Consider the following 144,179-nt stretch of genomic DNA (forward strand, 5'->3'; position numbering starts at 1 on the left):
AGCTTCAGACTAAAACAGGGGAAGTTTACATTGGATCTAAGGAATAAGTTCTTTACTGTAAGGGTGGTGAGGCACTAGAACAGGTTGTGCAAAGAAGCAATGAATGCTCCATCCCTGGCGGTGTTCAAGGCCAGGTTGGTCAGTGCCTTGGGCAAAATGGTCTAGTGTGAGGTGTCCCTGCCCATGGCAGGGGGGTTTGAACTAGATGATCTTAAGGTCATTTCCAAGCCTTACCATTCTATAATTCTATGGTCCACCTGTGAAAAAAAGTAAGAGATTCTTTGGCAGCATGCTGACTGCTTTGGTCAGAAGGTCTTTCATCTAAAGGACTCAGGGGGTGTGCTCCAGCATAGCAATGCTCATGTCGTTAGTTCCTCCTGGGGAGTAGGTCATACTAAGCAGTGCAGTGACAGATGTTCCTTGACTGCTTCTCAAGATGAGGATCAAAGGGCTAACCACATCGAGGGTGTTTATGGTAATGGTGACTCTTACACCCTTTCTAGGGAACCTGGTTACAGAATTACCTCTCTGAAGTGCCTTTATACAAGTGCACACAACATGGGGAATGAACAAGAAAAACTTTAAGTCTATGTGCAGTCACAGGGCCATGATATGATTACAATGACTGGGACTTGGTGGGATAGATCACATGACTGGTATGTTGCCATGGACAGCTATGTACTTTTTAGAAAGGACAGATTAGAGAGGCAAGGTGGTGGAGTTGCTCTTTATGTGAGAGAGCAATTTGAATGTATCAAGCTCTACCCAGGAGCAGATGAACGAATTGAGGGTCTAGGGGTGAGAATTAAGGGACAAGATAATATGGGGGACATTGTTGTGGACTATAGTCACAGGAGGAGGAAGTTGATGAGGCCTTCTATGGGCAGCTGGAAATAGCCTTGCGGTCACAGGCCCTGGTTCTTGTGGGGGACTTCAACCACACAGATATTTGTTAGAGGGATAACATGACCCAGCACGCACAGTCCAGGAAGTTCCTGCAGTTCATTGAAGAGAACTTTTTGATGCATGTAGTGGAAGAGACAAGGAAAGGTGTGTTGTTGGGCATTGTACTAACAAACTAGGAGGGACTAGTTGAGAACATAAAAGTTGGGGGCAGCCTTGGATGTAGTGATCATGAGATGGTGGAACTCAGGATCTTGTGTGGGGGAAGCAAAACAGTAAGCAGGATTAGAACCCTAAACTTCCAGAGTGCTAACTTTGACCTCTTCAAAAACCTACTTAGAGAAATCCCATGGGATAAGGCTCTAGAAAAGAAGGGAGTCCAAGAGAGCTGGTCAATATTTAATCAACACTTCCTCCAAGCTCAAGGCCATTGTAGCCCCAATGATGAAGAAATCATGCAAAGGGGTCAGGAGACCTGCATAGATGAGTAGGGAGCTCCTACTAAATCTCAAATGCAAGAAAGAAATTCATGGGACGGAAAAAAGGACAGGCTGAGTGGGACGACTACAGGAACATTGTCAGGGTATGCAAGGAAGGCCAAAGCCCACTTGGAATTGAGCCTGGCAAAGGACATCAAGGACAACAGGAAGGGCTTCTGTAAGTATATCAATGGCAAAAGGAAGATAAGGGAAAATGTGAAGCTGCTGATGAATCAGATGGGTGTCCTGGTAACAGAAGACACAAAGAAGGCAGTTACTGAATGCCTTTGTTGCCCCAGTCTTTACTGCTGAGGATGGCCCTCAGGAGTCCCAGACCTTGGAGGTAAGAGAAGACTGGAGAAAGGACAATTTACTTCCCCCTGATCGTAGAAGGTTGGGTTAGGGGTAGGCTAGACTGACTTAACACCCTTAAATCCATGGGCCCTGATGGGATGCATCCATGGGTGCTGAGGGAGCTGGCAGATGTTGTTGCTCTGCCTGTCTCCATCATCTTTGAAAAATCATGGAGAACTGGTGAGGTGCTCAGTGACTGGAGGAAGGCCAGTGTTACTCCTGTCTTCAAGAAGGGCAAGAAGGAGGACCCAGGGAACTACCAGCCAGTCATCCTCACCTCCATCCCTGGAAAGGTGATGGAACAGGTCATTCTGGAGGTCATCATCATGCATGTAGAAGAGAAGAAGGTCATCAGAAGTAGTCAGCATGGATTCACAAAGGGTAAATCATGCTTAATCAAATAGCTTTCTATGATGACATGGCAGGATGGGTTGATGAGGGGAGAGCAGTGGATGTTATCTACCTTGACTTCAGCAAGGCTTTTGACACCGTCTCCCATAACATCCTTGTAGGTAAGCTTAGGAAATGAGGGTTAGATGAATGGACAGTGAGTTGTATCAAAAACTGGCTGAATGGCAGAGCTCAGAGGGTTGTGATCAGTGGAGTAAAATCCAGTTGGAGGCCTGTAGTCAGTGGTGTTCCCCAGGGATCAATACTGGGTCTGGTCTTATTCAACTTGTTTATCAATGACCAGGATGAAGGGCTAGAGTGTACCCTCAGTAAGTTTGCTAATGATACGAAGCTGGGGGGAGTGGCTGATACACCTGAAGGCTGTGCTGCCATTCAGCAGGACCTGGACAGGCTGGAGAATTGGGCAGAGAGAAACCTAATGAGGTTCAACACGAGCAAGTGTAGGGTACTGCACCAGGGGAGAAGAACCCCAAGTACCAGTAAAGGTTGGGGGCAGACCTAGTAGAGAACATTTCTGCTAAGAAGGACCTGGGGGTAGCTCTGGGCTCCTCAGTACAAGACAAGAAGCTACTGATGAGTCCAGTGGAGGGCCACAAAGAGGATTAGGGGTCTGGAATTTCTTCTTATGAGAAGAAATTGTGGGAACTGGGCTTATTTAATCTAGAGAAGATCAGGAAGGGATTTCATTAATGCATATAAATATCTCAAAGGTGGGGGCCAAGAGGATGGTGCCATACTCTTTTCAGTGGTACCCAGCGACAGGATGAGGAGCAATGCCCATAAGCTAAAACACAAGAAGTTTCACGTCAACATGAGAAAGAGCTTCTTTACATTGAGGGTGCAGAGCACTGGAACAGGCTACCCAGAGGGGTCATGTAGTCTCCCTGTTGGGGGTCGAACATGGGTGCTTTAACAGGCTTACAGCAAGCTGTGAGAAAGTGAACTTATGACCCCAGGTTAAAAGAAGAAGAAGTGTCAAGATCAGCAAAACAGGAATGCAATAACAGGATGCCAGTAATTGCAAAAGCATGATGTAACGCTAAGCTGAAGCGAAGGTGTGAAACCAATAAGGAGAGGTAAAGGGGAGCGTGTATCCGTCGTGGGCAAAGCGAAGCAGCCAATCAAGTAATGCGTGATCGCGTGTAAGACAGTATATTAAGAGCAGCCTTGTAATCAATAAACGGAGCTTTGTGAACCTACATCGTATCGGTGGTTTCTCCCCTCCACCTGGCCGCGGCATTCTGGTGACCCCGACGTGATACCAGGAGAGAGAGAGACCGCGGACGAGAGAAGGTGGAGATCCCGGCTGCCCGAGAGAGGCAGGCTGCCCGAGAGAGGCAGGAAAAGAGCTCAAATTACGTGGCCACGGCTGACCGGTGAGTCAGGCAGACTGCGGTCTGGTTCGGGATGGGTTCCGCTGTATCAGCGATAGAAAAGGCTACGATAGAGGGACTGCTATGCGTAGTGAAGAAAACAGGGTACTCGATACCCCGACAGGAACTTGTGGACTTTTTATTTTGGTGCCGACGAAGGGGGTTGTTAGAAAATACGGGACAGTTATTCTCCAAAGATCAATGGCGTAAGATAGGGGAAGAATTGTGGGAGTCGGTGAAGCTTTTAATCTCGAGACTTGGGAGAAAATTACTAAGGAAGAAGCCCCTGATTTATGGATGTTTTCAGTCCTTCCTAAGGTGAAGGGAGCAACCCTTAAAGAGACAGACCTAAAGTTAATGTTGAAATGGTCGAAGACACGTTACCCAGAGATTTATGAGTCTACTGGATTTGAGATACCCTTGTGGAATGGGGCAGGAGTTAAGCTGTGGAATGCAGCCACGAAAGGCAATGATGCTGTGAAAAGTTTGTTAGTCATTTGGAGAACTGTTTTAGAGATGTTAAAGTAAAAAAAAAATGAGATCATGGAGATCAGCGTGCCCCCCCCCGAACCTCCACTGGTTGCCGCTGCTGCAGCGAAGATTGATGTCGGGGATGAAAATGATCCTTTCAACCTGAGCCCTATTGACCCCGAGAAGGAGCCTGTGCACATTCATCAGTTTGCTGTTGCTGCTCCTGAGATGCCTGATAATGCCGATGCTGACCTGGATGGTGCTTTTGACCTGGAGCCTATTCATCTGGAAAAGAAGCCTGATTTATATCCCACATATCCTCATGATAAATGCTTAGCTGTAAAGGGAGAAGTGAGGTGGGTGGGGGATGTGGATGTATTGCATAGTTTCCCGTGGTGTGTGTGCTTCCCACCCGAGATGGGAAGGTCTCTTGTATGCTCTTATCAGGGGTATCGGGCAGAATGTGTCAGACCGTGGAGTTGGGACCCCATATACAATTCCTTTGATACAGTCTCTCTGTGATACTTATGTACTAGAAGTTGGTAAATATAAGTATGTCCATGTTTCTATCGACCCTTGGAAACCTTTAGAGGTATTGCTGGCAACTTCTTCCGACATAGGCTGGCCACCTGTGTCGGAACAAGTGTGCATTTTGGTCAGTATAAAAGCCCAAGCCTCATGTGATGTGAAGGAGGCAGAGCCTCTGCGGGGACGCCCACTAAGGTTGAGCCTGCCATCTTGCACTGTGATGATACTTCTCGGAGCTGGTTTCCTGATAGTCTTTACAGGGTCCTTGTGCCACGTCCTGTATGTGGGACTGTGCAGTGGGAGCAATGATTGTCTGGATTTTGTGTTTCAAATACTGTAGTTGTGTGGAGTGTGCTTGTGGGATCCCATGTGTGCATATGTGCATATGTGTGTGTGTGATGAGGGCAGAAAGTGTTCTGTATATTTTTTGTTGTCAGGTTCATGTAAAAGTTTTAACAGGTAGCAGTTTAACCTTTCAGGCAAGAAAAGGTTACTGCAAAAGTGCAGTTGCCGATAGCCGGTGGTTTTAGCTGTGCAAAGCAGGGTGACTGACTTTAAAAAAAAAAAAAAAGAAAAAAAGGGTAATGATAACTCATTCTAGCTGTTATTAGTGACGGTAGTTTTGATGTATATTGCTTCAAGCTTGTTTTCCAGACAATATGCATGTGTAATCAAAAAAAAAAAAAAAGGGTAATGCTACAGCAAACCCCTTTGTCTGTTAAAAATGTGCAGTCTGTTTCTGCAGCTGGTTCACATTCTGTTTGCATCAGAATGCTTCTGCTTTAAGGAATCACTTTAATCTATTTCTCAACAACTGATAACCCAGAGGAAGGGGTATATTTCTGTCCTCCTACCTAGAGGTCCTTGGCGGCTGCCTGCAAAGTTTGTCAAGCCTTGCCATGAGCTGGACAGATGAGTAGAAGAACTTGATGCATCAGCTACAGGAGCTGACCGTGAAAACCCCAAGCAGAATCAGATAGAGAGAAACGAAAGATTGTAAAACATCACTTGAGGGCAACTGAAAATTAACAGCTTGAATATGCATGCTTGTAAAGTAGCTATTATTAGAGGTTGTGATTTTGTGTATAAAACCACCTGTATTTACTAGCCAGTTGCTAATAAGAAACTATACCTTGTATTGTATGGATTTGTCACTTGTAAAAGAGATGTTAGAGCATGCAAATTTGCAGTAGCTGCTAGAAAATGCTAAGGCAAAAGCTAGAAAGATTCTAATATGATGGTAGTTTTATAAAGCAAGTAATGGAACAAATTAAGAGGGTGGGAGAACTCCACTGGTAAGAAGTTTCTTTGGTTAGTCCCTCGCTGCCTTTAGCATCTTCAACATGCTGATGCACTCTGTGATAGTTACTCTGCTAATGTAAATCTGTGTGTGCTTTGCTGTAGTAGTGACTTGTTACTGGGTGAAGCAGGTGAAACTCTGCATTGACAACAAGGTGCAAGGACTGAGATTGACCAAATGCCTGCTACCACAGTCAAGGGCAAGACTGGGTTGGCCTCTGTGTCTGCCACCAAGAAGAACCTTTAGCTTCGCTGCTGGCTGCAACCCAGCAGGCGTAGAGCGGTGGAGACACATGTCATGCCAGACCTTGATGTGAGGGATTGCCTCCGCTGTTATCAGAGAGCCATCCAGGAGAAAAAGGGTAGGCCCAGCTGTGTACAGCTATCAACAGGACCATACTGGCTGCCAGCGAAACATACCAAGCCGCAGAACTCAACCACATAAAGAAACAGCAATGATAGAAATCTTTGTAAAAACTTTGTAATATCTGTGCTATTATGTGTGACCATGGGTAATGGAAAAGTATACTGAGCATATCTGTTAAATCCCAACTATTCCAACCTGTTACATGGTGTGTAGGATTCACTGGTATGCCACATGTTATAAAGGTTCAAGTGACTTCAAATCAGACTAATCTTACTGAAATAATGCTACCTAGAGTAGTGGGTTGTTACGTTACACAAGTCAAGCAGTGATAGAGCAGACACAATAAGTTGTCAAAAACTTTTCGTAAAACTAAAAAGGGGGAGATGTGGAGACAGTGTTCTCACAGGAATATGAATATTTGGTACATGAGGTCTGAATAACTCTGAGGGATACAGCAAGGCCGTGAGAGGCCCGAGGAAGCCTAAGCAAGCAAGATAAGAAGAAGCTGTAATTCACTGACTTATGAGAACTGTGGACTCTTGGCAAGCGTTCGAGGTCAAGTTCTCACACCTGTGCTTAACCAATTATATGTTAGTCACTAAGGGTCTTCAGGACAAGTATCCAATCACGATATGCCAAATTACTGTAGGTGTGTGTCAGCAATAGTATATAAGGAGTTAATGCTTTGCAATAAATGGCTTTTTGTCTGAACAAAAAAAAAAAAAAAAAAAAAAAAGGGGGAGTGTAACTCCTTGACTGTTAACACTGTACAGTTTACTTCTGCAGCTGCTTCACATCGCCTTTGCATTAGAATGCTTCTGGGCATGTGTTGTATGAATCTTTCTGATCATTCTGAATCTATTCACAAGAAATTGTTTGAACTTAAAGAAAATATGAAAGAACTTACTGTAGAAACAAATCCTATAGACTCTTGGTTAAAATCGTTAGGAATAAGTAGTTGGTTAAGGAGTTTAATCATGATGTTTAGCGGACCAATAACGATTATGTTGTTAATTTTGTTTTTTGGACCTTGTTTGTTACAATGTATTATGCAACGCGTGCAGCAGATGACTAACGCCTTATTTGAAAAAAGAGGGGGAGATGTTGGGGGTCGAGCATGGGTGCTTTAACAGGCTTACAGCAAGCTGTGAAAAAGTGAACCTCTGACCCCAGGTTAAAAGAAGAAGAAGTGTCAAGATCAGCAAAACAGGAATGCAATAACAGGATGCCGGTAATTGCAAAAGCATGATGTAACGCTAAGCTGAAGCGAAGGTGTGAAACCAATCAGGAGAGGTAAAGGGGAGCGTGTACCCCTCGTGGGCAAAGTGAAGCAGCCAATCAAGTAATGCGTGATCGCGTGTAAGACAGTATATTAAGAGCAGTCTTTTTTTTTGTGTTAATGCAAACTATAAACTACCTCTTTAACTAGAATCTTTCTATGCAAAAGTCATTTTTATAAGGTTTGTTGGGCCACTACTTGTGTTGAAAATGACATTAGGAACAGAAATTACTAGTCAGTTCAAGGCCTCTTCATAGAATCAACTAGGTTGCAAAAGACCAACCAAGATCATAAAGTCCAACTGTTATCCCAGGAATACCAAGTCCACCACTAAACCACGTCACTAAGGGCCTCATCTACACTTTTTTTGAACACTTCCAGGCATGGTGATACCACCACTTCCCTGGGAATCTTTGTTCATACAAACAATCAGGCCAAGACCTTTTGAGATGGGACCTGTTATCAGAGCAAATTAGAACAAGAACAGAAGAACCAATCAGGAAGACAAAGCATGTATATGACAGTGTTGGGATTCTTGATATTGGAGAAGGCACACATGAAAATACGGTATGGGCCTCTGCAGATATAGAAGTGGAATATACAGGTTAGTGTATGTTTTCTGTGATTCTATAGGGTATTCCATCTACACATGAAGAAACATTTTGGAAAGATAGTTGTTTACAATTCTGACCTATGCTATTCTTGTATAGAATGTGTAGAGGTCTTCTGGTCATAGTAATTTTTTCAGGACCTCTCAGCAATATGTAACACGATCAAGTACAAAGTTCTGTTGCTTTATTCTAGAGACAAAAGCAGTGGTTACCCAAGCTGTACTGCTGATCTTTTTGACATATACAGAAAACTGCAGTCATCACCAGTTTTCTTTTTGCATGTGATAGTCTACAGTTAGGTTTTCTTTTCCAGCTGTGTACAACCACTAAGGGACAATGTGCAACAGTACAGACTAAAGCATCTGTGGTATGCATATTACATTCAAGCCTGCTAAGCAGCACCTTTCTTCTGACACTGTAGAATCTGAGACAAGAAAGTCAAATGGTATGATGGAGAGGTTTATATGCTCTTAGTAGAGAAAAGGTGATGGTTGAGAATGGGGGATTTTTTGAGTGCTTTTTTGAAAGACTACTTGCTAATTTTTATAATATGTCTTGAAAGGCATTTAAGAATATACAAGGAGAGGTACTGGTCATGCAGTCACATCTAGATTGTTCTGCATGAGTTATAAAGGTATGTCTATATACAGATGGAGTTTAATGGTCTAACACAGGTCATTCAGTTAATTTGTTAAGAATTATCAGTCAGAGGAGATGGGTACAATAAAAATGCACGTGTGGTGGATTTGTTTTGAAAAAAATAATCACATGGTAGCTGCATGACTCTCAAAAAGCAATTGGTGTAATAAAATATCAAGTTCTCTTAAATCCCCTAAAAAATCTGCAATAGAATCATAGAATAGTTAGGGTTGGAAAGGACCATAAGATCATCTAGTTCCAATCCCCCTGCCATGGGCAGGGACACCTCACACTAAACCATATCACCCAAGGCTTCATCCAACCTGGCCTTGAAAACTTCCAGGGATGGAGCATTCACAACCTCCCTGGGCAACCCATTCCAGTACCTCACCACCCTAACAGTAAAGAATTTCTCCCTTATATTCAATCTAAACCTCTGCTGTTTAAGTTTGAACCCGTTACCCCCTTGTCCTGTCACTACAGTCCCTAATGAACAGTCCCTCACCAGCAACCTTATAGGCCCCCTATAAGGGGGAACCTGGGGAATCTACCCTAGCAGATCCACTGGTTAAATTAAAACTAGGGACTAGAGGAAATGAAGTGGAATTTTAGTGGATAGAGGAGCAACTTTTTTGGTGTTAAATCTGAGAGAAAAGAATTTGTTACAGATGTGGGAGCTACTGGCCACCAAGAAAAAGAGAAAAAAAACCCAAAAAAACCCCAAACAACTCAAGGCATTCTTTCTGAAACCCTTACAGTACAAATTGGGAAAACAAATAGGAATGCATACATTTTTATGCATGCAAAATTCTCTGAAATCTTTATTAGGGTGAGAAGCAACATTTAAAGAAGGCAAAATGGAATTTAGAATTAAAAACAATCAGTTAATTGCAGTTTTGAGTTTATCTTTAATTCAACAGAAAAGCAAACAGGAGGACCTCCCTGAAATAGAAGAAATCCTTAATCAGGTATATCTGGGAGTATGGGCATCTGAAGTTCCAGGTAAGGCGAAAAATGCTTTGCCTGTTAAAGTGGAAATAAAAAGGAGGGCCTGCCCAATTACAATAAAAAATATCCCTTAAAAATAGAAGATCAAAGGGAATAATAATAAAAAAATGTCATTGATAAGTTTTAAAATATATATTATTCATTGAATGTGAATTGGAATATAATACTCCTATCTGCACAGTAAAGAAATACGATAATAAAAACTGCAGATTGGTTCAAGATCTCAGAGCAGTCAACAAAATTGCAGAAGATATTCATCCAGTAGTAGCTAACTTGTATGATATATTGACTAAATTGAATAATAATCAGAAATGGTTTGCCATCTTGGATTTAAAGGATGCTTTCTTTTGCTTACCATTGGCCAAAGAAAGACAAAATTTATTTGCTTTGGAATGGGAAAATACTGACACAGGAAGGGAAACTCAATTAACTTGGACGGTATTACCTAAAGGGTTTAAAACAATCCAGCAATTTTTGGAAATCCGCACGAGAACTACAATCATGGAAGCCACCTACTCAGATGGGGACTCTGTTACAATATGTAAATGACCTATTAATTGCTACATAAACAAAGGAAGAATGTATCCAGTGGACAGTGGAATTATTAACTTTTCCGTGACTGAATGGTTATCGGGTATCCAAACAAAAGGCCCAACTAATCCAAACCCTAGTTTCCTGCCTAGGATATGAAATAACAGGAGGACAGAGAGAACTTGGAGCTGCTAGAAAAGAAGCCATCTGTCAGACTCCATGACCGTCAACCAGCAAGGAGCTCTGGACATTACTGGGAATGACTGGATGGTGCAGACACTTGATCCATGATTATGGTGTTCTGGTAAGACCACTACATGAACTGTTGAAGGGAAACCCTCCCTCTTTAGAATGGGCTGATTCAGCAGAGGGGGCTTTTAGAAATCTAAAAACAGAGCTAATGAGAGCTGCAGCTCTGTGACTTCCGGATGTAACTAAATCCTGTTGGCTATATTCCTGTGAGGAACAGGGAATATCTTTGGGGGTCCTTGCTTGAAAACTAGCACCCTACAGAAGGCCAGCGATGTGTTTTTCAAAACAGCTGGATGAAGCGAGCAAAGGATGTCCCAGATGCCTAAGAGCTGTGGCAGCAGTTGTCATGACTATTGAAGAAGCTCGCAAATTCACCTTGGGACAAAAGATTACTGTGCTAATGTCCCATGTTGTATCAGCAGTCCTGGAACAGAAAGGAGCCCACTGGTTATCTCTTTCACATTTTTTTGAAATACCAGGCCACCCTTGTGGAACAAGACGATATAGAAATTGTGGTCACTAACGTTGTCAATCCAGCATCCTTTTTGCAGGATCAATCGACAGAACCACTAACACAAGACTGCTTGGCCACCATAGAGACTGTATATTTAAGCTGACCAGACTTGAAAGAAAAAATTCTGGAAGACGGTTTACTGATGGTAGCAGCTTCATGAAAAATGATAAACAAAAGGCAGGATATGCCATTACCACCACTTCACAGGTAATAGAAGCTAAACCTTTACCCTTGAACACCTCTGCAGAAATAATAGCGTTAACGATAGCCCTGGAACTGGCTAAAGATAAAAGGATAAATATTTGGACTGATTCTAAATAGGCATTTGGTGTGGTCCATGCACATGGTGCTATCTGGAAAGAACGAGGACTTTTGAACACACAAGGGAAACAGATTAAACATGCTACAAAAATTCTACAATTACTGGAAGCTGTTCAGCTACCTGAAGAAGTAGCTATTATGTACTGTAAAGGGCATCGAAAAGGTGACTTTGATCAGGAAACTGGAAATAATTTGGCCGATTTTGAAGCCAAATGAGCAGCTGAAATCATGTCCTTAATCCCTGATGGCAAACTAACAATTGAAAAATCTAAACCTAGGTATTCAAAAGAGGACAGAAAATTGATTCAAGATCTAAAAGGACAGGAAAATAAAGAGGATTGGGTTCAGATACCTGATGGGCGAATTGTAATCCCCTATAACCGACTCCGGAAGTTAGTTCAGGGAGAACATAATAAAGCTCATTGGGGTAGCAACTCTTTATATAAATATTTAGACAAACAAATTGTAGAAAGAAATCTATATGCCACAGTTCAATCAGTGACAAGACAATGTCAGCTATGTCTTAGGAATAATCCTAAAACTGAAAATAGAAATCAAATTGGGACAATTGTGAGAGGAAGTTATCTGGGACAGCAGTGGCAAATAGATTTTTCTGAATTACCAAGAAAAAGGGGTTATCTATATTTGTTGGTGTTAACAGAGACTTTTTCCAGCTGGCCAGAAGCATTCCCTTGTAGGATAAATAATGCAAGATGACTGATTAAAACATTATTTAATGAGATAATACCTCGCTTTGGAGTACCAGCAGCAATTTCTTCTGACCGGGGTTCACAGTTTAGTGCAAAATTGTTACAAGAAATCAGCAAAAAATTAGAAATTGATTGGCAACTACATGTTCCATACACGCCTCAGGCCAGTGGACAAGTAGAAAAGATGAACCATCTGATCAAAAAACAAATTAGTAAAATTTGTCAGGAAACGAATTTATATTGGTATCAAGCATTACCACTGGCTCTATTAAGAATTCGAAATAAACCTTGGTCAAAAGAAGAGGTTAGCCCATTTGAGATTTTGTATGGAAGACCATATCAGTCCCAGTTTAAAGGAGAAAGTCTTCAGGAAGTGGGGGAAAGCTATCTCCGACAGTTTTTGATCAATCTGGGAAAACAATTGGAGGAGATAAATAAGAGAATAGCAGGGACAAGAGCAAGAGGTTTGGATTATCTGATTCACCCTTTCAGATCTGGAGACTGGGTTTATGTTAAGAATTTTTCAGGAGATCCTCTACAGGAGAAGTGGAGTGGACTGTACCAGATATTACTGACCACCTTTACAGCAGTGAAGATAAAGGAACAACCTGCTCGGATACATTGTTCAAGAATAAAGAAAGCACCAGAACCAGAGAAGACATGGCAGATCGAACCTTCAGGACCCTTACGTATGAAATTGCGTCGGTCATAATTTGGACTCATATGATAACTGGCACACAAGCCTGGGACCAGAACTTATACCTGAAATTAATGCAAAATGTTACTGAAGTCTTTAATCGTAGTGACTGTTGGGTGTGTGCACAGTTGCCTAAATCAGGAGAAAGCCTGGAAATCCCATTAACTGGAGTTCCAATTCCTAACACTGTTTCGTGCACAAATCTGCGGGTGAACACTAGCAATTTGTATTCAAAGAGAAGGTTGAGATTTGGAATAGTTAATCCTAATCCAGGTAATAAATATTACACCTGTGCACAAAGATGTATTATACCAGGAACCATGGCAGGAATCCATAGTTGCTTAAATGCCACAGATGTAGATCACCATTTAAATTGCAATCACACTATTAATATAGATGGTATCGTAGTTCAGTGGTGGCCTATTCCTAAAGGGAAAGGATGGAATTGGTTATGTGGAGAAAATGCTTATAAGACTTTACCCCCCAACTGGAAGGGGGCATGCACCTTAGGTGCTGTAATGCCCAATTTTACAATTATCGACAGGTATCCTTCCGGAACCTGGATTAGAGGTTTCGTTAAACAGATTAAGCGAGGGTTAAACCCTATTATTGAACGGCATACTGCATTTCATAGTTTTGTGAGAGGGCTCATTCCATCTTTGGGAGTAAGTGAATTAGAGAAAGCAATTGTAATTATCTCAGCAACCATAAAGGAAATGGAAATTAAAAACATTGATATAATCCAGGCAGAAGAACAAGACATAACCAGCCTATCAAAGATGGTATTATAAAACCGAATGTCTCCAGACATGTTACTGGCATCACAAGGAGGAGTTTGTTCCATAATCAATGAAAGTTGTTGTTATTACATAGACCAAAATGGCAGAATTGAAACAGATTCGGAGGAAATTTGGAAACAAACTAAGATATTTAATGAGATGGCCATGGATGACACTTCCTGGGGTTTTGAAGAAATATGGAAAAAGTTAACTTCATGGTTACCTAATCTCTCCTGGTTGAGGCAACTGGTTGCAAGAATACTGATGTTAATTTTTTTAATATTGATTACTTGTGGTGTGATACAGTGTTTCCTCTGGTGTTGTAAACTATCTATGATCAGTTATGAAGATTGGAAAAGGAATGAAATTAAGCACCGAGTAGAAATGGGAAATTATTTCAAAAGGACATTTGATGGTAATAGTAATATACAAAATATTGCAAAAGAATTTGCAAAAGGACAGAAAAAGGGGGTAAAGAAACAAGGGGAACACAAAATCATATAATGGAATATGTAAACCTTTAGAATTAGTTTTAAGCAATGTTATGTTTGATGGCTTTGTAACAGTAGCAATGGAAAATTACTGAGGTGCATGGTACATAGAAAAAAAAATAGAGTACAGCTAGAGAACATACTGGCACAAGATAAATTGTTATAGTTGATGTAGTTTTAAGAAAAACAGTCTAGAAGAACAGGACACAGAGATAAGGAGTACCTGGGAATGGCAGGTGTCCAGAATGGGCTACAGTTAAACTAACTGACAAGCAGGAGGATAGGAGGATAATTATGTCTCTGGTGCTAATGAACCAATTAAACTGGTATAAGCATCTACTGTGCATGCTTCAAAGGCTGTCAGAAGTGATGAAGATTGTTGGAAGAAGTAAACGACCCTCAGAGACCACCACCACATTTTTGTACGCATGCGGGGAGCTTTCTGGAAAATAACACAATCCATACATAGCCTGGTGAATATGTATGTATGCCCAGGGACTATATAAGGACGGCTTGTGTAGCAATAGAGAGACACACGTTAGGAGGAGTTATCCCCCATGCCTTTTGGCGCCGCAATAAAGAACACCTGCTCGTCAGCTTGAAAACTTTGTTGGCAAGTTTGTTCCTGGAGTTTTCTCATAATCACTTAGCAGCTTTATCTACTTGTTGGTTGTTCTCATGTTCCTCAGTGGCCAGACTCTTGGGTACACAGAACCATAGATTAGTTACGCTTTGGAAGGACCTTAAGATCATCCTGTTCAAACCTCCCTGCCATGGTCAGGGACACCTCACCCTAAACCATATCACCCAAGGCTCTGTCCAACCCCAACTTGAACACCGCCAGGGATGGAGCAGTCACAACTTCTTTGAACAACCTGTTCCAGCGCCTCACCACCCTTACAGTAAAAAACTTCTTCCTTACATCCAGTCTAAACTTCCCCCTTGTCTTGTCACTACAGTCCCTAATGAAGAGTCCCTCCCCAGCATCCTTTTAGGTCCCCTTCAAATACTGCAAGGCTGCTATGAGGCCTCCATGCAGCCTTCTCTTCTCCAGGCTGAACAGCCCCAACTTTCTCAGCCTGTCATCATATAGGAGGTGCTCCAGCTCCCTGTTCATCCTCGTAGCCCTCCTCTGGACTTACTCCAACAGTTCCATGACCTTTTTATGTTGAGGACTCCAGAACTGTACACAACACTCCATGTGAGGTCTCACAAGAGCAGAGTAGAGGGGCAGGATCATCTCTTCTGACCTGCTGGTCATGCTTCTTTTGATGCAGCCCAGGATACGGTTGGCTTTCTGGGCTGTGAGTACACACTGACTGCTCATATTCAGTTTCTCATCGACCAAGTCCTTCTCTGCAGGGCTGCTCTGAATCTCTTGTCTGCCTAACCTGTAGCTGTGCCTGGGATGGCCCTGACCCAGGTGTAGGACGTTGCACTTGGCATGGTTAAATTTCATAAGGTTGGCATCTGCCCAACTCACAAGCATTTCAAGGCCCTTCTGGATGGCATTCCTTCCCTCCAGCATATCAGCTGAGGCACACAGCTTGGTGTCATCGGCAAACTTGCTGAGGGCGCACTCAATTCCACTGTCCATGTCACCAACAAAGATGTTAAACAAGATCGGTCCCAACACTGATCCCTGAGGGACACCAGTCGTTACTGGCCTCCAGCTGGACTTTGAGCCATTGACCACAACTCTTTGAGTGCGACCATCCAGCCAGTTCTTTATCCACCGAGTGGTCCACCTATCAAATTGATGACACTCCAATTTAGAGACAAGGATGTCATGTGGGACAGTGTCGAATGCTTTGCACAAGTCCAGGTAGATGATGTCAACTGCTCTGCCCCTGTCCATCAGTTCTGTAGACCCATCATAGAAGGCCATCAAATTGGTCAGGCAGGATTTCCCTTTAGTGAAGACATGCTGGCTGTCACCAGGCACTTTATTGTTTTTCATGTGCCTTAGCATTGTTTCCTGGAGAATCTGCTCCATGATTCTGGCAGGCACCGAGGTGAGCCTGAATGATCTGTAGTATCCCGGGTCATATATTTTCCCCTTTTTGAAAATAGGGGTTATATTTCCCTTTTTCCAGTCATCAGAAACTTCAGCTGACTGACATGATTTTTCAAATATGATGTACACTAGCTTAACAAATTAATTTGCCAGCCCCTTCAGGACACATAGATGGATTTCATCAGGTCCCATGGCCTTGTGTACATTCAGGTTCTTAAGATGGTCACGAACCACAACCTCTCATACAGTGGGCCCAAGGTCTAGATTTTCACAGTCCCTGTGTCCGCCTTCTAAGACTTGGGTGGTGCAGTCAGAGCCTTTGCCGGTGAAGACCGAGGCAAAGAAGTCATTCAGAACCTCAGCCTTCTCCAAATCCTGTGTAGCCAGTTCTCCCAAAAGCTTCCAGAGTGGGCCTACATTGTCCTTAGTCTGTTTTTTAGCCGCTACATACCTATAAAATCCCTTCCTGTTATCTTTAACATCCCTAGCCAGGTTTAGCTCCAATTGGGCCTTAGCTTTCCTAACCTGGTCCCTAGCTTCCTGGACAATATCTCTGTATTCTTCCCAGACCACTTGTCCTTTCTTCCACCTTTTATAAGCCTCTTTTTTTCCCTTGAAGTTCCCTCAGCATCTCCTAAGCAGCCATCCAAGGAGGTTTCCTGGCCCTCCTGCTGCATTTCCTTCTAGTTGGGATGCAACACTCCTCAGCTTGTAGCACGTGATCCTTGAATATCAACCAACAGTCTTGGGCCCCTCTGCCCTCTAGGGCTATATCCCATGAAACCTTATTAAGCAGGTTCCTGAAGAGCCCAAAGTCTGCTCTCTTGAAGTCCAGGGCAGTAAGCTTGCTGCATGCTCTTCTCACTGTCCTGAGGATCTCGAATTTGACTATCTCATGATCACTACAGTCAAGGCTGTCCTGGAGTGTCATCTTTCCAGTCATCCCCTTCCTGTTGGTGAGCACGAGGTCAAGCATGGCACCTGTCCTTTTTGACTCCTCTATTACTTGCAGAAGGAATTCGTCTTGTACACAATCAAGGAACCTTCTGGTTTGCTCGTGCCGGGCTGTACTGTTCCTCCAACAGATATCAGGATGGTTGAAGTCCCCCATGAGGACAAGGGTGCCATGGAAAGGACTCAGTCAGAGATCAATATGATCAGACAAAAAGCCATTTATTGCAAAGCATTAACCCCTTATATACTGTTGCTTACATACACCTACAGAAATTTGGCATATCATGATTGGATACTTGTCCTGAAGACCCTTGGTGACTAACATATAATTGGTTAAGTACAGGTGTGACAGCTTGACCTCAAAAGCTTGCCAACAGTCCATGGTTCTCATAACTCAGTGAATTACAGCTTCTTCTTATCTTGCTTGCTTAAGCTTTCTCGGGCCTCTCATGCCCTTGCTGTATCTTTCAGAGTTCATGTACCAAATATTCATTCTACTGTGAGAACACTGTCTTACATCTCCCCCTTTTTAGTTTTACTAAAAGTTTTTTACAATTTGGTATGTGTGCTCTATCACAGCTTGACTTGTGTAACATAGCCACCTACTACTCTAGGCAGCATTATTTCAGTAATACTAGTCTGATTTGAAGTCACTTGAACCTTTATAACATGTGTCATAACAGTGAATCCTACACACACCATGTAACAGGATGGAATAATTGTGATTTAACAGATGTGCTCAGTATACTTGTCCATTACCCATGGTCATACATAATAGAACAGATATTACAAAGATTTCAGTCATTGCCATTTCTTTATGCAGTTGAGTTATGGGTTTTATACGTTTTGCTGGCAGTCAGTATCGTCCTGTTGATAGCTGTACACAGCTGTATCCTTGACCCCATGTCAGCAATGGCACTGGTCCTTTCCACTCGTTATCATTGTAGGTCTTTATATAGAACCAGTAGTTTGGGCAAGGAATTGTCTGTCAGATGTCACAATTGCTGTATTGCAGAAAGAGAATCAAAACTAGAAAAATGTAAAGAATTTAGTACAAATAGCGCTTTTGTTAACTGTCTGTGGAGAAAATCCTGGCATTCCCCTTTTTTAATTTTTTTATTTATTTAATCTACTTTCAGTACCTATTTTAGATGACCCTACTTGAGCAGAGGATTTGGAGTAGATCATATCTTCTACATATGCGAAACACAGGCTGCTTGGCCTGCCCTTTTTCTCCTGGATGGCTCTCTGATAACAGGGAGGCCAACCCTCACATCAAGGTCTGGCATGACATGTGTCTCCACCGCTCCACACCTGCTGGGTTGCAGCCAACAGCGGAGCTAAAGGTTCTTCTTGGTGGCAGACACAGAGGCCAACCCAGTCTTGCCCTTGACTGTGGTAGCAGGCATTTGGTCAATCTCAGTCCTTGAACCTTGTCAATGCAGAGTTTCACCTGCTTCATCCAGTAACAAGTCACTACTACAGCAAAGCACACACAGGTTTACATTAGCAGAGTAACTATTACAGAGTACATCAGCATGTTGAAGATGGTAACGGCAGCGAGGGACTAACCAAAGAAATTTCTTACAGCGGAGTTCTCCCACTCTCTTAATTTGTTCCAATACCTGCTTTATAACACTATCATCATATTAGAATCTTTCTAGCTTTTGCCTTATCATTTTCTAGCAGCTGCTGCAAATTTGTATGCCCTAACATCCCTTTTACAAGTAACAAATCCATACAATACAAGGTATAGTTTCTTATTAGCAACTGGCTAATAAATACAGGTGGTTTTATAAGCAAAATCACAACCTCTAATAATAGCTACTTTACAAGTATGCATATTCAAGCTGTTACTTTTCAGTTGCCCCCAAGTGATGTTTTGCAATCATTCATTTCTCTCTATCTAATTTTGCTTGGTGTTTTCATGGTCAGCTCTTGTAGCTGATGCATCGAGTTCTTCCACTCATCTGTCCAGCTCATGGCAAGGCTTGACAAACTTTGCAGGCAGCCACCATGGACATGTAGGTAGGAGGACACAAATATACCCCCTCTCCCAGGTTATCAGTTCTTGAGAAGCAGACAGGTTAAAGTGATTCCTTAAAGCAGAAGCATTCTAATGCAAAAGGAATGTGAAGCAGCTGCAGATATAAACTGCACAGTGTTAACAGTCAAGGAGTTTGCTCAATCGTTACCCTTTTTTTTTCTTCTCTGTCACACATGCAGAATCAACAGCAATACTTCCTAACCCCTATGGCTCAGACCACATTGTAATATTATAAGGGGAGTTTCCTTGAACCCTTTATATTTGATCAGCCTGTCAGTGTCCCAAGAATGACGAGACCCTTGTGTCCAACCAGCCTGTCTGCATCCCATTGTGGAAACCGTACTGGACAGCCCACTGTATCAGAGGGTGATTCGACTAACCTATTCAGGGACCCACGCTGACAGCATCACTGAATCAAATCCCTTACGTGCTGTTGATAGTACACTGGCTGGAAAACAAGCTTGAAGCAATACACAACAAAACTACAGTCACTAATAACAGCTAGAATGAGGTAATTATTTAGCATGCATAAAATTTTTACCCAATAGGTGTCCCTATGGGGAGAAGGCAGGTTCAGCCCATCAGCTGATCCCAGAAGTTCCAATGAACTTCTCCCCTTTTTTTTTTTTTTTTTTCCAGACTCATTCACCCTGCTTTGCACAGCTATAAACGCCAGCCTATTCGGCAGTCGCTATAAATGCCTGCCTGCTCAGCAGCAGCAACCATAAAAACCTGCTGTACTTTTGCATTAACCCTTTTCTTGCCCAAAATGTTAAACTGCTACCCGTTAAAAACTTTTACATGAACCTGACAACAAAAAATATACAGAACACTGTCTGCCCTCATTACACACATACACACATGCTTGGGATCCCACAAGCATACTCCACCCAACTACAATATTTGTAATACAAAATCCAGACAACCATTACTCCCACTACATGGTACCCCATACAGAACGTGGCACAAGGACCCTGTAAAGACTATCAGGAAACCAGCTCCGAGAAGCATCATCGCAGTGTGAGGTGGCAGGCTCAACCTTAGCGGGCGTCCCCGCAGAGGCTCTGCCTCCCTCACATCGCATGAGGCTTGGGCTTTTATACTGACCAAAATGCACACTCATTCCGACATAGGTGGCCAGCCTATGTTGGAAGAAGGGACAAGCCATATCTATAAAGGTTTCCAAGGATTGATAGAAACATGGACATACTTATATTTACCAACTTCTAGTACATGAGTATCACAGAGAGACTGTATCAAAAGGAGTTGTATATGGGGTCCCACCTCCACAGTCCACCACAGTCCACCCAATACCCTTGACAAGAGCATACGAGAAACTTTTCCACTGCGGGTCTTGAACCAGCACACATACCACAGGGAAGCCGTGCAATACATCTGCATCCCCCACCCATCTCGCTTCACCCTTTACAGCTGCCCGTTAATCATGAGGATCTGGGGGATATAAATCAGGCTTCTTTTCTGGATGAATAGGCTCCAGGTGAAAAGGACTATCCAGGTCAGCATCGGCATTATCAGGTGTCAGAATCTCAGAAGCAGCAACAGCAAAGTGATGAACGTGCACAGGCTCCTTCTCGGGGTCAACAGGGCCTGAGTCAAAAGGATCATCTTCATCCCCGTCCTCAGTCTTTGCAGCTGTGGCGGCAACCGGTGGAGGTTTGGGAGGGAGGACAGGGGGAGGGGGCGCGCTGGTCTCCATGGTCTCATTTTTTTACTTTAACATCTTTAAAACAGTTCTCCAAATGACTAACAAACTTTTCACAGCATCATTGCCTTTTGTGGCTGCATTCCACGGTTTAACTCCTGCCTCATTCCACAAAGATATCTCAAATCCAGTAGACTCATCAATCTCTGGGTAATGAGTCTTCAACCATTTCAACATTAACTTTAAGTCTTGTCTCTTTAAAGGTTGCTCCCTTCACCTTAAGAAAGACTGAAAACAATTCCTTAGCAATTTTTTCCCAAGTCTCGAGATTAAAGTCTTCACCGACTCTCACAATTAACTCCTTCTCCTTACCCTTTTTAGCATAGCTTCATCATAGTCTGTCCCTCTCACAGAGAGGATATGTTGGAAGAGCTTAAGCATTACTTCTTGTTCTTTACTTAACTGGTTTCCCATTCTTAAGCTCCCTTCCAACCGTCCGGCTGCTCACCATATTTGCACTGCACAGTGTCTTCCAGGCTCACAAGGCTCCAATCCAAGGATTTCACCTCCAAGGCTTCTGCCTCCCAATCTTGGTTCCGCCAGATCGATTCCAGACGATTTCTTCACAGCACCACGATCCATACCCTCTTCCGTTTCAGTATGAACTTATAGAGGGTCCCTGTTCCGGCGCCATTTGCTGTGGAAAGGACTCAGTCAGAGATCAATATGATCAGACAAAAAGCCATTTATTGCAAAGCATTAACTCCTTATATACTATTGCTGACACACACCTACAGTAATTTGGCATATCGTGATTGGATACTTGTCCTGAAGACCCTTAGTGACTAACATATAATTGGATAAGCACAGGTGTGACAACTTGACCTCGAAAGCTTGCCAACAGTCCACAGTTCTCATAAGTCAGTGAATTACAGCTTCTTCTTATCTTGCTTGCTTAAGCTTCCTCAGGCCTCTCATGGCCTTGCTGTATCTTTCAGAGTTATTCAGAGTTCATGTACCAAATATCCATTCTCCTGTGAGAACACTGTCTCCACACAAGGGCCTGGGAGCATGTGGCTGTTCCTATCTGTCTATAGAGCGCTTAATTCACAGAGTCCTCTTGATCAGGCGGTCTGTAACAGATCCCCACAGTAACATCCACCATAACAGTTCCCCCTTTAGCCCTGACTCACAGACTCTCTGTTAATTGATGACCTATCCCCACACAGAGTTCCATACTCTCCCACCTTTCCCTAACATAAATAACAACTCCCGCTCCCCGTCTGCCAGGCCTGTCTTTTCTAAAGAGCCTTTAGCCTTCCATTCCAACATGCCATTCATAGGAGCCATCCCACCATGTTCTTATGATACCTATAATATCCCTGCAGATGTGCACACATCTGTAATTCCTCTTGTTTTTTCCCTGTCCTGCTGGTGTGTCGTTGTTTAAGCCCAGCAGGTAACTCAGAACCATGCAGCCACTGGCTGGCTCTCCCTTCATCTTCTCCTCCTTCCCGGAGGGATGGAGAGGAGAATCGAAAGAATATAACTCCCATGGGTTGAGATAAGAACAGTCCAGTAACTAAGGTATAACACAAAACTACTACTGCTACCACCAATAATAATAATGATAAGGGAAATAACAAGGGAAGAGAATACAACCGCTAACCACCTCGTGACAGATACCCAGACCGACACAAGCAGTGATATAGCCAGATATACCCAGAAGGGTAACTCCCTCTAGTTTGTATACTGGTCATGATGTGCTGTGATATGGAATAACCCTTTGATTAGTTTTGGTCATGTTTCCCATCTGTGCTTCCTCCCAGCTTCCCCTCCTTCCTGGTGGAGCATGAGACTGAGAAAGTCCTTGATCAGAGTAAACATTACTTAGCAACAACTAAAACCATTGGTGTTATTAGAATTGCTCCCAGGCTGAAAGTCAAAAAAAACAGAACTGCACCAGCTACTAAGTAGGAGAAAAACAACTGCTACTGTTGAAGCCAGGACAGAGCGTTTCTATAGTGGCATCTGAGCTGAGCTCCAAATGAAGCCAGCTTGTTGGCTGGGGTGGCTAAAACATCTCTACTTTGCTCCGAGCATTTATTATAGGTGCTGGAAACTGACTGGGAGTGCTGGGATGGAATAACACCCCCCTCCCACAACACATCTAGTTTAAAGCTTTCTTGACCAGCCTGGCAAGCCTCCTCCCATGAGGTTACATAAGCATCTACATGGCACACTTTCACCACCAGATTCTGCACTCAGGCAGCGATATCTTGCCACAGTGCAGCAGCCCAGATAGGTCTACTTCTGCATTGCCCTAAGCTCTGCTTCCATTTCTGCAACCACCCCCACAGGTCATTTGCCACCATCCATGAGTCAGTATAGAGATAAAGTACTGGCCACTTTTCTCATTCAGCAATGCCCAAGGCCAGCTGGATGGCTTTCACCTTAACAAACTGACTTGATTCACCCTCTCCTTCAGCAGTTTCTGCAACTTGTCCTCAGGGACTCCATACAGCTGTCTTCCATCTCAGATGCTTTTCCACAACATGACAGGACCCATCATTAAACAAGGCATACTGCTTTTCACTTTCTGACAGTTTATTATATGGTGGTGCCTCTTCAGCACGTATCACCTCCTCCTCTGGTGACATTCCAAAATCCTTGCCCTCTGGCCATTCCATGATGACTTCTAGAAATCCTGGCTGCCGTGGCCAGGTGGAGGGGAGAAACCACCGATACGATGTAGGTTCACAAAATGCTCCGTTTATTGATTACAAGGCTGCTCTTAATATACTGTCTTACACGCGATCACGCATTACTTGATTGGCTGCTTTGCTTTGCCCACGAGGGGTACACGCTCCCCTTTACCTCTCCTGATTGGTTTCACACCTTCGCTTCAGCTTAGCATTACATCATGCTTCTGCAATTACCGGCATCCTGTTATTGCATTCCTGTTTTGCTGATCTTGACACTTCTTCTTCTTTTAACCTGGGGTCAGAAGTTCACTTTCTCACAGCTTGCTGTAAGCCTGTTCAAGCACCCATGCTCGACCCCCAACATCTCCCCCTCTTTTTTCAAATAAGGCGTTAGTCATCTGCTGCACGCGCTGCATAATACATTGTAACAAACAAGGTCCAAAAAACAAAATTAACAACATAATCATTATTGGTCCGCTAAACATCATGATTAAACTCCTTAACCAACTACTTATTCCTAACAATTTTAACCAAGAGTCTATAGGATTTGTTTCTACAGTAAGTTCTTTAAGTTCAAACAGTTTCTTGTGAATAGATTCAGAATGATCAGAAAGATTCATACAACACATGCCCAGAAGCATTCTAATGCAAAGGGGATGTGAAGCAGCTGCAGAAGTAAACTGTACAGTGTTAACAGTCAAGGAGTTACACTCCCCCTTTTTTTTTTTTTTTTTGTTCAGACAAAAAGCCATTTATTGCAAAGCATTAACTCCTTATATACTATTGCTGACACACACCTACAGCAATTTGGAATATCATGATTGGATACTTGTCCTGAAGACCCTTAGTGACTAACATATAATTGGTTAAGCACAGGTGTGAGAACTTGACCTCGAGTGCTTGCCAACAGTCCACAGTTCTCATAAGTCAGTGAATTACAGCTTCTTCTTATCTTGCTTGCTTAGGCTTCCTCGGGCCTATCACGGCCTTGCTGTATCCCTCGGAGTTATTCAGAGCTCATGTACCAAATATCCATTCTCCTGTGAGAACTGTCTCCACATCTCCCCCTTTTTAGTTTTACTAAAGGTTTTTTACAATTTGGTATGTCTGCTCTATCACTGCTTGACTTGTGTAACGTAACAACCCACTACTCTAGGCAGCATTATTTCAGTAAGATTAGTCTGATTTGAAGTCACTTGAACCTTTATAACATGTGACATACCAGTGAAACCTACACACCATTTAACAGGATGGAATAATTGGGATTTAACACATGTGCTCAGTATACTTGTCCATTACCCATGGTCACACATAATAGAACAGATATTACAAAGATTTTACAAAGATTTCTATCATTGCTGTTTCTTTATGTTGCTGAGTTCTGCGGCTTTGTACGTTTCGCTGGCAGCCAGTATTGTCCTGTTGATAGCTGTACACAGCTGGGCCTAACCTTTTTCTCCTGGATGGCTCTCTGATAACAGCAGAGGCAATCCCTCACATCAAGGTCTGGCATAGCATGTGCCTCCACCGCTCTACACCTGCTGGGTTGCAGCCAGCAGCAGAGCTAAAGGTTCTTCTTGGTGGCAGACACAGAGGCCAACCCAGTCTTGCCCTTGACTGTGGTAGCAGGCATTTGGTCAATCTCAGTCCTTGCACCTTGTTGTCAATGCAGAGTTTCACCTGCTTAACCCAGTAACAAGTCACTACTATAGCAAAGCACACACAGATTTACATTAGCAGAGTAACTATCACAGAGTGCATCAGCATGTTGAAGATGCTAATGACAGTGAGTGACTAACCAAAGCAATTTCTTACAGTGGAGTTCTCCCACCCTCTTAATTTGTTCCATTATCTGCTTTGTAAGAGTACCATCGTATTAGAATCTTTCTAGCTTTTGCCTTAGCATTTTCTAGGAGCTGCTGCAAATCTGCATTCTTTAACATCTCTTTTACAAGTGACAAATCCATACAATACAAGGTATAGTTTCTTGTTAGCAACTGGCTAGTAAATACAGGTGGTTTTATACACAAAATCACAACCTCTAATAATAGCTACTTTACAAGCATGCATATTCAAGGTGTTAATTTTCAGTTGCCCTGAAGTGATTTTTTTTTTTTTTGATTACACATGCATATTGTCTGGAAAACAAGCTTTAAGCAATATACATCAAAACTACAGTCATTAATAACAGCTAGAATGTGTTATCATTACCCTTTTTTTCTATTTTTTTCTATTTTTTTTTCTATTTTTTCTTTTTTTTTATTTTTTTGTTTTGTTTTGTTTTTTTTTTTTTTTTTTTTTTTTTTCAAAGTCGCTCACCCTGCTTTGCACAGCTAAAACCACCGGCCTATCGGCAACTGTACTTTTGCATTAACCTTTTCTTGCCCGAAAGGCTAAACTGCTACCTGTTAAAACTTTTACATGAACCTGACAACAAAAAATATACAGAACACTGTCTGCGCTCATTACAAACACACACAGACACACACATATATGCACATGGGATCCCACATACACACTCCACACAACTACAATATTTGAAACACAAAATCCAGACAATCATTGCTCCCACTGCACAGTCCCACATACAGGACGTGGCACAAGGACCCTGTAAAGACTATCAGGAAAACAGCTCCGAGAAGCATCATCGCAGTGTGGGGTGGCAGGCTCAACCTTAGCGGGCATCCCCGCAGAGGCTTTGCCTCCCTCACATCGCATGAGGCTTGGGCTTTTATACTGACCAAAATGCACACTCATTCCGACACAGGTGGCCAGCCTATGTTGGAAGAAGTTGCCAGCAATATCTCTAAAGGTCTCCAAGGGTCGATAGAAACATGGACATACTTATATTTACCAACTTCTAGTACATGAGTATCACAGAGAGACTGTATCAAAGGAGTTGTATACGGGGTCCCAACTCCACGGTCTGACACATTCTGCCCGATACCCCTGATAAGAGCATACAAGAGGCCTTCCCATCTCGGGTGGGAAGCACACACACCACGGGAAACTGTGCAATACATCCACATCCCCCACCCATCTCACTTCTCCCTTTACAGCTACCCATTTATCATGAGGATATGGGGGATATAAATCAGGCTTCTTTTCCGGATGAATAGGCTCCAGGTCAAAAGCACCATCCAGGTCAGCATCGGCATTATCAGGCATCTCAGGAGCAGCAACAGCAAACTGATGAACGTGCACAGGCTCCTTCTCGGGGTCAATAGGGCTCAGGTTGAAAGGATCGTCTTCATCCTCATCTTCAGTCTTCACAGCCATGGCAGCAACCAGCGGAGGTTTGGGGGGGAGGGGGGGCACGCTGGTCTCCATGATCTCATTTTTTGACTTTAACATCTCTAAAACAGTTCTCCAAATGACTAACAAACTTTTCACAGCATCATTGCCTTTCGTGGCTGCATTCCACAGCTTAACTCCTTTCACAGCTTCATTCCACAAGGATATCTCAAATCCGGTAGACTCATAAATCTCTGGGTAACGTGTCTTCGACCATTTCAACATTAACTTTAGGTCTGTCTCTTTAAGGGTTGCTCCCTTCACCTTAGGAAGGACTGAAAACATCCATAAATCAGGGGCTTCTTCCTTAGTAATTTTCTCCCAAGTCTCGAGATTAAAAGCTTCACCGACTCCCACAATTCTTCCCCTATCTTACGCCATTGATCTTTGGAGAATAACTGTCCCGTATTTTCTAACAACCCCCTTCGTCAGCACCAAAATAAAAAGTCCACAAGTTCCTGTCGGGGTATCGAGTACCCTGTTTTCTTCGCTACACTTCTATCGTAGCCTTTTCTATCGCTGATACAGCGGAACCCATCCCGAACCAGACCGCAGTCTGCCTGACTCACCGGTCAGCCGTGGCCACGTAATTTGAGCTCTTTTCCTGCCTCTCTCGGGCAGCCTGCCTCTCTCGGGCAGCCGGGATCTCCACCTTCTCTCGTCCGCGGTCTCTCTCTCTCCTGGTATCACGTCGGGGTCACCAGAATGCCGTGGCCAGGTGGAGGAGAGAAACCACCGATACGATGTAGGTTCACAAAATGCTCCGTTTATTGATTACAAGGCTGCTCTTAATATACTGTCTTACACGCGATCACGCATTACTTGATTGGCTGCTTCGCTTTGCCCACGACGGATACACGCTCCCCTTTACCTCTCCTGATTGGTTTCACACCTTCGCTTCAGCTTAGCGTTACATCATGCTTCTGCAATTACTGGCATCCTGTTATTGCATTCCTGTTTTGCTGATCTTGACGCTTCTTCTTCTTTTAACCTGGGGTCAGAAGTTCACTTTCTCACAGCTTGCTGTAGGCCTGTTCAAGCACCCATGCTCGACCCCCAACACCTGGCTGACCGGGATTTCCTGTTTGAGCTTGTTGTGTAATTATTGCATCCCACTTATTCCATGTAGCACCAGTTGCATGATGTGTAGAGGAGACCCTGACTTTGAACATCCAGCCCAGCATGGGCAACCGGGGTGCCAGGAGGAGCTGTGGTTCATTGCAAATCATTTCCAAGGCAGCTCAAACCTCTTCATAGGTTGCCAGTATCTCTTTTTTTCACTTGGAGTGTAGCTGGCCTCAGATCCTCTGTATCTCTGACTCCAAAGGTCGGCCTGGAGTCTCCTCTGGAGCATTCTGCCAGAGGCTCCAGTTAGGACCATTCACTCTGGTTGCAGTGTGAAGCACTTTTTTCACATCTTGCCTAGTCCAGAGTGGTCCAAGGGCTGCTGCATGAACTATCTCTTATTTAATTTGCTCAAAGGCTTGTTGTTCCTCAGGACCCCATTTGAAATCATTCTTCTTCTGCATCATGTGAGAGAGGGCTTACAATCAAACTGTAATTTGGGATGTGCATTCTCCAGAACCCCACAACACCTAAGAAAGCTTGTGTTTCTTTCTTATTAGTTGGTGGAAACATTGCTGTTATCTTGTTAATCCCATCTGTGAGGATCTGTTAACATCCATCTTGCCATTTTATTCCTAAAAATTTCATCTCCTGTCCATGTCGCTTGACCTTACTTTGTTTTATGGTAAAACCAGCTTTCAGAAGGACTTAACTGAATTTAATTGGTATACATTCTCAGTCAAGTTATAATAAAGCTATTAACATCCTATTCCATTACAATCTTTCCCGTTTAACCGTAGTTAGTGTAAGGTTTCAAGGGTTTATTCCCTAGAGTAACTAAACAGTCACCCCAGCAGGGGGCTGCGTGCTCTGTCCGGGCTGTCGAACACGCTTTATCCGCTATTAGGACACGGGTGGTGCTCTTTTCTGCACCCCCTGCAGGATTTGCGATCCAGTCCCCCGGCAGTCTGGGGTGGGTAACTTGTGCGTGAAGTGAGGACTGGACTCAGCTCCGCCTTGGTAACGGCGGCCTGACTGGCTCCTTGGGAAACCAGAGGGAGCAGCGGTTCTCCCCACTTCAGGAGGGTCCTTGCGGCCGAGCTCGGAGTCATGTCTGTGCAGAGCGAGGACGCCCGCTCCTCCGCGAGCCCCAGCCGACATGGGAAGAATGGCTGCCTGTCTTGAAACACTTCCTTTTGTTATCCCAAAGTCAGGATTCTTCACCCAGTGTGCAAAGAGCTAATTAACACAGAGAGTCGAGCTATTTATTTATTTATTTAATGTTTACATAGAAATGGGTGCTAAGTTGTAGCTCCACAAAGCCAGCGCGCCTCAGTTAACACGGTAACATTTTATACATTCCGAGCAACAGTTAGTATTTTTTACAGTCGTATTTAGACACCCTCGTTCCCATTGGTTCTTAAGATGCCCCGTCTTCACTTAAAGTCATAGCATCTCTCCTTTTTATTGCGCATGTTCTGTGGGGAAAGTGCTTAGTTGCTACGGGAGCTTCCCAAAGGAAAGGTGTGGATTATTATGTTAATTAGGATGGTTCACTCAAAGTTGAAGTACTCTTCTCTTTGGATTTGTTATCAGTTTTTGTTCTCTTTTTGCTCATCTTGGTATTTCCTTGTTTGGCTGATTTATGGTGTTATTTTACTCCTTCAATCAGGGCTATATTTTGTTAACTTTGAAAAAGGTTTCTTTATTTTCCGTAATATCGCCAACATGGGGGGCAGTCGAGTTCACTGCTAGAGCGTCCACGTGTTAAGACGCTCTGGCAAGTACCGCGCGCTTCTCTATCGTTAGGCCCGCCTCTCCGGTTGTGTGTGGCACCACCGCGAACAGAGCTGTCGTGCAGACTCCACCATGATGAACAGCGGAGGTATTGGGGTGCCGCTCGGCTTTCCTTTGGGTCCCACGTCTGTCATTCAGGTCACGAACCTGTCTTCGGCAGTGACCAGTGAGCAGATGCGCACTCTTTTCGGCTTCCTGGGAGATATTGAGGAGCTACGCCTTTATCCCCCGGAGTAAGTACGGTCCGCACCGGCCTTCAGAGCGATAGAGATTTTACATGAGGGAGAGGCCTAGAGGGGTCGAGAGAACGGGGGGAAGAAACATAAGGTCCTATGTGCCATCTTGAATGGGGACACCAGAGTCTTTTGCGTGGGTGGGTATCACGTGGTTCCATCCCTTTGTATGTGGCAAGAGCGTTATATGAAAGCGGCTTCAGCTGGATCTAAGATGGTGGTCCTAGCTCGGAGGAGGGGAGCAGTTATGGCATTCCTGGAATGGCCTGTGGAAATAGGGTGGCTTTAGTGTTCTTGTGGTGGCTGGGGCTGCCGTCGCTGAGTCACGGTCAAAGGCCTGGCGATAAGTGTGCTCCTAGGCTGCCATGAAGCGCTTCCCCGGTGCTAGTCTTGTTTACCCCCTTTTTCCTGAAAATCTCTTTTTTTGTGGTTCCACTTTTCTCTCGGACTTATACCAGGTGGGGGGGTGGGGGGGTGGCGGAGGTCGGGTGGGAGCGTCGCAGGCTCGAACCCCGCCCGGCTGGCTACCAGGCCCTGCCGCCTGGGCGTTGCGGGACGAATTCTTTTTGTTTGAAGGGCCGTTAACAGAAGAACGGTACATTCGTAATTGTGATCTGCACAATTATTTCAGAATATCTTGTTTTGATAGGTTATTAATTTCTGCTGTTGTCTCCCTAACTGCCACCCTGAGAAAATTTTGACTTACAGGGATGTTTAGTAAGCCTTTTATTTGGTTGTGGATTTTTTGGGTTGGATTTTCTGTGGTTGTTTTTTTATGTTTGTTTGTTTTGGTTTGGTATTTTGTGTGGGTTTTTTTTGTGCGTGAGGTTGTTTTATTTTGTTTTGATTTTTTTTTGGGTTGTTTTTTTTTTTTTCCCAGTGTATATTTCTGAATTCTTAGGTTTTTGGTTGATTTCTGTTCTTTTGGGGGATGGATGGGATGGATGTTATTGTCTCACTTCAAAAGAAAACAAAAAATGGTAGTAAGATTTGAATATTATTTAGATCTTTATTTCCTTTTCGAGTTTTTTTTTGCTTTCATAAAGAAACTGGATTTTAATAACCTTAAATCAGAGATGTGGGACTTGCTTTTTTTGCCTTTGTGCATTGTAGCCCTAGGAAGAAGACAGTTCACCCTCAGAAAAGATTGGTAGAAAAAAATATGTAACAAAAGGAATTAAAACAAAATAGGACTTTTCTGTGTTAATGAATGCTTTTTATGAAACCTACTAGGGAAGTTTAAGAGGCCCATTTTATAAAAGGAGAGGACTTGATTACTGTGAAACCTTTTAGAATTTTACATCTTTTGGATCTTAATAATCTCCCTTGATGTAGATGCAGTATTGATGTGTTTTCAGTAGAGGTGGTCTCCTTATAAGAGAATTCTTCCTCTTAATTAATTTTCCAGTGAACTGCATTAGTTTAACCTTCAGAAAACACTTTGTACCAAAAGTTCTTTTTTAGAGCCTTGTAGCAGTGTTTTGATATTAATAATTTCTAATATAATTTTCAGATGGCTTTTATGATTGGAATCCAGGAAATAGTGGGGGAGTGGGGTATTAAAAAAAAAACAAACACAAACCAACTAAACTGTCATATCTGGCCTTATTTATAAGGATTATTTATGGAGTTTGAAACTGCCTGGAACAGAATTATGATTTTGAGTTAGCAATAAAAGACAAGAGATGTTAGAAGTCTGGACCACAGAATTTTCAGTCATTTCAGTTGTAATGCTAGCATGCGTATTTAAAAATAAACCAACCCCAAACAACAACAGAAAACCCCAACCCCCAAAACACCCTCACCCCCAAACTAAACAAAATACATCTGTTGGCATTAAAATAATCTTTGCAGTGAGCAAAGTCTGGATCTTCAGAATATGTAGCATTACAAATTGTTACAAATGCTACAAATGTTTTTGCTGAGTACTGAGAAAGTCATAGCTATTTGTCAGCTCTAATGGAAAGTTTGTGTTGTGGTTTAAGCCCATCCTGTAACTCAGAACCATGCAGCTGCTCGCTCACTCCCCCAGTCCTAGTGGGATGAGGAGGAGAATTGAAAGAATGTAAATACCACAGACTGAGAAAAGAACAGTCCAGTAACTAAAGTATAATCCAAAACTACTGCTACAACTACTACTAATTCTAAGGGGAATAAAATGGGGAGAGAATATAAAACTAAGGGTAAGGGAAAAAAAAAACAATAAACCAAGTGTTGCACAATACAATTGCTCACCACCCACTGACCGATATCCAGACCCGAGCAGCGATCTGGGCCTTCTGGATGACTTCCCCCCAGTTTATATACTGGGCATGACATGCAGTGGTATGGAATACCCCTTTGGCTAGTTTGGGTCAGGTGTCTTGTCTCTTCTTCCTCCCCACTTCTTATGCCCCTCCTCACTGGCAGAGCATGAGAGACTGAAAAATCCTTGATCAGAGTAAATGTTACTTAGCAACAACTAAAACATTGGTGTGTTATCAGCATTGTTCTCAGACTAAAGTCGAAAACGCAGCAGTGCACCAGCTACTAAGGAGAAAAATAACTTACAGTTGAACCTGGGACAGTGTTCTGAACCAAGACCTTGCAGATGGCTCAGAAGCCATTTTATACATTTATTTTATTCCTGAGCATGAAAGCTTGAAACTGAAAACATTGTCCACTGCAAACAGACTAAATGGACACAAGAAATGTAGTCAGCTTGCAATGTTTTTCTAAATTGTATAAGATTGGCTTTCGTATTTATGTGTCTTCCCCTCCTAGTTAATTTTTGCTTCTTTAATGTCTGTTTTCACAAAATTTTCCATCATAAATGTTTCTGCATTATCAAGTTTGATGGCTGTCTAGATATTTTAACCCACGTTACTTTTCTGGTAACCAGAAATGTAGCAATCTGCCAGCCTCAGATAAAATTCCTAATTTATTTATGCAATTAGTATGATGAAATAATGTGTCTAAAACTTCTCAGTTCATATTTAAATACTAAAACCTCATTAATTCCATATAACAACTTTGGGGGAGTACCAGCTTGGAATTTGAGGGGCTACAAGATGGATTGATCTAAACTGCTTCTGGTGCTTCCAGAAAGTTGACAAGTGTTTCAGTTGAGGGAGGGTCAGGATTAAACTGTTCATGCAGTGTATTTTCCATGATTTTCTACTTTGCTTTTTATTTATTTATTTATTATTTCTTTTCAAATGGAACTTGCTTATGTTCCACCAATATCCTATTTTATTCTGTATTTGAAGGCTTCACCTGTACTTCCTTCCTATGAATAAACTGCTTGTATAAAGAGTTGTCCTGGGTTCAGCAGTAGCAGTCATTTTTTCTGCTTCTTGGTAGCTGGTGCAGTGCTGTGTTTTGACTTTCGGGCTGAGAATGGTTGCTGATAGCAAGTATGTTTTGAGTTACTGCTCAAATGTTTGGTTTGTCCAAGGACTTTTCTGAGCTCATGCTCTGCCAGGGAGGAGGGGAGGCCGGGAGGAAGGAGAGACAGGACACCTGACCCAGGCTAGCCAAAGAGGTATTCCATACCATAGCACGTCATACCCAGGATATAACTGGGAGAGACCTGGAAGGGCTGGAGCTCTGGGGGAATGGAGGAGGTATTGGTTGGTGCTCAGCCAGGCAGGGTGGAGTGAGTTATGGGTTGGTGGCTGGTGAGATGTTGTATTCTCTTCACTTGTTATTTGCTTTATCATTATTATTTGTAGTAGTAGTGGCAGTAGTGATTTGTGTTATACCTTAGCTATTAAACTGTTCTTATCTCAACCTGTGGGGGCTACATTCTTTGGTTCTCCTTCCTAGCTCTCCAGTGGTGCAAGGGGGGGAGTGAGTGCACAAGCTGTGCGGAGTTGGTTTAAACCACAACAGTTCTTTTTGGTGCCCAATGTGGGGCATGAGGGGTTGAGATAACAACAGATCTGACAGGATTTATAGTCACTTGTCTCAGTGCTGATTTATTGGCTCTCACAGTTGTTTCTTTGGAACTCACGGTTTCAGGATTTTGCCAGTTACTTTAAGTATGGATTAGCTGTGTTTGTGTTTATCAGTCATGGGGCTTGGGCTAAGGTTTTCGTTTCACTGTACTTTACGGCAATGACTTGTAATACGGGGGGGCTCTGGCAGCACGGGGGGATGAACGTGGCCGTGGACTTGGACTTGTACCAGGCGTCCCCCCTGCTCTTCACTGTCCCTGCCCTTGTCCTCGCCTCCGTCTGCGTGAGGCTGCATGAAGCCGGGAAGGAGCGGCACTGGGAGCTGGCAGCGGCGGCTGAAGCTGCCATGGAGAGCAGCCCCGGGAACCAAATGGCTGTAGCAGAGCAGCTGGAGGAGGCAGCGGAGGAGGAGTGGAAAGAGGCGGCAGCCGAGCAGTGGGAGCAGGCGGGGAGAAACCGAGCCCTGCGGCCGAGCCCAACCCTGCAGCAGTTGAGAGTATCCCCCGGAAGTCGTCCACCGAGCCGCAGCAGGATGCAGGAGACCGCGCAGCACTTCCCAGCAAGGCAGAGGAGGAAGATCTGGGCTCGGGAGAAGAGAAGCTGGTGGTGGGAGAGCTGGCAAGCATGGCAGCTACATCAGCCCAAGTGACAAGTGCAGCAGCATCATCTGAGAGTTCTGATGGTTATGAATGACCTTTGAGTAACCTTGGGACCTGCCTGTTGATTGTGATGGGGGTCACTGTGTTGGCACACACACAGAGTGTGTTTTACCCATGACCATTTTGTCTGATCTCAAAAGTTAAGCAGAGTCAGGTTTGGGTCTTGTCTAGGGTTAGATGACGATACAGGAGGACCAAGAGGTTTTCCCCTGGGCTGGACAGTTATGAGTGGCAGGGTATGTGGGACAGTATGGGCGAGCATCTGGTCCACTGGGCCCCTCCAGTGCTTTGGAAGCATTGGAGATGGAAGGCAGCTGTGTGGAGTCGCCAGCAGCAAGCTGCAGAAACTGCTGAAGGGGATGGTGAATGATTTTGAGCCTGGTGGGCCCAGATACTTCAGGCCATCAGTCCAGAGATGCAACATAGAGATTGACTCATGATCGAGGGGTGGACTTAAGAGTGATGTATTGAAAATGTGGGATCTGAGCATGACGTGAATGGTATGGAATAAGGGGTGGATAATGTCCTGGGTTCAGCAGTAGCAGTAATTTTTTCTCCTTGGTAGCTGGTGCAGTGCTGTGTTTTGACTTTTGGGCTGGGAATGGTTGCTGATAGCAAGTATGTTTTGAGTTACTGCTCAAATGTTTGGTTTGTCCAAGGACTTTTCTGAGCCTCATGCTCTGCCAGGGAGGAGGGGAAGCTAGGAGGAAGGAAAGGCAGGACACCTGACCCAGGCTAGCCAAAGAGGTGTTCCATACCATAGCACATCATACCCAGGATGTAACCGGGAGAGACCTGGAAGGGCTGGAGCTCTGGGGGGATGGAGGAGGTATCGGTCGGTGCTCGGTTGGGCAGGCTGGGGTGAGTTATGGGTTGGTGGCTGGTGAGATGTATTCTCTTCACTTGTTATTTGCTTTATCATTATTATTTGTAGTAGTAGTGGCAGTAGTGATTTGTGTTATATCTTAGCTATTAAACTGTTCTTATCTCAACCTGTGGGGGCTACATTCTTTGGATTCTCCTTCCTAACTCTCTGGGAGTTGGGGGAGCAAGGGGGGGAGTGAGTGCACAAGCTGTGCGGACTTGGTTTAAACCACGACAAGAGTATAAACCTTAACTACTAGTGAATACATCTTTGGTTTGTTTTTTTTTTTTTAAGTGAACTTTGGTTTTGATCAAGGTTATGAAGTTTACATATTGTGCTTTTTGATGTCTCTGTTGGTGTACTCTCTAATGGAAAAGCAAATTGCCCAACATACATATTTTAAATTTTCTTCCTTATTCTAGCTTAATAGTGAACTTCTCCTACAGTGTTATTCTGTACTACACTATGTCAGACTGAGGCAGATGATAAGGATTTTTGTTACATTAGTGAACTAAGAATAACATTTTCAAGAACTGATTTTATCTTGGTGAATTAGGCCTTCAGAAAAGAAGCTTAGTTAAGAGTATTGGTTAATATGGGCTAATATCTGAAGGACCCATAAAAAGAAATGACTGAGTTTATTGTTTGACTAGACTATTTACTTGACAAATGCATTGAGTAAATGTGCTGCTTACAATAATAATTTGGAATGTATTGGTGAATGATGTTAAGCAAGATTTGTAAAGGAAATCAGCCTTGTTAATTTGGGATTTTGGCTGAAGTAAATTTCCATTAAAAAGGAAAGGCTATTTTTTTTTTTTTTTTTTAGTGACATAGTAAGTAGGCAGACTAGTAAATTTGTATACTCATGTCTTTTAGGTGACTTTTCCAGGCAGTCAAACACATTTATTTCTCTTTTTTTTTTATTATTAAGAAATAATAGATGAAAATGCATGCATACAATTATTTAATTTGTCTAATTGTTTTGTTGTTGTGTTTTTTTTTCCCCCTTTTATCTTGCAGCAATGCACCTCTTGCTTTTTCCTCCAAAGTATGTTATATTAAGTTTCGTGAAGCATCAAGTGTTGGTGTGGCCCAGCATCTAACTAACACAGTTTTTATTGACAGAGCTTTGATAGTTGTGCCCTGTGCAGAAGGTTGGTATTTTAGATATTGTTATGTAATGTTGATTTTTGTCCTGTCTGATGATTGTTTTAAGCTTTCTATGTAAGAATGTGATGCTCTGTTATTTTATTGCTTTTTTAAAAAAAAAAAAAGTTTTGAAACAAAATTGAGAATTGAATGGTGAAACGCAGTTATAGAAATTTGATATTCAGTATTAGAAAAAATTAGTTGACCTTAATTAGGATAATTCAGTTTTCCATAGTTATTACATTTTTTGGGGAAAAAAGAAGATAAAATAATTCCCTTCAGTATGATAAGCTTGTTCCCACACAAAGTTCTCACTGAAGTCAAGGGAGCACTGAAGCACTGAAAAAGATTAGGCAATTTCCTGTCACTGAGAACACTGCAGTTTGGATCTTGATGTATTGCCCTTAGTGTTTTGTTGGGTTTTTTTTGTGGGTGTGGGGGATTTGTGTTGTTTTTTGGTTGTTTTTTTAATTTATTATTATTATTATTTGTGTGTGTGATTTTTGTTTGTTTGTTTGTTTTATGGGGTTTATTTGGTTTTTGGGATTTTTTTGTGTGTTTCTTTTGGGGGTGGTGATATGGTTGGTTGGTTGTGTTTTTGGTTTGTTTGGGGGTTGTTTTTTTTCCTTCATTTTTTTTAGAGGTATTCTGGTGTATTCCTAGCAAACTCTGACAATTCTCCAAAATTTCATAGGCTCTAAAATGACCTACAGTATACTGTCTATTATTGTAGCCTTGTTAATATGGGCATATTAATAAGTCTTTGTGAAGCCTAGATTTTTTAGTTGCTTTTATGCTTTATTTTGTGGGCTTTTTGGTTTTATTTTTTGAACTTGTTCTTAAAGCACAAAGAGGATATTCCTGTATCTACTTGAACCTTTTTTGAGGCTTCAGGTAGTCAAAATGTATCAGACCAGAGTCCTTGTTATTGAAAAACTGCCCTTAAATAGTTGACTACAAATTCTTCAGGGTTGTCTTAGTTTTACATTTCATTGAAAAGATCTTAATACTACCAGAAAGGGAAGATTGCTGCCTAATGAATGAACAGCACTTCCTGGTGTTTTTCTTGTGATGATATCACCGCCTGATGTATGATATGACAGCAGGCAGATAAAGCCACATTTTCCTGTGTCTCTTCATGGTAGTCAATGCGTTGAAGGAGAATAAAAAATCAGAGTGATAAGAAATCTTGCTCCAACCCTGTTTGAAGCTGACTTAGTAGGCATTTCTGAGAAAATGTGTTGTAGGAAAATTGCCACTGTTCCAGATCATTCTGGACACCACAGACATTTAGGCAATAATTAGCTGAACAGGTGATTGGTTTGTGAAGTCAAATTTTTTTTTTATGTCAGAGTGCTATTTCCATGTGACTTTTAACCAGAATCACTAATTTTAATTTGTACAGATGTGAATTCATATCGGTTTAACTTTCTGAGGAATTTATTCCTTTGAGACCACACTGCACCATTTTTTATTCACTATGTATCATTGTTAACAGAATCAGTGGAGTGTATCACAGTCTTTAAAAGTAGCAATGGTTATATTTCACTGGAAGGTTAAATTATATCCGTGGCAAACAGTGCCAGAAGTAAAACATTTCATGTGTTCAATTGAATGTAGGAGGGGCAAAATGTAACTTTGAAAACTTGGTTTTAAAAACCAGAATAAAATCTGAAATTTGCAGTGTATTTAAAAAGTGTTAAATCAAGGGAGTATGAGGAGGGAATTGCTACACAATGAAAACAATGTTATTTTTGTTACATTTAATAAACAATTTAATGAAAATGTAATTTAAAATTTAAACAGCTAGTTGTCAAAATATGACTGACTTCTGTGTGTATCTGTAGGCTTTTCTTTAAATGTTACACATTGAGAACACAAAGGTTGAAAGGTAAAGATGCCACACCAATAATACTACATTTCATGTCCACGTTATCTAGTAGATGGATTTTGACTATTAATTTGGTTTTGTATGTTTTCTCTGTGTGATATCTGTGCATTATTAGATGACTAGACTGGCCAAGGCAGACCTGTTACACTTGCCTGAGTTAGGCATTGTTTGTCATGCCACTAAACCTGCTGCCAAGTGAAACCTTCATGTGGGAAATGAGATGGAAGTCTGGCCTGCTGAAGATGGACGCCCTGTCTCTGTTTTAATTTTATTTTGCTTTCTTTCCTTTGGTGTTTTTTTGGGTTTTTTCTTTTTTTTTTTCTTCCTGTGAAATCTCTTTCCTTTGTACTTGTGAACTGGTAATTCAGTTCTGAAAAAATTATATTTTGTAAAGGGTTCAGAGTGTTTCAGTGTTTCATTTTGATATTGACCTGAAGCTGCTTATGGATGGTATACACAGAATTTAGAATATGATCACCTAAGTTCTATGCTGTGAATTATGGATAAATTTGGTTTGGAATGCATTTAAGCTTCTAAATTCAATAGATGAGCACATTGTCAGACTGGAATAGTGAAAAATATATCAGTTTTAAGATGCATTCTTTTATATGTTATGTTTTATGACCTTACCTCAGAAAAGGACAGTTGAAACTTTCTGGAGAAATTAACTTCACAAAGCAAAATCATTCTTTCTCTGCATAGTACCTTTATTTTAGGTTTCATGGTCTGTTTAAAAGGCGGCTTTCAATTTGTATCTATGAAGAGTTTAAAATAATTATTTCTGAAATTGAAGTTTCATTAATATTGAATGTCATGAAATATTTGTTCGCTTCAGATGAAATATTGTTCCTGTGAGGTCAGTGGCAGTAAGAGTTCATCCTTTTGTTTTTGTAATTTTTAGAAAAAACTGTTTAACACTTATCAGTACAAATGCAGCCTCAGGTTTTGGTTGGAATGTGTTATGTGAGGCACATTGTCTTTTAACACTGTTATTTGTAGGAAGATTGAAAAAGTCTCTGTGTGTGTATGTATGTGTATTGTGTTTTTACATGCTCCAGTGGTGATTATTTCAAGAAGAGTTTAAGAAAAACAAAAAAATCTTGGAAGCCCCACAGTTCATGCTGGAGTGTTTGAGAAGGTTCTCGTCCCTAAATGGTATTCTTTCTTGTGAAATGGAAGCCCTGAAACAAATGCTGAACTGAACTAGATGGTGTGTCTAGTCCTCAGGCATTGCTCTTCCCAGACAGCTGTATTGGAACCAATTGGTTTCTCTCTGGTAATGCACCAGTCTGTGAACTGCAGCTGGGAAGAGCTTTACTTAATGCCCTCTGTTGGATTTAGCTGTGCCAGTTGACGTAATTACTGGTAATTGTCATCTCTTTAATCTCTGCTGCTAAATCCAATAAGAATCATGAATTGGATCATATAAAAAATATTTTTATGTGTTCCATTGTGGGGTGTTTTTTTTTTTAAGTAGGAAAGGAATTAATTATGTTTTGAGTAGATGTGAACAGCAGTTATTTTTAAAAGAAACATACGTGCTTATGGCTGAGGCAGTTTTGGGGGGATAGGAGGATTAACCATGTAGTTTCAGTACAAAGAGTAGGGAAAGTTTCTTCTGAGCACATGGTGGGGGGGGGAAATACCTGCTTAATACAGATGCTTCTGTTTGGCATTTAGGGAAATAGATTCTGCTATGGACTAGGTTGACTAGGGCTCTTAAGCACTTAGATTAAAAAGTAACGATCATAACTGATACTTAGAACAATTGTATATTTCGGAAGAAGCATAATATATAAGCAGTGCAGAGCTAATCTACCTTGGCTTCCAGATAGCTTTGCAAAGTGAAGAATAAATAAATGATCCTAGAATCTCTAATTTATGAAATACTCATAAGCTTCTAAAATATTTCAAAAAATGTGGTATAGATGTGGCATGTTTATTTTCCTTATTAGAAAAATACTTTTACTTAATTTCCGTTCAGCTTTTAAATATCATGAGTTTAAAAACCAAAGCAGTTATTCTTAAACTAAACTGTCTGAATTTATGTCATTACCAGTAGGTTTTTTTTGCGTCTTTGAGCTTGTATTCCTTTTATAAATAAATTCATGGAGATAGCACTCCAGAACTTAAAGGCTGTAACTCATGAGGTTATTTGGTTTCACATATTGTTTTTTCAAAACTGTCTATAAAAAACAGAGAAGTAAATTTGCAAGATATTTCAGGGTTTATTTTGTTGTGAGTTCCCCCCCATTTATTTTCTATGGAATTGTTAAAAAGTTTGAACTGATATTAAAAGCTAGAGGGGAATCTTTTCAAAAGGCATTATCTCTGAAAATACAGCCAAATATTCAGGGTTCTGTCTGTAGAGATAAACCCTCATTCTTGAATGAAGTAAATAAGCAGATATTTGTGGCATGGAACTAACCAACTAATTTTTTTATTTAAAAAAATTATGTTGTTGAGGTACCAAAATCTTATGGAAATAATGCTACTAACTTAATAATTTAGATAAGTTATTAATTTCTTAACAGCTATATTACATAACTGAAAGTGTTCAGTTGATTCCTTAAGTAATATTTGAGCAAATTAATAATAAAATACATAGAGTTATTTCAATAAGATAACTCATATGCTTAAAGTTCACAATTTTATCTGGTTAAGTGTATATTGTATTGGCTGTAAGTGTATGCTTAAGTTAGGCATATGCTTGTGTACATTACTGAGCAACGAGCCATTGGATTTACTTGAGCCATGTCTGTTGATCCTGTAGAAACCTGCATGAGTATCCAGTTAATAGCAAGATGCTGGCTGTTCAGGATAATCATAGAATAGTTAGGGTTGGAAAGGATCTTAAGATCATCTAGTTCCAACCCCCCTGCCACAGGCAGGGACACCTCACACTAAACCATATCACCCAAGGCTTCATCCAACCTGGCCTTGAACACTGCCAGGGATGGAGCATTCACAACCTCCCTGGGCAACCCATTCCAGTACCTCACCACTCTAACAGTAAAGAATTTCTTCCTTATATCCAGTCTAAACATCTGCTGTTTAAGTTTCAACACGTTACCCCTTGTCCTATCACTACAGTCCCTAATGAATAGTCCCTCACCAGCATCCCTGTAGGGCTGGTTCATCAACCATTTGAAAACACTTAAAGTATTTTGATTTTCAGAAGAACTGATTCAAATAGTATGACTAGTTTGCACACACAACTGCTGGAACTGTATATTTGGAAGCCTGTTAGTTGGCTGCAGAGTAGGCAGGATGTGAGGCAAATTACCTGGTTCTCATGAGCAGTCAGTCAAATCAGGTACACCTCTCATTGCACGCCTGACTTCAAAATGAGACTTGTAAAGAGTGTTGAATATTGTGATGATAACTCAGATTCATGCATGTTTTTATAAAAGCCCTGGAAGACATCATTGCATAGTTAATTCTTAAATGCTAATAATTTTCCTATTTTTCCCCTTTAGATAGCAAAATCAAGTGGTTTGTTACATGTTAAGGAGCAAGGTGCCTCAAAACTTAAATAAAATAAATCAAAATAGAAGGCATGAGGAAAGAAAGAGAGTACTGTTGTTTTCTATTCCACCCATGCTACATATTAATTAATTGTTATTTAGATTTATTTTGTCCTTTGGTCATATCCAACTGTAATCTAGTCCTTGCTGCAGGTCTGTAGAACAAGTTTGCAACACTTGATTCCCATGGGGTTTATTGGGACACCTATAGCTAAAATTGCAGAGTGTTTTTAAACATGTCATGTTTTGCTTTTTGATAACATTTATATATTAAATTTTAAATCCTGAAGTTAGGGGTTTTACAGTTTGAACCAAAGCAGTAAAAGCCACTGGCACAGTATTTGTATATACCTTGACTTTTAAAACAATGTTTAAATAAAAGCATTTACTTTATTAAAGTGCATGGGGAAATACCAAAGGGCTCAGTTGGATACCATATATATAGCTACCACCAGTAATTTTGAATAGATTATAGATACCTAGTATAATTAGAGCTTCCTTTCTGTAGTTTTTCAGTTCAGTGTTTAATGTCTATACCAGTTTAAATCCCTTTGCATTTCAAATTTAATACATACATTTAATTGTATTTGTAATTAACTATTGCATCTTTTTATTTTTGAAGATTTTTAGGGTGAGTTCATTTAGCAGAAATCTATGTTTAGTTAAGATTAGGTAGTACTTAAACTTTTAGCATGATGGAGAACATAATATGGTTGAAATGGTAGGAAGTAAACATTTTAGGAAAATATAGCTTGCTTAGCTGTTTAGTTATGATTTTCTTCAATCTCAGTATATTTGAAGCTATTTTATCAAAGTTTCACAGTGATCTTTGATATAAAACTGTACAAATCAGAATTTTTCTGCCATCCCCCCCTCTACCCCAACTTCACTCGTATGTTTTGTGTGGAGTCACAGCAGTTTTGGGGGTGGGGGGGGTGTGGGTGTGTGTGAAGGTGGTGTGTTTTCCATTTTTGTGGTTTGGGGTTATTTGGGTTTTTTGTTTTGTTTTGCTTTTTTATTTTATCTTATTTTTAGTTTTTATTTTATTATTTTATTTTTTATTTAATTTTACATCAAAAGTAGGTAATATCAGAGGGGGGAAAATGCACACTAATTTCAGTTAGCACATACTTTGTTTTCCCACCCCTTAGTTTTTTGGTTTGGGGGTTTTTTGGTTGGGTTTTTTTGGTTGGGTTTTTTGTTTTTGTTTTTTTTTTAACTGATTTGGTTATTTGCCATCTCTGGGGATTAAATTAAAAAAAAATGTTCTTCTTTTCTGTATCTGATGTTCTGTGTGCTATTAGTGATGCAGCCAACATGATCGGTTGTCATGTGTAAAACAACTTTCGATCACCGTGAAAACACCGCCCTGGGAAAACGTCCATGCTTGATATCGTTTGGTTCATGAACATTAAGTTTCCAGTACAGGTGACCCATAGATCAAAGTGTTAAATAATTGTATACATTATTCAGTTTTTAAAATAATAAGCCATTGATGAGACTGCTAGACTTTGAAGTTTTGCTCACTTTTGTTTTTCCTAGTAGAGGCAGGGTAAAAGGAAATACTTAAGTTTGTATTTGATTCTTTGTAAGGATCTGGTAGATAGATTCATTCTTATCTATTATGTCTTTTAAATGCAAGGGTAATTGTAAAATCATAGAAAGAGTGACATCTGTGTTATGTTCCAGTTCTGCATAACGCTTTCATTTGCTTCTTCAGGTAAAATCCCAGATGAAGCCAAAGCCCTTTCTCTATTGGCGCCTGCTCCTGCTATGACAAGCCTGATGCCTGGTGCAGGGTTGCTTCCTATACCTACACCAACCCCTTTGACTACAGTAAGTAAAAGTCAGTCCCTGTTTGATTTCTGGTTTTCCTCTAAAAAGCCTGCCCAAAACTCGGCATCCTTTCAGGAGCTTGTGCTCCAACAGCTGTTTTAGTCTACAACTTATCTAATGAAACAGTAGGGCCCAAGTAATCAGTTAGAGGTTTAGGCTGATTCTCCTAATGGTTCATAGCTGTCATTGTAGAAGAGACATTGCGTGACTTTAAAAATCATTTTTAGTTCACAAGAATGTTGGCTTTTTTGTCTTAAAAAAGAGATACTGCCCTCATTGATGTATAAAGCGATAGTTTACGTATTTCGAAAACAAAAAGAAGTGCTTACCCGTGGTTCTGCTGCATAATTGTTGCTAATGAAACATGGGCATAGAATCATTTAGGTTGGAAAAGACCATAGAGTCCAACTGTTAAGCTAACACTGCCAAGTCCACCACTAAACCTTGTTGCTAAGTGCCACATCTACACAGCTTTTACATACCTCCAGGGATGGTGACTGAACAGCTTCCCTGGGCAGCCTGTTCCAGTGCTTAAAAACCTTTTCAGTGAAGAAATGTTTCCTAATGTCCAGTCTAAACCTCCCCTGGCACAGTTTGAGGGCATATCCTCTTTTTCTATCATTTGTTACTTGGGAGAAGAGGCCAACACCCACCTAGCTACAACCTCCTTTCAGGTAGCTGTAGAGTGTGAGAAGGTGTCTCCCCTGAGCCTCCTTTTCTCCAGACTAAACACCCCCAGTTCCTTCAGCCGCTTCTCATCAGACTTGTGCTCCAGGCCCTTCACCAACTTTTTTGCCCTTTTCTGGACCCACTCCAGCACCTCAACCTCTCTCTTGTAGTGAGGGGCTGAGACAAGCGGGGGGGCCCACAAAATTACAAAATGGAACATATAAACTTTTCGGATCAGTTTTAAATAATGTTAAGTTTGATTGTTTTGTAACAGTAACAATGGAAAATTACTGAGGTGCATGATACATAGAAAAAAAAAGAGTACAGCTAGAGAACATACTGAGAATTCTTGTACAAGATAAATCGTTATAGTTGATGTAGTTTTAAGAAAAACAGTCTAGAAGAACAGGTTGCAAGGATAAGGAGCACCTGGGAATGGCAGGTGTCCAGGATGGGCTACAGTTAAACTAACTGACAAGTAGGAGGATAGGAGGATTATTATGTCTCTGGTGCTAATGAACCAATTAAGCTGGTATAAGCATCTACTGCGCGTGCTTCAAAGGCTGCCAGAAGTGATGAAGATTGTTGGAAGAAGTAAATGATCCTCAGAGACCACCACCGCAGTTCTGTACGCATGCGGGAAACTTTCTGGAAAATAATGTAATCCATACGTAGCCTCATGAATATGTATGTATGCCATGGGACTATATAAGGATGGCTTGTGTAGCAATATGGGGACACACATTAGGAGGAGCTATCCCCCGTGTCTCCCGGCGCCGCAATAAAGAATATCTGCTTGTCAGCTTGAAAACTTTGTTGGCAAATTTGTTCCTGGAGTTTTCTCCGAATCAGGGCCCAGAACTGAACACAGGAGTTGAGGTGCGGCATCACCAGTGCCAAGCACAGGGGGAAGATCACTGCCCTCGCCCTGCTGGCCACAGTATTGCTGATACAGGCCAGGATACTGTTGACCTTCTTGGCTACCTGGGCACACTGCTGGCTCATGTTCAGCTGGCCATCAATCAGCACCCCCAGGTCCTTTTCCACCAAGGAGCTTTCCAGCCACTCTTCCACAAGCCTGGAGTGTTGCATGGGGTTGTTGCAGCCCAAATGCAGGACCCAGCACTTTGCCTTGCTGAACCTCATACCATTTGCCACAGCCCCTCAGTCCAGCCTGTCCAGATCCCTCTGCAGAGCCTTTCTACCGTCCAGCGGATCAACACTCCCAGCCAACTTGGTGACATCTGCAGACTTGCTGAAGGTGCACTCAGTCTCCTCATCCAGATCATCAATGAAGATACTAAACAGAACTGGTGTAATAGCAGTAGAGACATTTGTTTCTAAACTAATCTTTTAAGGTAAATTCACTTTGTTTTTATAAAAATCTTTAATAAATTATCTGTCAAGTTTAGACTGTCAAAGAAGAAGTCAAGCTGTACAACCCTCTGCATAATAATAAAAGAATGATTTCAAGTGAAGACAGTAGTTTTCACTTGTTATATAACAAAAACCATAATTACTGGTGCCTTGTTGAGAATTTGTAACACCTGTTAGAAACTTTGTTTGCTGGAAAGGCAGTTGCTTTTTTTGGTGGAGAAAATAAAATTCAAACCAGGAACTCAGTATCCCAATTTAGTAGTGTTTTTTTAAAATTTTTTTTTAATATCATTTCCCAGGAGAAATTTTAATTCTCAGTTCTAAAAGTGAGTTGCATTGTCCTCATTCTCTAGGCAGTGACTGTAGGGAAAGGTCTTACACTTAATATCTTTCATGTTCCAACTGTAATTAATCTTATATGTTTATTCAAAATGTACTTTATCTGTCCCTTTGATAGACTGATGTCAGTTACGAAACAAATTGGCCCTGGTCACTGCAAATTTCCTTCTTGCAAGTCGGATTAAGGACAATAGAAAGGGCTTCTTCAAATACATAGCAAATAAAACTAACACAAGAGGCAATATAGGCCCACTGTTGAACGAGGTGGGTGCCCTGGAGACAGAGGATACAAAGAAGGCAGAAGTGCTGAATGCTTTCTTTGCCTCTGTCTTTACTCCTGCAGACTCTCCCCAGGGGCCCCAGAAGGAGTCAGGACAAAGGAGGAGTTTGCTTTGGTAGATGAGGATTGGGTTAGGGATCAGCTATGCAATCTGGACATCTATAAATCAATGGGTCCGGACGGAATACACCCACGGGTGCTGAGGGAGCTGGCGGAGGTCATTGCTAGGCCACTCTCCATCATCTTTGGTAAATCGTGGGAAACGGGAGAGGTGCCTGAGGATTGGAAGATGGCAAATGTCACACCAGTCTATAAGAAAGGCAAGAAGGAGGACCCGGGTAATTATAGACCGGTCAGCCTTACCTCCGTCCCTGGAAAGGTGATGGAAAAACTTATTCTTGACTCCATCTCTAGGCATATCAAGGATGAGGGGGTTATTAAGAACAGCCAACATGGTTTTACGAAGCGGAAGTCATGTTTGACCAACCTTACAGCCTTCTATGAGGAAGTGACTAGGTGGAGGGAAAATGGTAGAGCGGTAGATGTGGTTTTTCTTGATTTCAGTAAGGCATTTGATACTGTCTCCCACAGCATTCTCATAGATAAGTTAAGGAAGTGTGGGCTTGACGATCAGGTAGTGAGGAGGATCAAGAACTGGTTGAAAGGAAGAAGGCAGAGAGTTGTGGTCAATGGCACAGAATCTAGCTGGAGGTCTGTGACTGGTGGATTCCCTCAGGGGTCAGTGCTGCGACCAGTGCTGTTTAATATTTTCATCAACGACCTGGATGAGGGAACTGAGTGTACCCTCAGCGAGTTCGCTGATGACACTAAATTGGGAGGAGTGGCTGACACACCAGAAGGCTGAGTTGCCATTCAGCGAGACCTGGACAGGCTGGAGAGTTGGGCAGGGAGAAACTTGATGAAATTCAACAAGGGCAAGTGTAGAGTCTGGCATCTGGGGAAGAACAACCCCATGTACCAGTAGAGGTTGGGGGTTGACCTGCTGGAAAGGAGTGAAGGGGAAAGGGACCTGGGGGTCCTGGTGGATAGGAGGATGACCATGAGCCAGCAATGTGCCCTTGTGGCCAAGAAGGCAAATGGCACCCTAGGATGCATTAGAAAGGGTGTGGTTAGTAGGGCAAGAGAAGTTCTCCTCCCCCTCTACTCTGCCTTGGTGAGGCCGCATCTGGAATACTGCGTCCAGTTCTGGGCTCCTCAGTTCAAGAAGGACAGGGAATTGCTTGAAAGAGTCCAGCGCAGAGCCACAAAGATGATTAAAGGAGTGGAACACCTCCCTTATGAGGAGAGGCTGAGGGAGCTGGGTCTCTTTAGCTTGGAGGAGAGGAGACTGAGGGGTGACCTCATCAATGTTTACAAATATGTAAAGGGTGGGTGTCAGGATGATGGAGCTAGGCTTTTTCCAGTGATATCCAGTGACAGGACAAGGGGCAATGGGTGTAAACTGGAGCATAGGAGGTTCCATGTGAACATCAGGAAGAACTTCTTTACTGTGAGAGTGACAGAGCACTGGAACAGGTTGCCCAGGGGGGTTGTGGAGTCTCCTACGTTGGAGATATTCAAGGCCCGCCTGGACAAGTTCCTGTGTGATGTACTCTAGGTTACCCTGCTCTTGCAGGGGGGTTGGACTAGATGATCTTTTGAGGTCCCTTCCAACCCTTGGGATTCTGTGATTCTTCCTTACTGGCCAAGGCCTCAGCATTACATTATCTGTTTGTGGATAAGCAATCCCATATGCACTTCCTTATACTTGTAGCAAAAAAAAAAATAAGGATATTAACAGTGTTTGAAGGTATCTTACTTAATTCACTGTACACATTAGAAATTTAAGCCAGGTTTTTTTCCGATTTATGTACTGCATCCGTGTCCAGACCACTTTGATAAGATGGTAACCGATAGTGCACAGCTAATCTATAACCTATAGAAGGTTATTTATGGGTCCTGCCAGCAAATCTGCTCCAGCATGGGTACTTCTGTCCCCCAGGGACACAGGTCCTGCTAGGAGCCTGCTCCAGCATGGGCTCTGTGGGGTCACAGCCTCCTTCAGGGCACATCCCCCTTCACCATGGGCTGCAGGAGAACTTCTGATCCTGTGCCTGGAGCACCTCGTCCCTTCCTTCCTCACTGAACTTAGTATCTGCGGAGTCATTGCTCTCGCATATTCTCACTCCTCTCTCTAGCTGCAGTTGTGCAGCATTTTTTTTCTCCTTAAATTTGTTATCCCAGAGGTGCTATCACTGTGTTGTGGTTTAAGCCCAGCTGGTAACTCAGAACCATGCAGCCACTCGCTCACTCCCCCCCTTCCTCCCCCCTGCTCCCAGAGGGATGTGGAGGAGAATCGAAAGAATGTCACTCCCACGTGTTGAGATAAGAACAGTCTAGTAACTAAGGTATAACACAAAACTACTACCGCTACCACCAATAATAATAAGGGGAATAACAAGGGGAGAGAATACAGTTGCTCACCACCCACTAACTGATACCCAGCACGACCCGAGCAGCGATCTGCTTCTGGGTAACTCCCCCCACTTTATATACTGGGCATGACGTGCTGTGGTATGGAATACCCCTTTGACTAGTTTGGGTCAGGTGTCCTGTCTCTGCTTCCTCCCAGCTTCTTGTGCCCCTCCTCCCTTGGCAGAGCATGAAACTAAAAGTCCTTGATCGGAGTATAACATTACTTAGCAACAACTAAAAGCATCGGTTTTATCAGCGTTATTCCCAGTCTGGAAGTCAAAAACGCAGCACTGCACCAGCAACGAGGAAGGAGAAAAATGACTGCTATTGCTGAACCCAGGGCACACTGTCCCTGGCTCAGCCTTGGCCAGTAGCAGGTCCATCTTGGAGCTGGCTGGAACTGGCTCTGAGCGATGTGGGGGAAGCTTCTGGCATCTTCTCACTGAAGCCACCCCTGTAGTCCCCTTCTCTGCTACCAAAACATTGCCACATAAAACCAATACAGTATTCAGCTGGGACCTTAAAGTCTTGCCTATATTCATTAGGTTTATTTTTACAGAAACACATGAGGTGGACAAGTGTTAACAAGTGAAGTATCTTCTGCCAGCGCTTTGCTTCTCAAAGTATACTCTATTTTTGTGTTCTTCAGCTCAGTGTTACACTTGGCAATTTTGGGGCTATACCAGCAGCAGCATTGGACCCTAACATTGCAGCACTGGGAGAAATACCACAGCCACCGATTATGGGGAATGTGGACCCATCCAAAATTGATGAAATTAGAAGAACAGTCTACGTTGGAAACTTGAATTCACAGGTAGCTTTTTTAAATTGTTATTATTTTATTCACAGTACTAAGGGAAGATGCAGAATTGTAGTTTCTGAATTATAATCTTACATTTCATTCTGAATGCTCCTTTGTCAACCAGATAAGACCAGACTCTGGAATTCATTCTAGCAGGATACCAGAGAAATCATACTGTAGCTGAATTCAAGAAACATAGTTATGATTGTGTGTGTTCGTTAAATGTCCAGCTGGGTTGTGTTAGCTGAACAGTGCCTCAGAAGTTGTGAGGTCATGGTAGCTGTCCCCTACAGCACTGTGCAGTTGTTTAAGTACAGTAAGAAGAAATGATTAGTCTTAGTAGAAGTTGCAAAATTAGCATAAAAACCTTTGATTTTCCGTGACAGGAAAGTTAGGTCTGTCAGAATTTTGTTGGTTTGCTGGTGTTTTTTTTTATCAGTTGATTGAATTAATTGAAAAACAAATTGCTTTTGACAGATGCAGTATTTGATTTTGGATTTTTTTTGTCTGCAAATTTAGCTACTAGAGTGTAAAAGTACTGTTGATTGCAATAAAAAAAAACAAGCTGGAAGCCAGTAGGAAAGCAGGTAAAAGTGAAGTCTTACAATGTTGTTTAGATTATTTTTATTTTTTTTCTTTTCATTTTGAATTGATCAAAATTCACAGTCTTGGACATAGGTGTATCAGGAAATTCCTCATCAGTTTTTTCAAATGAGCTGCCTGAAAAGTGCAAAATCCTGTGCAAGTGCTTTTTTAACCTTGATTTGCTTTTTTAGCATTTAAGTTTAAGGACTTGTGGTTGTACTATTTTAAACTATAGTATATTCTTTAAGAGAAAAAGTTTGGGGTTTTTTTTCCCTTCTGTTAATCTGAAGTGAACATTAACAAATTCATGTTGCCTGTGAGATGATTTTCTAAAATCTGTAGCTCTTAGATTACCTGACATGTTGGTTAAGTAGTTTTCATTATATGTTTGAATTCATCTGAGCATTTTGACTCTTTCTAGACTACAACAGCAGATCAGCTGCTTGAATTCTTTAAGCAAGTTGGAGAAGTCAAATTTGTGCGAATGGCAGGTGATGAGACACAACCAACACGATTTGCTTTTGTGGAATTTGCAGACCAAAATTCTGTACCACGAGCTCTTGCCTTTAATGGAGTTATGTTTGGAGACAGGCCGCTGAAGTAAGAAATTAACTGTCCATATGAATACTGAATGAGAGATTTCTTTAGTATCCTTACACATTTATGACTGATGTGCAGGAAACTGCTGTGAATATTCTTTCATAGAATCATGGAATAGTTAGGGTTGGAAAGGACCTTAAGATCATCTAGTTCTAACCCCCCTGCCATAGGCAGGGACCCCTCACACTAAACCATGTCACCCAGGGCTCTGTCCAGCCCCACCTTGAACACTGCCAGGGATGGAGCGTTCATGACTTCCTTGGGCAACCCTTTCCAGTGCCTCACCACCTTCACGATAAGGAGCTTCTTTCTTATATCTAATCTAAACTTCCCCTGTTTAAGTTTGAACCTGCTACCTCTTGTCCTGTCACTACAGCCCGTAATGAAGAGTCCCTCTCCAGCATCCTTATAGGCCCCCTTCAGATACTGGAAGGCTGCTATGAGGTCTCCACGCAGCCTTCTCTTCTCCAGGCTGAACAGCCCCAACTTTCTCAGACCACCTGTCCTTGTATGGGAGGTGCTCCAGTCCCCTGATCATCCTCGTGGCCCTCCTCTGGACTTGTTCCAACAGTTCCATGTCCTTTTCATGTTGAGGACACCAGAACTGCACACAACACTCCAAGTGAGGTCTCACGAGAGCAGAGTAGAGGGGTAGGATCACCTCCTTTGACCTATTGGTCACGCTTCTTTTGATGCAGCCCAGGATATGGTTGGCTTTCTGGGCTGCAAGCACACACTGCCGGCTCATGTTAAGTTTCTCATCAACCAGCACCCCCAAGACCTTCTCCTCAGGACTGCCCTGAATCTCCTCTCCACCCAACCTGTAGCTGTGCCCTGACCCAGGTGTGTAGGACCTTGCACTTGGCTTGGTTGATCTTTCAATATAAGGATCTATTGTTAGTAAACTGGAAGACTTTTATGAATTCCAATTTCAAGGTTGGGCCTAACTTTCTCCAAGAAGAATATGGTTAGCATCAAGTAAAATATTTCTACAGCTAATCTTGAGTTCCTGAAAGCCATAACACTGAGAGAATGTGCAAAGTCCTCGTACTAATTAAGGTTTAGATATGATTTGTGTGTAATTAGTAGGTCTTAATGTAGAGATGTGATTTGAAATAGAGAAACAGATTTCTAGACTTCTACTAGAAATATTTTAACACAGGAATACTCTGCTGCATTTATTTAAAAGTGGTAAGATTTGTTGATCTGTAACGTGTTTACTCATATGTGGAAGTTAAGGTGTTTTCTTACTTGGCTTTTCATTTTCCCTTTTCAAGAGTTTGGGAGTTAAATGTTTTATTTTCCCTTAATTTAGAATAAATCACTCCAATAATGCAATAGTGAAGCCTCCTGAAATGACACCACAAGCTGCTGCCAAGGAACTGGAAGAAGTGATGAAGAGAGTAAGGGAAGCCCAGTCTTTCATATCTGCTGCTATTGAGCCGGGTAGGTGTATTATCACAGAATCACAGAATCCCAAGGGTTGGAAGGGACCTCGAAAGATCATCCAGTCCAACCCCCCTGCAAGAGTAGGGTAACCTAGAGTACATCACACAGGAACTTGTCCAGGCGGGCCTTGAATATCTCCAACGTAGGAGACTCCACAACCCCCCTGGGCAACCTGTTCCAGTGCTCTGTCACTCTCACAGTAAAGAAGTTCTTCCTGATGTTCACATGGAACCTCCTATGCTCCAGTTTACACCCATTGCCCCTTGTCCTATCACTGGATATCACTGAAAAAAGCCTAGCTCCATCATCCTGACACCCACCCTTTACATATTTGTAAACACTGATGAGGTCACCCCTCAGTCTCCTCTCCTCCAAGCTAAAGAGACCCAGCTCCCTCAGCCTCTCCTCATAAGGGAGGTGTTCCACTCCTTTAATCATCTTTGTGGCTCTGCGCTGGACTCTTTCAAGCAATTCCCTGTCCTTCTTGAACTGGGGGGCCCAGAACTGGACGCAGTATTCCAGATGCGGCCTCACCAAGGCAGAGTAGAGGGGGAAGAGAACACCCCTCAAACAAAGATATTTTCATCTCCTGCTACAAGGACAGGAGATGTCCTTTTTTTTTTTGTCTGAAAAGCCTGATCACTGGCTAAATTCAGGACAGCGAAGAGTTGCTGATGGTCCTGGAAGGGGAACGATGCCAGTGCTGTTCTGTCACATATAGCTTGGACTTTGCCTTTACAGGAGTATGGACTGGTAACTCTAGTGCCTGAGCCAAAGCCCAGCTCATGTCACTTATTCCGTCTTGAGAGAGGGTGCACAGAACATTACACATTTTCTTCACTGAACTGATGTGTGTTAGTGCCATGCACTGCAAACCAGCTGCCTTTTTCAGGCCAGAGAAATCAGCTTTTCAATTTTTCCTTTGTCCTTAGCCCTACAAATTGCTATGCCTGTAAAAAGCTTTGGTGCATTAATTATGAAATGCAAAACAACAGTGTGCTCATGATCAACTTCAGGACCAAAGTCTATCAGATTATATAACAAAGAGTGCTGTACAGTGCACGGTACTACATGGCTGTCTCAAGGAAACAAGAGCTTTTTCATCAGTTGAGGTGTCCACTATGTGCTGCACTGGTTTTTGCCAGTTTTATTTAAAGGACCTAGAAGTACTGTGGCACATCAGTATTATGCTCATTACCTAACAGACACGTTCTATGTGTACCTTGGCACGTGCTTTTAAGAGCACTTTCAAACACAGGAATATGGTACTCAAAGGTGAACAACATACTTGGGTGGAAACGAAGGAAAATAATCAAAACTGCCTTCATGCAACAAAGCAATGGAATGAAGCTGACTTTTTATTTCCTCATATCTTATTTTCAGATACATGCTCACTGAATGTTTTCTAAAATACAAAGTCAATACTAAATTAATACCTAATGTTGGTGCTTTTAAAGGTCAAAGTACGTACAAACCTAAAATTGCTCAGTATTTTGTTTTGTTCTCCTCTCGCACCCATTAATGCCATATTTTCATGATCAGAGGGAGCTAGCATGCTGCTGAAAGGGGCAATGTTATGCTTCAGCATGTTAATTTTGTCACTGTGCTATGCTCTTTTTCATGCTGGATCAAGACTGTGCATTTTCATAGCAAATGGGATCAGAGAAAGAATCTGGGATAAAGCTTAACATATTGTAATGGTCTTCTTTTTCATCCAGATTGGTTCCCTGATCCCTGTTAACCTTGAAGTTGCCCGGTAGAGGAGGAAGATGCTGGGGGGTTGAATGGTTAGACAGATGTTTCAGTGCTGATTTATGCTGACTTAAACTTATTTTAAACCACGGCATAAAATATTCACAACTTGTTAAACTTGCAGTTGAAATCCTCTGTTTTCCTTCAGCAAGGTTTTCATTCTAACTAATAAACCTAGACATTGTCTTATGTAATTTAGATAGTGGAGGACCTTGAGCGCTTGTTGGTCTGTGTTTTTTTTTTTGTTTGTTTTTTTTTGGGGGGGAGGGAAGAGTATTTTCTGTTGGGTTTTAGGGTTGGGAGAAAAACAGTTCTAACATTTCCTCAGCGCTAAGCAGCAGAATATTAATCTTTTAGAGTCTGAACCAAAGTATGGTGAGGTTTCTGGTAAGCTTTCATGCTGACTCTCTGGCCTTTGGATCAAACGTTTCACCCCCTTCTCTCCATCCCTTCTTCCCCCAAAACAGTATTTGAGGAATAGAATATCAATATTTGTACAGTGGCTGGAATATCTAAAAGTATAAAATGTACTAATTATTCTTTGCATTTTATTCTTGTTTTCAAAATTATACCCCCTAAATTTATTCTTCTGAGGTTATTTAGAAAAAAAAAAGTAGCTAAATAATATAGTGGAGGAGAACGTCTTGTAATCTTGTGCATTTTGGCAGCAACATAAATCTCATTCCTAACAGAAGAATAAATACTGTTTATAATTATCTGGTTTGTGTGTACTGCTGCAGGATGGCTGCACTCAATGAGTATATGCAGTGACTTTCTTGGATGTTTCTGAAGGATATTTGCAAAGAAGGAAGATGTGAAAAGCATAGGCCTCTTGCATTATATGTGTGGTACTTTCCACTTGTGCCAGATTGTTAACTGGGATGTTTAAATGTTCTGAGCTTACACTGCAAAGTGGTTTTTTCCTCTCAGAGTCTGGAAAGAGCAGTGAAAGAAAAGGTGGTCGATCTCGTTCCCATTCTCGTTCAGAATCCAGGTCTAGCTCAAAATCACGATCTAGAAGGAAAAGATCACACTCAAAACACAGGTAGGTATGGTTTTTATTTGAGACTAAGAGGTGGGGTGTTTTTGAGCGGTGGTGGTTACTGAGATTTCTTGCTGAGTTATGAGTATCCCTGTAGAGATTAGTAACACATACTGACCACATCAAAGTAACTAGGAACTTTGTCTCTGCACAGACACTTTTTCACTCTACTTTAGTGTAAAAAACGCTAGAAGATACTTATTGTGCCATGTAGCATAATTTACTTTTGTGACCTCTGATTTTAAAAAGAAAGTTATCTGTGTTTTGTGGATGCAAAATTTGGCTTACTGTTAACACCCTGAACAGATAGGCTGGCTGATTTTGCTAGTAGAAAGTTCCTGCTGTCTTCTAAACATCTAATTAACAAATGCAGTATTTTTATTTACTGTACTGTAAATGTAAAGCTATTTCATAGAATCATGGAATAGTTAGGGTTGGAAAGGACCTTAAGGTCATCTAGTTCTAACCCCCCTGCCATAGGCAGGGACACCTCACACTAAACCATGTCACCCAAGGCTTCATCCAACCTGGTCTTGAAAACTGCCAGGGATGGAGCATTCACAACTTCCTTGGGCAACCCATTCCAGTACCTCACCACCCTCACAGTAAAGAATTTCTTCCTTATATCCAATCTAAACCTCTGCCGTTTAAGTTTGAACCCTTTACCCCCTTGTCCTGTCGCTACAATCCCTAATGAAGAGTCTCTCTCCAGCATCCTTGTAGGTCCCCTTCAGATAATGCAAGGCTGCTATGAGGTCTCCACGCAGCCTTCTCTTCTCCAGGATGAACAGCCCTAACTTTCTCAGCCTGTCTTCATACAGGAGGTGCTCCAGGCCCCTGATCATCCTCGTGGCCCTCCTCTGGACTTGTTCCAACAGTTCCATGTCCTTTTCATGTTGAGGACACCAGAACTGCACACAACACTCCAAGTGAGGTCTCACGAGAGCAGAGTAGAGGGGCAGGATCACCTCCTTTGACCTGCTGGTCACGCTCCTTTTGATGCAACCCAGGGTACGGTTGGCTTTCTGGGCTGTGAGTGCACACTGCCGGCTCATGTTCATTTTCTCATTGACTAACACCCCCAAGTCCTTCTCCGCAGGACTACCATGAATTTCCTTTTTGCCCAACCTGTAGCTGTGCCTGGGATTGCTCCCACCCAGGTGTAGGACCTTGCACTTGGCATGGTTAAACTTCATGAGGTTGGCATCAGCCCACCTCACAAGCGTGTCAAGGTCCCTCTGAATGGCATTCCTTCCCTCCAGTGTATCAACCAAACCACACAGCTTGGTGTCATCGGCAAACATGCTGAGGGCACACTCAATCCCATTGTCCATGTCAGCGACAAAGATGTTAAACAAGACCGGTCCCAACACCGATCCCTGAGGGACACCACTCATTACTGATCTCCAGCCGGACATTGAACCGTTGACCACAACTCTTTGAGTGCGACCATCCAGCCAGTTCTTTATCCACCGAGTGGTCCACCTATCAAATTGATGACACTCCAATTTAGAGACAAGGATGTCATTGTGGGACAGTGTCGAATGCTTTGCACAAGTCCAGGTAGATGACGTCAACTGCTCCACCCCTGTCCATCACTTTTGTAGCCCCGTCATAGAAGGCCACCACATTGGTCAGGCAGGATTTCCCCCTAGTGAAGCCATGCTGGCTGTCACCAAGCACCTTGTTGTTTTTCATGTGCCCTAGCATGCCTTCCAGGAGAATCTGCTCCAAGATTTTGCCAGGCACAGAGGTGAGACTGACTGGTCTGTAATTCCCCAGGTCATCTATTTTCCCCTTCTTGAAAATGGGGGTTACATTTCCCTTTTTCCAGTTGTCAGGAACATCACCTGTCTGCCAGGATTTTTCAAATATGATGGCCAGTGGCTTTTCAACTTCATTTGCCAGCTCCTTCAGGACCCGTGCATGGATTTCATCAGGTCCCATGGCCTTGTGTACATTCAGGTTCTTAAGATGGTCTCGAACCAGATCCTCATATACAGTGGGCCCAAGGTCTAGATTTTCACAGACCCTGTGTCCGCCTTCCAAGACTTGGGTGGTGCAATCAGAGCCTTTGCCAGTGAAGACCGAGGCAGAGAAGCCATTCAGAACCTCAGCCTTCTCCAAATCCTGTGTAGCCAGTTCTCCCAAAAGCTTCCGGAGGGGGCCTACGTTGTCCTTAGTCTGTTTTTTAGCCGCTACATAACTATAAATTCCCTTCCTGTTATCTTTAACATCCCTAGCCAGGTTTAGCTCCAATTGGGCCTTAGCTTTCCTATCTTGGTCCCTAACTTCCCAGACAACATCCCTGTATTCATCCCAGGCCACCTGTCCTTGCTTATTTTTTTTTTTACAGAAGAAAAAGACTTTAAGGGCAGTTTTTAATTCTTCAGAGTTTGTTGGCTTTGCTAATTTGTTCAGTTTGGATAGAGGCTTTGAAATATAGGAGGGAATAAAATTGCTAGATCACCCATTTTGATCAAGTTTACCCATTAAGGTAATTTCCAGGAATGAGACAGTCTTCCTATGTGAGACTTACAAATGCTTCCTGAAACGGTTCAATGTCATGAATATCTTCTGATAACTTACGTAATCAATCTGAAGATATTTGCCTCCATTAAGTATCAAAAAAAGCCAAACACAACCAAAACAACCCATCCAACAGAAAACCTCCTCAATGTATTTGTTAGCTTACACATTAAAAGGGTGACCGTTGCCTGCTGCAGCAACAGCACTGTTGCATTCTTTCATCCATTGTATTTTAACAAGGCAGCTAGATTTCTTTTACATACAGAAAAGATGGCCTATGAGGATGCTGGAAAGGGACTCTTCATTAGGGACTGTATATCCTTTTATATCACCCACAGGTATCAGAAATGATGATGGAGAGGTAAAAATTAAGGCCATCCAAACATAGATTAAATGCCTTAAGGACTGTCTTTGATGCAGGTGATCAGAAAATGTTTTGTATTCAGCTACTACTTTTGTACAGTGGTGGTCCCAAAAAATGCATCTTTGCTTTCACCTATAAATCTCTTCTAAAAATAAAAGTAAAAATGGAGCTTCAGTATTTAACAAGTGAATCAATCATTCTGAGAAATAACTTGCATTCTTGTCTACAGTACAGTGGTGACTAAAGAGCAACAGAGTTTATGTAAGATTTACAAGTGCAAGGCCCTACACCCAAGTGCAAGGTCCTACACCTGGGTCAGAGCAATCCCAGGCACGGCTACAGGTTGGGCAGAGAAGAGATTCAGAGCAGCCCTGCGGAGAAGGACTTGTGGGGTGTTGGCCGATGAGAAACTGAACATGAGCCGGCAGTGTGTGCTTGCAGCCCAGAAAGCCAACCGTACCCTGGGCTGCATCAAAAGGAGCGGGATCTGTAGATCGAAGGAAATGATCCTGCCCCTCTGCTCTGCTCTCGTGAGACCTCACTTGGAGTGTTGTGTGCAGTTCTGGTGTCCTCAACATGAAAAGGACATGGAGCTGTTGGAATGAGTCCAGAGGAGGACCACGAGGATGTTCAGGGGACTGGAGCACCTCCCATACAAGGACAGGTGGTCTGAGAAAGTTGGGGCTGTTCAGCCTGGAGAAGAGAAGGCTGCGTGGAGACCTCATAGCAGCCTTGCAGTATCTGAAGGGGACCTACAAGGGTGCTGGAGAGAGACTCTTCATTAGGGATTGTAGCGACAGGACAAGGGGGTAACGGGTTCAAACTTAAACAGGGGAAGTTTAGATTGGATATAAGGAGGAGGTTCTTTACTGTGAGGGTGGTGAGGCACTGGAATGGGTTGCCCAAGGAAGTCGTGAATGCTCCATCCCTGGCGGTGTTCAAGGCCGGGTTGGACAGAGGCTTGGGTAACATGATTTAGTGTGAGGGGTCCCTGCCCATGGCAGGGGGGTTGGAACTTGATGATCTTAAGGTCCTTTCCAACCCTAACTATTCTATGATTCTATAAGGATGCACCGCATCAGTCATACTACCAAACAAATATGATCCAAGTGCAGGCTTCAGTTTTATAATAGTGTTACACAGTACATGTTATGTAATGACTTTACAACATTTACATACTTTTGTAATGCAAGAAGAATAATTTGTTCATTTCTTTATTGCTTGCTTGTCTTCTGTCACTCTAACTCAGGCCATAACTGAAAAACAGGTTTGGGTTCTTTTCATGTAACATTGCAGTAATCTCAGTGCTGTTTTGTACTCATACAAACCAAATTGATTTTTAGAAGATAAATTTGCCTTTTTTTTACTTGCAGAAACCTGTGCTTTAAACAGTTGTCAATAGTTATATTTCTCTTTTTAATGGTTATACCACTGCTACTGTCAGTTTTGAGAACAAGCTGAAAAAAGGCCAGTCTGCTCTGTTGAGGCAACTTCATCCTTAAGAATAAACTGTCCTTGCCACTTTCCTGTTTTAGTGTTTAAAAAGAAACCCTAAATTGCTTTAATATCTATGATATGAAATCTATTCAAGGTCTTATTTAGACTAAATTGTAATTAATTTCCCCTGTAATTAGTTTGTATTTCTACACTGATACAGGGAGCAAAGCTGTAGGTAAAAAATTATTGCCTCTTGGTATATCTTACTCTGTGTCTTGAGCTGCAGAAGACCAGTGGAGCTGGTATTTTTTGTATCTCCCTGTTCTTCAGGATTTATTGAGTAAAAAACTTGAGTTTCTGTCTTTGGTAAATTCAACTTCATCATACCTTAACCTCTCAGGCAAAGTATCCAGTGACGTGTTCTTTTGAAACTTAATGTTCAAATCCAGCTTTTTATTTTTCTTTTCTTAGGGGACTTCCAAATATAGGGAATATTTTGGGAAAGAGTATAGTAATTTTTAAGTCTTGTTTTTTTCATCAAATCTGGGACTATACTGTATATGTCTATCAGAAGACTTTAATTGGATTTCTATTGGAGTATCTGCACGTTATTCGCATTCCTTATTTATTGTGTAGTAAATGCTCATTCCTTTTCTTGAGAACTGTAATAATTCAAATCCATGCTAACATACCCTTTCAACTGAAAAGGTAACTTGACTAAATGCTGAACCACAGATGTTAGGGTTCTTATTTTGGTTTGGTTTTCGTTTGGCTTTTTTTTTTATTTGGTTTGGTTTGGTTTTGGTGGGGGGTTGTTTTGTTTTTTTTTGCTTGTGTTTTGTTTTTTTCCAAGTTTAATTAAATTCTAAGTCTAGAGAACAAAGATGCCAATTAAAGCCATCTTTCTTCATTAACCAAGACTGCAATAAGTGACTGGGCCTGGAAAAGAAGAAAATGTGACTAATTTTTACAGCTGCTAGAAATTGTCTAGTAGTTTTTATGCACTAGATTTACTAAGGACGGTTATCCTAATATGATATGAAATTGTATTTTCCAGAATATTTATGGAAGTTATTATGAAGCATTAGTATTACTTAAATGGTGCATTGTTTCAATGGAGAGAATGTGCACCTGGTGAAGCTTAAAATATTCATATTTACAAAAATGTTGGTAGGCAGTATATTACTGAGGCGTACCTCTATATAATTTTATGTAGTGAGACAAGATTTATGTGGAGGTTGTTTTTTTTCCCCTTGTTTGACTTAATTTTCATGAAGTTTCAATATTAAAGTATTTTTCTTCTGATGTTGTTCGTATAGAAGTAGATCTGGCAACAGATCGCTCTCAAGACACAAGGACAGACTTAGATCCAGAAGCCCCCTGAAAAAAAGGTCTACATCTAGGGAAAGGTGGAAATCAAGAAGTCATTCTCAGTGAGTTCCATTCCTAAGAAATTATACTGTTGTCCTTAGCACGTAGTACAATGTTTTTGAATAACAAAAAAACAAATCTAACAGTCGTTGTGGGTGATGGCAAAGGATGGAATTTCTAAATGCTTTAGCCTGTCCCTCAGCTTTGTTTGTGGGATGAAATAATGGAAAGTAAATTCTTATGCCAAGTGTATTGGTATTGGCAGGGAATATAGTGAATTTTCTTCATAGTAACTCATATGGTGCTGGGGCGGGGGGGGGGGGAGGTAGTTAAACCACAAAACTAAAACTAAGGTACTTAAGCTTTGATACTAAAGTCTAGTCTACATTTTATGCCAACATGCAAGCTGATAAAAAATAAATAACTTTAATGGTTGGACTTTAACCAATGGATTATGTATGTTCTGTGTAGCCTCTTCAATGCACAAAAAAGTGGATGCTGCTGCTTCAACCTTCTCAACAGATATAGATTGGATTCAGGCTGAATTTGTTCTTGCATTCTGAGAACATGTCTAAAGTTTTTGTGCATGAACTTTTATTTTTGCCTCTGGCTATTTCATAATAGCCATACACTGCTGTATGCAAAAATGCATATATCTGTTATGTTAATTGATGTTGAACTTCCAAGCAGTTTAAGGCTATTTATAGAATAGAATCATAGAATGATTAGGGTTGGAAAGGACCTTAAGATCATCTAGTTCCAACCCCCCTGCCATGGACAGGGACACCTCCCACTAGCTATATAGCCTCTCCCTCATGATGAACAAGGGTGGAAAATTAAAATTTTGACTAGTTACTTTTTTTTATCAACAGAAACACATATTTTCTCTTGAACAATTAATGTATGATAAAAAGTTAGTTGTAATTTTTATTGGAAAGTTCAAAGATGAATTAATGGATTTATGTTTGACTTTTCACAGGGACAAGCGAAGAGACAAAGAAAAGGTCAAGGGAAAAGAAAAAAGCCAAAGAAAAGGAGAAAGAGAGAGACCGAGACAAAGAGAAGGAGAGAAACCAGGACAAAGAATGGGAAAGAGAGAGAAATAAAGAGAGAAACAGGGATAAGGACAAGGAGAAGGACCGGGAGAGAGAGAAGGAACAAAACAAAGACCAAGAGAGAGTCAGAGACAAGGATAGGGATAGAGACAGGGATAAGGACAGGGAAAAGGACAAAGATAAGAAGGAAAAAGACAGGGAAGAGGTAGACCACAACAAGGAAAAAAATGATGTTGATGAAGAGGGGGAGAAGGACAGAGAGAAGATTAAGGACAAGGAGGGAGACAAGGAAAGAGGGGACAAAGATAATGGCAGAGATAAAGAAAAGGAAAAAGATGAGGATACAGAGAAGAAGGAACATAAAAGAGAAAAAGAGAGAGATGATAAAAAGAAGAGAGATAAGAGATCCAGAACACCCCCAAGAAGCTACAGCTCTTCAAGAAGATCTCGTAGCTCCAGCAGGTTTGTTTAGATTTTTTTTTCACAGTTTTTTGGACTTGTCAGGACAGTGATGTATCATGAAAATGTACATCCTAATGTTTATGTATTGATATCACCATGTCACTTACTAATTCAATTTGTATTCTTTCTGTCTTGTAGATTTCCATATAAAGTAAAATCTATTACAAATATCTTTGTATGATGCTTGATAGAAAACAATTTCTTGCTGGGCAGCTGGTGCTTGCCTTTCACATAATTATAGTATAGTCCTTGAGGACAGTAAGTAGATGGTTCTGATGCCATTTCTCTGCGTTGGAGCCATCCAAAAGTTATGATAGAGGGACATCAAACATAATCTTTGTCCTGGTGAAAGTTTGACTCACTGTTGCATAGCTCCTTGGTCGGTTACATACTGTACAGTGTTGTTTGGTAAAGCAATTTGTTGGGTTAATGAACAGTCGGGTTGGTAGTATTTGCCACTTGGCCACCTTAAGGAATGGTGAGCAATGAATTTTATTGGCTGGATGGCTGAGCAGCAGGCAGCAAGCATGTCATTTGGCTGGCTAGCCATTTGGCAAGTGAATGTATCTCAGCTGGAAGATAAGGATACCTTGCTTAGCTGGTAAGGTGCCCAGGTGCAAGTAAAAATAAACATTCCTTAACCATACTGACAGTAAGCAGGAAAGCAGTCAGGGTTAATTCTAGCTGTTGTTTTTGCTTCTGAGGGAGGGTAAAGTGGGTGGAAGTCTGGGTAACTTCAGTACAGCAAAAGGAGGCTGTGGTATTGATTATAAGTTCTGTAATTGGACTAATTCAGGCATGCAAAGCAAAATGCGAGGTCTTACACCTGCGTTGGAGCAATCTCGGGCACAGCTGCAGGTTGGTCAGAGAAGTGATCTGGAGCAGTCCTGAGGCGAAGGACTTGGAGGTGTTGGTTGATGAGGATCTTAACATGACCCTGGAGTGTGTGCTCGCAGCCCAGAAAGCCAACCATATCCTGGGCTGCATCAAAAGAAGCGTGACCAGCAGGTTGAGGGAGGTGATCCTGCCCCTCTACTCTGGTGAGACTCCACTTGGAGTACTATGTACGGTTCTGGTGTCCCCAACATAAAAAGGACATGGAGCTGTTGGAGCAAGTCCAGAGGAGGGCCATGAGGATGATGGCCATGAAGCTGGAGCACCTCCCATACAAAGACAGGCTAAGAAAATTGGGGCTGTTCAGCCTGGGGCTGTTCAGCCTGGAAAAGACAAAGCTGCGTGGAGACCTCATAGCAGCCTTCCAGTGTCTGAAGGACAATCATACAAGGATGCTATAGGGACACTTCATCAGGGACCGTAGAGAGATGACAAGGGGTAATGGGTTTAAATTTCAGCAGGAGAGATTTAGGCTGGATATAAAGGAAGAAATTCCTTACTGTGAGGGTGGTGAGGCACTGGAATTAGTTGCCCAAGGAAGTTGTGAATGCTCCATCCCTGGCAGTGTTCAAGGCTAGGTTGGACACAGTCTTGAGCAACCTATTCTAGTGTGCGGTGTCCCTGTCCATGGCAGGGGTGTTGGAACTAGATGATCTTAAGGTCCTTTGCAACCTGAACCACTGTATAATTCTATAATATTCTAAAAGTGTTGCAGCTAACTTAAGTTCAGAAGCTTTGATGGAAAAAGTACTTTCTGAATGCCTCTGCTTTATGTGTCAAATTTAGCTATCTGTTACTTTGAGACAATGAAATGCTGGATGAATTGGGCAAAGTTATACGTATTATAATCACTTCCCTGAATGAAAGCAAAATTTCCATAGCCCTCAAAATTCAGGAGTTCATGGTTCATATAATGCAGAAAAGGCTGTAATGGTTTCTGAACATTGCCTGGGTTATATGAAATGTCCATGTTGTTTTGGAGGTTTACGGACAAAATACTGTGGCTTCATTAAGCATATGAGGCTTCCTATTTTAATACATTGTTAACATTATTTCAGACTCAATTTGGGGAAATTAGTTTAATTTTTTGCCAATCAAATCAGCAGGGTAATGAAAAATAAAACCACATCCTAAAACACCTTCCCCCACCCTTCCCTTCTTCCCAGACTCACCTTCACTCTGGATTTTCTCTGCTTCCTCCCCCCAAGCAGTGCAGGGGGATGAGGAACAGGGGTTGAAGTCAGTTCATCACAGGTCTCTGCTGCTCTGTCCTCCTCACGCTCTTCCCCTGTTCCAGTGTGGGGTCTCTCCCACAGGAGACAGTCCTCCACAGACTGCTCCAGCGTGGATCCTTTCCACAGGTGCAGTCCTTCAGGAACAGACTGCTCCAGCATGGGTACCCCATGAGGTCACAAGTCCTGCCAGCAAACCTGCTCCAGCGCGAGCTTCTCTCTCCATGGGGCCACAGGTCCTCCTGAGAGCCTGTTCCAGCACAGGCTTCCCATGGTGTTGCAGCCTCCCTTGGGCAAATCTTTCTGCTCTGGCGTGGGCTCTCTGTGAGGTCACAGCCTCCTTCAGGGCACATCCTCATGCTCCGGTGTGGGGTCCCCAGTGGGCTGCAGAGGAATATCTTCACCGTGGAACTCCATGGGCTGCAGTGGCACAGCCTGCCTTACCATGGGTTGCAGGGAAACCTCCTCCCCTCCTTACGCACTGACCTTGGTGTCTGCAGAGCTGTTGCTCTCACATATTCTCACTCCTCTGTCCTGCTGCAATTTCCTCCCTTCTTAAATATGGTTCCCCAGAGGTGCTACCACTGTCACTGATGGGCTCAGCCTTGGCCAACGGCATCTCCGTCTTGGAGCTGGCTGCAACTGGCTCTATCAGATATAGGGGAAGCTTATAGCAGCTTCTCACAGAAGCCACCCCTGTGTCTCCCCCCTGCTACTAAAGCCTTGCCATGCACACCCAATACAATAATGTGTAGCTTCTATAAGAACCTTGGTGGAAGACCCGGTTCCTAATGTCAAATAGCAAGTGTAGTTAGCTGGATGTTGCAGAAAAAAATCATACTCTAGTTTGCAACTGTTATGCTTCCCTTTAAGCATGCTCCTATTTAAGAAAGCATCGCAGAAGGCTCAAATGTCATGTACTTCAGCAGAGAATTCCAGTGAAATTTCGGGCATCTCTTCTAATGGACTTGCAGTACAAAGCTCTACATTGATATGAATTTTTCTTTTTGCACTGATGCCATTAAACAAAACAGGAACATTGTTCTTTCTGAAGATGTGAGATGAGAGAAATACATTGGTTTTTATATGAGAAGGGGATATATATATGAGCAGAGGCTGAGAGGGATGGGATTGTTTAGTCTGGAGAAGAGAAGGCTGAGTATCAGTAAGTCTTGAATACCTGATGGGATACTGTGAAGAAGATGGAGCCCAACTCTTCTCAGTGATGGCCAGTGACAGGGCAAGAGGCAGTGAGCATATATTGAAATATGGGAAATGTGTTTTCTAATGTTTGCATTGTGTGCTTTCTGGGCAAACTGGAGCCATTTTCCTAGAGAGTTTATGAAGTCTCCATCCTTGGAGATACTAAAAACCTGACTGGATGTGGCCCTGAGTAACCTGCTTTAGTTGATCCTGTTTTGTGAGGGTATGGGGGTCTGGACTAGGTGTTCTCCAGAGGACTCTTCCAACCTCAGTAATTCTGTTATTCTGAAAACTATTTGTCAATATGTTGGGCTACTAAATCCTGATTAGCTTGTATTTAGGGGTGTCTGTTCTCTTTAACGATTGACTTTGCCCAGTTGAAATGGTCACAAACCAGGAGATTATCCGACAACCTGGCATTTCAGCTGTCTTGATTTACACTGCAGCATTGAGTGGGGACAGTTTTTGAAGATGCGGATCCTTTTTCTGAAGAGTGTAAAATATTGCATGAATAGTAGTTTTATTTTTGGAGAAGAGATGGAATAGAACACATGGGAGCTTCTAAGAACTAGGCAGCAGCTTACCTTTACTGACAAACAGCATGCAAGTGCTAGAAATCAGATGGCTAATATTTTATTCCTAGCTGAAGGAAGAGACGCAGAGCAGAGGAAGAGGAGAATCAGGCTCCTTTTCCAAGAGATATCTACAGGCTAACAAAGGAGATAGGTAGGGACTTTGTCTAGAGAGAGGACTTCTTGATGGTTGAATTGGTATCTTTATAATCCAGTAATGGCCCAACCTGAAAGTGGTAATATCAAGGCCAGTCTGTCTTGCCCATTAAATATTGTTTGGGTTTGGTTGGGGTTTTTTTGTTTTGTTTTGTTTTTACCTAAAGAAGGCAGAGGGACACCATACATTCCATTGGCAATTTCTGCTGGCATAAAGAAGGCTCAGAGTCCATCAGGGTCAAAACCAGAATTTGTGCCTTAATTAGAGGCAAACAGAACATGAAGAGGCTGAAAGCTACCTCTCTTTAATCATGGAATGGTTTGGGTTGGAAGTGACCTTAAAGCTCATCCAGTTCTAACCCCCTGCCATGGGCAGGGACACCTTCCACTAGACCAGGTTGCTCCAAGCCCTGTCCAAGCCGGCCTTGAACACTGCCAGGGATGGGGCACCCACAGGTTTTCTGGGCAACCTGTGCCAATGCCTCACCACCCTCACAGGGAAGAGTTTATTACTAATATTTCAGTCTCCCCTCTGTCAGTCTAAAGCCATTCCCTCCTGTCCTATCTCTGCAGGTGCTTGTCAAAAGCCCCTCTGCAGTTTCCTTGTTGGCCCCTTTAGGCACTGGAAGCTGCTCTAAGGTCTCCCCAGAGCCTTCTGTTCTAAAGGCTGAACAAGCCCAACTGTCTCAGCCGGCCTCTGTAGCAGAGGTGCTCCAGCCCTCTGCGCATCTCTGTGGCCTCCTCTGGACTCTCAAGCCAGGTCCACATCCCTCCTGTGCTGGGGGCCCCAGAGCTGAATGTGAGACTATGGGGGTGGTCTCAAGACAGTGGAGTAAAGAGGGAGTTAGTTCACACTGGCAGCATTCCTCTAAGTACTGCTAGTTGGAGACAGGTGTTGAGATCTTGTTCAACATCTTTGTTGGTGACATGGACAGTGGGATTGAGTGCACCCTCAGTAAGTTTGCTGATGACACCAAGATGTGTGGTTCGGTTGATATGCTGGAGGGAAGGAATGCCATCCAGAGGGACCTTGACACGCTTGTGAGGTGGGCCAATGGCAACCTCATGAAGTTCAAACAAGCCAAGTGCAAGGTCCTACACCTGGGTTGGGGCAATCCCAGGCAAAGCTACAGGTTGGGCAAAAAGGAGATGCAGAGCAGCCCTGCAGAGAAGGACTTGGGGATGATGGTTGATGAGAAACTGAACACGAGCCAGCAGTGTGTATTTGCAGCCCAGAAAGCCAACCGTATCCTGGGTTGCATCAAAAGGAGTGTGACCAGCAGGTCGAAGGGGGTTGTTGACAAATACACAGCCCAACCCCCGCAGTGATATAGCCCTTCCAGGTAACTGCCCCCAGTTTATATACTGGGAAAGGGTACTAGGCGGTAAAGGGGCTCATGATAGTTGGTCAGCATTCAAGGACCACTTCTTCCAAGCTCAGGATCAGAGCATCCCAATGAGTAGGAAATCAAGTAAGGGATCTAGGAGACCAGCGTGGTTAAACAAGGAGCTGCTGGGCAAACTCAAGTGGAAAAGGAGAATCTATGGATTATGGAAAGAGGGGCTGGCCACTTGGGAGGAATATAGGACAGTTGTTAGAGGATGTAGGGAGGCAATTAGGACAGCTAAGGCCTCCTTGGAAATTAATCTTGCCAGTCGGATTAAGGACAATAGAAAGGGCTTCCTCAAATACATAGCAAATAAAACTAACACAAGAGGCAATATAGGCCCACTGTTGAACGAGGTGGGTGACCTGAAGACAGAGGATACAAAGAAGGCAGAAGTGCTGAATGCTTTCTTTGCCTCTGTCTTTACTCCTGCAGACTCTCCCCAGGGGCCCCAGATTCCTGTAGCCCCAGAAGGAGTCAGGATAAAGGAGGAGTTTGCTTTGGTAGATGAGGATTGGGTTAGGGATCAGCTATGCAATCTGGACATCTATAAATCAATGGGTCCGGATGGAATACACCCACGGGTGCTGAGGGAGCTGGCGGAGGTCATTGCTAGGCCACTCTCCATCATCTTTGGTAAATCGTGGGAAATGGGAGAGGTGCCTGAGGACTGGAAGATGGCAAATGTCACACCAGTCTATAAGAAAGGCAAGAAGGAGGACCCGGGTAATTATAGACCGGTCAGCCTTACCTCCGTCCCTGGAAAGGTGATGGAAAAACTTATTCTTGACTCCATCTCTAGGCATATCAAGGATGAGGGGGTTATTAAGAACAGCCAACATGGTTTTACGAAGCGGAAGTCATGTTTGACCAACCTTACAGCCTTCTATGAGGAAGTGACTAGGTGGAGGGAAAATGGTAGAGCGGTAGATGTGGTTTTTCTTGATTTCAGTAAGGCATTTGATACTGTCTCCCACAGCATTCTCATAGATAAGCTAAGGAAGTGTGGGCTTGACGATCAGGTAGTGAGGAGGATCAAGAACTGGTTGAAAGGAAGAAGGCAGAGAGTTGTGGTCAATGGCACAGAATCTAGCTGGAGGTCTGTGACTGGTGGATTCCCTCAGGGGTCAGTGCTGCGACCAGTGCTGTTTAATATTTTCATCAACGACCTGGATGAGGGAACTGAGTGTACCCTCAGCGAGTTCGCTGATGACACTAAATTGGGAGGAGTGGCTGACACACCAGAAGGCTGAGTTGCCATTCAGCGAGACCTGGACAGGCTGGAGAGTTGGGCAGGGAGAAACTTGATGAAATTCAACAAGGGCAAGTGTAGAGTCTGGCATCTGGGGAAGAACAACCCCATGTACCAGTAGAGGTTGGGGGTTGACCTGCTGGAAAGGAGTGAAGGGGAAAGGGACCTGGGGGTCCTGGTGGATAGGAGGATGACCATGAGCCAGCAATGTGCCCTTGTGGCCAAGAAGGCAAATGGCACCCTAGGATGCATTAGAAAGGGTGTGGTTAGTAGGGCAAGAGAAGTTCTCCTCCCCCTCTACTCTGCCTTGGTGAGGCCGCATCTGGAATACTGCGTCCAGTTCTGGGCTCCTCAGTTCAAGAAGGACAGGGAATTGCTTGAAAGAGTCCAGCGCAGAGCCACAAAGATGATTAAAGGAGTGGAACACCTCCCTTATGAGGAGAGGCTGAGGGAGCTGGGTCTCTTTAGCTTGGAGGAGAGGAGACTGAGGGGTGACCTCATCAATGTTTACAAATATGTAAAGGGTGGGTGTCAGGATGATGGAGCTAGGCTTTTTCCAGTGATATCCAGTGACAGGACAAGGGGCAATGGGTGTAAACTGGAGCATAGGAGGTTCCATGTGAACATCAGGAAGAACTTCTTTACTGTGAGAGTGACAGAGCACTGGAACAGGTTGTCCAGGGAGGTTGTGGAGTTTCCTACGTTGGAGATATTCAAGGCCCGCCTGGACAATTTCCTGTGTGATGTATTCTAGGTCACCCTGCTCTTGCAGGGGGGTTGGACTAGATGTTCTTTTGAGGTCCCTTCCAACCCTCGGGATTCTGTGATTCAGTGGCATACCCATTTGCAGATGGAATGCTAGTCTGGAAACTGCTCTGAGCAAGCTGCTGCAGTGGAGGGTTGGAATTAAATCGTCTTTCTGTCTGTAGGAAAATGAACCTGCTGAACAAATCTTGTCAACCTTAACATCTGTGTAAAACAGCTTTTTTTGTAAAGTACTAAGAGCTCTTCAGTGCGTTATAGAATGGTACATAGGTTTGCTGAACATGGACTTCTAGGAAAATAATAATGTTAACATTCGTTTTGATTTTGACAACAGCTTGAGCTTAATTTTGCACTGTTTGCTTCTAAACCAATAAGAATGCTAGCTTATGTATTCAGGAATTAAACTTCAGTCATGCTGAACTGAAATTCTGGTGTGATCTTAAGCTTGTAATGTTAAGTTTTGATGTTTGTATTGCTCAAGTTATGCCTTTTGTCATAATGGGGCTTTTCGTTCAAATGGATTCTTTTACTGATTGAAGAAACTAGTAATACAGGATTAGTGAATTCAGTGTGTTTCCTTTGTTGTCAGGAATAAGTACAAGCATGTGAGGATAAACATAAAATTACAATCTGAAAAAGGACAACTTTTTTTTTCCTTTTTTTTATACTTGCCACTTCCATTCTTCCATCTCCTATCAAACTGAAACATATGGTGGTTTTGTTTTTTTTGCTTTGTACAGTTCCTATATTATTGGTGATATATAATGTTAAGTTCAGGGATATTTACTTAGCGGTATCATATAATTTTAAAAGCTTTCTGGTTTTGTGCAGTTCCTGAATTTATTATTTTTCTTCTTTGGTGATCTTGAATTTCTTGGTCCTCCAGTGAAAGGCATAAATGGAAGAATAGAAGTTCCTCCAAGTCTCCTAAAACAAGAAAAACAAAGTCTTCGCAAACTCCTTCTCCAACAAGGTCAGTTTGATGTAAACATAAAAGTTAACGAGCAGTAAAGGAGGATGTCCTGAGTTCAGCTGTAACAGTTGTTCTTCTTAGTAGCTGGTGCAGTGTTGTGGTTTTGGCTTTAGTCTGAAAGAATGCTGATAACGCATCAGTATTTTAGTTGCTAAGTAATGCTTACCCCAGTCAAGGACTTTTCAGTCTCATGCTTTGCTAGTGTGGAGGGGCACAAGAAGCCAGGAGGAAGCAGAGACAGGACACCTGACCCAAAGTAGCCAAAGGGGCATTGCATACCACAGCACGTCATGCTCAGTATAGAAACTGGGAGCAGTTACCTGGAAGGCACAGATCGCTGCTCAGGTCAGGCTGGGCATCTGTCAGCGGGTAGTGAGCAGTTGTATTGTGCTTCACTTGTGTTTATGATTTTTTTTCCTTTCCGCTTTTAGTTTTGTATTCTCTCCCCTTGTTATTTCCCTTATCATTATTATTATTGGTGTTAGCAGCAGTGGTTTGTGTTATACCTTAGTTAGTGGACTGTTCTTATCTCAATTCGTGGGAATTACATTCTTTCAGTTCTCCTCCCCACCCCTCCAGGAGTGGGGGAAAGAATTGGGAGAGTGAGTGAGCGGTTGTGTGGTTCTGAGTTACCGGCTGGGCTTAAACCATGACAGAGGAAAGCGTTACAGTATTTTTATTAAATTGAAATGTGACCTGGAGATCAGTGTTATGAAAGGAGCTAACTCAATTTGTGCTTTTTCTGGATTTTTTTTTTTTATTCATGAAGGTTCAAAAATTCAAAATTTTCTTTTGGAGGAAAAGGTCTGTTTTTCAATAAACAGAACACACAAAAGTGGATGCAGATGCATATGCTGAAAACAATTTGGGAATTATGTTTATCGATTTACTGCCTTTTCACTAACCATCTCCAATAATTTAAGTTGGTCAGTACGATTCAGTTGTAATTTAAACTAAAACAAAAAAGCCCTTCATGGATTTGATCTTTGGTATGCTTTCAACTGGAGAGTTTAAAATCTGTTAGCGATGCAAATTTGCTTGAAATCAATGAAAGCCTTTCATTGGGTACAGATTAATTTGATTTTCTCTTTGCAAATACCTTATATACTGAACTCATGTATTCTTTAGCTCTCTTCTCTTGTCTTTATGAAGGGGGTTTTGTATGTGGTTTGAGTCTTGTGTTTGTGGGTTGTTTTTATTCGTATGAGTTTAGTTTGAAGTTAAATGGTTTGAAGGTGACTGAACCTTTCTGCATTGGTAATACACCTGTTGCTTTTGGATCAATTTCTGATTTGAGTGAAAATTTTCTTAAACAGAAACAAGAAAGAAAAAAAAAGAGAAAAGGATACAAATAATGAAAGAAGAGAAAGGGAACAGTCCACCTCCAAGAAAAAAAGTAGCAAAGAAAAAGAAGGAAAGGAAAAATCTGACAAAAACGCCATTACTTTGAAGGTAAGGTGTGTGACCAAGTGAAAAGCTGAGTGCAGTGCTGTGAGCAGAATGATTATTTTAATTCCCTCCCTTTTCCTTCACCCTTATTTTTCCCCCGTTTTCCTTAACAAATTATTCCTGCTTGAGTTTAGGTTTTGCCAGACAGAGACATGGAAGTGATTCTTTGGTTGATCTTAGTAGGCCAGTTTGAAGTCTGTGTGTTTGTGTGAATAGGTTACAGAAACACTTTGGTTTTGGCCTCACTCTTTGTTCTGTGCTATATGTTAGGAGTTGGCTGACTGCCTAGCTGTATGAGCAGGCAAAAAAAGCAGACTGTGTAACTAAGTAGCAGAGTTCAGGGTTAGTTCAGCTGTGTTGTGGTTTAACCCCAGCCGGCAACTAAGTACCACACAGCCACTTGCTCACTTCCCCCCTGTGGGATGGAAGAGAGAATTGCAAGAGTGAGAAAATGCATGGGTTGAGATGAAAGTAAATCAGTTAAACCATAGTCTCATGGAATGGTTTGGGTTGGAAGGGACCTTAAAACATGCCTGCTTCCAGCCCTCTGCCATGGACAGGGACACCTTCCACTAGACTAGGTTGCCCCAAGCTCTGTCCATCCCGGCCTTGAATGCTGCCAGGGACGGGGCAGCCACAGGTTTTCTGGGCAACCTGTCTCAGTGCCTCACCACTCTCACTGGGAAGAACATCTTCCTAAGATCTACTCTAAATCTCTCCTCTGCCAGTTTAAAGCCATTGTCCCTTGTCCTGTCCCTACAGGTTCTTGTAAAAAGCCCTTCTCCAGCTTTCTTGTTGGCCCCTTTAGGCACTGGAAGCTGCTCTAAGGTCTCCCCAGAGCCTTCTGTTCTCCAGGATGAGCAAACCCAACTCTCAGCTTGTCTCCATAGCAGAGGTGCTCCAGCCCTCTGAGCATCTTCGTGGCCTCCTCTGGACTTGCTCAAGCAGGTCCACATCCCTCTTGTATTGGGGCCACCAGAGCTCAACATAGTACTCCAGGGTGGTTTCACTAGAGCGAAGTAGAGGGAGAACACCACTTGTCACTGGTCACCACTTGGATATCAAGCCATCGACCCCAAGTCTTTGAGTGCGACCGTCCAACCAATTCCTTATCCACCAAGTGGTCTATCTGTCAAATCCATCCCTCTCCAGTTTAGAGATGAGGATGCCATGCGGAAGAGTGTCAAATGCCTTGCAGAAGTCCAGGTAGATGACATTGGTTGTTTGGTCTTCCCAAGTAACCGTTTATGCGTGATGGAGTCCTGCTTTCCTGGAGACAGCTGAACTCCTGCCTGCAAATAGAAAGTGATGAATTAATTTCTTGGTTTGCTTTACTTGCATGTATGGGTTTTGCTTTATGTTTTTGCAACATGAAGAAGGCCAAGGTACTCAATGCCTTTTTTGCCTCGGTCTTCAATGGCAAGAGCTGCAGCCACACTGCCCAAGTTGCAGAAGGCAAAGGCAGGGACTGGGATAATGAAGAACAGCCTGCTGTAGGAGAAGATCGGGTTCAAGATCATCTGAGGAATCTGAAGGTTCACAAGTCTATGTGACCTGTCAAGATGCATCCGTGGGTGAGGAAACTGGCAGATGAATTTGGCAAGCCATTATTCATCAGATTTGAAAAATCATGGCAGCCTGGTGATGTTCCTGCTGACTGGAAAAAGGGAAATATAACCCCTGTTTTTTAAAAGGGAAAAAAGGAAGGCCTGGGTAACTACAGACCAGTCAGTCTCACCTTGGAGCCCCGCAAGATCATGGAGCAGATCCTCTTGGAATCTGTGCTAAGGCACATGAACAATAGGAGAGTGATTGGTGACAGCCAGCATGGCTTCCCTAAGGGCAAATTGTGCCTGACAAATTTGGTGGCTTCCCATGATGGGGCAACGGCATTGGTGGATAAGGGAAGAGCAACCGACATATCTACTTGGACTTGTGCAAGGCATTTGACACTGTCCTACATGGCATCCTTGTCTCTAAAATGGAGAAGCATGGATATGATGGATGGACCACTCAGTCAATTAGGAATTGGCTGGATGGCTGCACTCAGAGTGTTGTGGTCAACAACTCGATGTTCAAGTGGCAATCAGTGACTAGTGGTGTTCCTCAGGGGTCAGTATTGGGACCGATCCTTTTCATCCCTGCCCATGGCAGGGGGGTTGGAACTAGATGATCTTAAGGTCCTTTCCAACCCCAACTATTCTATGATTCTATGATCATCTTTGTCGGTGACATGCACAGTGGGATCAAGGGCACCCTCGGCAAGTTTGCTGATGACACCAAGCTGTGTGGTCTGGTTGACACACTGGAGGGAAGGGATAGGATCCAGAGGGACCTTGACAGGCTGGAGAGGTGGGCCAGCGCAAACCTCATGAAGTTCCGCAAGGCCAAATATAAGGTCCTACATGTGGGCCGGGGCAATCCCAAGCACAACTACAGTCTGGGCAGAGACTAGAGAGAGCAGGCGTGTGGAGAAGGACTTGAGGGTGTTGGTTGATGAGAAACTTAACATGAGCCGTCAGTGTGCACTTGCAGCCCAGAAAGCCAACCCTGTGCTGGGCTGCTTCACCAGCAGCATGACCAGCAGGTTGGGGGGGGGGGGGGATTCTTCCCCTCTACTCCACACTCGTGAGACTCCATTTGTAGTACTGCATCCAGGCCCTGGGCCCCCAACATAAGAAGGACATGGACCCGTTGGAGCAAGTTCAGAGGGTAGCCACAGAGATGCTCAGAGGGCTGGAGCACTTCTTCTATGAAGACAGGCTGAGAGAGCTGGGCTTGTTCAGCCTGGATAACAGAAGGCTCCGGGGAGACCTTAGAGCGGCTTTCCTGTACCTATAAAGGGGCCGACAAGAAAGCTGAAGATGGGCTTTTGACAAGCACCTGTAGACACAGGACAAGGGGAACTTGCTTTAAACCAGCAGAGGGGAGATTTAGAGTAGATCTTAGGAAGTTCTTCCCTGTGAGGGTGGTGAGGCACTGCTCAGGTTGCCCAGAGAAGCTGTGGCTGCCCTGTCCCTGGCAGTGTTCAAGGCCGTCGAGGATGGGGCCTCATCCTAGTGGAAGGTGTCCGTGCCCATGGCAGGGGGTTGGAACTAGATGAGCTTTAAGGTCTTTTCCAACCCAAACCAGTCTGTGATTATATGATGGTTCTATAATAAGCAATACATCAAGCAGCAAAAGCAAAAGGTAGCCAATAACAAGCACTAGCCTCTAATATACAGTAAAGCAAGCAAGCTACATGGCAAGCACAGAAGCCTGCCAGTTAATAGCTAAATAGCAATAGCAGCTGTAAATTGCATCTGGCACATTTCATTTAAATCTGTTGTTATCTTGAACCCTTCAAGCCCCCCACTGGGTGCTAAAAAGAAGTGTTGTGGTTTAACCCCAGTTGGCAACTAAGCCCCACACAGTCACTCACTCATTTCCTTTCTGCTGGTGGGATGGAGGAGAGAATAAGAAAGATGAAAGTGAGAAAAATCATGGGTTGAGATAAAAACATTTTAATAGGTAAAGCAAAAGCTGCACATGCAAGAAAAGTAAAACAAGGAATTCACTCACCACTTCCCATGGTCAGGCAAGTGTTCTGCCATCTCCAGGAAAGTGGGGTTTCATCATGCATAATGGTTATTTGGGAAGGCAAATGCCATTGTTCTGAACATTCCCCTTTCCCTCTTCCTTCTCCCAGCTTTTGTTGCTGATCATTATTATTATTGGTGGTACTAGTAGTAGTTTTGTATGATACTTTATTTACTGTACTGTTTTTATCTCAACCCGTGGGATTTGCATTCTTTCGATTCTCTTCCCCATCCCTCCCAGAGCAGGGGAGGAAGAAAAGGGGGGAGTGGGTGATTGAGTGAGCGGCTGCGTGGTTTTGAGTTACCATCTGGGCTTAAACCACAACAGTATGACATCATATGGTATGGAACATTCCTTAGGTCAGTTGGGGTCAGCTGTCTCAGCTGTGTCCCCTCCCAACTCCTTGTCCACCCACAGCCTCCTCGCTGGTGGAGTGGGGTGAGAAGCAGAAAAGGCCTTGGCTCTGTATAAACACTGCTCAGCAGTAACTAAAACATCCTGTGTTATCACCACTGTTTTTACCACATATCCAAAACATAGCCCCATAATAGCTACTGGGAAGAAAATTAACTCTATCCCAGCCAAAACCAGCAGAGGCTTTCAAGCTGGAAAGACTCTTTATAAACTTTGACTCTGCAATTCACCATCTCCCTGCTTGCTTTGGTCTTGGGCTGCATATTGAAATATTGGAATCTGCAGGAGTAAAGCTGAAGATTTGAGGAAGATTAGTATGAAATTTTTCTATTGCAAAATAGGAGATGTGATTAAGAAAAGAAATATCTTCAAATTGTTTAATCTTACAGAATCATAGGATAGTTAGGGTTGGAAAGGACCTAAAGATCATCTCGTTCCAACTCCCCTGCCATGGGCAGGGACCCTTCCCACTAAACCATGTCACCCAAGGCTCTGTCCAACCCAGCCTTGAACACCGCCAGGGATGGAGCATTCACAACTTCCTTGGGCAACCTGTGCCAGTGCCTCAGCACCCTCACAGTAAAGAACTTCTTCCTTATATCTAATCTAAACTTCCCCTGTTTAAGTTTGAAACCGTTACCCCTTGTCCTGTCACTACAGTCCCTAATGAAGAGTCCCTCCCCAGCTTGTTAGCGTAAGAATGCACACATAACCACCGGAATGGTTATATGAGGAGCTTTATTGCAGCCCTGAGAAACCAGGGGCACTCGCCCAAATCTGGCTTCGACCTTGTCACATCGCGCTCGCAATTTATACATCAAAAGTTTCACAATTAATGCATATTCAACCTAAATTGCTGCCTTAACTAATACATATGCATCAGGGATTGCCTCATCAGTCTATTGCAACATCAGCCTCTTCTGCGCTTGCGCAGCCCCCCTCTGGTGGTCGTCCTGATGAAGTAAGGAGTCTTCCTCAGATGAAGTAAGAAGTCTTCCTTGCTTTGTCCCTTTTGACCTGTCTGTTCTTTGGACAGGCCCCAACCATTATGTGGATGCCAGTATTCTCTTGTTTTCACTTGGCTGCCTCTGGTCAATCTGTATGTTCTGCTTGGATAAGGTTTTACAATACTTTCTTAAATCCACCCATGCCTAAATTACAACTAAGGTACAGAACAGCAACGTTACAACTAAGGTACAAAACGATTAAGGTACAGAGCAGCAAAACTACAATGTATAAAGGCCTTCTATTGATTTACAAACTTTCAAATATAATTATTTTAACGTAAAATTTCACCCTTTTTCTAACAAGCTGATTTAGGTGACTCTTTCCACACACTTAAGTAATTGTCTTACCCAAGAACTCAGTTACCTGACAAAAAATATGGAAAAATAAAAATATTGGTTTTTTATTTAAAAAAATATGGTGAAGTCTTAATTTCTGAAACTGTTTCTCATAGGTCACATGATGCTGCTTGTTCTGTTTTACCTGAATATTGATCTTTAAGGCAGATGATTATGACAGTGATTTCTTGTGTGACAGGTTGTTATAACTGCCTAACTTCAGCCAATCGCTTTTTTCTTTTTTCTGGGTTTTTTTTGTTTGTTTGTTTGTGTTTGGGGGGGGTTGTTGGTTTTTTGTTGCTGTTGGGGTTTTTTTTGGTTGTTTGTTTTGTTGGTTTGGTTTGGTTTTTTTGAACTGACACCTATGTTCTGAAAATTGCTGAGACAAGATAGGCATGTAAAAATTGAGGCAATCAAAATACCAAGAATTGGTTGGAAGTCATATCCTGTAATGCTAAGAGTATGATTATTTTCTTTATTTTCTTTTTTTAATAATTTTATCTTTGGTAGGACAAAGATCACACTAAAGAGGATCTGAATTCAGAAACTGACAAGGAAGTAGGCAACAGAGATACGCAAATGACAGATGAAGCCAAACTACAACAGAATGGGAACTGTCAACCAAATGATGAAAACCTGTCAATTAAAATGGAAGAGGTTCAAAGCAAGGAATGGATCTCTGACTCAACTAAGAAATGAAATCCAAAGCTTTTAATTTTCCAGTATGAGGAAGAAAATGTCAAGGTAATCAACCTGAACATGGTGACAGTGCTAGTAGCTCTTCCAATTCTTGTGATAGCTTTGTCAATTTCTTGCTGAAAGGACAAATACCATCAGAACTATTAATCTCTGAAAATCCGTGCATTTCCATGATGGCTGTACTTATTTGTAAAATGATTTGTGTTAAGTTTTGCCATAAGCTGTTGCAAATAAGTAGAAACTGAAAGATGTAAACCTGTACTATCAAAAAAAGCTGGATATGCATTGAAGGTTGTTTAATATACTGCTTACTGATGAGTTTTGTATTGTTTTACCTTGTGGGTTAAAAAAGTCCACAAAGTTTTCAATGTATACTGTTTGTGCTTGGAAATGGTGCATAAACATATGCGCTTTCTTTTGTTGTAAATTAAAACTATAGAAAAAGGGGTTTTAAACATAAGCATAGTTTTACAGTTCTTATGTTAAATGCGCACTGACTAGTTTGTTTTTCATGTACTCGCTAGTTGAAGTCCTTGGGTTTTATTTAAAACAATTTCTTATTAATATCCTTAAAATTAATAATAATTTTGAAGAATGCATGTTACTTTTCTGTTTGTAAAAGAAACATCACCATGTTGTAGATAATAGGCTAGCTTACTGGGTTGTTTTGGGGTTGTTTTGTTGTTTATTTTTGTCCTTCCAGAAGTGAGCATGTCTGTATGATATTAGAACTTACAGCTTTGTTTTGAGCTGTAGTGCAGCGTGTCTGTTCAACTGAAAACAGTACAAGTGTCATTATGAAAATAATTTTTTCTCACTTGTTTAAAAACATATGGGAGCACAAGCAGAAGCTTTAGTGCCTTCTTAAAATAATGTGTCATTTTCTAGAAATCTGTATGTGCTATTACTCATTTTAAGCTAAATCTTAGAATCATAGAATAGTTAGGGTTGGAAAGGACCTTAAGATCATTTGGTTCCAACTCCCCTTCCATGGGCAGGGACACCTCACACTAAACCATGTCACCCAAGCCTCTGTCCAACCTGGCCTTGAACACTGACAGGGATGGAGCATTCACAACTTCCTTGGGCGACCCATTCCAGTGCCTCACCACCCTCACAGTAAAAAACTTCCTCCTTATATCCAATCTAAACTTCCCCTGTTTAAATTTGAACCCGTTACCCCCTTGTCCTGTCGCTACAATCCCTAATGAAGAGTCTCTCTCCAGCACCCTTGTAGGTCCCCTTCAGATACTGCAAGGCTGCTATGAGGTCTCCACGCAGCCTTCTCTTCTCCAGGCTGAACAGCCCCAACTTTCTCAGACCACCTGTCCTTGTATGGGAGGTGCTCCAGTCCCCTGAACATCCTCGTGGTCCTCCTCTGGACTCATTCCAACAGCTCCATGTCCTTTTCATGTTGAGGACACCAGAACTGCACACAACACTCCAAGTGAGGTCTCACGAGAGCAGAGCAGAGGGGCAGGATCATTTCCTTCGATCTACAGATCCCGCTCCTTTTGATGCAACCCAGGGTACGGTTGGCTTTCTGGGTTGCGAGCACACACTGCCGGCTCATGTTCAGTTTCTCATCGGCCAACACCCCACAAGTCCTTCTCCGCAGGGCTGCTCTGAATCTCTTCTCTGCCCAACCTGTAGCCGTGCCTGGGATTGCTCTGACCCAGGTGTAGGACCTTGCACTTGGGTGTAGGGCCTTGCACTTGTAAATCTTACATAAACTCTGTTGCTCTTTAGTCACCACTGTACTGTAGACAAGAATGCAAGTTATTTCTCAGAATGATTGATTCACTTGTTAAATACTGAAGCTCCATTTTTACTTTTATTTTTAGAAGAGATTTATAGGTGAAAGCAAAGATGCATTTTTTGGGACCACCACTGTACAAAAGTAGTAGCTGAATACAAAACATTTTCTGATCACCTGCATCAAAGACAGTCCTTAAGGCATTTAATCTATGTTTGGATGGCCTTCATTTTTACCTCTCCATCATCATTTCTGATACCTGTGGGTGATATAAAAGGAGTTGTATGCAAAGCTGAGGGGATAAATATTTTGGGAAAAAAAAATCTAATTTACACAGGAGTTATATGATAGAGATTCTTTTTTCATTTCTTAAAGAGAAAGCAGTTTTGTCAAGGTAAAACATGGGTTCTGTTCTCCAAACTAATTTAATCAGTTTCGTCATTGTGAGATTCCTTATGTCTTAACTTTAAAATTTATACTTAAAATCAAGTAATTATTTTTAATACTACTTAATAAAGTTAAATTACTGAATTGCCTTACCTCATGGAAAGAATTATTTTTCAGTTAAAAAACCCCCACCTGAATAGCATATTAGCTATTCACTTTCAATTTGTTTCTTTTCCTTTGTATAGTTAATTCTTGAAAAAAAAAAAAAAAAAAGCTTATTACAGGGAATGAAAAATTTACCCAATTCCTAAGGTAATGAAACACAATTTGATTGTGAAGCTTGCTTAATCACTCTTTTTTCTTTTTTTCAATATGATTTTATGTTCTTGCCACTTTGTGCATTTAAGACTACAAAATGCTTTACTATGTAAAGTATAAACAGTCATTTCTGTGATGCTTAAACCACATGCTGTTGACTGGTAAGCAGTTTACTCTGATAGAAGAATGGCAAATTCCTATGCGTATGGAAAGGCTGTGAAGGTTTATGTCTCACAACAACAGCCTTCATTTATGATTTGCAAGTAGCATAAAGCAAAGTGATTCTTTGTATACTTGTTATCTTTGGTACCATCTCACTAATAAAAGTAAGTATTTTAGAGGGAAGTTTCTGCTGTTATATACTTTTAGTTGATCTGGTCTTCTTCAAGCAGCTTCTTTGATTTGAAATGAAAATATGCATGTATTGTTTATAATATCTTTGAAAAGCTAATTTTCTCCTTTGGGAGAAATTAGAATTCTTGTATCATGTTTCATCTGAAATTAACCCCATGTAATGAAATTACATAGCTCTATTATGCAGCAGTTATGGAATATGTAAAGGGTTGTATACAGTTAGCTAAGAAACATGCCTTTGAAAATTAATAGTTAAAGATAACAACATTACGAGCTAAATTAGCACATGTCTAAGTCCATATGCAGCACGTTGTTACATTGTATGTGAATTAATCTGGGAGGCCAGGTCTACTGGAGGCTGGTGAAGCCAGTGTGACAAAGAAGGGGAAGAGTTTCTTTGGTAGGAGACTTGCCAGTCTGGTCAAGGCAGTTTTAAACTAGATGTGTTGTAGGAGGGGGGCATCAAACCATCCCAACACTCCCAGTCAGTTGCCAGCACCTGTAATACATGTTTGGAGCGATACAGAGCTGCTTCAGCTGCTCCAGCCAATGAGTTGGCTTTATTTGGAGCTAGGCTCAGATGCTGCTATACAAACGGTCGTAGTATGGGGAATAAACAAGAGGAATTAGACATGTGTACATGTCTATGGGGATATGACATTGTTGGAATTACAGAAATGTGGTGGGATGGTTCCTATGACTAGAGTGTTGGAATGGAAGGTTATAGGCTCTTTAGGAAAGACAGGCCAGGCAGAAGGGGAGGGAGTGTAGCTATTTATGTCAACGATAAACTGGAGAGTATGGAACTCTGCCTGAGGATGGGTGATGAGCCAACAGAGAGCCTGTGGGTCAGGGTCAAAGGGAGAACTGTGATGGGGGACATTACTGTGGGGATCTATTTATTACAGGTTGCTCAATCAGGAGGACTCTGGATGAACCTCTCTATAGACAGATAGGAGTAGCCTCATGCTCACAGGCCCTTGTCCTCATGGGGGACTTCAACCACCCTGATATCTATTGGAAGAACTGTACGGCCCGGCACAAGCAATCCAGGAGGTTCCTCGATTGTGTGAAAGAAAACTTCCTCTTGCAAGTAATAGAGGAGCCAACAAGGAGAGGTGCCATGCTTAACCTCGTGCTCACCAGCAGTGGGAGGGGCTGGTGGCAAATGTGCTGCTCCAAGGCAGCCTTGGCTGTGGCAATCATGAGATGGTGGAGTTTGAGATCCTCAGGACAGTGAGAAGGGCACGCAGCAAGCTCACTGCCCTGGACTTCAAGAGAGCAGACTTTGGCCTCTTCGGGAACCTGCTCAGTAAGGTTTCATGGGATAAAGATTTAGAGGGCAGGGGGGCCCAAGGCTGCTGGTTGATATTCAAGGATCACCCGATCCAAGCTCAGGAGAGTTGCGTCCCGACTAGAAGGAAATGGGGCAGGAGGGCCAGGCCTCCATGGATGGATAAGGAACTGCTGAGGAAACATAGAGGGGAAAAAAAGAAGCTTATAAAAGGTAGAAGTGAGGACAGGCGGCCTGTAAAGAATACAGGGACATTGTCTGGGAAGCTAGGGAACAAGTCAGGAAAACTAGGGCCCAGTTATAAGTCTGGCAAGGGATGTGAAAGATAACAGGAAAGGGTTCTGTAGGTATGTTGCAAACAAAAGATGGAATAGGGAGCCATGAAGATGAACATGGGGCTGGAGCACCTCCCGTATGAAGACAGGCTGAGAAAGTTGGGGCTGTACAGCCTGGACAAGAAAAGGCTGCATGAAGACCTCATAGCAGCATTCCTTCCCCCTTGTTCTGTTGCTACAGTCCCTAATGAAGAGTCCCTCTCCAGCATCCTTGTAGGCCCCCTTCAGATAATGCAAGGCTGCTATGAGGTCTCCATGCAGCCTTCTCTTCTCCAGGCTGAACAGCCCCAACTTTCTTCGACCACCTGTCTTTGTATGGGAGGTGCTCCAGGCCCCTGGTCATCCTTGTGGCCCTCCTCTGGACCTGTTCCAACAGCTCCATGTGCTTTTCATGTTGAAGACACCAGAACCGTACACAGTACTCCAATTGGGGTCTCGTGAGAGCAGAGTAGAGAGGCAGGTCACCTATTTTGACCTACAGATCACACTTCTTTTGATGCAGCCCAGGATACGATTGGCTTTCTGGGCTGTGAGCATACACTGCCGCCTCATGTTAAGTTCCTCATTGACCAACACCCCCAGGTCCTTCTCCGCAGGGCTGCTCTGAGTCTCTTCTCTGCCCAACCTGTAGCTGTGCCTGGTATTGCTCCAACACAGGGGTAGGACCTTGCACTTGGCTTGGTTGAATTTCACGAGGCTGGCATTGGCCCACCTCACAAGTGTGTCAAGGTCCCTCTGGATGGCATTCCTTCCCTCCAGCATGTCAACCAAACTACATAACTTAGTGTCATCGGCAAACTTCCTGAGGGTGCACTCAATCCCAATGTCCATGTTGCTGACAAAGATATTGAACAGGATTGGTCCCAACACCGACCCCTGAGGGACACCACTTGTTACTGGTCTCCTACTGGATATTGAGCCATTGTCCACAACTCTTTGCATCTGGCCATTCAGCCAATTATTTATCCACCGAGTGGTCCATCTATCAAATTGATGTCTCTCCAGTTTAGAGACAAAGATGTCATGCAGGGCAGTGTCAAGCGCTTTGCACAAGTCATAGAATCATAGAATAGTTAGGGTTGGAAAGGACCTTAAGATCATCTAGTTCCAACCCTCCTGCCATGGGCAGGGAAACCTCACACTAAACCATATGTCCTGGTGACGCGGAAAGGACTCAGTCAGAGACCAATATGATCAGACAAAAAGCCATTTATTGCAAAGCATTAACTCCTTATATACTATTGCTTACACACACCTACAGCAATTTGGCATATCATGATTGGATACTTGTCTTGAAGACCCTTAGTGACTAACATAGAATTGGTTAAGCACAGGAGTGAGAACTTGACCTTGAACGCTTGCCAACAGTCCACAGTTCTCATAAGTCAGTGAATTATAGCTTCTTCTTATCTTGCTTGCTTAGGCTTCCTCGGGCCTCCCATGGCCTTGCTGTATCTTTCAGAGTTATTCAGAGTTCATGTACCAAATATCCATTCTCCTGTCAGAACACTGTCTCCACATCCTGGGTTCAGCAGTAGCAGTCGGGGTGGGGGGGGTGTGAGAGAGAGACTGTGATTGGGTTTTAAACCATGATACCATATCACCCAAGACTTCATCCAACTTGGCCTTGAACACTGCCAGGGATGGAGCATTCACAACCTCCCTGGGCAACCCATTCCAGCACCTCACCACCCTAACAGTAAAGAGTTTCTTCCTTATATCCAATCTAAACCTCCCCTGTTTAAGTTTTAACCCATTACCCCTTGTCCTGTAACTACAGTCCCTAAGGAAGAGTCTCTCTCCAGTATCCTTGTAGGATCCCTTCAGATACTGGAAGGCTGCTATGAGGTCTCCATGCAGTCTTCTCATGTCAGCTGCTTTACCCATATCAGTTCTGTAGCCCCATCATAGAAGGCCACCAAATTGGTCAGACACGTGTTCTGGTAAAGAAAGAAATTAGTTTTTGTTGAAAATACTGGCAATAAATGGAAGAAATTGCAAATCTAAGACAAGATATGCATAAAAAGAATACTAAGAATAAAAGACCTACAAGCTCAGAATATAGTGTTAAAATGGTACACGTGAGCCAGATAACGTAAAGCATGTGATCTAACAATCTGGCGTAAAATACTTAATGTAACTAAGCTTTCTGCAAACTGGCAGTATGAGACAAACAAACGGTGAGAAGAAAGTTTTGTGACACCTGGTCTCCTCATTTAAGGCAATGATTTTTCTCATTTTTTTTCAGGCATGGCATATCCAATACATGATCATCTCCTTTTGGAGATGACTATTTAGTCTAGCAGGCAGTTAGGCACCCCAAACTTTATAATGTATTCATTAACTCGCTTGCCAATGGTTCAGCTTTTATATGCATTAAACACACATATGTGATACATTGGCATTAAACACATATTTATGAACTTCGCACTTTCCTTACTCTGTACTCTTGTATTCAGTGTTTATGATTGCTAAAAGAATCACTGTCAGAGATATCAACAAAAGTGTGTGATTCAACAGAATTTGATGGCAAGGTTCACTATTACATACAAAAAAAGATTGTGGCTGAGTTGGTAATGATTCATAGAGGTTTGGATTGAAGTGATTTATACAGAGTTGAATTAAAATAATGTGTATAGAAACCAAAATGAAAAAGGAATGAGGGAGACCCTTGCATTGAGTCACAGGGTTCAAACTAAACTCCATTGTTTCCTAAACTCCTGATGGAGCCCAGGTGTGGTTGGATCTAGTCCCAGTCTCAGACTTGGACAACAGTTTATGCCTAATGGAATTTAAAAGGAAATTGAGGTAGAGGGGTTAAAGGTGAAGCAGAGACAGGACACCTGACCCAAACTAGCCAAAGAGGTATTCCATACCACAGCACGTCATGCCCAGTATATAAACTGGGGGCAGTTACCCAGAAGGGCTATATCACTACTGGGGGTGGGTGGTGAGCATTTGTATTCTCTTCCCTTGTTATTTCCCTTATCATTATTATTATTGGTTGTAGCAGTAGTGGTTTTCTGCTGTACCTTAGTTACTGGACTGTTCTTATCTCAACCTGTAGGAGTGACATTCTTTCGATTCTCCTCCACATCCCTCCCCCACAGAGGGGGGAGTGAGCGAGCGGCTGCGTGGTTCTGAGTTACCGGCTGGGCTTAAACCATGACAGTTCTTTTTGGCACCCAACGTGGGGCACTAAGGGTTGAGATAATGACAGATCTGACCTGAGTTTGTCTAATCATATTTATTGTTTCAAATTAATAGTCACTTGTCACAACACTGATTTATTGGCTCTCAAATTTGTTGCTCTTGATCTCAGAGTTTCGGCATGTTGTACCTTAATTACAGCCGGTATTTGCTGTTTTAGTGTTTATTGGCTGAGGGGCCCCGGCTAAGGTTCTTTATGGTAATGACTTGCAATACAATAGAATCAGTGATCATGAAACTGATCTGGCTTGCATTTCCACTGTGGTCGTTACCTCTATACTTCAGGAGGTATATAATAGAAGTGTTTAGCAATTACACATCTTTTTTCCCCTCCTTGGGTATTCAGCCTATGAAGGAGACATTCCCTTATGCTCCCAGCCCCCCCCCCCCCCGACTATTTACAGACTCATTTGAGAGATCTGAAGGTTTTGAATGGCCTTGGGATACCCTTGCGACCTGCCTGCTGATTATGATGGGGATCACCATGTTGGCGCACATGCAGAGTGTGTTTTACCCACGACCATTTTGTCTGATCTCAAAAGTTAAGCAGAGACAGGTTTGGGTCTTTTCTAGGGTTAGACGACAATAGATGAGGGCCAAAAGATTTTCCCAAGGCTGGACAGTCATGAGTGGCAGGGTGTGTGGGATAGTATGGGCAAGTATCTAGGCCAGTGGGTCCCTCCAGTGCTTTGGATAATTCATCACTGAACTAGTGCAAAATCCAGAAAAATTAGTAAAACACTTAAATGAGGTGTGTTGTCATCCTGGTCATACCAGAGAGGGAGAAATCATGGCAACATGCTGGGACTTGGCCTATGCTTACAGAACCCTATTCAACACTACCCAGCACCTTCAAAGAAAAAAAGTCTGTGGCAAAATGTCCTGGTTTGAGCAGTAGCAGTCATTTTTCTCCTTCTTGGTAGCTGGTGCAGTGCTGTGTTTTGACTTTCAGGCTGAGAACGGTTGCTGATAGCAAGTATGTTTTGAGTTACTGCTCAAATGTTTGGTTTGTCCAAGGCCTTTTTCTGAGCTCATGCTCTGCCAGGGAGGAGGGGAGGCCAGGAGGAAGGAGAGACAGGACACCTGACCCAGGCTAGCCAAAGAAGCATTCCATACCATAGCACGTCATACCCAGGATGTAACTGGGAGAGACCCGGAAGGGCTGAAGCTCTGCGGGGATGGAGGAGGTATCGGTCGGTGCTCAGTTGGGCAGGGTGGGGTGAGTTATGGGTCAGTGGCTGATGAGGTGTTGTATTCTCTTCACTTGTTAATGGCTTTATCATTATTATTTGTAGGGGTAGAAGCAGTAGTGATTTGTGTTATACCTTAGCAATTAAACCATTCTTATCTCAACCTGTGGGGGCTACATTCTTTGGATTCTCCTTCCCAACTCTCCAGGGGTCAGGGGAGCAAGGGGAGGAGGAGTGAACGAGCTGTGCGGGTTTGATTTTAAACCACGACACATACTGGCACAAGATAAATTGTTATAGTTGATGTAGTCTTCAGAAAAACAGTCTAGAAGAACAGGACACAGGGATAAGGAGTATCTGGGAATGGCAGGTGTCCAGGATGGGCTACAGTTAAACTAACTGATAAGTCGGAGGATAGAAGTATTATTATGTCTCTGGTGCTAATGAACCAATTAAACTGGTATAAGCATCTACTGCGTGTGCTTCAAAGGCTGCCAGAAGTGATGAAGATTGTTGGAAGAAGTAAACGATCCTCAGAGACCACCACCACAATTCTGTAGGCATGCGCGGAGCTTTCTGGAAAGTGATGTAATCCATACGTAGCCTAATGAATATGTATGTATGCCATGGGACTTTATAAGTATGGCTTGTATAGCAATAGAGAGACACGTGTTAGGAGGAGCTATTCCCCGTGTCTCCCGGAATAATAAGGAATATGTGCTTGTCAGCTTGAAAACTTTGTTGGCAAGTTTGTTCCTGGAATTTTCTCTGAATCAGTTTGGCACCCCAGGTGGGACCCTCTCTGCTCAGTTGCAGGACTCGCTGAGGACAGGGTTCCCTAGGGCCCTCGGGAGTTTTTCCCAGAGGGACCCCTCAACTCATTCGGATCTCTGTGGGAGTAGACAAGGACCATCTTCATAAAAGGTATTATTTTCTTTTGTATAGTCTTTAAGGTGCAGGGGGCATCTTGCATAAAGACTACATTGGTAATTGGGTTGATTTGGTAAGCGTACGCAAGGTTTGGAAGCCTTCTGTAAAACGTGATAAGAAATCTCGTGGGTAAAGGCATATACCCGGCTGCTAGCGTCCGTTTGGTATAAAACTTGTGTGTAGGTGGTCTCATATTTTTATAAGTGCATTTGCAGAGCACTGGGAAAGAGAAGCTATAGAGATTTGTAAAGGATTGGCTGAAATGGGAGCTGGTCAAAAACAAGGGAATTCTGAAGAAAAGCCCATTGGGTTACATTTTGGCACATTGGAAAGAACTGAGAGGGTTTTCTGGGGCCTCCGTAAACAAGAAAACATTGGTAAAATATTGTAACCAGTGGTGACCTTTAAATACTTTGGAAGATCAGGAGAAATGGCCTAAAAATGGAATTCTGAATTATAATACATTGTTACAAGTAATGTTGGTTTTGAAGTTAAATAATGTATGCAGAAACCGCCTGGAGTGACAAACTAAATGCAAAATTAATATAGCTCCACTAGATTCCATAATTTTGCTTTGGAAAAGGACAGGGAAAAACTAAAAATTAAAAGGGAAAACCAAGAGGAAAGGAGGGGAGCTCGAGCAGCTCCTGTGTTTGAACATGGGATGGGTGCTGGGGTAGGCAAACAAGTGGAAACAGGCATGTTGACAGACAGGACTGAGATGTTGTTGAATAAATGTGGACGGGAGTAAAGGAGGAAACATGGAAAGTGTATAACAAAGAAAAAGCTGAGTCGTGCTGTAGCCACAGCTGCACTGGTTACTTTGAAACTGGTGGAGGAGGAATACTGAGCAGAGGTGGGGGAGTGTGCTCTTCTTCTGTGGAAATGAAGTCTGGACGCTGGAAGTGAGACTGCCCTGGGGGTGAGTGCCATGGGGTGGCTCCGGTGACTGAATTGGAGCTAGACTGACAGGGACCTGGGGAATCTTCCCTAGCTGATAATGAAGCTAGGGGACAAAAAGAAGTGGAATTTTTGATTGATACAGGCGTAACGTATTCAGTTTTAAACAAAGCTTTAATACCTTTGGGGCATGATTATATTATGGTAAAAGGTGCGACTGGACAAAGTGAAAAGGCTTATTTTTGTAAACCATTAAAATATTAATTGGAAAAACAAAGGGGGATTCATAAGCTCTTTTGGAAAGAGATTTGTTAGAACACTTGGGAGTGACTATTACTTTGAAAGGAGGCAAGATCACTTTAAAAGTAAACGACCAACAATATATAGAGATGTTAAAGCTCAGTTTTGATTATTAATGTGAAGTATACAGAACATTCGTGTCAGAAACTTAGGAGTCCTTGTGGGCATTGTATTTTGTGTGAAACCAGCCCTCTTTTGTGACCATGATTACCATAAGTGCTCCTGTCAATATAAATGATGAAAGGAAAGGAGAAACAAAGGGGATAATCTCTCCTAATCAATCACTTTGTTTTTCAAAGGGTGGTTCTGTTTAAGTGTTTGACTGGCTTTAAGGAGGTTAGATAACCAAGAGATAAATTTTGTCACAGGATGTTGCAAACTTGGGTACTAGGCAAAATAACCATATAAGATATAGAACAAAATGTTAAGACTATGGTTAAGCTTGCAAGCGTTTTTCCGTTAATACGTTACCAAGAAAGTTCAGCAACCTCTTCACCGGAGAAAGACCCCAGCAAACAAGAAAAGAACAAAGGAAAGGGACCACGTCGACATTTGGGTAAAGAAGACAACAGGATTGGCTAAAACCCAAGACCGAGAAGTAAAAGAGACTATACCCCAAAGATCCCAGTGTGCATCCTTGGTGGAGCGGAGACTCCCCGGAACACCCAGCGCTGCTTGCTTATTGCCTCTAGATATTAATCAATTGTAAATAAAATTAATTGGACCAGAATGTGGCTAAGATGAAATTTTTATAACATTAATCATGTTGAGGGAGAAGTCAGGGAAGATATACTGGACCAGGTATTCCCAAGAGTATGGGCCACAAATGTACCAGTCCAGAAACCTAAGCTGTCAACAAAGTAACTGAAGATCTTTAACATGCCTGACACCAGAGCTAACTTGGTTTATTGTTTTAGATTTGAAACATGCTTTCTTTTGTCTCTCTCTCTCCACAAAGCCAGCAGTTGTGGTTTAAAACCCAAACACAGTCTCTCTCTCACCCTCCCCAGTCTTTCTGGGGATAGCTCCTCCAAAGTATGCACACCTCAGGGTTGTTCTCCCTTTACATTTATTCTCTTAAGGTATATATATGCATTAGGTTACTTGATACACCTATACATATTTATTATCTATAGAATCATAGAATAGTTAGAGTTGGAAAGGACCTTAAGATCGTCTAGTTCCAACCCCCCTGCCATGGGCAGGGACACCTCACACTAAACCATATCACTCAAGGCTTCATCCAACCTGGTCTTGAAAACTGCCAGGGATGGAGCATTCACTACCTCCCTGGGCAACCCATTCCAGTACCTCACCACCCTCACAGTAAAGAATTTCTTCCTTATATCCAGTCTAAACATCTGCTGTTTAAGTTTCAACCCGTTACCCCTTGTCCTGTTACTACAGTCCCTAATGAATAGTCCCTCCCCAGCATCCTTGTAGGCCCCCTTCAGATAATGCAAGGCTGCTATGAGGTCTCCATGCAGCCTTCTCTTCTCCAGGCTGAACAGCCCCAACTTTCTCAGACCACCTGTCTTTGTATGGGAGGTGCTCCAGTCCCCTGAACATCCTCGTGGTCCTCCTCTGGACTCATTCCAACAGCTCCATGTCCTTTTCATGTTGAGGACACCAGAACTGCACACAACACTCCAAGTGAGGTCTCACGAGAGCAGAGTAGAGGGGCAGGATCACCTCCTTTGACCTGCTGGTCACGCTCCTTTTGATGCAACCCAGGTTACGGTTGGCTTTCTGGGCTGTGAGTGCACACTGATGGCTCATGTCAATTTTCTCATTGACTAACACCCCCAAGTCCTTCTCTGCAGGACTACCATGAATTTCCTTTTTGCCCAACCTGTAGCTGTGCCTGGGATTGCTCCCACCCAGGTGTAGGACCTTGCACTTGGCATGGTTAAACTTCATGAGGTTGGCATCAGCCCACCTCACAAGCGTGTCAAGGTCCCTCTGAATGGCATTCCTTCCCTCTAGAGTATCAACCAAACCATACAGCTTGGTGTCATCGGCAAACTTGCTGAGGGCACACTCAATCCCATTGTCCATGTCAGTGACAAAGATATTAAACAAGACTGGTCCCAACACCGATCCCTGAGGGACACCACTCATTACTGATCTCCGGCCGGACATTGAACTGGTGACCACAACTCTTTGAGTGTGACCATTCAGCCAGTTCTTTATCCACCGAGTGGTCCACCTATCAAATTGATGACACTCCAATTTAGAGACAAGGATGTCATGTGGGACAGTGTCGAATGCTTTGCACAAGTCCAGGTAGATGACGTCAACTGTTCCACCCCTGTCCGTCACTTTTGTAGCCCCGTCATAGAAGGCCACTATCCCAGCTTCGTATTATAATGAGCTAGAAGGTTCTTTGCACCTGCGCAGTGCCCCTTCTGGTAATGGGCAGGGGTCTCAGGATGAAGTAAATGAGTCTTCCTCTTGTGAGTAGTAGTCTTCAAGATGAAGTAAATGAGTCTTCCTCTTTGTAAACTTTTCACCTTTTAATCTTCACACATGGCCTTAGGGTTTGGTTGTGCCCAGTCTGCTTCTTCCCCGCCTATCAGTAGAACCAAATATCTGCTTTTGTCCCTTGCCAGTAGAGCTAAGCATCTGCTTTTGTCCTTTGTCAGTAGAACTAAGCATCTGCTTCTCCATCCTTGGCAGTGTTCAGGACCAGGTTGGATGAAGCCTTGGGTGATATGGTTTAGAGTGAGGTGTCCCTGCCCATGGCAGGGGGGTTGGAACTAGATGATCTTAAGGTCCTTTCCAACCCTAACTATTCTACGATTCTATGATTCTCCCCCTCATCAGTAGTTAATGCCTTGGCATGTTAGTTATTTACAACAGACAATACTTTTGTTTAAGCAAAGGAATTCCTTTAACCCCCTTGTACAATTTCTCTGTATTACCCCTCTGTACATTGGTTACCCCTGTATCAATCCCCCCTTTTTCTATAAAGTGAGTAAATTCTTTTACTCTATTATTTATGACAGAGCTATCCATGCTCCCTCTATTGATTTATGAAGTGATTTTGATATACATACAATCAGTAAAATGAGTAGTACTATAGCTAAGATTAGAAGGCCTTAAGTATATCTCTGAACCATCCAATAACTCCTAGGTTATTTAGCCATTCATCCAATCTGCCTCCAACAATTTTAAGCTCTTGCATATTCTCCTGCAATTTTCGCAGCTTAGCATGGATTGATTCAGAATGGTCAGATAAGTTCATGCAGCACATACCTTTGAAATCCTCACAACCATGTCCATGGGCCAGTTATAAAGTTATGGCTTGGACCATGGTATAGATATAAAGGATTTCATTTTAAAAACCAAAACCTTTTCTACAAGACACCCACTGCATCTTGCAGGACCCAAACCACAAGATGCCTGCTGCCTCCTATGATTGTAAACCACAGGATACCCGCTGCTTCTTGTGATTGTATACCGGTAAATGTGGAGACAGTGTTCTCACAGGAAAATGAATATTTGGTACATGAGCTCTGAATAACTCCGAGGGATACAGCAAGGCCATGGGAGGCCCGAGGAAGCCTAAGCAAGCAAGATAAGAAGAAGCTGTAATTCACTGACTTATGAGAACTGTGGACTGTTGGCAAGCGTTCGAGGTCAAGTTCTCACACCTGTGCTTAACCAATTATATGTTAGTCACTAAGGGTCTTCAAGACAAGTATCCAATCATGATATGCCAAATTGCTGTAGGTGTGTGTCAGCAATAGTATATAAGGAGTTAATGCTTTGCAATAAATGGCTTCTTGTCTGATCATATTGGTCTCTGACTGAGTCCTTTCCGCGGCAGGTAAAAACCAAAACCTCTTCTACAAGACAACCACTGTGTCTTGCAGGACCCAAACCACCAGATGCCCACTACGTCCTGTGATTGTGAACCACAGGATGCTGGCTGCTTCTTGTGGGTGTATACCAAACGGACACTAGCAGCCAGGTATACGCCTTTACCCACAAGATCTCCTATCTCGATTTACAGAAGGCATTATAATTGGGCCAAGCTTCATGTAATATGTGCAACACTTGCACTACCCTTATCTCATATTCAGGTAATAAGTGATACCTGGATTTATATTCTGATTACAGTTGCAACATTGTGTTAACACCCATGGATCACTCTATCTTTTGCGAGTTAGTTTTAATTGTAGTCTGTTACTACCACTTGATGTGATTTTCCAGAGAGTCTTTGGAGCCTTTTTGACTCGAGTATTCTCTATTTTTGATAGCTGTGAAAGCTGTGAGTAGTACTTGGAACAGCCCTTTCCACTTTGGTTAGAGATCTTTTCTTTTTTCCTGTGGGTCTGAAAGATTTTATATACACATAATCTCCACGTTGTATATTCTTTATGGGGCTATCTAGTCCTCTGCTTCGAGTTCCAGCCACATGTTTTTCAATTTTCCTGAGTTGTTAAGTGACTGGGGCCAAGGTAAACTGGCCTCCTGACCCAACTTCACAATTTTTTGTTTAATTAGTCTCCCCCTGACCACTTGACTGAGGGTGGTAGGGAGTATGAAGTTGCCAATCAATACCTAATTGTTAATTAGTTGTACCACATTTGAAAAAATGTGGTCCTCTGAAGATATAGTGGCTGGAACTCCATATCGTGGTATTATTTCCTGTAACAATATTTTTGTTACCTCCTGGACTTTTGCGCTTCTAGTTGGAAAAGCTTCTGGCCAACCTGAAAAGGTGTCTGTTAGTACCAACAAATACCTATACCCCCCTTTCTTTGGCAGTTCCGTAAATTCAATCTGCCATTGTTGGCCTGGTCCATTACCCCTTCAAATTTAGCCCATTTTGAGTTTGGGAGTATTTAATTGGGGTTTGCTTGAAGGCAGAGATCACATTGTTGAGTTACTTGTTGGATGGTAGCATAGAAATTTCTAGCTACTTATTACGTATTTATGTAAAACATCCACTCCCCAATGTGTTTTCTGATGCTCATTTCTTATAAGGGCCCATAACAAAGAGGAGGGGACAATTATTTTCTTTTGCTGTGTGCGAGCCCACCCCTCCTTATTTAGTATTCCATCCTGATCTGTGATTAATTTCTGATCTTCCTTATTGTAATTTGGCCTACCTTCTAAAGGAATGTTCCCATCAGAAATTAAAGCTCCTTTAATAGTTACCTCTCCTTTTGCTGCTTCTTTTGCCTCTCTGTCTGCCAGCTTATTTTCTTCTTCCTGCATCGAGCTCACCTTCTGGTGTGCCTTAATGTGCATAACCGCTACCTTCTCAGGTACTTGGACTGCTTCCAACAATCTCACTCTCTCTTGTGCATGTTTTATGTTTCTCCCTTGCAAGTTCAACAGTTCTCTTTCTTTCCAGATGGCTCCATGTGCATGCACAACTCCAAATGCATATCTTGAGTCTGTATAGATGTTTATATTTTTTCCTTTTGCTACTTCCAGAGCTCTAGTTAGAGCGATCAGTTCTGCCTTTTGTGTGGAAGTATTTGTTGGTAGTGGTCCAGATTCTATTACCTCTCTGAAAGTGGTGATCGCATATCCAGCATGCCGCTTTCCCCTGATGACATAGCTGCTTCCACCAGTAAACCAGGTTTCTGCATCGTCCAAAAGGGTATCTTGTAGGTCTGGACGGCTGGGATATGTGTCCTCAATGGTTTTTAGGCAATCATGATGTACAGGTTCTCCTTCATTTCTGCTGAGGAAAGAAGCTGGGTTGACAATGTTAGTTGTTACTATCTCTATATCATCTTGTTCCACCATGATGGCTTGATATCTTAGGAACCTCTGATGGGAAAGCCAATATCCACCTTTTATCTCCAGTACTGCAGACACTGTATGGGACACTAGCACTGTGATTTTCTGGCCTAGAGTGAATTTGCGTGCTTCTTGAATATTCAGCACGACTGCCGCTATAGCTCTAAGGCACCCCGGCCATCCTTTAGCCGTAGAGTCCAATTGCTTAGGAAAATAAGCAACTGCTCGCCAATATGGGCTCAAGTTCTGAGCTAGTATTCCCAAGGCAATTCCCTGTCTCTCGTGAGAAAACAAAAGGAATGGTTTGCTCACGTCTGGAAGTCCTAGGGCCAGAGCTGATATAAGGACATCCTTTAATTGGTTGAAGGCTTGGGTAGCCTCTATTGTCCACTGAATATCTCTGCTTCCATCAGCAATTAGTGCATATAGGGGCAACCCGTAGTCGTAAATCCACAGCCTACACCATCCTGTCATTCTCAGGAACATTCGTAGTTCTTTTATTGTCTGTGGCTTCGGGTCTGACATATGGCCTCTTTACGGTTCTATCCCAAGGTTCATTGTCCAGCACTTATCTCATAGCCCAAGTAAACTACCTTTTGCTTTACTATTTGGGCCTTTTTCTTGGATACTCTGTATCCTTGAAGTCCTAAAAAGTTTAAAAGGCTTACTGTCCAGGCCACACAAGCTTCTTCTGTCTGGGTAGTGATTAAGTCATCTACATACTGCAATAGTTTTCCTTCTTCCGGTGGGGCTTCCCAGGATTCTAAATCTTTTGCCAATTGTTCTCCAAAGAGGGTGGGACTGTTCTTGAATCCTAGAGGCAGCACCGTCTATGCGAGATGAGCTCTGCGTCCACTCCTAGGGTTTTCCCATTCAAATGCAAAGATTTTCTGGCTGGCTTCGTGGAGAGGGAGGCAAAAGAAGGCATCTTTCAAATCTAAAACAGTAAACCAGGTTAGCTCTGGGGTAAGGCATGTTAACAGGGTATATGGATTTGCTACCACAGGGTAAAGATCTTCAGTTATTTTGTTGACAGCTCATAAGTCCTGCACTATCCGATATGTGCCATCAGGTTTATGGACTGGTAAAATAGGAATGTTAAAGTCAGACTGGCAGTCCTTTAATAGCCCTAATTGCAAGAAGTTTTCAATTATTGGGCGGATTCCTTCCCTGTCTTCCTTTTTCAAAGGGTATTTTCTGATTCTGACTGACTGTTTCCCTTTCTTGAGCTTGACTTGTATTGGGGGTGCATTTTTGGCTTTTCCAGGTATATCTGTATGTAGCCCATACTCCCGGAAATACTTGGTCTAATACATCCTCTCTAATCTTTCCCCCTGTTTGATGTGTAATTAAAATTAAACTTAGCACTTCTATGTATTGCTGGTCTTTTACCTTTAAGGTGACCTCGCCTTTGTTGAAGGTGATGACTGCCCCCAACTGTTCTAATAAATCCCTCCCCAAAAGAGCTTTTGGGGAGTTGGGCATATATAAAAATTTGTGAATGCCTCATTGTTTTCCTAATTGGTATTTTAATGGTTTACAAAAATACGCCTTTTCACTTTGGCCAGTTGCTCCATTTTCAGTAATATATTCATCCCCTAAGGGTATCAGAGCTTCATTTAAAACTGAAAATGTTGCGCCCATGTCAACCAAAAATTCCACATCCTTCTCTTTATCCCTTAGCTTCATCAAAACCAGTGGATCTGCTAGGGAAGATTCCCCCAGTTCTTGTCATTCTTCTTCCATGTGTGTGACCACTGTCCCCTTTTTGATTTTGTTTGTACGGCAGTTTCTTTTATTTTCTGGACACTAGCTTTTCCAAAGTCCAAATTTCTTGCACAACGCATGCTGATATTTACCTAGTCTATGTGGAAACAGTGTTCTCACAGGAGAATGGATATTTGGTACATGAACTCTGAATAACTCTGAAAGATACAGCAAGGCCATGAGAGGCCCGAGGAAGCTTAAGCAGGCAAGATAACAAGAAGCTGGAATTCACTGACTTATGAGAACTGTGGACTGTTGGCAAGCGTTCAAGGTCAAGTTCTCACACCTGTGCTTAACCAATTATATGTTAGTCACTAAGGGTCTTCAAGACAAGTATCCAATCATGATATGCCAAATTGCTGTAGGTGTGTGTAAGCAATAGTATATAAGGAGTTCATGCTTTGCAATAAATGGCTTTTTGTCTGATCATATTGGTCTCTGCCTGAGTCCATTCCGCAGCAAGTTGAGGCCTTTGTCTTTGCTCCCTTCTTAAAAATAACATTAGTTGTAACATAGTATTATAATCCAATGTTCCATTAAGTGGCCACTTTTCCCCATCTTCTAATTAATAGAGAGGCCACCACTGATTACAGTATTTAATCAGGGTTCTCTTATTTTCCATGCCCCCAGGCCCTGAAATTTCTTTCCAGTGTACCAAAATACATCCTATTGGGCTCTTTCTTAATATTTCTTTACTTTGTCTCATTCCCATTTTACCTTGTCCTTTGTATTCATGTCTCCTCAAATTTTATTTGATACTTTTTACAAATCCTTTCCCAGTTATTTCTTTCTAATTTCCTGGAAGTCCTCCGGGACTTTGTGGCTTTCTCCACAAAGTAATTCCAAAGATCATGGAATTGAGTGGGTATATCACATCCCCTACCATGCACCAGCCTCTGGGAAAATCCAACTGTACAATGGGCTGTTAAAAACTACACTGAGAGCAATGGGTGGTGGGACTTTCAACCATTGGGATACACATTTAGCAAAAGCCACCTGGTTGGTCAACACCAGAGGATCTGCCAACAGGGCTGGCCCAGCCCAATCGGAACTTTTACATACTGTAGAGAGGGATAAAGTTCCTGGGGCGCACATGAAAAAAATTCTGGGGAAGACAGTCTGAGTTATTCCTGCTTCAGGTAAAGGCAATCCCACTTTTTCATGATTGCTTTTGCTCAGGGACTCAGACATACTTGGTGGGCAATGCGGAATGATGGGGAAGTCCGATATGTACCTCAAGGGGATATGATTTTAGGGGAAAACAGCTAATGAACTCAATTGTAAGCTGTTGCCTGATATGTAGCATTTTTATAGCCCACCAACTTGATGTCTTCTGGTCACCAACGACTGGCCCTGACTTCCCTCCGACCATCATCCCAACAAAGAATGAACTTTGATGAAACCAGACAATTTCTGCGGTATCATCAGCAGGCAACGATCCAACACTGCACACAGCCTCTCCTTCTCTGAAGGACTGTTACAAGAGACGGAGCCTGACATCATGGACCAGATGAACTCAGCAGCTTTATAGCGATTGGTCCATGGACTAAGGAATGATCTCTCTCTCTCTCTCTGTGTGGATGCATACATATGTATATATATGAGACAAGAGTGATGGTATATTGAAAAATGTGGGATCTGAGCATGACGTGAATGGTATGGAATAAGGGGTGGATACTGTCCTGGGTTAAGCAGCAGCAGGCATTTTTCTCTTTCTTAGTAGCTGGTGCAGTGCTGTGTTTTGACTTTCAGCCTGGGAGCAATGCTGATAACACCGATGTTTTTTGTTGTTTCAAAGTAATGTTTACTCTGACCAAGGACTTCGTGAGTTTCATGCTTTTCCAGGGAGGAGGGGAAGCCGGGAGGAAGCAGAGACAGGACACCTGACCCAAACTAGCCAAAGAGGTATTCCATACCACAGCACGTCATGCCCAGTATATAAACTGGGGGCAGTTACCTGGAAGGGCTATATCACTGCTGGGGTCTGGCTGTGTGTTGGTTGGCAGGTGGTGAGCGTTTGTATTCTCTTCCCTTGTCATTTCTCCTATCATTATTATTATTGGTGGTAGCAGTAGTGGTTTTGTGTTATATCTTAGTTACTAGACTCTTCTTAACTTGTGGGAGTTACGTTCTTTCGGTTCTCCTCCTCATCTTTCTGGGAGCAGGGGGGAAGAAGTTGGGGGAGTGAGCGAGTGGCTGCGTGGTTCTGGGTTGCCAGCTGGGCTTAAACAATGACAAGACCTGGTTGGATGAAGCCTTGGGTGATATGCTTTACTGTGAGGTGTCCCTGCCCATGGCAGGGGGGTTGGAACTAGATGATCTTGAGGTCCTTTCCAATCCTAACTATTCTATGATTCTAAGAAACAAGAAAGGAAAAAAGAAAGATACAAATAAGGAAAGAAGAGAAAGGGAACAGTCCATCTCCAAGAAAAAAAGTAGCAAAGAAAAAGAAGGAAAGAAAAATCTGACAAAAATGCCATTACTTTGAAGGTAAGGTGTGTTACCAAGTGAAAAGCTGAGTGCAGTGCTGTGAGTGGAATGATTATTTTAATTCCCTCCCTTTTCCTTCACCCTTATTTTTCCCCCGTTTTGCTTAACAAATTATTCCTGCTTGAGTTTAGGTTTTGCCAGACAGAGACATGGAAGTGATTCTTTGGTTGATCTTAGTAGGCCAGTTTGAAGTCTGTGTGTTTGAACTTTACTGCAGCTTGTGTGAATAGGTTACAGAAACACTTTGGTTTTGGCCTCACTCTTTGTTCTGTGCTGTATGTTAGGAGTTGGCTGACTGCCTAGCTGTATGAGCAGGCAGACTGTGTAACTAAGTAGCAGAGTTCAGGGTTAGTTCAGCTGTGTTGTGGTGTAACCCCAGACCGCAACTAAATACCACACAGCCACTTGCTCACTTCCCCGCCCCCCCCCCCCCCAATGGGATGGAAGAGAGATTTGGAAGAGTAAAAGTGAATTGGAACTAATGTCACATTGATGAAAAAGCTATTGCAACATGATGATCTGAATCAGCTACTGAAGCAAGTTGAAAATGACAAAGACTCTGAATTAGTGTAGTTGCCAAATCTTGATATAGTCTATGGTGACACTGCAGCAGACAAGTCTCTGATTGCAGTCTATCATGTTGCAGTAAGTATACAACATATCATAGAAAGAGTGAAGAATCACAGAATCCCAAGGGTTGGAAGGGACCTCAAAAGAACATCTAGTCCAACCCCCCTGCAAGAGCAGGGTGACCTAGAATACATCACACAGGAAATTGTCCAGGCGGGCCTTGAATATCTCCAACGTAGGAAACTCCACAACCTCCCTGGACAACCTGTTCCAGTGCTCTGTCACTCTCACAGTAAAGAAGTTCTTCCTGATGTTCACATGGAACCTCCTATGCTCCAGTTTACACCCATTGCCCCTTGTCCTGTCACTGGATATCACTGGAAAAAGCCTAGCTCCATCATCCTGACACCCACCCTTTACATATTTGTAAACATTGATGAGGTCACCCCTCAGTCTCCTCTCCTCCAAGCTAAAGAGACCCAGCTCCCTCAGCCTCTCCTCATAAGGGAGGTGTTCCACTCCTTTAATCATCTTTGTGGCTCTGCGCTGGACTCTTTCAAGCAATTCCCTGTCCTTCTTGAACTGAGGAGCCCAGAACTGGACGCAGTATTCCAGATGCGGCCTCACCAAGGCAGAGTAGAGGGGGAGGAGAACTTCTCTTGCCCTACTAACCACACCCTTTCTAATGCATCCTAGGGTGCCATTTGCCTTCTTGGCCACAAGGGCACATTGCTGGCTCATGGTCATCCTCCTATCCACCAGGACCCCCAGGTCCCTTTCCCCTTCACTCCTTTCCAGCAGGTCAACCCCCAACCTCTACTGGTACATGGGGTTGTTCTTCCCCAGATGCCAGACTCTACACTTGCCCTTGTTGAATTTCATCAAGTTTCTCCCTGCCCAACTCTCCAGCCTGTCCAGGTCTCGCTGAATGGCAACTCAGCCTTCTGGTGTGTCAGCCACTCCTCCCAATTTAGTGTCATCAGCGAACTCGCTGAGGGTACACTCAGTTCCCTCATCCAGGTCGTTGATGAAAATATTAAACAGCACTGGTCGCAGCACTGACCCCTGAGGGAATCCACCAGTCACAGACCTCCAGCTAGATTCTGTGCCATTGACCACAACTCTCTGCCTTCTTCCTTTCAACCAGTTCTTGATCCTCCTCACTACCTGATCGTCAAGCCCACACTTCCTTAGCTTATCTATGAGAATGCTGTGGGAGACAGTATCAAATGCCTTACTGAAATCAAGAAAAACCACATCTACCGCTCTACCATTTTCCCTCCACCTAGTCACTTCCTCATAGAAGGCTGTAAGGTTGGTCAAACATGACTTCCGCTTCGTAAAACCATGTTGGCTGTTCTTAATAACCCCCTCATCCTTGATATGCCTAGAGATGGAGTCAAGAATAAGTTTTTCCATCACCTTTCCAGGGACGGAGGTAAGGCTGACCGGTCTATAATTACCCGGGTCCTCCTTCTTGCCTTTCTTATAGACTGGTGTGACATTTGCCATCTTCCAGTCCTCAGGCACCTCTCCCATTTCCCACGATTTACCAAAGATGATGGAGAGTGGCCTAGCAATGACCTCCGCCAGCTCCCTCAGCACCCGTGGGTGTATTCCATCCGGACCCATTGATTTATAGATGTCCAGATTGCATAGCTGATCCCTAACCCAATCCTCATCTACCAAAGCAAACTCCTCCTTTATCCTGACTCCTTCTGGGGCTACAGGAATCTGGGGCCCCTGGGGAGAGTCTGCAGGAGTAAAGACAGAGGCAAAGAAAGCATTCAGCACTTCTGCCTTCTTTGTATCCTCTGTCTTCAGGTCACCCACCTCGTTCAACAGTGGGCCTATATTGCCTCTTGTGTTAGTTTTATTTGCTATGTATTTGAGGAAGCCCTTTCTATTGTCCTTAATCCGACTGGCAAGATTAATTTCCAAGGAGGCCTTAGCTGTCCTAATTGCCTCCCTACATCCTCTAACAACTGTCCTATATTCCTCCCAAGTGGCCAGCCCCTCTTTCCATAATCCATAGATTCTCCTTTTCCACTTGAGTTTGCCCAGCAGCTCCTTGTTTAACCACGCTGGTCTCCTAGATCCCTTACTTGATTTCCTACTCATTGGGATGCTCTGATCCTGAGCTTGGAAGAAGTGGTCCTTGAATGCTGACCAACTATCATGAGCCCCTTTACCGCCTAGTACCCTTTCCCAGTATATAAACTGGGGGCAGTTACCTGGAAGGGCTATATCACTGCGGGGGTTGGGCTGTGTATTTGTCAACAACCCCCTTCGACCTGCTGGTCACACTCCTTTTGATGCAACCCAGGATACGGTTGGCTTTCTGGGCTGCAAATACACACTGCTGGCTCGTGTTCAGTTTCTCATCAACCATCATCCCCAAGTCCTTCTCTGCAGGGCTGCTCTGCATCTCCTTTTTGCCCAACCTGTAGCTTTGCCTGGGATTGCCCCAACCCAGGTGTAGGACCTTGCACTTGGCTTGTTTGAACTTCATGAGGTTGCCATTGGCCCACTTCACAAGCGTGTCAAGGTCCCTCTGGATGGCATTCCTTCCCTCCAGCATATCAACCGAACCACACATCTTGGTGTCATCAGCAAACTTACTGAGGGTGCACTCAATCCCACTGTCCATGTCACCAACAAAGATGTTGAACAAGATCTCAACACCTGTCTCCAACTAGCAGTACTTAGAGGAATGCTGCCAGTGTGAACTAACTCCCTCTTTACTCCACTGTCTTGAGACCACCCCCATAGTCTCACATTCAGCTCTGGGGCCCCCAGCACAGGAGGGATGTGGACCTGGCTTGAGAGTCCAGAGGAGGCCACAGAGATGCGCAGAGGGCTGGAGCACCTCTGCTACAGAGGCCGGCTGAGACAGTTGGGCTTGTTCAGCCTTTAGAACAGAAAGCTCTGGGGAGACCTTAGAGCAGCTTCCAGTGCCTAAAGGGGCCAACAAGGAAACTGCAGAGGGGCTTTTGACAAGCACCTGCAGAGATAGGACAGGAGGGAATGGCTTTAGACTGACAGAGGGGAGACTGAAATATTAGTAATAAACTCTTCCCTGTGAGGGTGGTGAGGCATTGGCACAGGTTGCCCAGAAAACCTGTGGGTGCCCCATCCCTGGCAGTGTTCAAGGCCGGCTTGGACAGGGCTTGGAGCAACCTGGTCTAGTGGAAGGTGTCCCTGCCCATGGCAGGGGGTTAGAACTGGATGAGCTTTAAGGTCACTTCCAACCCAAACCATTCCATGATTAAAGAGAGGTAGCTTTCAGCCTCTTCATGTTCTGTTTGCCTCTAATTAAGGCACAAATTCTGGTTTTGACCCTGATGGACTCTGAGCCTTCTTTATGCCAGCAGAAATTGCCAATGGAATGTATGGTGTCCCTCTGCCTTCTTTAGGTAAAAACAAAACAAAACAAAAAAACCCCAACCAAACCCAAACAATATTTAATGGGCAAGACAGACTGGCCTTGATATTACCACTTTCAGGTTGGGCCATTACTGGATTATAAAGATACCAATTCAACCATCAAGAAGTCCTCTCTCTAGACAAAGTCCCTACCTATCTCCTTTGTTAGCCTGTAGATATCTCTTGGAAAAGGAGCCTGATTCTCCTCTTCCTCTGCTCTGCGTCTCTTCCTTCAGCTAGGAATAAAATATTAGCCATCTGATTTCTAGCACTTGCATGCTGTTTGTCAGTAAAGGTAAGCTGCTGCCTAGTTCTTAGAAGCTCCCATGTGTTCTATTCCATCTCTTCTCCAAAAATAAAACTACTATTCATGCAATATTTTACACTCTTCAGAAAAAGGATCCGCATCTTCAAAAACTGTCCCCACTCAATGCTGCAGTGTAAATCAAGACAGCTGAAATGCCAGGTTGTCGGATAATCTCCTGGTTTGTGACCATTTCAACTGGGCAAAGTCAATCGTTAAAGAGAACAGACACCCCTAAATACAAGCTAATCAGGATTTAGTAGCCCAACATATTGACAAATAGTTTTCAGAATAACAGAATTACTGAGGTTGGAAGAGTCCTCTGGAGAACACCTAGTCCAGACCCCCATACCCTCACAAAACAGGATCAACTAAAGCAGGTTACTCAGGGCCACATCCAGTCAGGTTTTTAGTATCTCCAAGGATGGAGACTTCATAAACTCTCTAGGAAAATGGCTCCAGTTTGCCCAGAAAGCACACAATGCAAACATTAGAAAACACATTTCCCATATTTCAATATATGCTCACTGCCTCTTGCCCTGTCACTGGCCATCACTGAGAAGAGTTGGGCTCCATCTTCTTCACAGTATCCCATCAGGTATTCAAGACTTACTGATACTCAGCCTTCTCTTCTCCAGACTAAACAATCCCATCCCTCTCAGCCTCTGCTCATATATATATCCCCTTCTCATATAAAAACCAATGTATTTCTCTCATCTCACATCTTCAGAAAGAACAATGTTCCTGTTTTGTTTAATGGCATCAGTGCAAAAAGAAAAATTCATATCAATGTAGAGCTTTGTACTGCAAGTCCATTAGAAGAGATGCCCGAAATTTCACTGGAATTCTCTGCTGAAGTACATGACATTTGAGCCTTCTGCGATGCTTTCTTAAATAGGAGCATGCTTAAAGGGAAGCATAACAGTTGCAAACTAGAGTATGATTTTTTTCTGCAACATCCAGCTAACTACACTTGCTATTTGACATTAGGAACCGGGTCTTCCACCAAGGTTCTTATAGAAGCTACACATTATTGTATTGGGTGTGCATGGCAAGGCTTTAGTAGCAGGGGGGAGACACAGGGGTGGCTTCTGTGAGAAGCTGCTATAAGCTTCCCCTATATCTGATAGAGCCAGTTGCAGCCAGCTCCAAGACGGAGATGCCGTTGGCCAAGGCTGAGCCCATCAGTGACAGTGGTAGCACCTCTGGGGAACCATATTTAAGAAGGGAGGAAATTGCAGCAGGACAGAGGAGTGAGAATATGTGAGAGCAACAGCTCTGCAGACACCAAGGTCAGTGCGTAAGGAGGGGAGGAGGTTTCCCTGCAACCCATGGTAAGGCAGGCTGTGCCACTGCAGCCCATGGAGTTCCACGGTGAAGATATTCCTCTGCAGCCCACTGGGGACCCCACACCGGAGCATGAGGATGTGCCCTGAAGGAGGCTGTGACCTCACAGAGAGCCCACGCCAGAGCAGAAAGATTTGCCCAAGGGAGGCTGCAACACCATGGGAAGCCTGTGCTGGAACAGGCTCTCAGGAGGACCTGTGGCCCCATGGAGAGAGAAGCTCGCGCTGGAGCAGGTTTGCTGGCAGGACTTGTGACCTCATGGGGTACCCATGCTGGAGCAGTCTGTTCCTGAAGGACTGCACCTGTGGAAAGGATCCACGCTGGAGCAGTCTGTGGAGGACTGTCTCCTGTGGGAGAGACCCCACACTGGAACAGGGGAAGAGCGTGAGGAGGACAGAGCAGCAGAGACCTGTGATGAACTGACTTCAACCCCTGTTCCTCATCCCCCTGCACTGCTTGGGGGGAGGAAGCAGAGAAAATCCAGAGTGAAGGTGAGTCTGGGAAGAAGGGAAGGGTGGGGGAAGGTGTTTTAGGATGTGGTTTTATTTTTCATTACCCTGCTGATTTGATTGGCAAAAAATTAAACTAATTTCCCCAAATTGAGTCTGAAATAATGTTAACAATGTATTAAAATAGGAAGCCTCATATGCTTAATGAAGCCACAGTATTTTGTCCGTAAACCTCCAAAACAACATGGACATTTCATATAACCCAGGCAATGTTCAGAAACCATTACAGCCTTTTCTGCATTATATGAACCATGAACTCCTGAATTTTGAGGGCTATGGAAATTTTGCTTTCATTCAGGGAAGTGATTATAATACGTATAACTTTGCCCAATTCATCCAGCATTTCATTGTCTCAAAGTAACAGATAGCTAAATTTGACACATAAAGCAGAGGCATTCAGAAAGTACTTTTTCCATCAAAGCTTCTGAACTTAAGTTAGCTGCAACACTTTTAGAATATTATAGAATTATACAGTGGTTCAGGTTGCAAAGGACCTTAAGATCATCTAGTTCCAACACCCCTGCCATGGACAGGGACACCGCACACTAGAATAGGTTGCTCAAGACTGTGTCCAACCTAGCCTTGAACACTGCCAGGGATGGAGCATTCACAACTTCCTTGGGCAACTAATTCCAGTGCCTCACCACCCTCACAGTAAGGAATTTCTTCCTTTATATCCAGCCTAAATCTCTCCTGCTGAAATTTAAACCCATTACCCCTTGTCATCTCTCTACGGTCCCTGATGAAGTGTCCCTATAGCATCCTTGTATGATTGTCCTTCAGACACTGGAAGGCTGCTATGAGGTCTCCACGCAGCTTTGTCTTTTCCAGGCTGAACAGCCCCAGGCTGAACAGCCCCAATTTTCTTAGCCTGTCTTTGTATGGGAGGTGCTCCAGCTTCATGGCCATCATCCTCATGGCCCTCCTCTGGACTTGCTCCAACAGCTCCATGTCCTTTTTATGTTGGGGACACCAGAACCGTACATAGTACTCCAAGTGGAGTCTCACCAGAGTAGAGGGGCAGGATCACCTCCCTCAACCTGCTGGTCACGCTTCTTTTGATGCAGCCCAGGATATGGTTGGCTTTCTGGGCTGCGAGCACACACTCCAGGGTCATGTTAAGATCCTCATCAACCAACACCTCCAAGTCCTTCGCCTCAGGACTGCTCCAGATCACTTCTCTGACCAACCTGCAGCTGTGCCCGAGATTGCTCCAACGCAGGTGTAAGACCTCGCATTTTGCTTTGCATGCCTGAATTAGTCCAATTACAGAACTTATAATCAATACCACAGCCTCCTTTTGCTGTACTGAAGTTACCCAGACTTCCACCCACTTTACCCTCCCTCAGAAGCAAAAACAACAGCTAGAATTAACCCTGACTGCTTTCCTGCTTACTGTCAGTATGGTTAAGGAATGTTTATTTTTACTTGCACCTGGGCACCTTACCAGCTAAGCAAGGTATCCTTATCTTCCAGCTGAGATACATTCACTTGCCAAATGGCTAGCCAGCCAAATGACATGCTTGCTGCCTGCTGCTCAGCCATCCAGCCAATAAAATTCATTGCTCACCATTCCTTAAGGTGGCCAAGTGGCAAATACTACCAACCCGACTGTTCATTAACCCAACAAATTGCTTTACCAAACAACACTGTACAGTATGTAACCGACCAAGGAGCTATGCAACAGTGAGTCAAACTTTCACCAGGACAAAGATTATGTTTGATGTCCCTCTATCATAACTTTTGGATGGCTCCAACGCAGAGAAATGGCATCAGAACCATCTACTTACTGTCCTCAAGGACTATACTATAATTATGTGAAAGGCAAGCACCAGCTGCCCAGCAAGAAATTGTTTTCTATCAAGCATCATACAAAGATATTTGTAATAGATTTTACTTTATATGGAAATCTACAAGACAGAAAGAATACAAATTGAATTAGTAAGTGACATGGTGATATCAATACATAAACATTAGGATGTACATTTTCATGATACATCACTGTCCTGACAAGTCCAAAAAACTGTGAAAAAAAAATCTAAACAAACCTGCTGGAGCTACGAGATCTTCTTGAAGAGCTGTAGCTTCTTGGGGGTGTTCTGGATCTCTTATCTCTCTTCTTTTTATCATCTCTCTCTTTTTCTCTTTTATGTTCCTTCTTCTCTGTATCCTCATCTTTTTCCTTTTCTTTATCTCTGCCATTATCTTTGTCCCCTCTTTCCTTGTCTCCCTCCTTGTCCTTAATCTTCTCTCTGTCCTTCTCCCCCTCTTCATCAACATCATTTTTTTCCTTGTTGTGGTCTACCTCTTCCCTGTCTTTTTCCTTCTTATCTTTGTCCTTTTCCCTGTCCTTATCCCTGTCTCTATCCCTATCCTTGTCTCTGACTCTCTCTTGGTCTTTGTTTTGTTCCTTCTCTCTCTCCCGGTCCTTCTCCTTGTCCTTATCCCTGTTTCTCTCTTTATTTCTCTCTCTTTCCCATTCTTTGTCCTGGTTTCTCTCCTTCTCTTTGTCTCGGTCTCTCTCTTTCTCCTTTTCTTTGGCTTTTTCTTTTCCCTTGACCTTTTCTTTGTCTCTTCGCTTGTCCCTGTGAAAAGTCAAACATAAATCCATTAATTCATCTTTGAACTTTCCAATAAAAATTACAACTAACTTTTTATCATACATTAATTGTTCAAGAGAAAATATGTGTTTCTGTTGATAAAAAAAAGTAACTAGTCAAAATTTTAATTTTCCACCCTTGTTCATCATGAGGGAGAGGCTATATAGCTAGTGGGAGGTGTCCCTGTCCATGGCAGGGGGGTTGGAACTAGATGATCTTAAGGTCCTTTCCAACCCTAATCATTCTATGATTCTATTCTATAAATAGCCTTAAACTGCTTGGAAGTTCAACATCAATTAACATAACAGATATATGCATTTTTGCATACAGCAGTGTATGGCTATTATGAAATAGCCAGAGGCAAAAATAAAAGTTCATGCACAAAAACTTTAGACATGTTCTCAGAATGCAAGAACAAATTCAGCCTGAATCCAATCTATATCTGTTGAGAAGGTTGAAGCAGCAGCATCCACTTTTTTGTGCATTGAAGAGGCTACACAGAACATACATAATCCATTGGTTAAAGTCCAACCATTAAAGTTATTTATTTTTTATCAGCTTGCATGTTGGCATAAAATGTAGACTAGACTTTAGTATCAAAGCTTAAGTACCTTAGTTTTAGTTTTGTGGTTTAACTACCTCCCCCCCCCCCCGCCCCAGCACCATATGAGTTACTATGAAGAAAATTCACTATATTCCCTGCCAATACCAATACACTTGGCATAAGAATTTACTTTCCATTATTTCATCCCACAAACAAAGCTGAGGGACAGGCTAAAGCATTTAGAAATTCCATCCTTTGCCATCACCCACAACGACTGTTAGATTTGTTTTTTTGTTATTCAAAAACATTGTACTACGTGCTAAGGACAACAGTATAATTTCTTAGGAATGGAACTCACTGAGAATGACTTCTTGATTTCCACCTTTCCCTAGATGTAGACCTTTTTTTCAGGGGGCTTCTGGATCTAAGTCTGTCCTTGTGTCTTGAGAGCGATCTGTTGCCAGATCTACTTCTATACGAACAACATCAGAAGAAAAATACTTTAATATTGAAACTTCATGAAAATTAAGTCAAACAAGGGGAAAAAAAACAACCTCCACATAAATCTTGTCTCACTACATAAAATTATATAGAGGTACGCCTCAGTAATATACTGCCTACCAACATTTTTGTAAATATGAATATTTTAAGCTTCACCAGGTGCACATTCTCTCCATTGAAACAATGCACCATTTAAGTAATACTAATGCTTCATAATAACTTCCATAAATATTCTGGAAAATACAATTTCATATCATATTAGGATAACCGTCCTTAGTAAATCTAGTGCATAAAAACTACTAGACAATTTCTAGCAGCTGTAAAAATTAGTCACATTTTCTTCTTTTCCAGGCCCAGTCACTTATTGCAGTCTTGGTTAATGAAGAAAGATGGCTTTAATTGGCATCTTTGTTCTCTAGACTTAGAATTTAATTAAACTTGGAAAAAAACAAAACACAAGCAAAAAAAAAACAAAACAACCCCCCACCAAAACCAAACCAAACCAAATAAAAAAAAAAGCCAAACGAAAACCAAACCAAAATAAGAACCCTAACATCTGTGGTTCAGCATTTAGTCAAGTTACCTTTTCAGTTGAAAGGGTATGTTAGCATGGATTTGAATTATTACAGTTCTCAAGAAAAGGAATGAGCATTTACTACACAATAAATAAGGAATGCGAATAACGTGCAGATACTCCAATAGAAATCCAATTAAAGTCTTCTGATAGACATATACAGTATAGTCCCAGATTTGATGAAAAAAACAAGACTTAAAAATTACTATACTCTTTCCCAAAATATTCCCTATATTTGGAAGTCCCCTAAGAAAAGAAAAATAAAAAGCTGGATTTGAACATTAAGTTTCAAAAGAACACGTCACTGGATACTTTGCCTGAGAGGTTAAGGTATGATGAAGTTGAATTTACCAAAGACAGAAACTCAAGTTTTTTACTCAATAAATCCTGAAGAACAGGGAGATACAAAAAATACCAGCTCCACTGGTCTTCTGCAGCTCAAGACACAGAGTAAGATATACCAAGAGGCAATAATTTTTTACCTACAGCTTTGCTCCCTGTATCAGTGTAGAAATACAAACTAATTACAGGGGAAATTAATTACAATTTAGTCTAAATAAGACCTTGAATAGATTTCATATCATAGATATTAAAGCAATTTAGGGTTTCTTTTTAAACACTAAAACAGGAAAGTGGCAAGGACAGTTTATTCTTAAGGATGAAGTTGCCTCAACAGAGCAGACTGGCCTTTTTTCAGCTTGTTCTCAAAACTGACAGTAGCAGTGGTATAACCATTAAAAAGAGAAATATAACTATTGACAACTGTTTAAAGCACAGGTTTCTGCAAGTAAAAAAAAGGCAAATTTATCTTCTAAAAATCAATTTGGTTTGTATGAGTACAAAACAGCACTGAGATTACTGCAATGTTACATGAAAAGAACCCAAACCTGTTTTTCAGTTATGGCCTGAGTTAGAGTGACAGAAGACAAGCAAGCAATAAAGAAATGAACAAATTATTCTTCTTGCATTACAAAAGTATGTAAATGTTGTAAAGTCATTACATAACATGTACTGTGTAACACTATTATAAAACTGAAGCCTGCACTTGGATCATATTTGTTTGGTAGTATGACTGATGCGGTGCATCCTTATAGAATCATAGAATAGTTAGGGTTGGAAAGGACCTTAAGATCATCAAGTTCCAACCCCCCTGCCATGGGCAGGGACCCCTCACACTAAATCATGTTACCCAAGCCTCTGTCCAACCCGGCCTTGAACACCGCCAGGGATGGAGCATTCACGACTTCCTTGGGCAACCCATTCCAGTGCCTCACCACCCTCACAGTAAAGAACCTCCTCCTTATATCCAATCTAAACTTCCCCTGTTTAAGTTTGAACCCGTTACCCCCTTGTCCTGTCGCTACAATCCCTAATGAAGAGTCTCTCTCCAGCACCCTTGTAGGTCCCCTTCAGATACTGCAAGGCTGCTATGAGGTCTCCACGCAGCCTTCTCTTCTCCAGGCTGAACAGCCCCAACTTTCTCAGACCACCTGTCCTTGTATGGGAGGTGCTCCAGTCCCCTGAACATCCTCGTGGTCCTCCTCTGGACTCATTCCAACAGCTCCATGTCCTTTTCATGTTGAGGACACCAGAACTGCACACAACACTCCAAGTGAGGTCTCACGAGAGCAGAGCAGAGGGGCAGGATCATTTCCTTCGATCTACAGATCCCGCTCCTTTTGATGCAGCCCAGGGTACGGTTGGCTTTCTGGGCTGCAAGCACACACTGCCGGCTCATGTTCAGTTTCTCATCGGCCAACACCCCACAAGTCCTTCTCCGCAGGGCTGCTCTGAATCTCTTCTCTGCCCAACCTGTAGCCGTGCCTGGGATTGCTCTGACCCAGGTGTAGGACCTTGCACTTGGGTGTAGGGCCTTGCACTTGTAAATCTTACATAAACTCTGTTGCTCTTTAGTCACCACTGTACTGTAGACAAGAATGCAAGTTATTTCTCAGAATGATTGATTCACTTGTTAAATACTGAAGCTCCATTTTTACTTTTATTTTTAGAAGAGATTTATAGGTGAAAGCAAAGATGCATTTTTTGGGACCACCACTGTACAAAAGTAGTAGCTGAATACAAAACATTTTCTGATCACCTGCATCAAAGACAGTCCTTAAGGCATTTAATCTATGTTTGGATGGCCTTAATTTTTACCTCTCCATCATCATTTCTGATACCTGTGGGTGATATAAAAGGATATACAGTCCCTAATGAAGAGTCCCTTTCCAGCATCCTCATAGGCCATCTTTTCTGTATGTAAAAGAAATCTAGCTGCCTTGTTAAAATACAATGGATGAAAGAATGCAACAGTGCTGTTGCTGCAGCAGGCAACGGTCACCCTTTTAATGTGTAAGCTAACAAATACATTGAGGAGGTTTTCTGTTGGATGGGTTGTTTTGGTTGTGTTTGGCTTTTTTTGATACTTAATGGAGGCAAATATCTTCAGATTGATTACGTAAGTTATCAGAAGATATTCATGACATTGAACCGTTTCAGGAAGCATTTGTAAGTCTCACATAGGAAGACTGTCTCATTCCTGGAAATTACCTTAATGGGTAAACTTGATCAAAATGGGTGATCTAGCAATTTTATTCCCTCCTATATTTCAAAGCCTCTATCCAAACTGAACAAATTAGCAAAGCCAACAAACTCTGAAGAATTAAAAACTGCCCTTAAAGTCTTTTTCTTCTGTAAAAAAAAAAAATAAGCAAGGACAGGTGGCCTGGGATGAATACAGGGATGTTGTCTGGGAAGTTAGGGACCAAGATAGGAAAGCTAAGGCCCAATTGGAGCTAAACCTGGCTAGGGATGTTAAAGATAACAGGAAGGGAATTTATAGTTATGTAGCGGCTAAAAAACAGACTAAGGACAACGTAGGCCCCCTCCGGAAGCTTTTGGGAGAACTGGCTACACAGGATTTGGAGAAGGCTGAGGTTCTGAATGGCTTCTCTGCCTCGGTCTTCACTGGCAAAGGCTCTGATTGCACCACCCAAGTCTTGGAAGGCGGACACAGGGTCTGTGAAAATCTAGACCTTGGGCCCACTGTATATGAGGATCTGGTTCGAGACCATCTTAAGAACCTGAATGTACACAAGGCCATGGGACCTGATGAAATCCATGCACGGGTCCTGAAGGAGCTGGCAAATGAAGTTGAAAAGCCACTGGCCATCATATTTGAAAAATCCTGGCAGACAGGTGATGTTCCTGACAACTGGAAAAAGGGAAATGTAACCCCCATTTTCAAGAAGGGGAAAATAGATGACCTGGGGAATTACAGACCAGTCAGTCTCACCTCTGTGCCTGGCAAAATCTTGGAGCAGATTCTCCTGGAAGGCATGCTAGGGCACATGAAAAACAACAAGGTGCTTGGTGACAGCCAGCATGGCTTCACTAGGGGGAAATCCTGCCTGACCAATGTGGTGGCCTTCTATGACGGGGCTACAAAAGTGATGGACAGGGGTGGAGCAGTTGACGTCATCTACCTGGACTTGTGCAAAGCATTCGACACTGTCCCACAATGACATCCTTGTCTCTAAATTGGAGTGTCATCAATTTGATAGGTGGACCACTCGGTGGATAAAGAACTGGCTGGATGGTCGCACTCAAAGAGTTGTGGTCAACGGTTCAATGTCCGGCTGGAGATCAGTAATGAGTGGTGTCCCTCAGGGATCGGTGTTGGGACCGGTCTTGTTTAACATCTTTGTCGCTGACATGGACAATGGGATTGAGTGTGCCCTCAGCATGTTTGCCGATGACACCAAGCTGTGTGGTTTGGTTGATACACTGGAGGGAAGGAATGCCATTCAGAGGGACCTTGACACGCTTGTGAGGTGGGCTGATGCCAACCTCATGAAGTTTAACCATGCCAAGTGCAAGGTCCTACACCTGGGTGGGAGCAATCCCAGGCACAGCTACAGGTTGGGCAAAAAGGAAATTCATGGTAGTCCTGCGGAGAAGGACTTGGGGGTGTTAGTCAATGAGAAAATGAACATGAGCCGGCAGTGTGCACTCACAGCCCAGAAAGCCAACCGTACCCTGGGTTGCATCAAAAGGAGCGTGACCAGCAGGTCAAAGGAGGTGATCCTGCCCCTCTACTCTGCTCTCGTGAGACCTCACTTGGAGTGTTGTGTGCAGTTCTGGTGTCCTCAACATGAAAAGGACATGGAACTGTTGGAACAAGTCCAGAGGAGGGCCACGAGGATGATCAGGGGCCTGGAGCACCTCCTGTATGAAGACAGGCTGAGAAAGTTAGGGCTGTTCATCCTGGAGAAGAGAAGGCTGCGTGGAGACCTCATAGCAGCCTTGCATTATCTGAAGGGGACCTACAAGGATGCTGGAGAGAGACTCTTCATTAGGGATTGTAGCGACAGGACAAGGGGGTAAAGGGTTCAAACTTAAACGGCAGAGGTTTAGATTGGATATAAGGAAGAAATTCTTTACTGTGAGGGTGGTGAGGTACTGGAATGGGTTGCCCAAGGAAGTTGTGAATGCTCCATCCCTGGCAGTTTTCAAGACCAGGTTGGATGAAGCCTTGGGTGACATGGTTTAGTGTGAGGTGTCCCTGCCTATGGCAGGGGGGTTAGAACTAGATGACCTTAAGGTCCTTTCCAACCCTAACTATTCCATGATTCTATGAAATAGCTTTACATTTACAGTACAGTAAATAAAAATACTGCATTTGTTAATTAGATGTTTAGAAGACAGCAGGAACTTTCTACTAGCAAAATCAGCCAGCCTATCTGTTCAGGGTGTTAACAGTAAGCCAAATTTTGCATCCACAAAACACAGATAACTTTCTTTTTAAAATCAGAGGTCACAAAAGTAAATTATGCTACATGGCACAATAAGTATCTTCTAGCGTTTTTTACACTAAAGTAGAGTGAAAAAGTGTCTGTGCAGAGACAAAGTTCCTAGTTACTTTGATGTGGTCAGTATGTGTTACTAATCTCTACAGGGATACTCATAACTCAGCAAGAAATCTCAGTAACCACCACCGCTCAAAAACACCCCACCTCTTAGTCTCAAATAAAAAACCATACCTACCTGTGTTTTGAGTGTGATCTTTTCCTTCTAGATCGTGATTTTGAGCTAGACCTGGATTCTGAACGAGAATGGGAACGAGATCGACCACCTTTTCTTTCACTGCTCTTTCCAGACTCTGAGAGGAAAAAACCACTTTGCAGTGTAAGCTCAGAACATTTAAACATCCCAGTTAACAATCTGGCACAAGTGGAAAGTACCACACATATAATGCAAGAGGCCTATGCTTTTCACATCTTCCTTCTTTGCAAATATCCTTCAGAAACATCCAAGAAAGTCACTGCATATACTCATTGAGTGCAGCCATCCTGCAGCAGTACACACAAACCAGATAATTATAAACAGTATTTATTCTTCTGTTAGGAATGAGATTTATGTTGCTGCCAAAATGCACAAGATTACAAGACGTTCTCCTCCACTATATTATTTAGCTACTTTTTTTTTTCTAAATAACCTCAGAAGAATAAATTTAGGGGGTATAATTTTGAAAACAAGAATAAAATGCAAAGAATAATTAGTACATTTTATACTTTTAGATATTCCAGCCACTGTACAAATATTGATATTCTATTCCTCAAATACTGTTTTGGGGGAAGAAGGGATGGAGAGAAGGGGGTGAAACGTTTGATCCAAAGGCCAGAGAGTCAGCATGAAAGCTTACCAGAAACCTCACCATACTTTGGTTCAGACTCTAAAAGATTAATATTCTGCTGCTTAGCGCTGAGGAAATGTTAGAACTGTTTTTCTCCCAACCCTAAAACCCAACAGAAAATACTCTTCCCTCCCCCCCAAAAAAAACAAACAAAAAAAAAAACACAGACCAACAAGCGCTCAAGGTCCTCCACTATCTAAATTACATAAGACAATGTCTAGGTTTATTAGTTAGAATGAAAACCTTGCTGAAGGAAAACAGAGGATTTCAACTGCAAGTTTAACAAGTTGTGAATATTTTATGCCGTGGTTTTAAAATAAGTTTAAGTCAGCATAAATCAGCACTGAAACATCTGTCTAACCATTCAACCCCCCAGCATCTTCCTCCTCTACCGGGCAACTTCAAGGTTAACAGGGATCAGGGAACCAATCTGGATGAAAAAGAAGACCATTACAATATGTTAAGCTTTATCCCAGATTCTTTCTCTGATCCCATTTGCTATGAAAATGCACAGTCTTGATCCAGCATGAAAAAGAGCATAGCACAGTGACAAAATTAACATGCTGAAGCATAACATTGCCCCTTTCAGCAGCATGCTAGCTCCCTCTGATCATGAAAATATGGCATTAATGGGTGCGAGAGGAGAACAAAACAAAATACTGAGCAATTTTAGGTTTGTACGTACTTTGACCTTTAAAAGCACCAACATTAGGTATTAATTTAGTATTGACTTTGTATTTTAGAAAACATTCAGTGAGCATGTATCTGAAAATAAGATATGAGGAAATAAAAAGTCAGCTTCATTCCATTGCTTTGTTGCATGAAGGCAGTTTTGATTATTTTCCTTCGTTTCCACCCAAGTATGTTGTTCACCTTTGAGTACCATATTCCTGTGTTTGAAAGTGCTCTTAAAAGCACGTGCCAAGGTACACATAGAACGTGTCTGTTAGGTAATGAGCATAATACTGATGTGCCACAGTACTTCTAGGTCCTTTAAATAAAACTGGCAAAAACCAGTGCAGCACATAGTGGACACCTCAACTGATGAAAAAGCTCTTGTTTCCTTGAGACAGCCATGTAGTACCGTGCACTGTACAGCACTCTTTGTTATATAATCTGATAGACTTTGGTCCTGAAGTTGATCATGAGCACACTGTTGTTTTGCATTTCATAATTAATGCACCAAAGCTTTTTACAGGCATAGCAATTTGTAGGGCTAAGGACAAAGGAAAAATTGAAAAGCTGATTTCTCTGGCCTGAAAAAAGGCAGCTGGTTTGCAGTGCATGGCACTAACACACATCAGTTCAGTGAAGAAAATGTGTAATGTTCTGTGCACCCTCTCTCAAGACGGAATAAGTGACATGAGCTGGGCTTTGGCTCAGGCACTAGAGTTACCAGTCCATACTCCTGTAAAGGCAAAGTCCAAGCTATATGTGACAGAACAGCACTGGCATCGTTCCCCTTCCAGGACCATCAGCAACTCTTCGCTGTCCTGAATTTAGCCAGTGATCAGGCTTTTCAGACAAAAAAAAAAAGGACATCTCCTGTCCTTGTAGCAGGAGATGAAAATATCTTTGTTTGAGGGGTGTTCTCTTCCCCCTCTACTCTGCCTTGGTGAGGCCGCATCTGGAATACTGCGTCCAGTTCTGGGCCCCCCAGTTCAAGAAGGACAGGGAATTGCTTGAAAGAGTCCAGCGCAGAGCCACAAAGATGATTAAAGGAGTGGAACACCTCCCTTATGAGGAGAGGCTGAGGGAGCTGGGTCTCTTTAGCTTGGAGGAGAGGAGACTGAGGGGTGACCTCATCAGTGTTTACAAATATGTAAAGGGTGGGTGTCAGGATGATGGAGCTAGGCTTTTTTCAGTGATATCCAGTGATAGGACAAGGGGCAATGGGTGTAAACTGGAGCATAGGAGGTTCCATGTGAACATCAGGAAGAACTTCTTTACTGTGAGAGTGACAGAGCACTGGAACAGGTTGCCCAGGGGGGTTGTGGAGTCTCCTACGTTGGAGATATTCAAGGCCCGCCTGGACAAGTTCCTGTGTGATGTACTCTAGGTTACCCTACTCTTGCAGGGGGGTTGGACTGGATGATCTTTCGAGGTCCCTTCCAACCCTTGGGATTCTGTGATTCTGTGATAATACACCTACCCGGCTCAATAGCAGCAGATATGAAAGACTGGGCTTCCCTTACTCTCTTCATCACTTCTTCCAGTTCCTTGGCAGCAGCTTGTGGTGTCATTTCAGGAGGCTTCACTATTGCATTATTGGAGTGATTTATTCTAAATTAAGGGAAAATAAAACATTTAACTCCCAAACTCTTGAAAAGGGAAAATGAAAAGCCAAGTAAGAAAACACCTTAACTTCCACATATGAGTAAACACGTTACAGATCAACAAATCTTACCACTTTTAAATAAATGCAGCAGAGTATTCCTGTGTTAAAATATTTCTAGTAGAAGTCTAGAAATCTGTTTCTCTATTTCAAATCACATCTCTACATTAAGACCTACTAATTACACACAAATCATATCTAAACCTTAATTAGTACGAGGACTTTGCACATTCTCTCAGTGTTATGGCTTTCAGGAACTCAAGATTAGCTGTAGAAATATTTTACTTGATGCTAACCATATTCTTCTTGGAGAAAGTTAGGCCCAACCTTGAAATTGGAATTCATAAAAGTCTTCCAGTTTACTAACAATAGATCCTTATATTGAAAGATCAACCAAGCCAAGTGCAAGGTCCTACACACCTGGGTCAGGGCACAGCTACAGGTTGGGTGGAGAGGAGATTCAGGGCAGTCCTGAGGAGAAGGTCTTGGGGGTGCTGGTTGATGAGAAACTTAACATGAGCCGGCAGTGTGTGCTTGCAGCCCAGAAAGCCAACCATATCCTGGGCTGCATCAAAAGAAGCGTGACCAATAGGTCAAAGGAGGTGATCCTACCCCTCTACTCTGCTCTCGTGAGACCTCACTTGGAGTGTTGTGTGCAGTTCTGGTGTCCTCAACATGAAAAGGACATGGAACTGTTGGAACAAGTCCAGAGGAGGGCCACGAGGATGATCAGGGGACTGGAGCACCTCCCATACAAGGACAGGTGGTCTGAGAAAGTTGGGGCTGTTCAGCCTGGAGAAGAGAAGGCTGCGTGGAGACCTCATAGCAGCCTTCCAGTATCTGAAGGGGGCCTATAAGGATGCTGGAGAGGGACTCTTCATTACGGGCTGTAGTGACAGGACAAGAGGTAGCAGGTTCAAACTTAAACAGGGGAAGTTTAGATTAGATATAAGAAAGAAGCTCCTTATCGTGAAGGTGGTGAGGCACTGGAAAGGGTTGCCCAAGGAAGTCGTGAACGCTCCATCCCTGGCAGTGTTCAAGGTGGGGCTGGACAGAGCCCTGGGTGACATGGTTTAGTGTGAGGGGTCCCTGCCTATGGCAGGGGGGTTAGAACTAGATGATCTTAAGGTCCTTTCCAACCCTAACTATTCCATGATTCTATGAAAGAATATTCACAGCAGTTTCCTGCACATCAGTCATAAATGTGTAAGGATACTAAAGAAATCTCTCATTCAGTATTCATATGGACAGTTAATTTCTTACTTCAGCGGCCTGTCTCCAAACATAACTCCATTAAAGGCAAGAGCTCGTGGTACAGAATTTTGGTCTGCAAATTCCACAAAAGCAAATCGTGTTGGTTGTGTCTCATCACCTGCCATTCGCACAAATTTGACTTCTCCAACTTGCTTAAAGAATTCAAGCAGCTGATCTGCTGTTGTAGTCTAGAAAGAGTCAAAATGCTCAGATGAATTCAAACATATAATGAAAACCACTTAACCAACATGTCAGGTAATCTAAGAGCTACAGATTTTAGAAAATCATCTCACAGGCAACATGAATTTGTTAATGTTCACTTCAGATTAACAGAAGGGAAAAAAAACCCCAAACTTTTTCTCTTAAAGAATATACTATAGTTTAAAATAGTACAACCACAAGTCCTTAAACTTAAATGCTAAAAAAGCAAATCAAGGTTAAAAAAGCACTTGCACAGGATTTTGCACTTTTCAGGCAGCTCATTTGAAAAAACTGATGAGGAATTTCCTGATACACCTATGTCCAAGACTGTGAATTTTGATCAATTCAAAATGAAAAGAAAAAAAATAAAAATAATCTAAACAACATTGTAAGACTTCACTTTTACCTGCTTTCCTACTGGCTTCCAGCTTGTTTTTTTTTATTGCAATCAACAGTACTTTTACACTCTAGTAGCTAAATTTGCAGACAAAAAAAATCCAAAATCAAATACTGCATCTGTCAAAAGCAATTTGTTTTTCAATTAATTCAATCAACTGATAAAAAAAAACACCAGCAAACCAACAAAATTCTGACAGACCTAACTTTCCTGTCACGGAAAATCAAAGGTTTTTATGCTAATTTTGCAACTTCTACTAAGACTAATCATTTCTTCTTACTGTACTTAAACAACTGCACAGTGCTGTAGGGGACAGCTACCATGACCTCACAACTTCTGAGGCACTGTTCAGCTAACACAACCCAGCTGGACATTTAACGAACACACACAATCATAACTATGTTTCTTGAATTCAGCTACAGTATGATTTCTCTGGTATCCTGCTAGAATGAATTCCAGAGTCTGGTCTTATCTGGTTGACAAAGGAGCATTCAGAATGAAATGTAAGATTATAATTCAGAAACTACAATTCTGCATCTTCCCTTAGTACTGTGAATAAAATAATAACAATTTAAAAAAGCTACCTGTGAATTCAAGTTTCCAACGTAGACTGTTCTTCTAATTTCATCAATTTTGGATGGGTCCACATTCCCCATAATCGGTGGCTGTGGTATTTCTCCCAGTGCTGCAATGTTAGGGTCCAATGCTGCTGCTGGTATAGCCCCAAAATTGCCAAGTGTAACACTGAGCTGAAGAACACAAAAATAGAGTATACTTTGAGAAGCAAAGCGCTGGCAGAAGATACTTCACTTGTTAACACTTGTCCACCTCATGTGTTTCTGTAAAAATAAACCTAATGAATATAGGCAAGACTTTAAGGTCCCAGCTGAATACTGTATTGGTTTTATGTGGCAATGTTTTGGTAGCAGAGAAGGGGACTACAGGGGTGGCTTCAGTGAGAAGATGCCAGAAGCTTCCCCCACATCGCTCAGAGCCAGTTCCAGCCAGCTCCAAGATGGACCTGCTACTGGCCAAGGCTGAGCCAGGGACAGTGTGCCCTGGGTTCAGCAATAGCAGTCATTTTTCTCCTTCCTCGTTGCTGGTGCAGTGCTGCGTTTTTGACTTCCAGACTGGGAATAACGCTGATAAAACCGATGCTTTTAGTTGTTGCTAAGTAATGTTATACTCCGATCAAGGACTTTTAGTTTCATGCTCTGCCAAGGGAGGAGGGGCACAAGAAGCTGGGAGGAAGCAGAGACAGGACACCTGACCCAAACTAGTCAAAGGGGTATTCCATACCACAGCACGTCATGCCCAGTATATAAAGTGGGGGGGAGTTACCCAGAAGCAGATCGCTGCTCGGGTCGTGCTGGGTATCAGTTAGTGGGTGGTGAGCAACTGTATTCTCTCCCCTTGTTATTCCCCTTATTATTATTGGTGGTAGCGGTAGTAGTTTTGTGTTATACCTTAGTTACTAGACTGTTCTTATCTCAACACGTGGGAGTGACATTCTTTCGATTCTCCTCCACATCCCTCTGGGAGCAGGGGGGAGGAAGGGGGGGAGTGAGCGAGTGGCTGCATGGTTCTGAGTTACCAGCTGGGCTTAAACCACAACACAGTGATAGCACCTCTGGGATAACAAATTTAAGGAGAAAAAAAATGCTGCACAACTGCAGCTAGAGAGAGGAGTGAGAATATGCGAGAGCAATGACTCCGCAGATACTAAGTTCAGTGAGGAAGGAAGGGACGAGGTGCTCCAGGCACAGGATCAGAAGTTCTCCTGCAGCCCATGGTGAAGGGGGATGTGCCCTGAAGGAGGCTGTGACCCCACAGAGCCCATGCTGGAGCAGGCTCCTAGCAGGACCTGTGTCCCTGGGGGACAGAAGTACCCATGCTGGAGCAGATTTGCTGGCAGGACCCATAAATAACCTTCTATAGGTTATAGATTAGCTGTGCACTATCGGTTACCATCTTATCAAAGTGGTCTGGACACGGATGCAGTACATAAATCGGAAAAAAACCTGGCTTAAATTTCTAATGTGTACAGTGAATTAAGTAAGATACCTTCAAACACTGTTAATATCCTTATTTTTTTTTTTGCTACAAGTATAAGGAAGTGCATATGGGATTGCTTATCCACAAACAGATAATGTAATGCTGAGGCCTTGGCCAGTAAGGAAGAATCACAGAATCCCAAGGGTTGGAAGGGACCTCAAAAGATCATCTAGTCCAACCCCCCTGCAAGAGCAGGGTAACCTAGAGTACATCACACAGGAACTTGTCCAGGCGGGCCTTGAATATCTCCAACGTAGGAGACTCCACAACCCCCCTGGGCAACCTGTTCCAGTGCTCTGTCACTCTCACAGTAAAGAAGTTCTTCCTGATGTTCACATGGAACCTCCTATGCTCCAGTTTACACCCATTGCCCCTTGTCCTGTCACTGGATATCACTGGAAAAAGCCTAGCTCCATCATCCTGACACCCACCCTTTACATATTTGTAAACATTGATGAGGTCACCCCTCAGTCTCCTCTCCTCCAAGCTAAAGAGACCCAGCTCCCTCAGCCTCTCCTCATAAGGGAGGTGTTCCACTCCTTTAATCATCTTTGTGGCTCTGCGCTGGACTCTTTCAAGCAATTCCCTGTCCTTCTTGAACTGAGGAGCCCAGAACTGGACGCAGTATTCCAGATGCGGCCTCACCAAGGCAGAGTAGAGGGGGAGGAGAACTTCTCTTGCCCTACTAACCACACCCTTTCTAATGCATCCTAGGGTGCCATTTGCCTTCTTGGCCACAAGGGCACATTGCTGGCTCATGGTCATCCTCCTATCCACCAGGACCCCCAGGTCCCTTTCCCCTTCACTCCTTTCCAGCAGGTCAACCCCCAACCTCTACTGGTACATGGGGTTGTTCTTCCCCAGATGCCAGACTCTACACTTGCCCTTGTTGAATTTCATCAAGTTTCTCCCTGCCCAACTCTCCAGCCTGTCCAGGTCTCGCTGAATGGCAACTCAGCCTTCTGGTGTGTCAGCCACTCCTCCCAATTTAGTGTCATCAGCGAACTCGCTGAGGGTACACTCAGTTCCCTCATCCAGGTCGTTGATGAAAATATTAAACAGCACTGGTCCCAGCACTGACCCCTGAGGGAATCCACTAGTCACAGACCTCCAGCTAGATTCTGTGCCATTGACCACAACTCTCTGCCTTCTTCCTTTCAACCAGTTCTTGATCCTCCTCACTACCTGATCGTCAAGCCCACACTTCCTTAACTTATCTATGAGAATGCTGTGGGAGACAGTATCAAATGCCTTACTGAAATCAAGAAAAACCACATCTACCGCTCTACCATTTTCCCTCCACCTAGTCACTTCCTCATAGAAGGCTGTAAGGTTGGTCAAACATGACTTCCGCTTCGTAAAACCATGTTGGCTGTTCTTAATAACCCCCTCATCCTTGATATGCCTAGAGATGGAGTCAAGAATAAGTTTTTCCATCACCTTTCCAGGGACGGAGGTAAGGCTGACCGGTCTATAATTACCCGGGTCCTCCTTCTTGCCTTTCTTATAGACTGGTGTGACATTTGCCATCTTCCAATCCTCAGGCACCTCTCCCGTTTCCCACGATTTACCAAAGATGATGGAGAGTGGCCTAGCAATGACCTCCGCCAGCTCCCTCAGCACCCGTGGGTGTATTCCGTCCGGACCCATTGATTTATAGATGTCCAGATTGCATAGCTGATCCCTAACCCAATCCTCATCTACCAAAGCAAACTCCTCCTTTGTCCTGACTCCTTCTGGGGCCCCTGGGGAGAGTCTGCAGGAGTAAAGACAGAGGCAAAGAAAGCATTCAGCACTTCTGCCTTCTTTGTATCCTCTGTCTCCAGGGCACCCACCTCGTTCAACAGTGGGCCTATATTGCCTCTTGTGTTAGTTTTATTTGCTATGTATTTGAAGAAGCCCTTTCTATTGTCCTTAATCCGACTTGCAAGAAGGAAATTTGCAGTGACCAGGGCCAATTTGTTTCGTAACTGACATCAGTCTATCAAAGGGACAGATAAAGTACATTTTGAATAAACATATAAGATTAATTACAGTTGGAACATGAAAGATATTAAGTGTAAGACCTTTCCCTACAGTCACTGCCTAGAGAATGAGGACAATGCAACTCACTTTTAGAACTGAGAATTAAAATTTCTCCTGGGAAATGATATTAAAAAAAAATTTTAAAAAAACACTACTAAATTGGGATACTGAGTTCCTGGTTTGAATTTTATTTTCTCCACCAAAAAAAGCAACTGCCTTTCCAGCAAACAAAGTTTCTAACAGGTGTTACAAATTCTCAACAAGGCACCAGTAATTATGGTTTTTGTTATATAACAAGTGAAAACTACTGTCTTCACTTGAAATCATTCTTTTATTATTATGCAGAGGGTTGTACAGCTTGACTTCTTCTTTGACAGTCTAAACTTGACAGATAATTTATTAAAGATTTTTATAAAAACAAAGTGAATTTACCTTAAAAGATTAGTTTAGAAACAAATGTCTCTACTGCTATTACACCAGTTCTGTTTAGTATCTTCATTGATGATCTGGATGAGGAGACTGAGTGCACCTTCAGCAAGTCTGCAGATGTCACCAAGTTGGCTGGGAGTGTTGATCCGCTGGACGGTAGAAAGGCTCTGCAGAGGGATCTGGACAGGCTGGACTGAGGGGCTGTGGCAAATGGTATGAGGTTCAGCAAGGCAAAGTGCTGGGTCCTGCATTTGGGCTGCAACAACCCCATGCAACACTCCAGGCTTGTGGAAGAGTGGCTGGAAAGCTCCTTGGTGGAAAAGGACCTGGGGGTGCTGATTGATGGCCAGCTGAACATGAGCCAGCAGTGTGCCCAGGTAGCCAAGAAGGTCAACAGTATCCTGGCCTGTATCAGCAATACTGTGGCCAGCAGGGCGAGGGCAGTGATCTTCCCCCTGTGCTTGGCACTTGTGATGCCGCACCTCAACTCCTGTGTTCAGTTCTGGGCCCTGATTCGGAGAAAACTCCAGGAACAAATTTGCCAACAAAGTTTTCAAGCTGACAAGCAGATATTCTTTATTGCGGCGCCGGGAGACACGGGGGATAGCTCCTCCTAATGTGTGTCCCCATATTGCTACACAAGCCATCCTTATATAGTCCCATGGCATACATACATATTCATGAGGCTACGTATGGATTACATTATTTTCCAGAAAGTTTCCCGCATGCGTACAGAACTGCGGTGGTGGTCTCTGAGGATCATTTACTTCTTCCAACAATCTTCATCACTTCTGGCAGCCTTAGAAGCATGCGCAGTAGATGCTTATACCAGCTTAATTGGTTCATTAGCACCAGAGACATAATAATCCTCCTATCCTCCTACTTGTCAGTTAGTTTAACTGTAGCCCATCCTAGACACCTGCCATTCCCAGGTGCTCCTTATCCTTGCAACCTGTTCTTCTAGACTGTTTTTCTTAAAACTACATCAACTATAACGATTTATCTTGTACAAGAATTCTCAGTATGTTCTCTAGCTGTACTCTTTTTTTTTCTATGTATCATGCACCTCAGTAATTTTCCATTGTTACTGTTACAAAACAATCAAACTTAACATTATTTAAAACTGATCCGAAAAGTTTATATGTTCCATTTTGTAATTTTGTGGGCCCCCCCGCTTGTCTCAGCCCCTCACTACAAGAGAGAGGTTGAGGTGCTGGAGTGGGTCCAGAAAAGGGCAAAAAAGTTGGTGAAGGGCCTGGAGCACAAGTCTGATGAGAAGCGGCTGAAGGAACTGGGGGTGTTTAGTCTGGAGAAAAGGAGGCTCAGGGGAGACACCTTCTCACACTCTACAGCTACCTGAAAGGAGGTTGTAGCTAGGTGGGTGTTGGCCTCTTCTCCCAAGTAACAAATGATAGAAAAAGAGGATATGCCCTCAAACTGTGCCAGGGGAGGTTTAGACTGGACATTAGGAAACATTTCTTCACTGAAAAGGTTTTTTAAGCACTGGAACAGGCTGCCCAGGGAAGCTGTTCAGTCACCATCCCTGGAGGTATGTAAAAGCTGTGTAGATGTGGCACTTAGCAACAAGGTTTAGTGGTGGACTTGGCAGTGTTAGCTTAACAGTTGGACTCTATGGTCTTTTCCAACCTAAATGATTCTATGCCCATGTTTCATTAGCAACAATTATGCAGCAGAACCACGGGTAAGCACTTCTTTTTGTTTTCGAAATACGTAAACTATCGCTTTATACATCAATGAGGGCAGTATCTCTTTTTTAAGACAAAAAAGCCAACATTCTTGTGAACTAAAAATGATTTTTAAAGTCACGCAATGTCTCTTCTACAATGACAGCTATGAACCATTAGGAGAATCAGCCTAAACCTCTAACTGATTACTTGGGCCCTACTGTTTCATTAGATAAGTTGTAGACTAAAACAGCTGTTGGAGCACAAGCTCCTGAAAGGATGCCGAGTTTTGGGCAGGCTTTTTAGAGGAAAACCAGAAATCAAACAGGGACTGACTTTTACTTACTGTAGTCAAAGGGGTTGGTGTAGGTATAGGAAGCAACCCTGCACCAGGCATCAGGCTTGTCATAGCAGGAGCAGGCGCCAATAGAGAAAGGGCTTTGGCTTCATCTGGGATTTTACCTGAAGAAGCAAATGAAAGCGTTATGCAGAACTGGAACATAACACAGATGTCACTCTTTCTATGATTTTACAATTACCCTTGCATTTAAAAGACATAATAGATAAGAATGAATCTATCTACCAGATCCTTACAAAGAATCAAATACAAACTTAAGTATTTCCTTTTACCCTGCCTCTACTAGGAAAAACAAAAGTGAGCAAAACTTCAAAGTCTAGCAGTCTCATCAATGGCTTATTATTTTAAAAACTGAATAATGTATACAATTATTTAACACTTTGATCTATGGGTCACCTGTACTGGAAACTTAATGTTCATGAACCAAACGATATCAAGCATGGACGTTTTCCCAGGGCGGTGTTTTCACGGTGATCGAAAGTTGTTTTACACATGACAACCGATCATGTTGGCTGCATCACTAATAGCACACAGAACATCAGATACAGAAAAGAAGAACATTTTTTTTTAATTTAATCCCCAGAGATGGCAAATAACCAAATCAGTTAAAAAAAAAACAAAAACAAAAAACCCAACCAAAAAACCCAACCAAAAAACCCCCAAACCAAAAAACTAAGGGGTGGGAAAACAAAGTATGTGCTAACTGAAATTAGTGTGCATTTTCCCCCCTCTGATATTACCTACTTTTGATGTAAAATTAAATAAAAAATAAAATAATAAAATAAAAACTAAAAATAAGATAAAATAAAAAAGCAAAACAAAACAAAAAACCCAAATAACCCCAAACCACAAAAATGGAAAACACACCACCTTCACACACACCCACACCCCCCCCACCCCCAAAACTGCTGTGACTCCACACAAAACATACGAGTGAAGTTGGGGTAGAGGGGGGGATGGCAGAAAAATTCTGATTTGTACAGTTTTATATCAAAGATCACTGTGAAACTTTGATAAAATAGCTTCAAATATACTGAGATTGAAGAAAATCATAACTAAACAGCTAAGCAAGCTATATTTTCCTAAAATGTTTACTTCCTACCATTTCAACCATATTATGTTCTCCATCATGCTAAAAGTTTAAGTACTACCTAATCTTAACTAAACATAGATTTCTGCTAAATGAACTCACCCTAAAAATCTTCAAAAATAAAAAGATGCAATAGTTAATTACAAATACAATTAAATGTATGTATTAAATTTGAAATGCAAAGGGATTTAAACTGGTATAGACATTAAACACTGAACTGAAAAACTACAGAAAGGAAGCTCTAATTATACTAGGTATCTATAATCTATTCAAAATTACTGGTGGTAGCTATATATATGGTATCCAACTGAGCCCTTTGGTATTTCCCCATGCACTTTAATAAAGTAAATGCTTTTATTTAAACATTGTTTTAAAAGTCAAGGTATATACAAATACTGTGCCAGTGGCTTTTACTGCTTTGGTTCAAACTGTAAAACCCCTAACTTCAGGATTTAAAATTTAATATATAAATGTTATCAAAAAGCAAAACATGACATGTTTAAAAACACTCTGCAATTTTAGCTATAGGTGTCCCAATAAACCCCATGGGAATCAAGTGTTGCAAACTTGTTCTACAGACCTGCAGCAAGGACTAGATTACAGTTGGATATGACCAAAGGACAAAATAAATCTAAATAACAATTAATTAATATGTAGCATGGGTGGAATAGAAAACAACAGTACTCTCTTTCTTTCCTCATGCCTTCTATTTTGATTTATTTTATTTAAGTTTTGAGGCACCTTGCTCCTTAACATGTAACAAACCACTTGATTTTGCTATCTAAAGGGGAAAAATAGGAAAATTATTAGCATTTAAGAATTAACTATGCAATGATGTCTTCCAGGGCTTTTATAAAAACATGCATGAATCTGAGTTATCATCACAATATTCAACACTCTTTACAAGTCTCATTTTGAAGTCAGGCGTGCAATGAGAGGTGTACCTGATTTGACTGACTGCTCATGAGAACCAGGTAATTTGCCTCACATCCTGCCTACTCTGCAGCCAACTAACAGGCTTCCAAATATACAGTTCCAGCAGTTGTGTGTGCAAACTAGTCATACTATTTGAATCAGTTCTTCTGAAAATCAAAATACTTTAAGTGTTTTCAAATGGTTGATGAACCAGACCTTATCCTGAACAGCCAGCATCTTGCTATTAACTGGATACTCATACAGGTTTCTACAGAATCAACTGACATGGCTACTATTTGATTCTCTCTCTCTCTCTCTGCAAATCTATTGATATACCGCTTCCATCCTTTCCTTTCCTACTTTTCCTCTTTTTCCTCTTCTGTTTTCTTTTCCTTCTTTTGTAGGTTGTAATAATTTTAGATAATAAATTACATTATCCAGATGTCAGACCTCATTTGTGTCTTAATTTCACCCTGCAAGATCCAAGCCCTGTCTGTACTGTAAATCTGGGGTGTGACACAAAGTTTGGATGCATATTTATTTGTAGGCCACCTGGGACAGTTCCTGTCTTTTTTCCTGTCTGTACAATACCTAACAAAATTAAGTCCAAATCCATGCTCCTCAAGTACAATTTGCAGACAATGAAAAAAACCTCTAACTGTAATCCAGCAGTGTTGCGCTGTTATGATTTAACCCCAGCTGGCAACTAGGTACCACAGAGCCACTCAATCTCTTCCCCCTCTTCCCTGTGAGAGGTGGAGGACAATCAGAAAGAAAAAAAGATAAAATTTCTGGGTTGACATAAAAGCAGTTTAATAATTTAATAATTGAAAATATTTTTCTGTGTGTATCACTATGGACCATTATCTATTGTCATTAACACATTATCTTAACCCACTGGTTTTACATTCTTTCACTTCTCATCCCCTTCCCACTTGGGGAGGGGTGAATTGAGGGGGTGGGGGGGGAGTGAGCAGCTGCGTGCTACTTAGCTACCGTCTGGGTTTAAACCACAACAGAGAAGAAAAAAATATCTTTGGCTCTGCTACCATACTTGTTTAAAACAATCTGAAAAAAAAAGTTTAAAGATGTTAGGGTGTCTCCATAGCTCCTCTGCTTTTGTCAGCATTCAGTGATTCAAAATCTGTAAAGTTTACTCAACAGGCATAAGATAGCTGGCTTCAGCTAAAAATTTCTAAATTTTCTAAATTTCTATTTCTAAAAATACAACCAGGCAATGTGTATTGCTTTCATGGCTGCAAATTACATGGGACGTCCTGCAGGGCTCTAGAAGATAATATCTAATATCTTCATCAACTACATAAACAGTGGGATTGAGTGTGCTGTCAGCAAGTTTGCAGATGACAACAAGCTGAGTGGTGCAGTTGACATGCCCAAGGAACAGGAAGCTATCCAGGGGGACTTGGACAGGCTTGAGAGGTGGGCCTATGCAAACCTCATGAGGTTCAAAGGGGCCAAGTGCAGGGTCCTGCACCTAGGTCAGGGCAACCCCTGTTATCAGTACAGGCCAGGAGATGAAGGGTTTCAAAGTACCCCAGAGGAGAAGGACTTGGGGTTACTGGTAGATGAAAGATTGCACATGAACTAGCAATGTGCTCTTGCAGCCCAGAAGGCAAATCATGTCTTGGGCTGCATCCAAAGAAGTGTGGCCACCAGGTCAAGAGAGATGATTCTTCCCCTCTACTCTTCTCTGGTGAGACCCCACCTAGAGTACTGTGTCCAGCTCTGGAGTCCTCAGTACAGGAAAGATATGGACCTGTTAGAGAGGGTCCAGAGGAGGGCCACAAAAATGATCAGAGGGATAGAGCACCTCTCCTATGAGGAAAAGCTGAGAGAGTTGGAGTTGTTCAGCCTGGAGAAGAGAAGGCTCCAGAAAGACCTTATTGCAGCCTTTCAGTTCTCAAAAGGGGCCTATAAGAAAATGGGAAGAGATATTTTAGCAGGGCCTGTTGTGATGGGATGAGGGGTAATGGTTTTAAACTAAAAGAGGTGAGATTCAGGCTGGATGTGAGGAAAAAAAAATCTTTATAATGAGGGTGGTAAAATACTGGCACAGGTTTCCCAGAGAGGTGGTAGATGCGTTATGCCTGGAAACATTCAAGGTCAGGCTGGATGTGGTCCTAGGCAACCTGATCTAGTTGAATATATCCCTACTCATTGCAGGTGAGTTGGACTAGATGGCCTTTGAAGGTCCTTTCCAACCCAAACTATTCTATGATTCTATAAGATCCTTTGTGCTATCCTTTTCCATCTTAATTTTAAGGAAATGCTTTACTTCATTGATTCTTAATAATCTAGTTAAAAGTATGATTTTTATCCCTATCATTAAAGGTGACATAGTGTTTATATAATTTAATTCCTCTTGATTTTGTGCACATGGCATAATAATATTTATAGAATAATAATCTTTTTCCTCTTGCTAGGTAACACAAAGTGAGAACATACTTCAGTAGTATGTTAATGTTGTAAGAATACCCAAGAGTTGCAGGGATTTAACAAATTGCAACATTCCAAAAGACAGAAGACTTCTTCTAAATCTCTCCATGGCTTATTATAAAGTTAATGTGTCTGCCTATGAGAAAGCAGGAAAATCTCCATAAACCATCTACATTGTCCCAGATTTCTCTGCAACAGGTACTTACCTTATTCATTCATTTGAGGGGTGGAGAAGTTATATGAGCAACCTCTAGGCTACCTTTTGACAGTCTTTGGGACAGAGATAATCATTCTCTTCAGTATTCATTATTAGGCTTATATTTTTGCATAGTGAGAGTCAATATTCTTTCTTAAGAAAGGATTTTTATAGAAATGAGTTATCAGACAAAGCAATTTAACATTCCTTGTAGCACTTCTTGTTTTCCCAAGCTGGAGAAATAACTATGTGCTAGATTTATCTATCAAAATGCTTATGGAGTGTACTCAAAGGTAAGTAGATGCCAGCAGTTTAAACAAAGTTCTCAGAATTATGTACAGATCTAAAGGGTTTTTTACTTAGTAACTATTAAGAGACCTGCTTCTGTCCTTTATTTCAGTGTTACCCCTACCTGCACATGGGAGGAGGAACAGATAGGAAGTGCACATCATATTCCAGTGAATATTTTGTTAATATCTCTGACAGTGATTCTTTTAGCGATCATAAACACTCAGTTTCATTACAGGGTTGAAGGTGGGGGGTGAGTGAGCGGCTGCCTGGTACTTAGTTGCCAGCTGATTTTAAACCACGACCATCCTTTCATAAAGTTCCTAAGAACTACGATCTGGAAGACAGATATAGGCTCTAAAATAATAATTTTTGCCTTTATGCTCTTTATAGACCTCTGTTTATATTTCTCTATAAAGAGTATAAAGGCATCATGTGCTATAGACTTTATCTAAGCTCTAAGAAAACAGTCATATCCTGACCATTTAAATGGTAACATACAGACAACTGTTATCCTTTGTTATTCGAAAATAGGGCAAATTCACTTACCTTTTGTGTTTACCATCTTTCATTCATTTCTCTACACTCTGATGCTGGATGTTTTTTTAAATCCTCCACTACTGCTCAATAGACAGGCCATAACCGATTCAATATTACTGAATATTACATTAATTTCTCTGTAAAATGATGAAACACTGTAACTTTGCTGTATAGTACCCCATGCTATAAATCACCATGTTTATGTGTCTCCAGGCCTACAGCTGTCTAAGCTTTTACAATGTCAAAATTCTCAATAATGCTAACAGTGGTCATCTAGAGAGGTATGCTGATGAACAAAATAATAATACTAAATGATTCAAAACTACTGTGGCATTTATGGTCCCGAGCCTTTATATCTGCAATTTCACTCTTAACGTAGCACACATCAACAAAACTGAAACCACTTGAATGGTACTATAACACATAAAATAGCTTGCACATATATTAGTAGAAGTAGCCTTCTGCAGTCATTATGCATCTATATATGCACACACTTTTTTAAAATTAGTTGCTCCTAATCTGAAGACCTGAGCACTATATGTCTCCTAGACTATCCCCCTGAGTAAAGGTATGTTATTCCACTGAAGCCTCCTTTTTGGCTGGATGAAACTGTTTAGCAAATGTACTCTTATTTCCCTCCATGTAAAATGTTTTTTTCTTTGCTCTCAAAGAATGCATCATGATGGGGTGAGTTCCTCATTTGTATCTAATCTCCATACCAGGATTTTTAATGTTTCTTTTCCAAATGTACAATTTACAGTGGTTATATAACTACTGAGTGTGGCATTGCTTGAATAAAGAATTACATATACTGTGAGCTTTATAACTGAAAGTGGAATACATTCATCCCATTTGAGACAAATAAGTTAATGTATACTTCTAGTGAAATTCTTCTAGCCTGATTAATGTATTTTCTTCAGCAAGATGTCATCCAATGGCTATTATTGTGGAGGCAGTACTCACCATTTCAGAAGCCCCAAACTGTCTTTTGATTTTCATGTATGAAGTTTATTTCATATACTGCTACTCTCTTTCATGGACACCCCGTTGTTGTGGGGAAAGAGCTTGCATGCCCTTGTGAGGTTGGGAGCTATGCTTGTGGTGGCATATGCCTCCGGTAGGGTCTCCCATGGCAGAGAGGTCTCAACTGAAGGGTCAAAGTGTGTCCATGGGCAGGATGGGCTCACTAGCCTTCAGGCAACTATCCTAGAAGAAGGACAGCTCTAACTTCAAACCCAGGCAGATGGAGCTCGTTTAGCTCTGTAAGGCCATCCATCTAAGAGAAGGATACTCTAATCAAATCTACGACCTGAGGACTTTGCTGTCACTGTCCAAGCTCACTAGGCCCTGGCAGATAAACCTTAGGTGTGAAGGGTGGGGCCAGTTCTGCACACGCTGTGCCTCACCTAAAAAAATCCACTGCGCAGGCCAGAAGGGTTTTCTCACACTTGCAAAGCCCTGTAGCAACAGGCGAGGGACAAAACGGCAGGTGATAAGGTGCACTGAAAGCTGCAGACCCAACCCTGCATGCAGGCAGTTCAGGACATTGGTCGCTCCATAATGCTGTTGACTCCTTTGAAAACTCATACAGAATTAGTCTCAAGGAGAAAAGACAACATAGAAAGAATCGTGCCCTGCCTATACCACCCAAGGAGACCTTTCACTGTGCTTTTTGCAACCGGATTTGCCTATCCCACATTGGCCTTTTTAGTCATCAGCGCACTTGTAGTAAGCGCGGGTAAAGCCCTTCCCAAATCTTTGTTCGCAAAGTCAAGCCATGATGATGATACTACTACTGCTCACAAGCCATTGGTTTGATTCAGTTTATTTACTTTATACTTTCTACATGTGGCAAAACAATGCATTTTAAGTGCTAAGAAAGAACAATGCAAAACCCACAGTGAAAAACAGGTGGGTCCCTGCCAGTCCTAACAGGCATAGAGAAGAGACACTGAATATAAATAAGGAAAGTTATTAAAATGGGGTTTGTTATGGGGCTTTACTGAATCAGTCAGGCAGGGTGATTTGCAAATTTGAGCTTTTTATATAGCATGGCTATTCTATAACTCATACTGCTTAATATGTGCTGAAATATATATGTGAATGTGATTCATTATTCACTTTTAATGAGAGAATTTTAAAAGATATCTATCTAAGGAGCCTTCAGTGCTTAGGGTACAGCTGACCAATTTCTTTCTCTACAATATAATGTTAATAAAATGTTCCATAAAGTAGAGACTATGGTAATAAACTGGGTTTTCTAAAATAACTGCAAACCATTAATGCATACAGAGTACATGGGTAAGAACCTGTGGTAAGCTGGTGTCCTGGGTTCATCAGTAGCAGTAATTTTCTCTCCTTAATAGCTGGTGCAGTGCTGGGTTTTTGACTTTCAGCCTGAGAACAATACTGATAACACCGATGTTTTTAGTTGCTGCTATATAATGTTTACTCTGATCAAAAACTTTCTCAGTCTCAAGCTCTGCCAGGGAGGAGGGAAAGCTGGGAGGAAGCAGAGACAGGAGACATGACCCAAACTAGCCAAAGGGGTATTCTGTACCACAAAATGTTATGCCCATTATATAAATTGGGGGGAGTTACCTGGAATGCCCAGATCGCTGCTCAATAAATGAACTGTCTCTTATTTAATTTCTTCAAAGGCTTGTTGTTGCTTAGGGCCCCCTTTGAAAACATTCTTCTTCCAGATCACATGATAGAGGGGGCTTACAATCAAACTATAATTTGGGATGTGCATTCTCCAGAACCAAAAACACACAAGAAAGCTTGTGTTTCTTTCTTATTAGTTGGTGCAGATATTGCTGTTATCTTGTTGATCACATCTGTGAGGATCTGATGGCATCCAGCTTGCCATTTTATTCCCAAAACCTGAATCTCCTGTGCAGGTCCCTTGACTTTACTCTTTTATGGCAAAACAGACCTTCAGCAGGATTTGAATTATTTTCCTCCCTTTCTCAAAAGGAAAAAGAAGCCTGATTTATATCCCCCATATCCTCATGATACATGGGCAGCTGTAAAGGGAGAAGTGAGATGGGTAGGGGATGCATGTATTGTGCGCTTTCCCTGTGGTGTATGTGCTGGATCAAGACCCACGGTGGGAATGTCTCTTGTATGCTCTTATCAGGAGTATGGGGCAGAATGTAGCAGACCATGGACTTGGGACCCCATATACAACTCTTTGGACACAATCTCTCTGGGATACTCATGTACTAGAAGTTGGTAAAAATAAGTATGTCCATGTTTCTATTGACCCTTGGAGACCTTTAAAGATATTGCTGGCCACTTCTTCCGACGTAGGCTGGCCACCTGTGTCAGAATGAGTGTGCATTTTGGTCAGTATAAAAGCCCAAGCCTCGTGCGATGTGAGGGAGGCAGAGCCTCTGCGAGGACGCCTGCTAAGGTTGAGCCTGCCACCTCGCACTGCAATGATGCTTCTTGGAGCTGGTTTCCTGATAGTCTTCACAAGGTCCTTGTGCCACGTTCTGTATGTGGGACCATGTAATGGGAGCAATGATTGTCTGGATTTTGTGTTTCAAATATTGTAGTTGTGTGGAGTGTGCTTGTGGGATCCCATGCATGTGTGTATGTGTGTGATGAGGGCAGACAGTGTTCTGTGTATTTTTTGTTGTCAGGTTCATGTAAAAGTTTTTAACTGGTAGCAGTTTAACATTTTGCAAAAGTGCTGTTGCCAGCAGATATTTATGGTTGCTGCTGAAGCAGGCAGGCAGCTGTAGCTGCTGTTGAGCAGGCAGGCATTTGTAGTGGCTGCTGAGCAGGCCAGTGTTTGTAGCCGTGCAAAGCAGAGTGAGCGACTTTGGAAAAAAAAATAATAAATTTGGTACCCATGTTCAGACGAAGCTGCCCTCCAGTTCGGCTCCCAGTGCTCCCCCGGTGGAATGGCCAGGATGGACACTGAAGCCAAGGAGTGAGAAAAAAGTATTGGGGCAGTTTGTAACCTGGGGGTAAATCCAAGACTTGGAGGAATAGATCAGTTGAAACAAGAACTGCTAACTGAAAAAGCGAGAGGGGAAATGCAAAGACAAGCTCTATCAGCCGTCACCTATGCAGTATCAGGGTGGCAGAGAAGGAAAGAAAAAAAAAGTGGGTAATGATACAGCAAACCCCTTTGACTGTTAACACTGTGCAGTTTACTTCTGCAGCTACTTCACATTCCTTTTGCATCAGAATGCTTCTGCTTTAAGGAATCACTTTAACCTGTCTACTTCTCAAGTACTTATAATCTGGGGTGTCATGGTTTGAGCATGTTTTGAGGGTGTTTTTGTTCAAGGTTTTTTCCAGCCAGGTGGAGGAGGGGAGTCCAGGAGGAAGGAGAGACAGGACACCTGACCCAGGCTAGGCAATGAGGTATTCCATACCATAGCACGTGATGCCCAGGATGCATACTGGGTAAGAGAGAGCAGGAGGGGTAGAGCTCTAGAGAAAAATGGAGGAGGGAGCATGCGGTGCTCGGCCGGGCAGGGTGGAGTGGGTTATGGGTCGGTGGCTGGTGGGGTGTTGTATTCTTTTCACTTGCTGTTTGCTGTATCATTATTATTTGTAGTAGTAAATGGCAGTAGGGGTTTTGTGTTATGCCTTAGCAATTAAACCGTTCTTATCTCAATCCGTGGGGGCTACATTCTTTGGATTCTCCTTCCTAACTCTCCGGGAGTTGGGGGACTTGGTTTAAACCACGACATGGGGGAAGGGGTATATTTGTGTCCTCCCACCTACAGGTCCATGGCAACTGCCTGCAGAGTTTGTCAAGCTTTGCCATGAGCTGGACAGACGAGTGGAAGAACCTGATGCCTCAGCTACAGGAGCTGACTGTGAAAACCCCAAAAAAATGACATAGAGGAAGAGAAAAATGAATGTTTGCAAAACATCACTTGGGGGTAACTGAAAAGTAGCAGCTTGAATATGTGTGCTTGTAAATTATTAGAGGTTGTGATTTTGTATAAAACCACCTATATTTACTAGTCAGTTGCTAATAAGAAACTATACCTTGTATTGTATGGATTTGTCACTTGTAAAAGAGATGTTAGAGCATGCAAATTTGCAGTAGCTGCTAGAAAATGCTAAGGCAAAAGCTAGAAAGATTCTAATACAACAGTAGTGTTATAAAGCAGGTAATGGAACAAATTAAGAGGGTGAACTCCAATGTAAGAAATTTCTTTGGTTAGTTACTCACTGCCTTCAGCATCTTCAACATGCTGCTGCACTCTGTAATAGTTACTCTGCTAATGTAAACCTGTGTGTGCTTTGCCATAGTAGTGACTTGTTACTGGATGCAGCAGGTGAAACTCTGCACCGACAACAGGGTGCAAGGACTGATGTTGACCAAATGCCTACTACCACAGTCAAGGGCAAGACTGGGTTGACCTCTGTGTTTGCCACCAAGAAGAACCTTTAGCTCCGCTGCTGGCTGCAACCCAGCAGGCATGGAGCAGTGGGGACACATGCCATTCCAGACCTTGATGTGAGGGATGGCCTCCCCTGTTATCAGAGAGCCATCCAGGAGAAAAAGGGCAGGCCCAGCAGCCTGTGGTTGGCATATGTAGGAGATAGGACCTACTAAATTCTTTAAATTTGTCTAGTTTTGATTCTCTTTCTGCAATACAGCAATTGTGACATCTGATGGACAATTCCTTGCCCAAACCACTGGCTCTATATAAAGACCTACATGATAACAAGTGGAAAGGACCAGTGCCATTGATGACATGGGGGTCAAGGATACAGCTGTGTACAGCTATCGACAGGACCATACTGACTGCCAGAGAAACATATAAAGCCCCAGAACTCAACAACATAAAGAAATGGCAATGACAGAAATCTTTGTAATATCTGTTCTATTATGTGTGACCATGGGTAACGAACAAGTATACTGGGCACATCTGTTAAATCCCCAATATTCCGACCTGTTACATGGTGTGTAGGATTCACTGTTATGCCACATGTTATAAAGGTTCAAGTGACTTCAAATCAGACTAATCTTACTGAAATAATGCTGCCTAGAGTAGTGGGTGGTTATGTTACACAAGTCAAGCAGTGATAAAGCAGACACACCAAATTGTAAAAAACTTTTAGTAAAACAAAAAGGGGGAGCCCCTAGTCCCCCAGGGGAGCGTTTAGCAAAGGTAGTGTATACCATGAATTTTTTGCGACTTACTGGAAACCGCTTAGAGCTACCAATAGTTGTTCATGGTAATACTTTGGCATCAGGCTGTATTAAGACTACAGGTGCACAGATCCAATATAGAGAGTTAAGTACAGGTGTATGGAAGGGACCAGTGGAAGTAATAATGACTGGACGTGGTTATATTTGTGTTTCAACAGAGGCTGGGCCAAGGTGGATACCAGCAAAGTGGGTTAAGCTGTGGTTACAGAAGTCAGAGAGAAACAGTCAAGCAGATCGGCTTTAAACTCAGCTAGAACAGTAATGTGTGTCTTGTTAATAATAAGTATTTTTGCGATCATGTTGAATGTAGATTATGCCTTTTGGCTCCCATCATAACCAAAGACCAATGTTTGGATAACTCTGGCTAACATGACGGGCCAGGACTCTATTTGCTTAGCTACTGTGTCTCCAAGCAATCCTTTTTCAATGTGCCTGGGTGGTGTCCCGCTCGAAACTTGGCCAATCCCTGAACCAGCCAAGCCTTTACAGCTCCAAGGTCAAAACATGACAGATAATTGGGATGGGTGGACTGTAGATCTTCCGCAAAGGGGTCTAGAACCTCAAGAAATTGAGTTGTTGGGATCGGTAAAAATGGATTATTGTGTATATTTCAATTATTCAGGACAGAACTCCACCTCCCTTGTTTTGTCATCTTACTTTTAATGATTATTCCTTGTATCTTACAATGTATACAACGTATTATAGAAAAAGCTGTAAAGGGTACCTGGATCGCTCAAGAACAAGAAGGGGGATTTGTGGGAATTCTTAAAGAACCAAGGCCACATAGTGAGAGATCCCAATACCCTGAGCCTTGTTACTGTAAAGTAGAAAGATTTTTGGCAGGCATAAGCAAGGTCAATTGTCTTGTTATGTCTCTGTAATTTTCCACTGAGGATGTGCAGAGAATGATTTCTGCCAAGGTTGTAGTTTCCCATGGTATTTTTAGAGCAAGGTATTTAACCACAATTATAACATATTATTAGCTTAGCTTTGTAAACTTTAGTAACCTCTAGATTAGCCAATTGAAGCTCAGTATCCAAGGCGATGACATGAGAAACCTAAGAATGTGTGGGTATAAAAGGAGCTCTGTATCCGAATAAAGTTTGGCAATCGTTTGATCACATTGATCGTCTCAGCATTGTCCGTGACTCCTGCATCAACACAACCTTATAGACGCTTGGGGCAAAGAGCATGGCATTGAGTGGGAATAACACATTCTCTAACACGCACCAGCCTCTGTGAAAATTAAACTCTGTAATGGATTGTTAAATACTACACTGAGAGCAATGGGTGGTGGGACTTTCAGCCATTGGGATACACATTTAACAAAAGCCACCTGGTTGGTCAACACCAGAGGATCTGCCAACAGGGCTGGCCCAGCCCAATCGCAACTTTTATATACTGTAGAAGGGGATAAAGTTCCTGTGGTGCACATAAAGAATTTGCTGGGGAAGACAGTCTGGGTTATTCCTGCTTCAGGTAAAGGCAAACCCACTCATGGGATTGCTTTTGCTCAGGGATGCAGATATACTTGGTGAGTAATGTGGGAAGATGGGAAAGTCTGACGTATACCTCAAGAGGATTTGATTTTAGGGGAAAACAGCTAATGAACTCAATTATATACTGTTGCCTGCTATGTAGCACTTTTATAGCCCACCAACTTGATGTCCTCAGGTCACCAGTGACTGGCCCTGACTTCCCTCTGATCATCATCCCAACAAAGAATGAGCTTTGATGAAACCAGATGAGCTCAGCAGTGACCAGACGAGTTCCAATGGTGCCATCAGCAGGCAACAATCCAATGCTAAACACCATCTCTCCTACTCTGAAAGACTGTTACAAGAGATGGAGCCCGACATCATGGACCAGATAAACTCAGCAGCTTTATAGGGATTGGTCCATGCACTAAGGAATGATCTCTCTCTTTGTGTATGTGTGGATGTATACATATATATATACATGTATATGAGATGAGTGATGGTATATTGAAAAATGTGGGATCTGAGCATGATGTGAATGGTATAATAAGGGGTAGATACTGTCCTGGGTTCAGAAGTAGCAGTCATTTTTCTCCTTCTTAGTAGCTGGTGCAGTGCTGTGTTTCAGTGGCTTTCAGCCTGGGAGCAACACTGGTAACACTGATGTTTTTAGTTGTTGCTAAGTAATGTTTACTCCAGTCAAGGGCTTTTAGTCTCATGCTCTGCCAATGAGGAGCGGCACAAAAAGCAGAGTCAGGACACCTGACTCAAACTAGCCAAGGGGAAACTGGAGGGAGTTATCTGGAAGGGCTAGATAGGTGCTCAGGTCATGCTGGGTATTGGTCGGCAGGTGGTGAGCAATTATATTCTCTCCCCTTGTTATTTCCCTTATTATTATTATTGGTGGTAGCAGTAGTGGTTTTGTGTTATACCTTAGTTACTGGACTGTTCTTGTCTCAACCTGTGGGAGTTACATTCTTTTGATTCTCCTCCCCATCTCTCCAGGAGCGGGGGGAGGAGGAAGGGAGGGAGAGTGAGTGAGTGACTGCGTGGTTCTAAGTTACCAGCCGGGCTTAAACAACAGTGCTCCCACCAGTTTATATAATTGGCATAATGTGCTGTGGTATGGAATAACCCTTTGGCTAGTTTGGGTCAGGTGTCCTATCTCTGCTTCCTCCCAGCTTCCCATGCTCCTCCGCACTGGCAGAGCATGAGATTGAAAAGTCCTTGATCGGAATTTAGTGTGAGGTGTCCCTGCCCCATGGCAGCGGTTTGAAACTAGATGATCTTATGATCCTTTCCAACCCTAACTATTCTATGATTCTATGATTCTGTGAATAAACATTACTTAGCAACAATTAAAAACTTCATTGTTATCAGTGTTGTTCTCAGGCTAAAGGTGAAAACACAGCACTGCACCAGTTACTAAGGAGAAAAATTACTGCTACTGCTAAACCCAGGATACTCCTGAAGCCCATGGAGGACCTCCCACTGTGGAACAGTTGGAAATTTTCTGAAAAATCTGCAGCCCATGGAGAGCCCATGCTTAAGCAGGGGAACAGTGTGAGGAGGAAGGAGCAGCAGAGATTAACTGTTATGGACTGAACACAACCCCCATTACCCCTGCACCATGGGGGAGGGGGGGAGCGAAGAGTCAGGAATGAAGGAGTAAATTTGAACCTGGGAAAAAGTGGGAGGAGGCAGGAAGGTGGTTTTGATTTTTACCATCCTACTCCATTTTTAATTGTCAATAAATAAAACTTTTTTTCCCAGCTCCAATCTGTTTTGCCTGGGATGGTAATTGGTAAGTGAATGCCCTGTGCCTAGTTCAACCCACAAGCTTCTCCATCTTAATTTCTCCCCTTTGTCCTAACGAGGAAGGAGAATGAGAGAGCAGTTGAGTGTCTGGCAGCCAACCAAGGTCAATCCACCACACTATAGATAAAAGCTGCATCAAGAACTAGCCAAGGGGAAACTGGAGGGAGTTATCTGGAAGGGCTAGATAGGTGATGTGAGGCTAGACCTTGATGTGAGGGATGGCCTCCCTGTTATCAGAGAGACATCCAGGGAAAAAGGGCAGGCTCAGCAGCCTGTGCTTGGCATATGTAGGAAATAGGACCTACTAAATTCTTCAAATTTGTCTAGTTTTGATTCTCTTTCCACAATAAGCAATTGTGACTTCTGAGAATAATAACGTTTTCACTTTCAGAAATTAGCAAAACAATTGCTTGTCAGGAAAAAGATAACAATAATGTAACGGTGACAGAATATCAAAAAGAAGGTCTTTTCGGAGACCCTGCACTTTTGGTATCAAAGTCATTATGTAGAAAAATTAAATTCTCAGTTTACCTCTATAACAGGAGAATAGGGACGATGTATTTAAGGTTAACTTATGTCAAATTTCAACAAACAGGATACATAAACACCTATGTGATCTGTGAAATGTCAGAATGATAGCAATGAGGAAGAGAAGGATTAAGAATTACCAAACACCAATGAAGGGGAAATTCAAATTTTAACTGATCATCAGTAGTAATTTGTGATCAAGGAATGATTTGGCATGGAGGATAAGAAAGACCAACTGCAGAAGGTTTTAAAGTGGCTGGAAGCAGGAATGGCAGAGACATTTCCCTAGGTGATAAGAAAGAGCCACAGCTTTGTCCTCTTGTAGCAATCCTGGAATGCAAGTGCTCACCTTTGGGCAGCAGAGCTGGGCTAAGGCATGAACCCAAGGCTGGATAAGGCACCCTATGCCAACTCTCACATAACCGGTGCAGGTGCAAGTGAATATAAGTAATCTTCTCCTGATGCACCTTTGCAGACTCCTTGTAGGTCCATTTATGGCAGTAGGACTGTCAAATGCATTGTTCATTAAATCTTTTTATATTTAATCTCAAATGTGTTTAATTCACCTCAAAGGTTACAATAAAAATTCCCCAACATTACACACATGTAAACTAAAACTTAAAGTTAAATCATTTTTTTATTCAAAGAACATATTAAAATGCAGCACATTTACTCTTCTGCTGTTAAATCATGCCAAACTACAGCTTAACCTTATAAAGCTTAGAACACACCAGTATTTCTTGCATGCAATCACTTTTTAATAAAAACAAAAGCAGTCTTCCACCTCAGTTATTCTACTTGTTATTTTACCCAAAAACTGTTACTTACACACAAGTACTTGAGCTGTCTGAAATTTTTCTACAGCTACATAAAATTCTACTTGTCATACTGAAAGAAGTATTTTACAAGTTGTCAAAAGCACTACAGATGATTGGGAAAATCAGTTCTATGGAATTAAGTTATGACTTGGATCTGCAACTGGCTGGTGATTAGTCTTGTGCCCTGTGAAATACCACTCAAGCAATTTCAAGTTATGAATCACAAGTACAAGAAATTCATGCACAAGGCACATTTTGAGATCAGACTATTGGTATGCAGCCAAGAGAACAGTCAAAAGCATGTAACTGAAAGATTCTAAACCCACAGCCATGAATTGCTAGGTAGTTTAACATAGCCTAAGAAGCCTGAAATGACTATAAAGTGTTTCATTTCAATAAGTCCAAAAGACAAAAACTGGAGTGCATTAATACATTATTTTAAACAAACTGATTTAATACAATTTCTACCACAACAGGTATCAATTATTAGAGAACATAACCCAACAATTGCAGTTTCCACTGTAGAATTACTACTTTTCTGAAACAGCTCTATGCAGCTAGTCAGTCTATATCAAGTAACTGAACAATTTTTTTTCTTCTCACTTAAGAAAGAGGGAAAGTCTGAATTCTTATCTGAATTTCCTGACCTTCAATGAGAGGGAGGAGTTAGGAGCAAGTGGGTCAGTAAATATAACTTATTAACATCCCCTAAAGTAGTAGCTCAACCAAAGAGTTTATCCAATTTGGAAACAAAATTTCTGTAGCATATTATGGATCTCTGGTTGCCTTCCAAGAAAAATACAGAAAGAAATCACCATGAGACAATGGTATTTGAAAGTACACAAGACTCATGAGGTGATAAAATGTACTGCTAAATGTTTTTTATCTGCATTTTAGAGCACTAGGCAGTGTTCGGTACCTTCATTTATTTGGGAAATATATGAAATCACACAGTTAACATACTCAAAATTACCTTTGGAAGCCCATTTTCTGGTTATATAGTGAATACTTTTTTTTGACATGTTTAATTGATAGCTGTGCTACAGTTAGTGAACACAAGACTGGCATGTTATCCTTTATGCACAGCGAGTATGAAGGCTCCTATTTGATAATAATCATATAAGAGCAATATTTTATAACTCAGTGTTTGCTAACAGGAGATTTAAAATAGCTTAGTACAAATCAATACCATCCCGTCAATACCCCCTTTATTAACAAAAGCAAGTGCCAAATCATTAAAGGGTCCAAAAATATCTAAAAAATATTACCAATTGTTTACCTCTGTCTAGCCTTTGCAAGACTAATCATTTTCAGATAAACACAACAATGTGCAAAAGTTCCTAACATCATACATTAGGAATAACTTGTACTACTCAAACCAAAAGATTCTGCTGAGATCAAATTAAAAAATCCCACAAAACAGCAAAGTCAAGTCTCATATTGTCCCTAAACCATGACACATAACTTGAACAGTTGCAGTGAAGATCCTGATCTTACAACTTCCTGCATGAAGCAGTTTCTTCCCTTCTACAAGTTATCTTCTGCCTTAGTTATTACAGGCAAAAATATACCAACATTAGAAAACTTGATTCCATTGCTGCTTACAGTATCTTCAGACCTACCACTTAATATAGTTTTGCTTAAACAGTGAGATAAATACTTTCCGTTTATCAGACTTCTTTGGACATGTGTACCATTCTGCTAACCACAAACTGTGCTTTCTGTGAAAACAGTTTCAAATAATGAGTTAACCTTGCAAAATTCTAGCTTCTCACAACATGAAGTTTGTCCACCCTGCATTATGTGGTTCCATATTTACAAGATACTTAAACTTTACATTTGTCTTTTACCTTACAAAAAGTGCAACTCTCTCACCCCATATTATGGG

The 144,179-nt window shown here is 42.5% G+C and overlaps 3 protein-coding genes across 4 annotated transcripts in view; 1 reads left to right on the forward strand and 2 right to left on the reverse strand.

Moving 5' to 3' along the window:
• Positions 1 to 29,258: 29,258 nt before the first annotated feature.
• Positions 29,259 to 79,196, forward strand: LOC117438197 (splicing regulatory glutamine/lysine-rich protein 1-like). Its single transcript, XM_034073679.1, is given in 14 exon segments — positions 29,259 to 29,286; positions 29,572 to 29,792; positions 36,278 to 36,411; positions 43,545 to 43,660; positions 49,450 to 49,614; positions 50,609 to 50,787; positions 52,103 to 52,233; positions 54,919 to 55,033; positions 60,680 to 60,793; positions 61,711 to 61,741; positions 61,743 to 62,248; positions 70,597 to 70,683; positions 72,000 to 72,135; positions 77,979 to 79,196. Coding segments are annotated over 13 exon segments (2,064 nt in total). The 5' UTR covers positions 29,259 to 29,286; positions 29,572 to 29,631; the 3' UTR covers positions 78,168 to 79,196.
• A 28,159-nt stretch (positions 79,197 to 107,355) lies between these two features.
• Positions 107,356 to 126,588, reverse strand: LOC117438168 (splicing regulatory glutamine/lysine-rich protein 1-like). Its single transcript, XM_034073628.1, has 8 exons — positions 126,367 to 126,588; positions 125,959 to 126,074; positions 120,003 to 120,167; positions 118,830 to 119,008; positions 117,384 to 117,514; positions 114,583 to 114,697; positions 108,820 to 108,933; positions 107,356 to 107,902 (listed from the first exon to the last, which is right to left on the reverse strand). Exons 2-8 carry the CDS (start codon positions 126,019 to 126,021, stop codon positions 107,356 to 107,358), a joined length of 1,314 nt encoding a protein of 437 aa, XP_033929519.1. The 5' UTR covers positions 126,022 to 126,074; positions 126,367 to 126,588.
• Positions 126,589 to 142,151: 15,563 nt separating this feature from the next.
• Positions 142,152 to 144,179, reverse strand: part of LOC117438185 (zinc finger protein 367-like) — a 17,842-nt gene continuing 15,814 nt past the window's right edge. For both annotated transcript variants that reach the window (XM_034073657.1, XM_034073656.1), the window contains exon 6: positions 142,152 to 144,179. This exon is cut by the window's right edge and continues 363 nt beyond it. The gene's annotated coding sequence lies outside the window, so the exon portion shown is untranslated.

This window comes from Melopsittacus undulatus (assembly GCF_012275295.1).
Source record: "Melopsittacus undulatus isolate bMelUnd1 chromosome W unlocalized genomic scaffold, bMelUnd1.mat.Z SUPER_W_unloc_1, whole genome shotgun sequence".
NCBI classification, from domain to species: domain Eukaryota; kingdom Metazoa; phylum Chordata; class Aves; order Psittaciformes; family Psittaculidae; genus Melopsittacus; species Melopsittacus undulatus.

Coding starts and splice junctions, on each gene's coding strand:
- LOC117438168 (XM_034073628.1), bottom strand. CDS start 126,021: ATGACAAGCCTGATGCCTGGTGCAGGGTTGCTTCCTATACCTACACCA. Junction 120,168..125,958: donor CACCAACCCCTTTGACTACA/GTAAGTAAAAGT, acceptor TGTGTTCTTCAG/CTCAGTGTTACACTTGGCAA. Junction 117,515..118,829: donor TTTGGAGACAGGCCGCTGAA/GTAAGAAATTAA, acceptor CCCTTAATTTAG/AATAAATCACTCCAATAATG.